Below are 112490 nucleotides of genomic sequence, written 5' to 3'. Positions count from 1 at the left end.
TGCCAGTTTGTTTTCCTTTGATTCCTGAAATTGTTGACGGCGTCCACACTTTCTTCAATTATACTTTCAATGTATCGGTGATCTGAAATGGAGTGTTCCTCAAGAACTCTCCAAAAAGTAATTTTATTTACCAGTGATGTATCTAACATTTATTGTCGGTTTCTTTTGATAAACGTTGACATGCTACATCTGTTGCACAACAGATTGTCTAATAAGTTATTAAAGAGACACTCACCTGTCCCATGTGTTATGTGCGTTTGATTCACATCCAAGTATCATCATGCACTTGGATGTCTCGCTGTTTCGTACCAACTCTTTTACAAGTTGTAATAGTACATGCCCCTCATCGGATGGCATACAGCTAGACACCAGGCCGTACCAACATGCTCTGCCTCCCAGTATATTGCTGCTGTGTGGTGGTCGCTATAATGTTGTAACACAAACACGTTAAGGTTTTTCTTTGCCAATATACAAGCCCTAACCTTACCTTCGCAACTAGACATTTATAACTTGTAGTTCGTTGTAGTACGCACCCCATTTAGTCATGACTCCTGATTGGAGACAAAATCAGGCTGTTCTATTGCCACGCAGTTAATTAGGGGTCCCTTTCAGTATAAAGTTTTGAGACTCTGCAGACAGATCCTGAAAAACACTGGTCTTGTTCTATACTTTTAACACCACTCGATAGGATCTTCCTCGATCCTGATGCTAGGTGGTCTGCAGGCATCCGACTTGTAGGTGGTGATTCTCACCTTCGAGAATCAGAAACTTATCTCCCCGCCACTTTTTACCAGCGGTACAATATATTCCTTTGTAAGCAGTAATAGAATCTGCATTGTTTCTATTTTGGTCTCCACGCCAGTTTCTGTAGCGAATTTCCACCCCTCAGTACGCACATTTGGAGTATAGACTCTAATGAGCTGGATTATCTGGTCCGGCTGCGATGGTGTAACTAGGATCCGGACCGGTGGATTTGGCCAAGGCGAGATATCCTTTTTTCTTTAATGCTACCAGTTTATTTCCGGGATATAGGGGAGGTATGGCTGTTTGTATAGCGCGACCGATTTCCGTCGTTGGATAGCGGAGCTTGATATCTTAGTAGCACCTCAACGTTTGCACCCATTTCCATTGGGCTCTAGAGATTTTGCTCCAGGATCTTCCCAATCCAGCACACCAAAGATAAAGCGGTTCCACATCAGCTAACGATTTTGATTGCGTTACTCCCTTCGCCTTCAGGTTCTTGGCTAAAGGCCTTGGCTGCCACTACTGGCGGTTCCATCTAAAAATTAGGTAAGATTGTTTTCACGCAATCAATGCATTCTTGGAGCTCTTTTGTGAGATTCTCATTAGTTGCCGGTTGCAGGTGCACTCTTCTCAACAGGTAGGCCATTCTCTGGCAGACGGATTACAAACAGCGACTATACTTTGGCCTCCTGGTCTGGTTTCGGCTGCCGCTGGTATTATTGCCATTCGGGAGCTAGGGTAAGTTTAAGCCCCTTTGCTAGTATTATTCCTTGCGCCTAGCCCAAATTTGGTCTTTCCGAGCTGGTTGCAAACTCTTCCCTCTTTTCGGAAATAGTTCAATCCTGCTTTTTCATGAGAATCCAGACTACTTCAATTCTACCCACGAGTGTAGGGGAATATAAATCCGCTGGCGCATAGCCCCCGCTACGCCGGGCAGGCCTACGCAGGTATCCATAAGCTCCGTTCGAGACTATGCTATTTAAAGGCCCCCAGCCAGGTTGATTCTCGGCACGGGTCGCATGAAACCTTGATCCAGTCAGCCAGATAAGAAGTCACATCTTAGCTATATACCTCCCAACTGCAACAGAGGCTAAATGTTCCCTCGAATATGGAATATGACAGATTGCAACCCCATTTTAATCATGACAACTCAGTTGAGAGAAATTGAAAAGTTATCCCTAGAGAATTCCACAAAATTTTTTCTGTTGGGTGGCAGTATTGTCAATTTGACGAATAGCGATATGTACGTTTTATTATTCGTCGAAGTGCGTTTTGAATTGAGAATTCGAGTTAAGATTTTTTTTGTCGAGAACGGTTAAAAAATTAATGCTGTATCAAGGGTAAGTAAGCTAATGTCAATAAAGTATTTTATACTGGTCAATATATGGTTCAATTTTATTTGATGTTTCTTCTTATATTGATGTCCGTTAAATTGCTTCAAATCTATAGATTTGGACTAAAACTCATTGTATTACGTATAATATCGTGAAAAAGTCTAAGTCACCTGCAGGTATATTAATTCAGGTCCCTGGGCAGAAAATTGTTCATGGTCTCCACCGTTACATGTGGTAAAACTAACGGTGATAATTTTTTTCGGGGATTCCCCAACGACACAAGTTTTATTTTAGTTTTAACGTCTTCAGCGAACACTGAATACCTACCTACTCGAGCACAATCTAATATTGTATTGTTTAAATAAATTAGAAAACTAAAATTATGGATACTCGTAAAAAGAAGAAAACCAATTGTGCATTTAAACACAAACAGCTCCAAGAAAAAAAATAGTAAACAAAAGTTGCCTAAAATTGATTTGCCTTCTGAAAGTACATATAGCCAAAACATTCTATTGATAGTGACTCAAATAATGTGGCAACTGCACTGCTGGTTGAGAAGCCTACTGAAGTTTCGACAATTATTGCAGTTGGAGATACCTCTGCTGTGGATCATGTGAACGTGGATGATGTTTGCATGACACACGAGGAGGGCGGAGGGTTTGGAGGAACAACAGATCTCCACATTTTTCGAAAATGTGAACGATAAATCTTCTTATGACTTGGGAGGCTTCACGAACAAAATATTAAGTCTACATCTACTAGAATAACAGTTTTTTGCATTCATAATGGGATATGCAGTAATAACTAGATCGGGAAATGGACAAGCAATTGATATAGAAGTAAAAGTACTTCTAGGCTTTTATGTAGCCATCAAACATGGCGAAGTAAATTTAGACAACCAAGTGACAACATTATTTATCGACGAAAATATTGATTTAACAAAATGTGTGGAGCAAAGCTATGATGGAACCAGTGAGATGAGTGGTGTGTATAATGGTGAACAAAAAAATATTAAGGATATCCAGCCTAACGCAGAGTACGTACATTCTGCCACTCATAATTTAAATTTGGTAATAAATGATACCGTTAGCAGTTGTGTGGAAATACATATTTTTTCGCAACGTTGCAAGTTGTATAACTTTTTCAAAAACAGTATCAAACTTTGGGTTCTACTGTCCAAATTGGCGAATCGGCCACCACTAAAAAAAAAACTAAATCCGACCAGATTGTCTAGTAGGATTGATTCGATGTCTCCAATATGACTTCGTTATTTGGATATTATCAACGAATTATCAGAAATAGTTCCAAAGAGTCCTAATAAAGATGAGCATAGTGAAGCAGAGAGTATTAAAACAAAAATGCTAAGTTTCGAGTTCGTGTTGCTTTGCGACAGTGGATTGAACAGTTTGGGAGAGGCGAGTAAAATTTTAACAGAGACCAAAGCAAAGTTACAATTTTATAGAAATGATTTCGAAATATTCAAGGTCAAAGCCAGTGAAACTTTTTTCAATAAAAATGGTAAAGAAAAGTTAAAAAACATTTTGATGAATTAGCTGCTGATTACCGATTTCAAAACCGAAATAATATTTAAAATTGAGATAATGTACTAGACAAAGTAATATCTCAATTAGATACATGCTTTATTAGTATGAGTGCAGTCTGTCCTACATATATTCGATTTTCTAACACCAACATTTTTATTACATCTTGATGAAGTAACTTTATTACAAAAGTGTGACTGTGAGTCTGATTCTTTACAATTCCTGTCACTTCTTCAGCAGCTGAAAGGTCATTTAGCAAATTAAAGACCAGAAATGATTCTTTTACATATGGCTCAAGCAGCTCAAGACTTCTGTTTAAAGGCAAGCTAATGTGAGAAGACGAACCTTCCTCTCTAGGGTTATGTGCTGGCTTTGGAACCCAACACGTAGAAAACGCCCCAATTAAAACGAAACGAAACCCCCTTTTGGTGACGACTCTGGTAAACGCATTAAGAATAACGTTTTAAGGCTATGCACCGGGAATCTCCGGTACCTTAATTGGTAAGGTGCCGCTATTCAGCTGGTTGATGCCCTCGTAAAAATAAAGGCTGACATCACCGCCGTCCAAGAAGTGCGATGGACGGGACATGAACTGAGACGAGTAGGTCCTTGTGGCATTTACTACAGTGGCCATATAAAGGAGTGCAAATTCCGTATGGGATTCGTGGTGGGAGAGAGGCTCCGTCCCCGAGTTCTCGCATTCACCCCGGAGGATGAACGTTTAGCCACATTCCGCCTCAAAGCGAAGTTCTTCTACACAACGCTAATTTGCGCCTACACCCCGACGGAAGAGAATGACGAAGTGATCAAAGATGCCTTCAATGAGCCCTTGAAGCACACCTATAAGAGCTGCTCCCGCTACTATGTCAAATCGTCTTAGCGACTTTAACGACAGGGTCGGCAAAGAAGGTATCTTTGGCAAAACGGTAGGTAAATTCAGCCTCCTTGAGGAAACATCCCCAAATGGGTTGAGGCTTATCGACTTCGCCGCGGCCCGAAATATGGTTATCTGTAGTACTAGATTCAAGCAAAGGAAAGTTCACCTAGCTGCCTGGCTATCTCTGGATCGAAAAGCTACCAACCAGATGGATCAAGTTCTGATAGAAGGAAGACACGTCTCCCGGTTTGTAGACGCATGTCAAAATGTAAAAGAACAACTGGAACTAGCAGAAGGTTCAAGACCGAAGCATACTTTTGTAACTAGAACCCCCCGAGGTGGAACACTTTTCCAGCCTTCTGAATGGCAGTGAAAGCAGCTATCCCAATCGATGATGATGGAGACGACTTTCCAATGCCCGACTACGAATTCGAATAGCAATTACCCGTCTGAAGAACAACAAAGCGGCGAGAGCCGATTGATTGCCGGCCGAGCAATTCAAACGCGGCGGCGAAGAATTGTTAAGGAGCATGTATCAGCTTTTTTATAGAATATGGTCGGACGAAAGCATACCCAAGCATTGGAATTTAAGTGCGCTCTGTCCGATCCATAAAAAGGGAGACCCCACAATCTGCGATAACTCCCGTGCGATAACTACCGTGCGGTAAGCCTTCTCAACATCGCATAGAAGGTTCTATCGAGTGTATTGTGTGAAAGATTAAAGCCCACTTTCAACAAACAAATTAGACCTTATAAGTGTGGCTTTAAGCCTGGAAAATCAAAAATTTACCAGATATTCACCATTCCCCAAATCTTGGAAAAGACCCGTAAAGAGAGAATCGATACGCACTACCTCTTCGTCGATTTCAAAGCCGCTTTGGACAGCACGAAAAGAAGCTGCCTTTATGCCGCTTCTGTACTGCTCGCGTACAAGATGATATTGATATCATTGGCCTTCACAATCGCGCCGTTAGTTCTGATTTCTCCAGAATGGATAAGGAAGCGAAGCAAATGGGTATGGTAGTGAATGAGAGCAAGATGAAATATCTCCTGTCATAAAACAAACAGTCGTCGCACTCGCGTCCAGGCTCCCACGTCACTGTTGACAATCGCAACTTCGAAGTCGTAGATAATTTCGTCTATCTTGGAACCAGTATTAACGGCAACAACAGTGTCAGCCTCGAAATCCAACGCAGAATGACTCTTACCAACAGGTGCTACTTCGGATTAAGTAGGAGAAGTAAAATCCTCTCTCGACGAACCAAAACAAAACTCTATAAGTCACTCATTATTCCCGTCCTGTTATAGAGGCATGGACGATGACAACATCTGATGAGTCCACGCTATGAGCTTTCGAGAGAAAGATTCTGCGGAAGATTCATGGCTCTTTGCGAATTGGCAACGGCGAATACCGCATTCGATGGAACGATGAGCTTTATGTGATATACGACGACATTGACATAGTTCAGGGAATTGAAAGACAGCGACTTCACTGGCTAGATCATGTCGAATGAACGAAAACAATACTGCTCTGAAAGTATTCGACGCAGTACACGCGGGGGGAGAAAGAGCTCCACTCCGTTCGAAAGACCAAGTGGAGAAGACTTGGCTTCGCTTGGAATCTCCAATTGCGGAGCGCTGTTGCTAACTCGGCTAGCGTTGTCTCCAACAGGTAAGAAGAAGAAGTTATATGGGAGGTATGTAAAGTTTTCGCTCAATTTTATTTATTTTAGGCACAAGGATTTGTGTAATTTTTATTGAGATAACTCAAATATTTGCAGATATATGCAGCATAAAGTCACCCCGAATCTTTATATTAGGTTTTTGGCGGCTCAGGGAAGTATTGTATTATCCTATTCAAACCATTTTTAAACGCAGATATATTTTTTCCAGGAAAAGATTATCTCCGAATTTTAATTGTATATCCCATACATTGATCGATATTTTTTTTTAAACTGAGTTATATGAGAAGCAGGCGTGGTTATTATTTGATTTCGTCTATTTTCGTACGGTGACATAGTTATAAGAGAAAAATGTCACGTACTAAATTTTGTCGAATTTGGTAGGTCGGGTCCCGTGATATGGGAATTCACTTATTCATTTATGAAGCCCCTCATACCATCTCGGAGGTAACATTTAATGCCTCTGGCGAATTTACTTATTGATTTATTGCGCTTTTAGTACCGTTATATAAGGAGTGAGCGAGGTTATCTTCCGGATTTTTTCCTTTTTCACACTGAATATAGGATTTCTTATAATATTTGTGCTGGGGGAATTTCGTTGTTGTAGCTTTATTGGTTTAGAACATATGTGCATTAAACTTATTAGCGGACGAGGCCACGCCCCCTTTTACAAAAGTTTTTTCCCACAAGTGCCCCTTGCTACTGTGATCCAATGTGCCAAAGTACATTTTAATACTCTTGCAACCAGTTGCTACGTATAACCTAAAACTAAGCGGCATAGATTAGGGTTATACAAGTTTTATATATATAAATGATCAGGATGACGAGTGAAGTTGAAATCTCGATGACTGTCTGTCTGTCCGTCCGTCCGTCCATCCGAGCAAGCTGTAACTTGAGTAAAAAAGCTTCCTTAGTACAAAAGTAATTTCGAGTTCGTAGATGGGCGTAATCAGACCACTGCCACACGCACAAATCGCCATTAACCGAAAACATATAAAGTGCCACAACTAAGCACCCAATTTAGATATAAAGCTTGGTACAGGTAATCGCAGTTGCAAGGGAAAACTGTGCGAAATTTTTTTTGAAAAAGTGGCCGTGACCCTACCCTTTAACAAGATTAATATACATATTTGCTAAGCCTTTAAACTTCTTCTTCTTCTTAATTGGCGTAGAAACCGCTTAAGCGATTATAGCCGAGTTAACAACAGCGCGCCAGTCGTTTCTTCTTTTCGCTACGTGGCGCCAATTGGATATTCCAAGCGAAGCCAGGTCCTTCTCCACTTGGTCCTTCCAACGGAGTGGAGGTCTTCCTCTTCCTCTGTTTCCCCCGGCGGGTACAGCGTCGAATACTTTCAGAGCTGGAGTGTTTTCGTCCATTCGGACAACATGACCTAGCCAGCGTAGCCGCTGTCTTTTAATTCGCTGAACTATGTCAATGTCGTCGTATATCTCGTACAGCTCATCGTTCCATCGAATGCGATATTCGCCGTGGCTAACGCGCAAAGGACCATAAATCTTTCGCAGAACTTTTCTCTCGAAAACTCGCAACGTCGACTCATCTGTTGTTGACATCGTCCAAGACTCTGCACCATACAGCAGGACGGGGATTATGAGTGACTTATAGAGTTTGGTATTTGTTTGTCGAGAGAGGACTTTACTTCTCAATTGCCTACTCAGTCCGAAGTAGCACCTGTTGGCAAGAGTTATCCTGCGTTGGATTTCTAGGCTGACATTATTGGTGGTGTTTACGCTGGTTCCAAGATAGACGAAATTATCTATGACTTCAAAGTTATGACTGTCAACAGTGACATGAGAGCCAAGTCGCGAATGCGACGACTGTTTGTTTGATGACCGGAGATATTTCGTCATGCCCTCGTTCACTGCCAGACCCATTTTCTGTGCTTCCTTGTCCAGCCTGGAGAAAGCAGAACTAACGGCGCGGGTGTTGAGGCCGATGATATCAATAACATCGGCATACGCCAACAGCTGTACACTCTTATAGAAGATGGTACCTTCTTTATTTAGTTCTGCGGCTCGAACTATTTTCTCCAAAAGCAGGTTGAAAAAGTCGCACGATAGGGAATCGCCTTGTCTGAAACCTCGCTTGGTATCGAACGGCTCGGAGAGGTCCTTCCCGATCCTGACGGAGCTTTTCGTGTTGCTCAACGTCAGTTTACACAGCCGTAGTAGTTTTGCGGGGATACCAAATTCAGACATCGCGGCATAAAGGCAGCTTTTTTTCATGCTGTCGAAAGCTGCTTTGAAATCGACGAAGAAGTGGTGTGTGTCGATTCTCCATTCACGTGTCTTTTCCAAAATTGGCGCATGGTGAATATCTGGTCGGTTGTTGATTTGCCACACTAATAAGTTCCAATCAGTTTGCTGAAGGTGGGCTTTAATCCTTCCCACAATACGCTCGATCGAATCTTGCAGAAAATCGCAGATTGTGGAGTCTCCCTTTTTGTGGATTGGGCAGAGCACACCTAAATTCCAATCGTTGGGCATGCTTTCGTCCTACCATATTTTACAAAGAAGCTGATACATGCTCCTTATCAGTTCTTCGCCGCCCTGTTTGAATAGCTCGGCCGGCAATCCATCGGCCCACGCCGCTTTGTTGTTTTTCAGACGGGTAATTGCTATTGGAACTTATTCATGGTCGAGCAAAGGAACGTCTGCTCCATCGTCATCGATTGGGGAATCGCGTTCGCCTTCTCATGGCGTTATGCATTCACTGCCATTCAGCAGGCTAGAGAAGTGTTCCCTCCATAATTTAAGTATGCACTGGGCATCGGTCGCTAGATCACCTTGGGGGTTCTACAAGAGTATGCTCCGGTCTTGAAACCTTCTGTTAGCCGCCGCATCTTTTCGTAGAATTTTCGAGCATTACCCCTGTCAGTCAGGTTGTCAGCTGTTGCATTTTCCGAAAACCAATGGTTTCGGTTGCAGCTGTACGTAAGGCGTTTGAAATGCCGTCCCACAGTTCCCTTATACCGAGTTGTTGACGAGTGCTCTAAGAGAGCAGGAGTGCAGGTCGAGTAGAAAATCGTTCGGCTGTATGTTTTTACCGACCGTAGGGCTAAAAATATCTTCTTTGGCCCACCCTGGCGTTAAAGTCACCGAGCACGATTTTGATATCGTGGCAGGGGCAGGTCTCATAGGTGCGCTCCAAGCGCTCATAGAAGGCATCTTTAGTCACATCGTCCTTCTCTTCCGTCAGGGCGTGGGCCCAAATCAGCAATATGTTGAAGCACCTCGCTTTGATGCGGATTGTGGCTAAACGTTCATCCACCGGAGTGAATGACAGTACTCGGCGACGGAGTCTCTCTCCCACCACGAATCCCACACCAAATTTGCGCTCCTTTATATGGCCACTGTAGTAAATACCACAAGAACCTACTCGCCTCAGTCTTTGTCCAGTCCATCGCATTTCTTGGACGGCGGTGATGTCAGCCTTTATTTTTGCGAGGACATCAACCAGCTGGGCAGCGGCACCTTCCCAATTAAGGGTCCGGACATTCCAGGTGCATGCCCTCAAATCGTAGTCCTTATTCCGTTTGCCATGGTCGTCATCAAAAGGGGGTTCTCTCATCCGAGGCTTGTTGCTTCCTTTCATTGGGGGTGTTTTTTTTACGTGGCGGGTCCCAAACCCAGCGCACAACCCTGCGGAGGGGATGTTTCGCCTTCTCACTTTAGCTTGCATTCAAACGGATGTTCTTAGGCTACCCAGAGGATACTTGGTCAAAGACCGGAAGTCGTGAGCTGCTTGAGCCATATGTAAAAGAATCGTTTCTGGCCACTCCCAAGTGAGTGGCGATCAGAGAACTTTCCTCACTTGCGTGAACTTCTACACATGACTCCATCCTCCAATGCCATTTAAACTACAACAACCAAATTTGTGAATATAAACTCTTTATACATAGGAATTTCTACCGACAGTGTGAAAATGGATGAAATCGGAGAATAACCCCACTCACTCCCCATGTAACGGTACTGTTACAAACTACTAAAAGCACGATAAATCAATTACTAAATACGATAGAGACATTAAGTTTTACCACCGAGATGGTATAAGAGCTGGTGTGAAAATTGGACGATGAGCGTGTTTAAGCCCTGTTTTTGGTTAAATCCCATATATCGGGACCCGACCTAACAATTTCGATAAAATTAAGTATGTGGCATTCTTCTTACATTTTTATGTCACATTGTGAAAATGGACGAAATCGAAAAACAACAACGGCTACTTCCCATACAGCACAATTTTAAATTCCACTTGGCTCGTTTAGTTTCCAATACACAAACCAAGAAGCAATTAATACATATAACGGGATAAAACATTGAACGAATAATGTCTTTAGTGTGTGCACTCCTTTTGGCCAAAAACTGCCCTTAGGTACCGAATATTTTGACCCCGGAACCAATAGTTGACTTTCGATATATATAACTGAAATTAAGAGATAATTCTTCTCTTATTGAATGTCTGTATGTCAAAAATGGGAAGAATCGGACTAATACTTCCCTTAGCCCCCATATACTTAATATAAAGATTTTCGAACTTCCGGGTGATTTTGTGGCGCATATATCGGCCAATATGTGAATTAACCCAATGAAAATAAGAGAGCGTGTTTTATTCATAACAGTGTATCTTTGTCTCAAAAATAGATAATTTTGAGCGAAAACTTTGCCTAGCCCCTAAATATCTAATATCAGGTTTTTCGAACATCTGACTGTACTCTATATGATTGGTTTTACATCTTACAGTATTTCCTGGCTTTGCTAGTCTTGCTAGTTGCAAGAGTATAAAATATTCGGTTGCACCTGAACTTAGCCCTTCTTACTTGTTATGTCTTAATTTAGTGCTTAGTTATGACACTTTATAAAGTTTCGGTTAATCGCAGTTTGTGGGCGCGGAGTGGCCCGATTACGCCCATCTAAGAACTCCTACTTTGGTTTCTACTAAGAAACCCGCATATCTAGTTTTATGAAGATATCTCAATTTTTACAAAAGTTAAAGCTTCCACGAACAGATGTCAGATACTCACGCGGATTTCAACTCGTCTCGTTATCCTAATCATTTATATTGTAAATGGAACTCCACATCTATCCAGATTAGTTTTAGGTGACACAAAAAACTTCTAGGCTAACAATACGGTAGAATCGCGAAAAAGTTAACCAAAATGTCCCAAGAGCGTTTTCTTCTTCTTCTAAATTGACGTAGACACCGCCTACGCGATTATAGCCGAGTTAACAACAGCGCGCCAGTCGTTTCCCAAGAGCGTTTTACTATTCCGAAATATTCACTTTTCCAAAGGGTTTTCGAATTAAAAAAAAAAAAACTCGTAAATAAACATAATTTTGGTGATATAATACGTTAAATTTATTTGTAGAACTAACATTTACTCGTAACAAAACAGACACTTCGAAATCTGCGTCATTTTCCGTATTTTGATCGTCGTTTCAATTTTCGATGTCTTCTTTGCTGTCGTCAACACCTCCCACTTTGGACAATAACGATTGTATGTAAAGTCATCCGAATTCATCCAAGACTTTTGCGATTCAGTATATTCCAATGGGGTTTCAAGCCGTTGAAGCAACGGGGCATGCGGATTTACCAATTATAAAAGATTTCAACTTATGCGAACCATCTGCGCTGGCACACAACATAAATGTGATTCTATCCTTAGCTTATTTTCGGCCAGGTGCCGTTTTTTCGTAAATTTAATCTGATTAGCTTTGTTGACATTTTTTAACACACTAACTATAAACAACTCGCAAGTTCAAACGCCCATGACAAACAATGTACTACATATATGTATGTATATACCTCGCGACACCGACAATAATTTTTTAGATAGAAATTCGGGGAATGTATAGCAATTGTTTTTCTTGCCATACAAACGGTTGGGTTTGAAAAAAATACATATGTACATATATAAGTTCAAAAAAGTTAACCAAAAGTAAACTTTTTAGTGCGGTATGTGGACGCTCAAAACAGAACAACTTAGCTGAAGGTTTAACATTCTGGCGAGTTTACTTTTGCGCGATTCCACTGTACTATTATATTCAAAAGCAAGTATTGCGAGAGTACAAAAATACTTTTTGTATGGAAAGTATTTTAGGCTGATTAATATGGTAATTTAAAGATACAAGATGGAATTGAGTGAATATGTTCAAAACATGGTTAAATATAACATACGAGAACTCCTTTGGAAAAATATTTACTGGATGTCAGAGGTCAAAAACTGTTTTTTCGAGATTCTTTGCGAAACAACAAGTAAGGACGCGTTAAGTTAGGACGTAACCAAACATTTTATACTCTCGCAAAGATCAAAGCCGGGCATGGTATGTCATTAAATTATATTCCAGGTCGTAGACTCGTTTAGCCTCATTACTATATGCGACATAAAGTCTGCTAAAATAACGAAAATCATTATATGTATGTGTTAAATGATATCTGGGGCAATTCGTTGACCAATTTTACTTCTTTTCTGCGTTAAACTACAATAGTATATCTATATTATATTGGGTATATGGGAATAGTGGTAGTATTGCACCGATTTAATTAATTTTTGGTTTTACGACATATTATTATTATCAAAAAGCTCTATAAGATACATTAAAAAACCTCTCAGATTGGTCAGTATAAAGTCAACCTAAAATATGAAGTCTTTATATTGGGCATATAGGGCTATGGGTACTACTGAACCGATTTTATTTACTCTTTGGATTACGATAAATTATTAGCAGAAACACATATTTTATGAACTTTAAACCTTTGCCGAAAGTTCACTAGCCTTTATATCAGTTATATTGGAGGTAGAGAAAGTATTGACCCGATCTTATCTATTTTTGACATCAGGGTACATTATCATCGGGAAAATCCTTTCCAAATTCCAATAATATATATAAACATACATATAAATATATCCGTACCGTTATTCTGATTACATCTCAGAAATGGTAGTTCTTAGGAAAAAATATGTTGACACATGTTAATTTATTTACTTCCCTATTTTAACCCCCTTCAGAAACAACAGATGAAGAAGGAACACCACGTTTATAGCTTTTACTGAAATCCCCACAGCTGTTGATGAAATTAAAATTTGGAACTTTGTCAAACAGTAAGAAATCAGTTATTGCATTTTTCTTTCTTTATTCTTGTAAATAACACAAAAACTTATAGACATTTTAAGTATTTACAATTTACTTTATTTTTTTACCTTTATTCAATTATAGAAGGTTGTGCCGATATAGAGCGTGCTTCCTCTTACTAAAGAAATTATTGTATCCACAATGTCAAAACTAGTTTTTGTTTTTGGGTTTCTCTTGAATTTTCTGTTTACATTTTGATAACTTTGTATAATTTACAATCTATTCGTATTCAGTTATCACTCAAGAAACGCATTTTCATTGAGAGAAATTTTTTAATCATAAAAACAAAACAATACAAAGGAAAACTGCTGATTTTGACACTATGGATTCAATTATAATACTTTTTACAAATTCTTATTTTGGGCTATCGACACAATCTTATATGTATATGTATGTAATTAAATCATGTTCTTTACTTTTACTTTTCTTTGTGAGTAGTTTTTGAAAATGTTACTACCCCCATTTTGTGCAGGCATATGGTTTTATGTATGAATGACATTCTGTTTGTAACTAGTTACGTATGTATGTAGACATTTACAAAGGTAAGTATGCAAGTATGCTTCCTGTAGATTGACAGTAAAATAAATTTGTATCATATTATATCGTCTGACGTACAATTTTTTGTGTTTTGTGTATATTCATAGGTAAAATATAAATGTAAGTTAACATGTTTTAAGTGGTCCTTAAAATATGTGTAACAAAGTTTTATTTTTCACTCAGAATATTTGCTCCATAAACATAAGTCAACAATATTAAAGCGAGTTTCCGAACATTCAGCAATATCATACTATTTTATTTTTCATCATTATTAAACATATTATACATATATTACTGCTATTTTAATTATTATAATATTATTTTCATTTAATAAAATTTTCCTTTGTTTCTAATCTTTAAACTTCGTTACAATTTTCTTGAGATTTCGTTTGAATGGAAGGAACTATGGACGACTCTAAAAGCTTTGACCGCAAGCCACAAACTACTCTATTTGTCATTAGTAGCTAATAAGCGAACTCAACTTGACGCTAGTCTTTACTTTCTAAACTAATTAAATTAACTACTATTTAGTTAACTGCTGTCTAAAATAAAAACGTTGTAAATGATACTAAAATATATTTCAACAATTTTATCTTGGATTTCTTTTTTTTTTGCGATTCGTAGAATATGTACATACTTATGTACATGTAACAGAAAAAAAACTACAACCCTGTATCCAACGAAGCTACAAATTTGATATTTATTACAGAGCGAAACATTTGACAGATATGTAATATTGGTAAGGATAATAAAACACGAATATGTGGGATAGCAACACCCACGCTCAGGTGCAATTTCATATCTCACCAACTTCTTTAGTACAATATGTCAATTGACGAAATTCGGTCCTAACCGTGTCTACTAAGGAATTACATATTAGGAAACTCCATCATAAATAAAGACAAAACGTAGTACATTGTACTCTGGATGTTGTACTAATAAATAGTTAAATGCCCCTTCGGCTTTCCGTCATATACGTAATTTGTGGATTGAAATCTTTGAACGAAATCAATTCATACTTTTCAATTTAAATTTTTCATGAACGCCCAATCGTCGAAATATTTTTTTCTAAGTTGGTATGACTGCCAGTGACACTTGTGCCTAATGTCACATTAAAATAATCACAATTGTTTAGTATAAGCTTGTCTTTCTGAAGTACATAAAGTGGGGATTTTTACGGTCAGTGAAATTATTCAACAAGAAGTTCCGTTAAATTTTGTGTACGGAATCAAATTTCTGGTGCCGAAACGTTCAGAATGTCAGAAAAGGCATTTGGAGATAATTGTTTGTCGCGAGCAAGTGTTTTTCATTGGTAAAAATTATTCAAAGAGGGTCGTCCAGGACGGCCAACAATATCAACTGATGATGAACACGTCAATGAAATAAAGGAATTGATTCTTGAGGATCGACAATTAATTTCTGGCTTCGTTGGAATATTCGAAAGATTCGTGAAAACCATTTTGAAGGATCATTTAGGCCTTAGAAAGGACGATTGGATCCAATATTATTCAATTTTTTCGAAAAACATTGTCGCGTTAACGTCTGTAAAACAATGCTTTCCGACTAGCGGGATAAAACAGACGATCAATCCGGCCGAATATCGTGGCAAAGGTGAGTCGAAGTGGAAAAAACCAAGTCAACGCGGTTCAAAAATCAAGGTTATGTTGACAGTTTTCTATATACATATATACTTCCCACATAACACAATTTAAAATTCCATTTGATTCGTTTACTTTCTAGTATACAAATCAAGAAGCAATTAATATAACGAGATAAACTTTTCACGAAAAGTACCTGCGTGAGAGTTATAATTAATATTCAGAGAAAGTCTTTTTTCTGATAATAATAGGTGTGGGTGCCAAAAATGGCTTCAAGCCGGTCAATACTATATATATATATATATATACGTATACGCAAATGTTGAAAGTAATTTTTTCGAGCGTTGAAATTTTGAAAATTCGTAACTCCAAAATTTTTCATATTGAGTCGGACTAAAACTTGTCGAATAATTTGAGTCAAAGAACACAAAAAACAATGTTTTACATGAAAAAAGAAATTGTAATGTTAATTTGTGGTGGGATGACCCATATAGTATATCTGCCTAAATTATAATTATAAATGTTATTGATAATAAATTAAACATGTATGGATATACACATATCTAAAACACAATCACTTTGACAAAAATGTCAATATCAGTTTTTATTTAAATTTGATTTAATAAATGCCATACTCACTACCACTACTATGTGTGTATGTATGTAAATGCATATTGTAGATGTGTATATTCATAGGTATCGTATACATAGGTAGCTTAAATATCTGTGTGAGTTATTCTGTAGAACTTAGTCCTTTTAGGGTATATTCTAAGTAAAATATTAATTTTTAAGCAAAAGAACATGGAAAAAAATATTTAGCTCTCTCATAAAGTTTCCATATAAAATATAACTCTTCTAACGTCACCTCTTAGAATTTCTAGTGGAAAAATATCCATATACAATGTGAAAATATGGATACAGAGATATCGCTGTGAAGTATCATTAAACTAATTTTATTGACTAATAGCCCTGACAGACGACAGCGCTAATATGCATTAGCGGGCTTAATTTACATTTACTTGCGCATTTGACCCATGTTAATGCAAGTTTGTAATGCACAAACATTTCGTGCATTTAGCTGAATTTACCAAATTTGAGTAGGCAACACTGTTCAAAAATTGCCGATTTTTGCTATTTTTTGACAAATGTCGCTTGAAGTCTGCAGCCTCCCTTGCGTTTGCAGCATCAGAGGTAAGCAGTTTTGTTTTGCTAATTAAATTATGTGCAAGTATATTAACAAAAACAAATTTTAATACATTTAGATGGCAGAAAATAAACAACGCACAGTCCAATCCATTTTTCCATTATTCTTAACTTTTGCGCCCATTTTTTTCCGCATTACAATCAATTATTGCATTTAATTACACTCTATTATCTTTTAACATAGTTAATAATAATCGAATTTTTTCGTAAAATTTATATTGATTTTCCAAAAATACCAAAATTTCTATTAATAATTTATATTATTCATTTTTATTTCATTTTTTTTTTTAATAAATGAACAAATTTCACTATCAGCTGTCTAAATGCACAAGTCTGCCGTCTGTCACCATAAAATTGCAATGCGCATTAGCGTTGCTTAAGTCGCATTAATTTTGCTCGTATGTCAGGGCTATAAGAAGAGGATGCGTGAATTATGAAAACACCATTTTTTGAACATCATAAATTGAATAAAACAAATTCTTTGAAATCGCGAAGTTATCCTATGAATTTGAAGTTTATATGTGTACGAGAATGAGTTTTTTAGTTATCACATTCAAACTAATTTTGCTTTTTTCGATATCAACTACCTATGTACCCATATGCATAAATGGTAGTTACATGATTTTTTTAAATATATAGTGCATACGTATGGGTATTATACACTACATTTTACGAAAGTTTAGCATCTTGCGCATATTTTGGAAATATGTATTTCTTTTGTATAGTGTGTGTATAGTGATTTGCCATTTTTGCAGATTTTAATATACTTTTATATAAATGTAATATGCATGTATTTTTATGAATTTGTTTGTATTCGTATTCTTAGATATTTACAGTTGTATGTAAGTACATGACAAAATGTTCCGTGTGCATCTTATATTTACTTGTATGTATGTATGTATGTAGGATTGAGATCGTATCCCTGTGTTCTTATTCAGTAGTTTCCCGAACTTTGAAATTGCTGCATCGCCGCCGCCAGTGCGCTCGATGAGGGTGTCATTACTTGTGGTGAAGTCACAGCAGTGGACAAACTTGTCGCTGCTGTTACTGTTGTTGTGGTGGGTTGTGCTTTTGGTGTTGGTTTTATATCTTCGATTTGTATTAGCTGTTCAATAGGTATGAGAGATAGTTCGCCGCCTGGTTGCGGTATGGGAGGCAATTTAGCCAGCGCCTGTGGCAAAAAATGATTTCGTTTACATATGTATGTATGTACGTACGAAGTATACTAAAAAATCATATTTCTTACTACAAATATATTACCTTAGCATGTTCAATGGCTATAGTTGCCGCCTTCTCGGCTTCACGTTGTCGCCGCTCTTTCAATTTCAGCGAAAATATACCAACAGATCGTGCGCTTTTTACAAGCTTTTGCTTTAAGCGTGATTTTTTTGCTGCAATCTCCGCTGCTATATGAGATATTAAATAATTTTGAATAAATTAGTATTAGTAAAAATATTTATTGTTCCATTTAATATAAACACATAAAACATAAAAAATGCCACTTAAAAGAAAAAGTAATTGTTTTTACAGAATATATAATAATATCTGATAAATACATAGGTAAAATTGGCATAAAGACTTAGTCCAATCGTACCAAGCATTATATATTTTCTGAAATTTTCGAATGGTGGCGAGTTTTCTTATGAAGGTAATAAAATAATGGTGAAGATAACGAAATATAAAAGTTGAAGGCGGAGTATACTGAGATAAACTTTCATAAGGTGAAGTAACCATGGCAAAGACTCGAGAAACAGTGAGAAACATAATGCTCTCCAGCAATCAAGACATATGTATATGTATCTTTCTTATGCAACACTCGAATGAGATTATAATTCTAATTTGTAAATGTCCTCTACTTTTAGGAAAAATAAAGAATTCATAAATTAAATTAAATAGTTTTCATATTTACATGTACTTTGAATAATCGAGTTCTAGTGAAGTTATTTATTTTTGCATTTGATTCTAGAATAGCCATTCCCTCAACAATCTGTCCAAGGGCTGTCAACTTGTAGGCATTAAAGAATAAGAAGTACACTACCTATCTGAATAAAAAAAAATGTAACACCTGAGGCTGCGCTTGGTGGGTACTCCCAGAAGTGGTCATTAGAGCTTCAGATAAGATTTTAATGATATCGAAGTTGCTTAGGATATGCTTGGCATTTCACTCGTGACTACTAGTCGAATGATGTACATTTGTCAAATTGATTTTGAGCGCATGCACATAAGTAAAAAGTCTGCTGTTTTTTTGTCCATTGCGCATAATTCTGTGTGAACCTCTTTGGAAACTGATGCTATCAATTTGTAGCATTTTCCCTACGTACTTACCTTTAGCTTCCTCGTCTGTGCTGCCGCTTTGTGTTGTGCTGCCTGTGCTCCCTTTCCCTGCGACTATTTCTGCTGTTGTTGGATTTTTGACATTGTCAGTAAGTTTTTTAAGTTGCATCGATGACGTCGACGTAGTTGAGATGCCACCAACACTAGGCCGGCCACCGTCTACTGTTCGCCCAAAAATGTTAACGGCTGTCCCGATGCCGCCAGCACTGCCAGAACTGCCACCACCAGCCGATGAAGATGATGAGGAGGCAGCTACTTGCTGTTGGGTTGGCGATTTTATGGCTACATTACTCCAGGATGGTGCTGGCTTTAAGATATCCGTTGTGTCTGTATTACTTTGTAACTCCTTTTGTGTGAATTTAATAAAAACAAACCCAAATTTTTTTATGTGCAACCAAGATATTTGAAAATTTTGAAAAGTTCATTTGTGTCAAGCATTTCGCATTTGTTTTTGTTTTACACAAAATTTTAAAGGTGTCCCAGGATATTTGAGTGCATTCAAATAGGTCATAATTGATAAGAAAATATATACGTTGATTAGTTTTGTGAATATTCAGAGTTCGGTTTGTGTGTTGTTAGCTAAATACATACATATGTACATAAATATTTGCAAACGAAATTTAAATTTACGCAAAATCTAACAATTAGTTTTCGAAAGTAAAATTAAATTTGTTTTTATAAAAAGCCTATTTGGTCTTATGCCTTTTGATTGAACGCATTTAAATAAAAATAGTATAAATAATAACATTGCGAAAACATTTTCATACACAATTGTAACGATAGAATGGTTTTGTCGATTTAATAGTAAAAGTTTCCCAAAGCTATTTGCATTACCCTTATACATATAAGCTTTTAAATATAAATTAGATTTTGTCAATTTAAGCACGTTACAAACATTCAACAAAAATACAAAATTGATATATTTAGCAAAACTTTGTTCGAAAATGTTTTAAAGCAAAAAAAAAGAATAAAGTAAAAACAGCTTAATTTGGAAGAATTTTTGCAAGTGCACTCGTAATTTTAATGATAGGTGATGTCTCAACTCCTTTCTATAAGTTTTTCGTTATCATAGCTTATGTTAAATATAATAATATTAAAGCAACGGGATGTTATACATAGTAACTAATCTTTAACTGCTTAACTTTATCATAATTACCATTTATAAAGCAATTATCTATCGGTAATAAACCATGTACTTTCTAACCAAATTTTTTTATCAAAATCAGGACTTATTGTTTTGAATTTTTAAATCATTGAAAAGTATATCATACAAAGCTATTAACAATTTATAAGCAATAAAAACTGTACTATCCTAACTTAATTCCATCTAGTTCCATAAATAGCAAGTGTATATATGTACAGTACAGTAGCTGGCAAAAGAAATTTGTTCAGTAACGACTGTCCTTCACCGTCACAGATATGAAAAGGTTTACCATAAATCAGTGTTATTTTATTAAATTTTGGAAAAAATTAGTAGTTTTAAGCGAAATCCTGGCACGGGGAGAAAGTACAACAACCAGGAGGTCATACTTCTGAATAATTTAAAGTACTTAAGCATGTCAAACCGATTTACAACCTAAACAGGCGTCTTAAGAGATTAAAATTATTGGATCTGGACAAAAAAAAACGATAAATTTTCATCTAATAAGTCCTGAATGGCGCATGAGAAAGTCTGAGATCATGTGTTTTTTCTTATTGAATATGTTTCCCAAAAATATTATTTTGGATTAAATATAGTTTTTGTACATTAATAACTATTGATTAGTCCAATGTGCTTTTGTTTTGCAAATGCAATACATGGTTTATGTGGAATTATTATTCATTTTATATTATTACGATTTGTCGTTAGGGTTTAATGATTAGAATGAGTTTTAAAAACTTTAAAACACTTAATTAAACATAATATACACAGAAAATCGATAAACTATAAATTTAAACATATGTTTTCTATCCTTCTAGTATTTGTGCACACGTTCTATTTATATTTGTAATGTAAATAATATTGTGTGGAATCAAAGTAAATGAAGAATATTATAAATCAAATTCCTTAAATGAGAAACTCCTAGTTGTTGCTTTTTTGATAACAGTTTTTAATGCGATTTTTGGACATACTACATACTTAGAACTGGCAACATTCCATTCTAGGTCTTCTGATAAGTATTTATATATAGTATATATATGTAAATGATTACAATACAAAGAACTGCATATGTTCGTATAATAAATTTAAATGCGCTCACTACAAATACATTCAACATTTCATAACAATATTTCATTATTAACATCGACATTGAACACACAAAGAATGTATATACCACTAGTTAAAACTTCTTTCCCCTCTTCATACTAAACAGAAAACATATACGAGCATTCATATATATATTCCACAATTTTTTTTGCAATACACCATTGTACCTTGGCAATACAATCAATACTCCTATGCAAGTTTATATTATCGCTGACTTTCAAGCGGGACATCCACTCGGGTGCGTGTGCCTTAAGCATAAGCTTATCCTTTGTTAAGAAGTTAATTTATATTTCGCACATGAATTTAATAGTTGAGATAGTGGAGAAAGAAAAATAATGGATGTTCAAAAATGTTTGGTATTTCCTTTATAAAAAACAATAATAAATTAAGCGGAAGCCGAAAAGCGAATGTACTACTGTGGGCAAAATATAGTAAGACTTTTAAATTTCGATTTCGCGCGAAAACCCATTCGTCGAAATATTTTTTTTCTGGGTTGGTATAACTGTTAGTAACATCAAATTAATAATTACTTTTTACTGTACGCTTGTCTTTCTAAAGTACATAAAGTGCATTCGGCGATTTTTACGATGGGTGGAATTATTCAACAAGAAGTTCCATTAAATTTTGTGTGCGGAATCAAATATCTGGTGCCGAAACGTTCAGAATGTTGGAAAAGGTCTTCGGTGATAATTGTTTGTCGCGAGCGAGTGTTTTTGATTGGTACAATTTATTCAAAGAGGATCGGGAACGCGAACCACGTCGAGAACGACCATCAACATCAACTGATGATCAACACAGTCAGAGATCTTATTGGCATCATTTAAGTATAGGAAGGCTCAGTGAAAACCTGTTTGAAAGATCATTTGAGCCTAACAAAAGTGAAGTTTTTTCGAAAACCAGCGTCGCGTTAATTTCTGTGAATCAATGCTTTCCGACTAGCAATATCGTGACAAAGGTGAACCGAAGTCGATAAAACCAAGTCAAAGGAGGTCAAAAATCAATGTTACTGTTTTCATCGATTATCGCGGTGTGATGCACTCCGAATTTCTTCCGACCAGTCAAAATGTCAATACGGAATACTATTTGAGTGTTATGCGAGGTTTACACCAAGCTATTCGTTAAAAGATGCCTTAATTATGGGCCGACAACTCTTGGGTTTTGCATACTGCATTGATTTTTCGAGAGCTTTTCCCCAAATTTTTAAACAATATCGTTCCGCAACCACCATATTCGGCTATTTTAGATCCATGTGACTTCTGGTTATTCCGCAAACTAAAACGACTGCGCCGGGGAAACCATTTTGAGACAATTGAAGACATTAAACGTGAATCGCTACGCACATTGAAGAAAAATTTACTTTAATAACTCTTTTGAGGTTTGGAAAAAATGTTGACGCAAGTGTATTGGGGCAAGTATAAGGGGATTACTTTGAAGGGGATGATATAGATTTTGAAGAATAAATTAAGAATTTTAAAATTATGACTAAACTGTTACTATTTTTTGCTCATCGTAGTACATAAATATTAAAAAAAAAAAGTTATATTTGATAGCCTAAAGTAGTTTAAAGTGCTCATAATTCATAATATGATCTGACTTTTTGTATATCGTCACCTGAAATGCAAAATAACGTAACAACATTTTCGGAAATTTACAGTAACATGAACGGAACACGAAATAAAATGGAACATGAGTGAAAAATTTTAATATTGCTTAAAACTGGTTAATATATGAGTGCAAAACGTGAAAATGTTGAACATATGTAATATTCTGTATGTAATATGAAGTAGTGAATCGTAATCAATAAGACACTCAATTTCGAATTTTTTGATGATACGTTATTTTGCATTTCAGGTGACGATATGTACTTAATATAAAAATATACATGTGTACATAAGCAGGTACGGTTAAAATTATTAAAGTCTCCGAATAGGTGACATGTGCTTTAGAAAATGGTTTGATTTATCTTTGATCATTTAGAATCATCGGTAAAAAGAGAAGAATTTATTCTAAAATCTTCCTCGAATAATCTTCTTATACATATGTATATAAAAATGAATCGCAAAATGTGTTACTAAGCGCATAACTCAACAACGCCTAGACCAATTTTGCAAATTCTTTTTTTAAAATGTTCGTTGAGGTTCAAGGATGGTTTTTACGGCAAGAAAAATTCGAATAATTGCCGGAAAACCCCTAAAAAAACCTTTTCTTTTTCCCATACAAACGAATGAATGTTTGTTTGTTAATAACGCTAAGGAACGGCTGCGCCAATCTCGATGAAATTTTCAGAGGTTGTTCGCTGTGGATCAGGGAAGGTTTAAAAAAAAAAAATACCTTATACTTTTCATGAGGAATTTGTTAATTCCAAAAATTGACTTTTTTCCATACAAATTTTTTTTCAAATTTTGTTTGTTTTATTTTTCAATGTTTTGATTTGTAAATTATTTGAATCGTTTAATTTCGGTCGCTTGCTTTTTTATTCCGGCTATTCAAAAGAAAAATTATTGAAAATTATTCAATGAACACTTTACGTGTGTTTCACACAAAGTGATCAATTGCGAAGAGGTCGCCCTAATATCGGTCGGCGTTCTTTTTGCCATCAACGTGTGGCAGCCCAAGGCGAGACAAGGCAAGAAGTACTCCCAGGATGTGATGATATACGTGCGGAATTATGGATCGCGGTCAATCAGCAAGCGATCGTCACGATGTCACAGCACGACTTTTCAAACAACAGTTACGATGTTTGGATGGACTTTATCTTGGAGCAACGTATATGTGGTGCTGTTAGATGCTAGATGTATTCTGTTGAGTGGCAAAAGAGAGGTTTATCGCACGTACACATTCTTCTTTGGATGGTGGATGGTGGTTACACCAGATCAAATTGATGAACTCATTTCTGCGGAAATTCCTGATGCAGAGAAAAATCCAGTATTATGCGAAGTGATGAAAACCAATATGGTTCATGGACCTTGCGGACACCAAAATCCCACTTCGGTTTGTATGTATGTCTGACAATGAATGCACGAAACACTATCCACGTGCTTTTCTTTCGGAAACACAAACACAAATATCCACTCTATCGGCGTCGCTCACTAGACGACAATGGCATTCAATTTAGAAGAGTAAATATCGAAATTGACAACTCACGGATCGTACTATATTCACCATTAGACAATAATTCACAGTCAAAACTCATATCAATGTTGAATATTGCAGTTTGGTGTAATCAATAAAAACGTTTGTAATTACGTCACCAAAGGAAGCAACATGACGGTTATTGGCCTTGAACGAAATGAGATCAGGAAGTATCAAATAGGTCGATCGTAAGCTGCAATAAAGCGCTTTGTAGGATATTTACTTTTTTAATTCATGAACGTTTTCCGACTGTTGTGCGTCTCGCAATTCATTTGGAGAACGGTTAAAGAGTGTGTTTCTACAGCCAGTGAAACACCGCCAGCAACAAAATTAACATTTACGAGTTTTTGCTCAACTGTCGTCAGTGATCCGTTTGCGAGAACATTGCTCTATTCGGAAATGCCTTTATATTAGACATGGAATGCACCATCAAAGAAATGGTTACTCAGAAAGCAACGTCAATCAGAAGATAGACATCCAGGTGAGTTCTCAACTAATGCAGTAGGATGAATTTACACAATTCTACCTTCGGTTGCTATTGATTAATGTACGCGGTTCGACTTCATTTGAGTCATTGCGTAGTTTGAATGGTAGGGTGTGTGCAACTTTTTGAGAAAGCAATTACAATTGCTGCAACATGATAATAACTGGAATCAAACCATTGACTTTGCGATTGCTATTTCGAATGCAAATGAAGTTCGCACACTTTTCGTGATAATCATTTAGACATATCAGCCTTCAAATCCGCGTCTATTATGGGATACGAACAAAAATGACATTGCCGAAGACATTTTACATCATATTCGCTAAGAATTGGAAGGGGGAAAATTTTGATTTATACTTCCAGTGGTTTGATATCCATTCCACCTGCCGTTTGTCAATTCACTTCAACGAAAGATAAACTCATCACGAATGCTTATGCCAACATTGGCTAAATTATCGTAACTATGATTGCTTGGGAGTACGCTCAATTTAGCACTTAAACTGGAAGATTCAAAGTCAAATGCCGGGAGGTTTGCGCTCATACAAAACGATTGATCCTCTTGACAATGAAGACGAAGTCGTCAATTATCCTGTGGAATTTCTAAAATGTTTAGAGAGGCTTGGTATACCGCAACATTTTTCGCGTCTCAATGTTAGATCTGTCATTATTATGTTTCGCAATCTGCATGCGCCGAAACTGTGTAATGGAACCCGACTGATTGTAACGCAGCTATCGAAAACAAGGGGCCGAATGCTTGATTCTAAGAATTCCTTTGAGTTCCAACGATTTGCCATTTCAGTTCACAAGGATAGGCGCTAAAAGAGTGTGGCATAAATCTGGAAATGCCATGTTTTTCACACGACCAGTTATACACGGCGTGTTCACAAGTTGGAAAACTATCTTCTCGGTACATTAACGCACCGGAACTGAAAGCAAAAAATGTTGTTTATAAAGCTACCCAACATTGACAAAAAAATGTAGGAAAATCGCAAATAAATGATTTTTAACATAATTTTTGGGATGTAGGGCAGGTCGCCTCCAAGCTGGTGCATCCTGGGTAACGGTAAATGACCTGCGGCCTTTTAGACTGGTTTTTGAGAAACTTTTGTATGGGATTTGGTAGAACCCTGGGCTGGTGGTGGCGGCATTCTGACACCTGAGTATGATGAGGTGACACTCATCAGAAATGGCTGACGGGCTAATGTCGCAACCGCCCCCGTCCCGTTAAAACCCTGGCAGGCCTCAGAGTACGTTCCCCCCGTCGTCGTTAAGTTGGCGTGGTAGGTGTATGTTGAGATGATTCCTTCTTTGCGCTGGTCGGCTCTGAACGTATTGCTTCATAAGGGCATACGTTAACCCTCGCCTTGGCCTCGTCACTGAGATAACCTTGGGACCATAAAGGGCGACTACCTTTCCGGGGGACGGATAGCGGCTCTGAGTGGGAACAGTAACAACAACAACGACGGAAGGACGACGAAGGAAAGTGAAGGGCTGTCGAAATCGACACTTAGATCCAACCCAGGCGGGGCTGCTGCTCCCATGGCGACGAAACCGTCGCCGAACAATTGCAGCAACAAGACGAAGACTCCAGTAGGTGTCTCTTTAGGTAGCGGACTGGGGGTAGCCGGCGTAAACCCGCCGGCAAGAGAAGCAGCGAAGGGTGGATCCTTCATACTGGCGGAATCGCCAGCAATAGCAGAGGAACCTCTGCTAGAGTTATGAAAGGATCCATGGGGGGTAGAAGCAAGGCAGCTTTAGCGAGAAAGCTGAAGTAAGACCGCCGATTGGCGGCCAAGATCGTGACAAGCATGTTGTTCAGGTTTCTGAGTACACTCGAGTGGGCCAAGAAAGTGCTGAGCGAGGACGACAGGGTAGGACCGGAAGCTAAGAAGACAGAACCGGCGGTCAAGCGGCAGAGGTCGCACGTGGGACAAACCTCCCTTGGTAAGAAATCGCTTAAGGCGCTGGGGCTACAATACTCGGGGTGCTCGATCGCAGTAGGGTGGACGGTGCCATCTCTTATGATGAATGGAAGAAGGTAGCGGCGGCTATCTCGTCGGTCTTCCTGAGGGTGGTCAAGGAAAGCCCTAGGCCACCCCCAAAATGTGTGAGTGCCGGTTGGAGCGCACAAGCTCACAAGCTGTGCTGGCGAGAGATCGGCCATCTTGTATAAGAAGGCAGTCTCTCAGGTGGGGGAAGTTTGGAAGGGAGCCAGACTGGAGGCCGTTGCCAAAGAGGATCTTCCTCTTCGTCCTAGGGCTCGCGTGTGGCTGTCGGCCGAACCTTTCTCTGCGAGTGAGATTGAGGAAATCCACAAATATTGCAATCCCTCACTTCCAACGCAGGACTGGAAAGTGTTAAGGCTAGAGAAAACCGATCAACCATTTTGGCAAACGCTGATAATGCTAAACACGGAATCCATCGGTCCTCTCAGTAAAACAAAGGGAGCCATTTGCTATGGTTTCGAGATGGTAGTGCTGAAAGTACTCCCATCGGATGCCAGAGCTGATGGCACCAAATTGCGGCGGCGGTGGATGTGACAAAGGGTGATGACGGTGAAACGACCGTGGAAATCGACCCGACAGAGGGCGCCGATGGTCAAATGACCGTGGAAATCGACCCGAATCTCTCGGATGTGGTGAGTACTCGTCGATCGGCGACTCCGTATTCAGCCTCGAACAACTGTTTGAGGAGGTACGGGTCGAACACGACTTGGGCGCTGAATTAGCGCTCCTGGAGGAAAGTCTGAAGGATGAAATTCCTCCAGATTAACCTCCAACATGCGAAGGCGGCCTCTGCCAATCTATTGCTCCGTCTGGAACAAGACGGAGCTGATGTCGTCCTGATCGAGGAACCGTGGCTGACTGGTAACGGGATCTCTGGATTGAGGACAAAGAACTATAGGCTCCTGACGGCCAATGATACAGGTAGGAACAGAGCCTGTATGCTGGTAAGGAATGAACTAACGGTATTTCTTTTACCTTATTTCAGCAACGCTGACGTAGTGACAGCGAAACTGGAGTGTGACACCGGAGATTTCTGGCTTATCTCCGCGTACATGCCACACGATGATGTGGTGGAGCCATCTTCCTTACTACTGAGGAGCACCTTAGCCGAAGTGCTTAAGGCTGGCACTGGCGTCATCATCGGTTCCGACGCTAACTCGCGACACCAAATCTGGGGTAGCTCGGATACTAATAATAGAGGTGAGTCGCTTTTTGATTTCATTATTAGCGAAAATCTTCGCATTTGTAACAGAGGAAACTCTCCTACCTTCGTCACCGCAGGTAGGGAGGATGTTCTCGACCTCACCCTAACCTCATAAGGGACTGCCCCGCTGATCTCGGACTGGAGGGTCCTCGACGATCATTCCTTTTCAGATCATAGGTACATCGAGTTTAGTTTAGTCGGAAAGGTCCGCCTAGGAAATCTTTCAGAAACCCTAGGAACACGGATTGGAGGAGTGGGCTGAAGTCTTGGCTCGAGGAAGCCATTGAAGCCAAGGACTTCGCTGTTGGGACCTTCCTTGATATTGAGGGAGCTTTCAACAATGTCCTGCCTGGGGCAGTGGTAACTGCTCTTGACAGTCTTGAGGTGGAATCGAACCTCAAGCACCTCATTCTCAGTCTTCTGTGCGACAGAGTGATCGAAACAGAATGGGACAGCGCGCGTGCGAGGCGAAGTGTGAGTAGGGGAACACCACAAGGTGGGGCTATCTCACCTCTTCTATGGATCCTAGTCGTTGACGAATTACTCAAAAAACCAGAAGATCGCGGCTGTCGGGTGATTGCCTATGCAGACGATGTAGCACTTATGGTCAAAAGAAAGTTCTTTAGCACCATGTACAAGTTGACGCAGGGATATCTCAGCGTTGTAACAAAGTGGGCGGTCGGTAGTGGACTCGCCATTAATCCAAACAAAACAGAAATGGTTTTATTCAGCCGAAAATATAAAATCCCGGTGGCACCGCTGCCGCAGATGGGAGGTATTCGCCTGCAACCGGCGGATACAGTAAAATATTTAGGGCTCTAAGGCATCTATTGCCTTATACTGCTGTAGAGGAGCTATTGGCAAAAGATGAGGCCTCTCACCGAAAGTGGTCCTCTGGCTCTATGACACCATAGTCAAGCCCATCTTGTTCTATGGTGTCTTCATGTGGTGGAGGGTTTTAGCGAAGACCACACTGGCCAAGAAACTCGAAAGCGTTCAACGGGCTGCGCTAATTAGCATATGTGGTACATTAATATCCACCCCAACAATGGCACTTAATGCAATTTTGAACATAACGCCGGTGGACATTGCCGGTAGGTGTATAGCCGCGAAGGCGCCTATTAGACTCAGAGAATCTGGATTTCTAAAGGAACGCGTATCTGAACATTCGGATATCCTCACAAACTTTGACTACATACCGAATCATCTGGATCATGGAGTCGCCATACCGAACTCTGGTGGCTCCTTCTCTGCCCATATACCGACGAGGGAGGTATGGGTGGGAAGAAGCCGTTGGAGAAGAGGGGCAGTAAGCTTCTTCACGGATGGGTCAAAGCTTGGGGGGAAGGTTGGTGGAGGGGTGTACTGTCGGGAACTCTCTATCAACTCCTGTTTCAGACTTCCCGATTACTGTAGTGTATTCCAGGCTGAGGTCGCAGCCATCAAGTTAGCAGCAGATTTGCTGCTACGGAGTGCATCCACCTTAAGAGAAGTGATCATTCACTCAGACAGTAGAGCGGCAATACTAGCGTTGAACTCATTCAAAGTGCGTTCAGGGTTGGTCGAAGAATGTCTAACGTCGCTATATCTAGCAGCTAGAGTTTTTAGGAATAGACTGGTTTGGGTGCCGGTCCACAGCGGAATCGCAGGTAATTGCAAAACAGATGAGTTAGCAAGGAAAGGCACCCTAGAATCATTATCGGTAGAATGGGAGCGGATTGGTGCTCCTGTATCTTCTTGTATCCTACTACTAGATAGCTGGGCCACGCGGATGCTAATCCAACGCTGGACCAGCATCGGTACTTGTGCGGTTGCAAAAGCCTTCTGGCCCAGGATAGATCGCAGGAGATCTAATGATCTCTTAGCCCTCAGTAAGGCTAACCTCTCATTATTAGTGGGACTCTTAACAGGCCACTGTCCTATTGGCTTACATGCGGTAGGAATGGGTATCTTACAAGATGCTGACTGCAGAAGCTGTTTGGAAGAGGATGAGGTAGAAACAAGCCAGCACTTCTTACTTGACTGTCCCGTGTTTGGGAGGTCAAGACTTAGACACTTGGAGGCGCATACCTTTGGACATCCCACCGAACTGGCGGGTGTTGAAGTTAAGCGCCTGTGTAACTATGCATTGGCTATAAAGCGCTTCGCCAATCTGTAAGTCCGAACACGGGAGTTCTCATTTTCAATGGCATCACAAAGGACTACATTATTAGTCTACGTGTGATCTTTGATCAGCCATCCAACCTAACCTTATCATCCGATTTCGTCCATTTTTGAGAAATTGTTTGTTGAAGATTTAATGGTTTAGGAAATACGCGAAGCCCACTTTTGCAAAATGTTTATCCCACAGGTTTCCCTTGCTAATGCGATTCCATGTACCAAATTTCAGTTCTTTATCTTAGTGCTTAGTTAAGGCACTTTATGAACATGCTACATGCTATACAGTTTGCACAGACAGACGGACGGATTTCAACTCGTCTCGTCGTTCTGATCATTTATATATACTTATAGTACATCTTATATATAAAAATGAATCGCAAAATATGTTGCTAAGCGCATAACTCAACAACGCCTGGAAAAATTTGGCCAATTGTTTTTTTAAATGTTCGTTGAGGTTCAAAAATGGTTTTTACGGCGAGAAAAATTTGAATATTTGCCTAACCTCTAAAAACAGCCATTTTCTTTTTCCCATACAAACGAATGAATGTTTGTTTGTTAGTAGCGGCTGAACTAATTTTGATGAAATCGCTGTGGATCGAGGAAGGTTTAGAAATAAAAAGACCGTATGCTTTTTGTGAGGAAAAGTTGGAAAGTTGGGCAATTCCAAAAAGTAACTTTTTTCATACAAAATTTGTTCTTTTCAATTTTTTGGTTTTGTTTTTCAATTATTTGAATCGTTCAAATTAGTCGTTTGCGTTCTTTATTCCGAAGAGCCGTGCCACGAAGAGGTCGTGCTAATATCGGTCGGCGTTCTTTTTGCCATTGTCTTGATAATGAAGACAACGCCGTCAATTATCCAGTGAAATTTCTAAATTCTTTGGAGAGGCTTGGTATGCCACCGCATCATTTGCGCCTCAAAGTTTGATCTGTCGTTATTATGTTTCGCAATCTTCATGCGCCGAAACTGTGTACTGGAACCCGACTGATTGTGACTCATACAAGGGGGCAGAATGCTTGATTTTACAAATTCCTTTGAGTTCTAATGATTTTCCATTTCAGTTCAAAAGTATTCCGTTTCCAGTAAAAATTGCATTTGAGATGACAATCAACAGGAATGCTATGTTTTTCAAACGGCCAGATGTAAGTGGCGTGCTCACGAGTTGGAAAGCCATCTTTTCTGTACACCGGAACAGAAACCAAAAAATGTTGTTTATCAAGCTGCGTTACATTGAAAAAAATGAAATGTTAAATTCAACCTTCTTTTCATTTCAAAACACATAATTTCACGCAGGACAACGGCTGCGGGGTCAGCTAGTAACCCAATATATCTATCTCGACTAAGATTAAAGTTTTGTCTTGTGCAATAATCCATTCCAAATTTCGTGATGATAATTTGTAAAAAAGTTTTTCATTCATGAATTTGACCTTAATCAGTCGGTCTGTACTGCAGCTAAATTTATAAATGTCCGATGTGAACAATTTGTTTGCAGCGCTGCCTTGGATAATAATCTAAGCTGCATTTCGTGAATATATCATAGAAAAGTTTTCTAATCAATAACTTATTTTTGAACGGTCAGCTCGTATGGAAGCTATATATTTAGTGGTTTCCGACAAATGAACAGGTTATTGGGGAGAAAAGGACGTGTGCAAAATGTTAGGTAGATGCCTTAAAACCGTAAGGACTAGTTCCAGTGTACTATACAGACGGACTCGTCTCATTTACATTTATATGTATATGCTTAATAGGGTATCCGACGTTTCCTTCTCGGTGTTATAAACTTTTTAGCTAACATAAACCCTGTTCAGAAAGGGTATTATTCAATACAAACACAAACTATGCCGCTCCCAAAGTTTTAAATTTTCTTGTGCCTATGTGTCATTGCCTTCTATTTTTTATTTAAGCTTTGGTGAACCATTGAATTACTATAACATCAATTTAACTTTTACGCTTACGACCTTTACGAAGGGTTTGTGGGCTAAGCTAATACTATTAACAATACATGAAGAAAATCAATAATTAAAAACTTATAGCTGTGTACTCTATTTCCGTAGGTGGGTTCATATATACATACATACATATGCAGGTTAAAAATATAATGGTGATATCTTACACTCATATTTATATGTGTGGCACTTTCTGCCGAGATTTTGCGCTGTTTATAAGGTGGTATCTCCGGTATTTTTGTGGGTTGATGCTGTAACATGGGTGGAGGTGTCGAAATAAGCGGATGTCTGGAGCGCTGCGGACTACTGCTCGCACTGCTACCAGTTTGATCAGCTGAGTCACTTGATTTTTTCCGGAAAGGCGGTATTTCTGGTATATGTATAGGCTGACGGATAGTATTTAATGCCAGAGTGCTTGCACTGCTTAAAGAAACTCTAAATAATTGGTAAAATCAAATACAGGAATACAGGAGCAGAAGCAAACGGAAGGCGGAAGTTTGGCGAGCAAAATTGGATGCAAAAACATGGTTATGAATTTAAAAACATTTAAAATAAAAAATGCAGAATAGAAAATTAAAGCAGAAAAAGTAAGAAAGAGAGAAAATTCACCATTAATGAAAGTTTTTAAAAATTAGGAATAAATAAGTATCTACATATATCCACCTATATATTAACATTAGAGCGGTTTAGTTTTTAGAATTACTTCTAAATCTATATTTTCCTTGCTACTCAGACTTTTATGTTCTGCCAAATATTGGCCCCAAAGCAATTTCCAATATTATTTATGCTAATATAACAAAAACATCTAAATTTTTGATAACCATTTTTTTCGAATTTCAGAATTTATGAACCGCTCTAATGTAAATTTGTCATGCTCCTTACATTAATGTTTAATTCACAAATTTACTGCATATGTGACTATAATCAAACGGAATTTAGTGCAATTTTCGGCTATGATTTGCTTTTATCATGCTAAAAATTTGTTGTGTGTTTTTAATCTGCCAATCTAGTTAGTGTAGTTATAAAGGTCAAATATAATATTATAAAATATAAATATTCATTCACACTAATATTAAATTTAAAGCTTATTGTTTTAAAATATATGCATCATCTGATTTGTGTTATATAATATCTTTTTAATGTTCCAGAAAAAAGATTTAGTGAAATTGACTTCAAACCGAGGGTGATTAAACTTGTGTTAGTGAAAAGTTTGGCGAAATTAAATTACTTTACTAACTTTTAAAAAGCCGGCCGATAGCTTCAAAGTCTATACTGGTTTTAGTTAATTGAAAATAAGCTTAAGGCCGCACACGTAAATTAGTTATGAATCTATGAATACATACAACTTTTTATCCATATGTATATATAAGTATGTATGTATACAATTTCTATAAATCCCAACTGTATTTGAAAGCAAGTATGATTTAATTGCACATTCAGTTTCTTATTACTATGATAAATTAAAAATTAAACTAAAAATAATGTTCAACAATAGCACAAGTTAATATCAAATGCACACCATTTAACATATCTACATTCGAAGATCTATGTGTAGATAAATGTATCACGGCTATGAATTTTTATGTGTTGACACTCAGATATTCATTCGCTTGCATTCTCTCATTACATACAGGACACAAAAAAATAAATTACCCTGAAAAAGCGTGCAATCTTTGATTAGCTTGAATTGAGCTTAAATTACGAATTGAATATCCATGAAATGGGGGTATTTCCGTTTTTTTCATTTTCAGCTTACAACTTTTACATGCGCTATATGAGGTCAACAATAACATGGTAATAAATATAACAATTTAAAAGATATATTACAAATATATTAATATACATAAATAATTTATTTATTATAATATTTAATAGTTAAGATTTGCAATTGAATTTACAAGTATAAACTGTTTATATATGTATACAAGAAAAAATTGTTTATATGTAATAAAGTATAATGTGATACATGTATGTCTCCTAAATAGTATAAAACTCGATTGAAACAATATCATTTTTATTTTATGCAATTTGAAGAAATCAAAAATATATCATTAGTTTCTAGAATGTTTAAAGATAGTAGCAGCATTGGTTGTATATTTTCGTTGAAGCTTCTTGGAAAGTGTAAAGTCGGGTGCAGTCGAACTTTTTACCATAATCTCTCACAAAGTCTTGGAAACATTGGCGAATGATCGCAAAATATTACAAATGAACCGTTATTCGGAGAAATTGTAAATTGATTGCAATCAACGGAGAGATGGAAATAATTACTAATATGCTTAGGGAAACATAGTGATTTCATATATTTTTAACAAAAACCCACATTGTAAAGATACCTTAGATAATAGTTCACTTTATGTCATTGAAATTTTTTAAATATCAATTGGTATATTTAGCAATGTAATTGATATCCTTAAAGGAATGTTTCGGCTAGATCAAGGATTGCTTCAATTTCATTAATTTCTGTCCCAACAATACATTGTAGGCGAGGAAGCATGACTATAACAACAAAATGTTACATATACTCAGCGTTTGAAAAGTTACCCTACTCCCGTAGCATTTCATTTTGCTATTGCTACTACTCTCACTTTGACGAGAGCCGTAGCAGAGCCATAGCATAACAATGTAAAAGTATGTGCTCTGCTCTGCTGGGAGTTTTATTAGGTGTAGCAATTGTCAAAAATGAAGTGCTATGCTCTGTGTAGTCATAGCGGTGCAAAAGCAGAGCTAATTAAAAATTTCAAACAAGGTTATCGGCTGACTTTAGCCATAGCCATTGAGGATTTTCATATTCGATATACGAATGTACCACTTTCTAAGAATTTTGTAACCACGGTAGTGTCCGACCGAGTAGAGACCGTTCTTACTTTTTAAACACACCAAAAAATCACGTATGCCCAGATATGTTGCAGTTTAATACGTCAATAATAGAAGTTTAAGTGTATTTGAATAGTTATTTTAGTGGGCGTGGCACACATAATTCGAAATTTCCGTCATTTTAATAAACACACCTCTATACATGTCTTATTTTGTTTTGAGTGTTACTCACAAACATTATGTGAAAAGTAATAAAAGTTGAAAAGCGTTTGGGTGAAAATAACTTTAACAATTTTACTTTGTAGTAGAAGGTTATTAAAATTGTATTATTGAAAACTTATTTAAAAAGTGTCAAAATGTAAACTTTAAAGCAGAAGCTTTAAATAATTAAGAAATTTTTTTGATAAATAGACTAACCTGCCGTGTCCGTGCCCAGTCTCCTGAATTAAGCTCGTCACAGATGAACCACTGTTTGGTGGTGTTGATTCATGTAAAGGTCTTATCAATATAGTACTAGTCTGCAATATTAAAAGTAGTAGAAAATATGCGATTGCGATATACAGCTTTTGTACTTGTGAAGGGGGTGAGTCTGGCGAAGAATCACGATTCTCAAATATATTCACATCTGCTTCAATATTGCGTTGTAGGCCGAAATTGACTATTTCATCCATTTGCGGATAGTTTGAGCTTTGCCGCAATTGCTCTTGGTATAAAATATCCTCAGCGACTTGACTCTCCATTGATTGATCATTAGTGGTTGTGCCTTCTAAAATTAAGGCATCCTGGTCTGGCTGTGTGGAAGTAGTCGATGGAGGTGTCGGTGGTGTGGGTCGTGGTGAAGTTCCCTTACATTGCATCTCTCTGCGACAATGTTCGGCACGTGCGATTTCCGCTGCCAACCACGACGGCAATTCAGGTAGCAACCATGTGAGCGCAGAACGCAATCCTAACATAATGTGCTAAAATAATGACAGTTAGTAAAGTAATAATTAAAATAAATAATGTACTACAAGGAATAAAAAAGCTGGGTTTCGTAATACCTCTAAGGTAACAATCAAAATTATTGTTTGAGCAGTTGTTAGTCCAGGCCATAAACGTGAAACTTGTCCGGATAAGCCAATCAACGCACAGTTGACAATGACTGCAGCCAACGACAAAATACTAAACGCATTTTGCCAGGTACCAATATTAGCCACACGCTGACCGAATGGCCTTTGGTGAACGTGGGCCAATTTGAAGGCATCCGAACGTATCTCCATCAAGTTATTGACGAGCGCACATATACCGGCCAATGGAAAAGCAGCAGAGAAAAGTACTACATAACCCATCTGCACCAGCATCTCTAAATGATCGGAAAATGTCCCATCGTACTGTAATTGTCAATATTGTATCATACTGATTTTTTTAAATACCTAGGTTACCATTTATTTACCTTGTAAAGGGTACTTTCGATCTCTGCTTGTCCGATATTCCGTTTACATGCTGAAGCTGTAGTCCTTACCAATGGGTTATTGGAGTCATGTTTCGTAGGTGTTTGTTGTGGTGTTTCCACTTTCATTTTTCCAGTGGTAGTGGATGCTGTCGATGTGGTCGTTGAAACACCTGAATCCATTATGGTTCGGTTGATATCCTGTGTTGGGCTAAGCGCACCCCACATATTAAAGCTTAATTTAGCTAGTTTCCATTGTTCAATGAAGTAAGGTATTGCTGACTCTCGAAGGTTGCCAATTATTTGTCGTGAAATTAACAATCCGGCCAATTGCTAGACAGAATAAGAGAGTAAATAATAAGTTAAAATATTGCTTTTTTTATATGTGCCTTATATCTTAGATTATAACGAAAGAACGAAAGCAATTACTCATCAAACTTAATTACTACTTTAGGAGCCTCCAAAAAGCACAAAGAAGTCTTGGGTACGAATGTCGGGGTTTGACAACCCTAATATTGCAATTTTGCTACTCACAACTTTATCATAAAATTTGAAATTTTTGATGTTGTACTTACAGTAGAGGCCCGCTAATCCGGACATGGCCTAATCCGGATTCCACTGTAATCCGGACAGGGTTAAAAAACTCAAAATTTCTATTATGTCCCTTGTAATCCGGATCGACATTCTCTATCCGTATTCTCTAATCCGGATCACATGTTTATTATTCACTACATTCTTTTATGCTTTATTGGTTTAAGTTTTTTTTGTTTTTTTGGAACATGTGTATTATTTGTTATAATAAACAAACAGAAATTTATAAATATTTTTTCATAATATACATAGTTCTGATATGTCTTTGGTAATCCGGATTTCCTTATCTTCCGGATAGGGGCCGGTTTTAATTGATCCGGATTAGCGGGCCTCTACTGTACTCAGAACGTTTGGACATACGAGCGCTATTTGTGTTGTTTACAGAAAATTGAAATATTCATCTCAGCCAAAAAATTAAATTAAATTAAGAACATTTTCGCGCAATTATTTTTTACAACTTTCGACGATGATTAACTCAGCAACAGTGAATCGATGAACTTAATTCAATTTTTGGCGATGAAGCTCCATCAAAAAGACGAATTTCGTCGTCCAAAATCAGCTGTTGTTCCGGAAACTATTTATGCCTTGTGCGAACTAACATTGCAAGATCGTCATATGACCTATCGTGAGATAGAGGCAACTATAGGCATTAGTGGAATCAACATACATTTAATATTGCATGGCCATTTAACTGTAAAAAAATTGTTTCACGTTGGATACCACACAATTTGTCGATCGCTCAAAAAAAGGCTCATGTCGTCGAGAAAACTATAAAAAAAAATGCGATAGCGGTGCTTCGAAACACATCATATGAAAGATGATGAATCGTAGATTTCCGCATATGAGCCCGAAAGTAAAGAACAGTCGACTGTATGGGTGTTTCAAGATGAGCCGAATGCGATAAAGGTTTTTGCACATGATGCACTTCAAAGCAAATGGTTGGCTGTTGTTTTTTACTTGGCATGTCGCAATCATATCACTAGAACAAGGCAGAACAATAAATTATGAGTGGAACACAACCATAAGTTTACCAGTTGTCTTTCAAGAAATCAGAAAAACCTTCCGCCGAAGACGAACCACTCTTAACCATGACACTACGATATCTGACAAATGGACTGAAACAACTGCTTTTTGAAGCACTCAAAATTTCGATTTGATGAGTCATCCACCGTGTAGTCCTGACTTGGCACCGAATAACTTCTATATATTCCTTTACATAAAAAGAAACTAAGAGGTAAGGTAAATGCATGCGTGGTGCATGTTTGGGTGATACCTCAATTAGAGTGGCAAAAGTGCTTCGAAAATTGGTTCAAACGCATACAAAAGTGTATAGGTTTTAGTAGAAAAAGTTTTGAAAACAATAAAGAAATTTTCGATTATTAAAAAAAAACAAAATATTTAGTTCTCTAAATCCCAAATATAAAAAGCAACCCTCTTATGAGACATAAATATCTCAATTTCAATGATAACTTGAGGCTTTTAATTCAATTCGTTCTATTTAGATACGAATTCGAAACAAAAGCTTAGTAATCAAGATAGGAAATCAACAAATGATTCTTAAAAAGTTTATCCGAAAGGAAAGAAGAGAAGTCTGTGCATAATTTTTTCTCACATTTTTCTTAACGGGTTACTTGGGTTTCCTCGGGTAAAAAACAGTATTTTTCAACAATCTTTTTTCATATAAAAAATTATATATTTTATTATAATTTTTTGTTGTTACAAAAATACACTATTAACAAAGAAATTCTGAAATTAATAAAAAAATATTCATTCAGTGAAAATTTCGCGACATTTTTTTTTTTGCAAAAAGTTGCCTACCGAAACTATTACTCGGATCAACTTGAAAATTTAGGACAATATTTTAGAGGTGTTGCAGAATTTAACAAGACAATAAAAAAATCGATTTTTGAAACCCGTAAACCTCTAACTCCTTAAGTTTAAGTTTGCGAAATTCTTTATTTCTATTTGCTTGTTTAATGGAAGTATATTTCATAAAGATTACTCTTACTTACCTCCTTCAGCTTATCCTCATCTCGAAGATAGAAAGCAATATAGAATAAGGACAAAAATGAGTTGACGAACTGAAAAAGAGCCACTTTTGCAATAAGATGGTTTTCGTATTTCGATTGAAGACGATAGTTTTCTAAAACAATAAAAATTATATTGAATACGATACAGAAAAGGACTTGAACAAACCGTGATCATTAAGCCAGACAGCCAATTTATAATAAGCCTCATCCATTAATGTTATTGCCCCAGCTAATAAGACCTTTGGTATTACACTGAAACAGCATAGAATGCTTTCTTCCGGCAATTTAGAGTCCCACCAATCCTATAAAAATATATGTCATGAACAAATATATAATTTATAAATATTCTTATATTGAAGAAGAAGTAGAAACATTTATACTCTTCTTATTTGCAGAATTAATTTAGATATCAGCGATAGATTGCCAAATTTTTGTCTATACTTTGTGAAATTAAACGAACATATGTATACATATAACATTATCTATTTAATTGTCTCCCATAATAATTAATAATTGACGCGACGTTAGTTTTGATCCCATATGTAAAATTTACTTCTTAATTTTATTAAAAAACATAGAATTTATTATGTGCGAATTAACACAGATGTAGGTCTTTTAATCAAAAATTAAAATTTTAAGTTTTTATTGCCATTAATATCCAATTTATCTTAAGGGGGGTCTAATGGAAAATACTTGTGATCACTTTATAGCAGTGGTCGGCATTTCATAGCAAAATTTTGCAAACTAACTTCACACGTACGCTTACGCTCAATCGTTCAGTTGTTGTCGAGCCAGCAACGAATTAACATCACGCAAAACTATAGCGCAAAACCAAATATGCCCTGCGAGAAATATTTTATGATTCTAAAAGCTTTGGTGCCATGCAATGCCTTTAATGTTCCAAGTCTTTTAAAGATAATAGGGAATATATCCTTAAAAGACGTTTTGTTAATTTTCATTATACTCTTAATTAATTATAAAATGTGCTTAATTTTAATTCCAATTTCTCACTGGGCCACTTTTTTTTGTGCTCACCAACACAGTGACAGATCCTCTCATGCCGACCACTGCTTTATAGAATGACAGGGTAGTAACAGACTCTTAATTTTTATACTCTCGCTACATGTTGCAGGATATAATAGATCACCTTACGGTTGTTTGTTACACGTAAAACTAAACGAGATAGATATACAGTTAGGTACAATCAAAATTATTAAGATGATGAGACGAATTGCATTCCTGATGTTGAAAGCAATGTGTCCGTTTGTCTGACCTTGCAAGCGATTACTTGAGTAAAATTTTAACTTGTTACACATGTTCCTTGGCACTGTGATTAGATTGGTATTGCGGGTTTCGCCCATCGGATAATCGCCGTAGCATCGTATTCAAATCGTAAAAAAATGTGTGTGAAATCTCATATCTTGGCAACAAATGAATTTGGTCAATAAGATTATCTTCCATCTCATAATCACGCCTAATGTGTTATACATACCCATAACATAATAGTAAATTCGACGAATGGTTCACAGTTGGTTCATTTGATGCTTCCGTTTTCGAATAAATATACTACTATGAGCAAAAATTTAAAATTCTTAATTTATTTTTCAAAATCTATGTCGACCTCCCCAAAGTAATTCCCCTTGGCTCCAGTACACTCGTGCCAACTTTTTTCCATTCCTCAAAACAGTTGTTTTGAGCATGATATTGGTGAAAAACTCACAATGAATCAACACAGTATGCGACGGTGCATTATCGTGGTCCAAAAACAAAGATTTGACGGACGTTATTTCTGGTTTCTTATTCTTATTAGCTATTCGCGTCGCAAACGACGCATAACACTCAAATAGACGCTCCTTGTGACAGTTTGCCCAGTCGGAAGGAATTCGTAGTGCACCTTAATAGTCGAAGAAAACTGTCAACATAACCTTGATTTTTGACTATCTTTGACGTGATTTATTCGGTTTCATTCGGTTTCGGGAAAAAAATATTTCGACGAATGGGTTTTCGCGCGAAATTTAAATTTAAAATTCTTATTATTTTTTGTCCTCGGTAGTCCTTGTAAGTACATATGAAAATGTACGTATACGCATATACATAAATGTACTATAAATACCAAAATATAAAATACACAAATAAGGAGTTAAAAACTTATAATAACCTTGTGCAAATTATACATGCATTGAGCAATTCCACTATCAGGTATGTTATTATGATCCAGCCAATCCTGTAAAAAATAAATGTATTGCATGAAATGAGTTGAGTGAGTGAGTGAATTTTACTTAAACCGAAATAAGAAATGTAAGCAAAACCTAACCTCATTGTAGATTTGTAGAAAACTATAAAAATCTAAAAAAATTACAAAGCAAAGCAAGCTAAATGTGTTTGAGAATTGGTTTACCTAAATCAAGGAGTAATTTGTAAATTGCTTTTGTAAGCTTTAGCTTATAATAACTGAATAGAGTCCAAAGTAAATTAAGTATGAAATGGTCTTATAACGACTTTTCAAATAAATGAAACAACAGAACTAATAAAAATGTCGTGCTTTAAAGTGTAAAAAATCTGCTGAGCTTATTATTTAAAACGTTGTAGTAGTAAATTAAAATAGAGCTGTAAAGCTGATTTTGTGTCGCCATGGCTAGTATCTTCATATGTGACGACCAATGCAGGGGCAAAATCGCGCTCTTACATTTGGCACTAGCTGTCAAGGAATTGCTAATGTTCAAAAAATTTGATTACGACGATTGCGATTAAACGATGTTACAGTTTTGCTTATACGTCACTAATATGTAATGAAACTAATCAAAATCTTTCTCACACGCTGATTAATATTTTATGGCATTGCTCTAAATTATCTATTGCTGACATCTATTCTCCTCATTTCGATTATTTTGCTTGAATATCTACATAGGTAACTCACCTGGAATCGTAGCATCAGAAACATTACAACAAAAACAAGCGCGAGGCACATTCCGATCACTGGAAAACTGACTAGATATCGAAAAACGCGACGCTTCCACGCTGGTGCTTCTCTTGGTTCAAGTCGACCAGTTACATTATTTTCTACTAAAATACCCTGAAATGAGAAAAAATCGTATGTACGTATATATGCACTGGTCTTTCACAAGTATAAACTCTATGAATTTAATCGGAAAATCCCTATGCCAGGAGTAAACCAACATTCCCAAATTTTTTATCACATAAACTTAGCTTTATTACTATATTCTACTTCCCGTCAGCGAAAATTATACAAAAATCATTCCCAAATGATACGAACATAACCGAAGGGGCCGATAGCATCCATTTTAGACAGGTATACTTGAGAGCTTATTTTCAAGGAGTTTATAAACATATATGTATATACAATAAATTAAGCCGAACGTTTCAAAGTCCTGAATATCAGTTATGTGGGGACCAAGGCAAGTTTTCGTTTCGTTCTATCCATTTTAGGCACAAAAAATGCAGTTATTAAAAAATACGCTCTCTCAATTTCAATAAAATAACTCCCACTTTGGCAAAGTGATATGCAATAAATTGGAAGTTCAAATAGGTATAAGGGGACCAAAGGAAGTATTGTATTGATTGTAGAGCTGTGTTATTAAAGAAACATTTCATCGAATTTCAATAACATATTTTACAGATTGAACGATATTTAGTGTTGTTATCGTAATGATTATGATAATTCAAGGGGTGGAGGCGTAACAGTTTTAATTAAGAAAAAAATTCGACACCATTTCGTTCCTCCATCTAACACTACGCTTATTTAAAACATCGGTATTCAAATTACAAATTCATCTAACGAGTACTCTAATATTTTTTTGTTGCTTTCTTGGGGGTCATGCAGGTAGAACCAACAACAAGAGGCAACAGTTCTCCGCTGACATTACTCGAAGAAATGGTTTCATACAATTTTCATATTGTTTTCGTTGTGATTACAACCATGTTCCTTCTAGCAAAGGACAACAAAGTTCAACGCTCGGCATTTTTCTATAACCTGTGCTCAATTCTGATCATTTACTTGTATCGGTTATATTCAACGCAAATTTTTTAAGGTATACTACAAAAATGCAAACTAGACAAAATACTCAATATATTTCTCTAAAAATTTACTAAGTGTCGAACTGAATTCTACCTCGTATCAAGTCGACTTATTGATCTCAAACTTAAATCGAGTTATACAAACAGCAAGAGATTTAAGCATTCCAAAAAAATGTTTAAGGGCTTTACACAAACTACTACCAATAGAAAATCGACAGTTAATGAAACTAAGAACTGGTATTGTTACAGATTAATCGCTGATCGAATTCTGTTGAGCCTACTCAATATAAGTATGTATAAAAGCTAATGTTAAAACTCTGCGGTGAATACTGTAATAATCTACTTTCCACGTTTGGAACATAACAAAAGTATTATAGAAGGAGGGTTCATACATTCCAACGTTGAAAGATTTTCATTAGGAATCACATTGCATCCAAATAAATTTACACAATTCATATTTAAGAAATAACTTCGCAAAAAAGGATTTTTTTTGTCATAATAAAGTAGATGAGACATTTATGTCTAAACTCTTATTTAATTATTCGTCGACTTTTGTACACTTAAATTTGTCAATAACTAAATAAGACATTTATTAAGTGACAGTTAAGAAGTTCAGTACACTGTAATTATTATTGGAAGTTCAAAAAGCGGTTGTTTTAATATACTATAAAATCACACAAAAAGATTTAAATAGTCAGTCAATATATTTAGTCAAGGTTAATATAAAATGATTTTTAATCGTAATATTTAAGTACTGGGTGTTTTTATTTAAATACTCAAAAAATGAGAATTTTGTCTGATCTGGCCAAACTACAAAACGTTATAAAAAAATCGATAATTTTAGCGCGCTGTCACACTGCAATAACTTCTTTAACTAAATATAACTGCTTTGTGCGTTAACAAAATAACGGTTTTAAGTACGGGTGAATCACTCATAGCGCACTCAGAGAGTTCTCTGCGGGAAATGGGCTGCCTATCAGTGACCTATAGTATGAGGTTGCAAGATACCAAATATGATTGCATTGAATTAACGGTTTCGTCGAATTATATTGACGGCATTTCAAACTCCTTACGTACAGCTGCATCCGAAACCCTTGGTTTTCGGAAAGTGCAAAAGAACAACTGGTACGACGAGGAGTGCCGTGCCGCAGCGGAACAACTGGTACGACGAGGAGCATACTCTTGCCGTCACTGATGCCGCAGCGGAGAGAAACAGGCTGCCTACCTCGCAACGTTACGATCGACCACAACACGTGCGGGATGGGATAGATACCGAGAATTGAAGAGGGAAGCGAGACGCATTTGCATACAGAAAAAGAAAGAGGCCGAAATGCGTGAGTATGAAGAGCTTGATAAGCTGGCCGACAGGGGTAATTCTCGAAAATTCTACGAAAAAATGCGGCGGCTTACAGAAAATTGGTTTCAAGACCGGAGCATACATCTTGTAGAACCCCCAAAGGTGATCTAGTGACCGATGCCCAGAGCATACTTAAATTATGGAGGGAACACTTCTCCAGCCTGCTGAATGGCAGAGAATACACAACAAATCAAAACATCGACAAATCAAAATACCGACAAATCAAACACCGACAAATCAAGAAAAGGTGGCCTTCAGCCTCCGGCCACGAACACGCTCAGGACCTTAGTCAGAAGAATTCTCTTTCTGTGCTTCGATAGAAATAAGGGCAGACAAGATAAAATATTTTTCACATGTCGGTATTTTGATTTTTCGGTGTTCTGATTTGTCGGTATTTTGACTGTCGGGATTCTAAATTTCGAGATTTTGATTGTCGGCATTACGTTATACACAGAATCCAAAAAATATAATATTCTTCACATGCCGGCATTTTGATTTGTCGGTATTTTGATGTGTCGGCATTTTGAATTTCTGTATTTTAAGTGTATCCCGTATCCCATATTTTATTTACAATTTTCTTAAGGGATCGTCTCAGTGGGACGCTCCGAAAAATCAGTGACTTATGATATCATTTAAAGCTTTGGGGTGTAACATGTCCTGGAAAATATATATGCTGGACTCTCATCTGGATTTCTTTACGGCAAATTTGGGTGCTATGAGTGACGAACAAGGTGAGAGGTTCCATGAAGACATTTCCTTAATAGAGAAGCGTTATCAAGGGAAATGGAGTCCAGGAATGCTAGCAGACTATTGTTGGAGACTTAAAAGGGACCTACCGGAAGCCAAATATTCAAGAAAATTATAAGCATCTATTAGATATTAGGAAATAATTCTGTAAGTGTGGCTGAATTTTGTACTTTTTACGAAAATATATGTTTTAATGTCACAAGAAAACAAAACGTTTCGGTAAAAGTTTTACCAATTTTAAAACAAAATTGAATGTTGGCTCTTTGTTCGAAGCTCATTTTCGCACCGATAACGCAAACATACTGACACTTTAAACGCAATAATTTCACTGCCAATATATGAAATATCATGAAATTCTCACTGGTCAATCGATAAAGATAGCAGATTCTAACGCATCAGTCGACATATAGATGGATCCACCAGAGTACGCTAGATTCAGAAAGGCCTGTTTACTTTGGAACGCACCTTGTAAACTAGTTAAATAAATTTTTGAAATAACACGTAAAAAAAGGCCCTGTACGATGTCCACGATTGCAGCCGCAATTTGAACGGTTTGAACAAACAGTATCGAATTTTATTATTACTTTTTTTGACAGTTTTTCGTAGAAAAAAATACGAAGATTTCAAAATAAAAACTTCCATATCGCAAAAGTGAATAACGTTAAAACAAATTGGAACTAGATATCTTCAAAACTGTTCCTTCTGAGAAAAACGTACACGCGTTCCCCACTCTGTTCCCCACTGAGTATGTAACTGCAAATACAAAAAGAAATATGTGCTAACTTACTACAGAACACTACAAAGGAATAGAGAAAGAATTAGGAAATTAAAAGAAGGCTTTACAAATTTTCAAAAAAATCAAAATAATTTACTAACAGACACAAAACTTCACAATGTATAGCTTGAATGCCTCAGACAGTAAGTAGAAAATAAACTAGAACTTATAAAGGTACAAGTCGAAGTTCAAGAAGTAAGGAAGGGCTAAGTTCGGGTGTCACCGAACATTTTATACTCTCGCATGATAATGTGATAATCGAGATCCGCTATCATCATTGGTTCCTAATGTACATATATATTACACAGAGAAGGCGTCAGATGGAATTCAAAATAGCGTTATATTGGAAGAAGGCGTGGTTGTGAACCGATTTCACCCATATTTCGTACATGTCATCAGGGTGTTAAGAAAATAATATATACCGAATTTCATTGAAATCGGTGGAATAGTTCCTGAGATATGGTTTTTGGTCCATAAGTGGGCGACGCCACGCCCATTTTCAATTTAAAAAAAAGCCTGGGTGCAGCTTCCTTCTGCCATTTCTTCCGTAAAATTTAGTGTTTCTGACGTTTTTTGTTAGTCGGTTAACGCACTTTTAGTGATTTTCAACATAACCTTTGTATGAGAGGAGGGCGTAGTTATTATCCGATTTCTTTGATTTTTGAACTGTATATGGAAATGCCTGAAGGAAACAACTCTGTAGAGTTTGGTTGACATAGCTATAATAGTTTCTGAGATATGTACAAAAAACTTAGTAGGGGGCGGGGCCACGCCCACTTTTCCAAAAAAATTACGTCCAAATATGCCCCCCTAATGTGATCCTTTGTGCCAAATTTCACTTTAATATCTTTATTTATGGCTTGGTTATGACACTTTATAGGTTTTCGGTTTTCGCCATTTTGTGGGCGTGGCAGTGGGCCGATTTTGCCCATATTCGAACTTAACCTTCTTATGGAGCCAATAAATACGTGTACCATGATTCATGTTTCATCATGATATCTCAATTTTTACTCAAGTTACAGCTTGCACGGACGGACGGACGGACAGACAGACATCCGGATTTCAACTCTACTCGTCACCCTGATCACTTTGGTATATATAACCCTATATCAGACTCTTTTAGTTTTAGGACTTACAAACAACCGTTATGTGAACAAAACTATAATACTCTCCTTAGCAACTTTGTTGCGAGAGTATAAAAACTAAAAATATTGGCTGCAAAAAAAAGCTTATGCATTAACTAGTAATGTTGTTTTATATAGTACACCTTTTCGTTGTGTTTTTTTCTTTTTCTGTAATTAAAATAATTATATTTACTTTGTTTTAACGCATTTTATTTAAATTGTATTGAAATCAAAATGTTAATAAAACTTGTGGATAAGATTAAGTATATTTATTTTAAAGAAAGAACAATTTATTGAACGAAACTATTGATTTTAAAAGTACAACGAAAACGATTTATATTTAAATTAATAAAGCAGCTTCAAAAATTTCTGCCTGGGAAGGTTCATTTGTAATAAAATTTGTGTCTTCGCATTGATAATCTATACCATACATGGGCATTTTGACTCACATGAGCAGTTACTCTCAGGACACGTATTCTTACGCTCTTATTTCAGTCGCTATTGAGAGCGAAAAAACCAGTTTTGCACTGTGGGATGATGAATTGATTTTCCTGCCAGTTGCGCTGCAGACAGCAACGAGGTAACATAGGTAGTCGGTATGTTGATGTTTTTTTATGCCCTAGTATATTTTTGCCCCATTTGAAATGTATAACATAAATAAAATGTTATAATTTCAGATACCTTTGGTGGGGTAAATTAAAACCCATCAGTACTGTTCATGAGGGAGCAGGCTTTTGGAAAACTTGAATAATCTTCGTCTTTGATCTCAGAAAGCAATAAAAATAAAATAGTTTGAAAATGAGTGACTTTTTTGAATAAATCGTTTTCAACTTGGAAACCCCAATCCTTATACTTCTGCAGAAGGGTATTTTTTTTCAAAAAACATATTATCTCTCTCAATACCCTCATATTTCTCAAGGTATTTATGGAAGGTATTATAGTGTCTCCTAAAATTATATCCCCGCGCATAAATATGTAGTATCATAAAACAATCAAGCGGCGCGCGATGTTGCTTCGCTGTTGTTTGTTAATCAACTGACTGCAAATGTTCTTTGTCCCATGGTAGCCACTTTACGCTCGCGGTTACCAATACATCCATACATTTCATTTGCCCATCTCTGATCTACACCGATTTTTTAGAACACCATTTGTTCTCTCCACAACATTACGCGCGCGTGCAGGTGTTAGTTTTACAATTGTATCTACTGCAAATCGTTTTCTAGTCAAGGCAATGGGGGTCGGCTTTAGTATACCGTCCCAGGATTTCGGGAATAAAATGGGTATGGTCGGATAGAGGAGACCCTCCAGATCACGAATATATATGATTATAGCCGCAGGAAGCTTATAGTTTTCGAGATATTCGCATTTAAATTTGAAAATTTGCAATATTTTAATTACATATTTTCTATATATAAAATTAATTTCGCACTTATATTTTTCAATTTTATATACACTAACACATCACTAATTCATTTGTACACATTTATTTTATATAATATGAATATAATTTAAATATGGTTGAATTATGATTATTTAAGAATAGCAAATGAATTACAAACTGACAAATAATCAGTGTTACCACACTAAAATATTTTACAAACTAAAACAAAAAAAAATATAAAGAAATATTATATCCTAAATACAGAAAACATAATCGTTGATAAACAATAAAAAATATATAAAAAACGTAAGCGGCCTGAAAAAAATTTGATACACCCCGGTGTTGGACCGCCCAGGGTTATTTTTTTTATAGGTTGTTGGGGTATAAACTGTTCACTTTATTACAAATGATGTCGATAAGGTAACACTGATTATTTGTCAGTTTGTAATTCATTTGCTATTCTTAAATAATCATAATTCAACAATAATTTAAATGTATATTAAAAGCTATTTTTGCACTATATTATATAAAATAAATGTGTACAAATGAATTAGTAAAGTGTTAGTGGATATAAAAGTGAAAAATATAAGTGCGAAATTAATTTTATATATAGAAAATATGTAATTAAAATATTGCAAATTTTCAACTTTAAACGCGAATATTTCGAAAACTATAAGCTTCCCGCGGCTATAACTACTTATATATATCCTTGATCAGAATAATCTCCTCTATCCGACCATATCCTTTTTATCCTTGAAATCCTGGGACGGTATACTAAATTCTTCCCGGCAATGGTAAGCCATCTTGTAATAGTTCCAATAATAAATTAATAAATAAATAAACTTACATTGTGTTGGGTAATTCAAGAGGACTGGTCTTATCTCTTAAATTCCGTTGGTAAATCAGGCAGGACTTGTTTCCCTCCTCCCAAATACGTTGTCGCAAATATACAATATTAATTTTTATGTATACTATTAAGTTTTATTAACAAAGTTTAAAGTCAAAATTTAAATTTTTTAGATTTTGGATGCCGCAAAATCAAAACAAAAAGATGTGTGACAGATTGCCGAAGTTCACAATAGTTTAATCGAAATTCGAATTCAATATTGCCACTGTAATCTGGCCAAGTTACTTTAGAAAGTTCGTAATTAATCATCTTAAAATTAGCTTTCGCAAAGTTGAACCGAGAACAAAGGTGTTGTGTATTATTTTGAAATAAGTTGACACGAGCTTGACAAGCTGGCCCAAAAAATGCGGCGAACCCAAGGAGGTGATCTAGTAACCGATGCCCAGAGCATACTAAAATTATAGAGGGAACTCTTCTCCAGCTTGCTGAATGGCAGTGAAAACATAACTCCAGGAGAAGGCGAACCCGATTCCCCAATCGATGACGATGGAACAGACGTTCCATTGCCCGACCATGAAGAAGTTCGAATAGCGATTGCCCGTCTGAAGAACAACAAAGCGGCGGGGACCGATGGATTTCCAGCCGAGCTATTCAAACACGTCAGCGAAGAACTGATAAGGAGCATACATCAGCTTCTTTGTAAAATATACAAAAAGAGGGACCCTACAATCTAGGCCAATTACCGTCAAATAAGCCTCCTCAATATCGCGTATAAGGTTCTATCGAGCGTATTGTGGGAAAGATTAAAGCCCACCGTCAACAAACTGAGTGGCCCTTATCAGTGTGGCTTTAGAGCAGGAAAATTAACAACCGACCAGATATTCACCATGCGCCAAATCTTGGAAAAGACCTGTGAAAAGAGAATCGACACGCACCACCTCTTCGTCGATTTCAAAGCTGCCTTTGACGGCACGAAAATGAGCTGCCTGTATGCCTTTGATTTCTGAATTTGGTATACCCGCAAACCTAATATGGCTGTGTAAATTGACGTTGAGCAACACCGAAATCTCCATCAGGATCGGGAATGACCTCTCCGAGCCGTTCGATACCGAGGTTTCAGACAAAGTGACTTTCTTTCGTATGACTTCTTTAACCTTCTTCTGGAAAAAATAATTCGAGCAGCAGAACTAAATCGAGAAGATACAATCTTCTATAAAAGTGTACAGCTCCTGGCATATTCAGTTCTGCTTTCTTCAGAATGGATAAGGCAGCGAAGCAAATGGGTTTGCTGGTGAACGAGGGCAAGAAGAAATATCTCCTGTCATCAAACAAACAGTCGTCGCACTCGCGAATAGGCAGTCATAACTTCGAAGTTGTAGATAATATCGTCTATTTAGGAACCAGCATCAATACCAACAACAACGTCAGCCTCGAAATCCAACGCAGGATAACTCTTGCAATTGAGAAGTCAAGTCCTCTGTCGACGAACAAAAACCAAACTCTATAAGTCGCTCATAATTCCCGTCCTGCTGTATGGTGCAGAGGCTTGGGCGATGTCAACAACAGATGAGTCGACGTTGCGAGTTTTCGAGTGAAAAGTTCTGCGAAAGATTTATGGCCCTTTGCGCGTTGGCCACGGCGAATATCGTATTCGATGGAACGATGAGCTGTGTGAGATATACGACGCCATTGACATAGTTCAGCGAATTAAAAGACAGCGGCTACGAAGCTAAAAGCTAAAAGAAGAAACGACTGGCGTGCTGTTGTTAACTCGGCTATAACGCCAGTAAAGAAGAAGAAGTTGGATACGATTTCGATATTAATTTCCAAAGGAAGATGATAAAAGTTCTCTAGCAGAACCAAATTATTACATCGGACAACAGAGAATATTGAAGTGTTATCAATGTAAATCAGATCTAAAATCTTGCCAAACTTGTTCGTATCTAAATTAATTTGGTTAAGACCCAACAAGTATAAGAACTCATTTAAACATAAGCGAGTACTAACAGGAATGATGGACTCATCAATAGATTTCCATGATACAAATGGTAAATTGAAATCTCCCAAAACAAGTAAAGTAAAGTAAAATAAATATTACCACCATTAACGCAAATTCGAATGCACTTAAATTCAATGAAGTCTGCTTGAGGTACATACATCGACTTCTTCAGATGCATTCTGCTCAGGCGATTATATCCAAATATTTCAAATTCGCTATTGAATATATCATTATCAAGTTTCTGGGAAAGCGATAATTTTAAAATTACAATTAATGCTATGTAAATACAATTCAGTTAGTTTTGTATTAAGACCTCTAACATTTTGATAATAAATACTCAGCGAATTATTATTAATCAGTTTTTTGTATCAACGAGTAATCACGGGTTCCTTGGCAAAAAAAGAGAAGATGGATTAGTAGATGAGCGTAAACGTACCATTGCCACACCCAATAAACGTCTTTAAGCGAAAACATACTAAATTAAGATATGCAACAATAATTTCGAACATGGGATCTGTGATTAGTTAGTGGCACCTGTGGACTAACATTTAAAAAAAAAGTTGATGTAGCCCAGTCCTTAAAAGGATTAATGTAAAACAACAAGTTTTGTCAGAGCAAATTTCATGAGTACGCCAGCCTACACTGTAATGGATGAAATCGGATGATAACCCCGCCCACTCCCATAACGATAGCTCGATAAATCAATAACTATACTCTCGAGATGGTATGGAGGCGTACAAATTTTAACAATGATCGGCATCGCCCAATTTTAGGTAAAATCACATATCTCGGGACCAACTCTACCGATTTCAACTAAATTCGGTATTTGACATTCTATTTTACAGTACGAAAATGAGTGAGTACCGAATACCACATACCTACCTAAATTTATATCGAAAATATCGAAAATATTGGTCAATGTATGAGATTTATGAAAATGAGAGAGACTGCTTTACTCATAGCAGTGCCTATAATTGATAGGTTAGGTTAGGTTATACTGGCTGGCTATCTTATCATTCAGGGCCTTAGCAATGCCAGATGGAGGTTCAGTTTAGTTTGAAGTGAAGTATTCGTCATACAAGGCGTCAACGCTCTTAGCGAGCTTTAAGGCCGTCTTGATATCTACGTTTGGTCCTTCGTCTAGTCTCTTTAACTCCGAAGCTTCTTGATACTTAAGACGAGTTTTAAATTGTGCTTCTAATATCAACTTCTCTGCACTTTCTGCATGCATCGTTATTACTTACGCCCATCCGGCTCGCGCATAATGCCAGTAGCTTCTGATCTGTCAAGAGACCAACCGGCCTTTTCGAGACCGTATGAGTAAGAAGAAGAAAGCGAGTTTTTCTGAGTGGCTCTTGCACATGATCTAGGCACCTAAATTGGATAAAAATTGGCGAGCGAAAACTTGACCTACCGCTCATATAATTAATAAGTATCAGGATTTTTGAAAATACAGCTGACTTTATTCCGTATAGATTGGTGATTGCATGTGCAGTGCCTTAATAAATATTTTATGCCGAATATGTCAGTCAATGAGTATTATTTATACATAAATAGCTTCAAAATATGTTCTCATACTCGAGAACAAAAACCGAAACCGAATCAAAATTAAATCAATACCCATAAATTGATTTCCGCCATTCCACCTACATATGTATATTTAAACCGTTCGGGTTGGTCACAATGTGTGATATTTTAATGAAACTAAATAAATGGACAAGTTTTCTTAAAAAATTCGTGGCTTAGAGCTGAACAAGGATGGGATTTTTCTATACCTTGGTCTAAACCTCATATCCCTAATGTAATGAATTCCATCCTCTGCTTGACGTTTTACACACCTGCTAAGTGTATGACCTTTAATATACAATAAAATCTTTTTTTACACGGCAGGTACGTTCCTAAAAAAAACCGTGTAAACCAAAATCGTGTAAAAAAAATACACGATTCATATGTAAATTTGGGGATCTGTTCCAAAACCTTAAAAATCGTGTATATTAAAAAAAATTCAAATATTTTCTTAAATAACCGATATTAAACTCCAGTAAGTAATAATAAAACAAAAAAATCCATACTTATTACTAGAAAATAAATTTAGTTTACAGTTTAAATTCAATCCATAAGTACAAAAATATTATGGACTGGCTTAAAAATAACACCGTCGTCAGAAGATATGTCTAACAAACTGTTTTTTCCATTGCAGAATTATCTTGACTATTAATCGGCCTCTATAGATTTTTTTGTCATAAAGTCTGTTAAAAGAAGTGGTTTTTTGTTTCTCCAGTTGTTTAGATATTTCTTGATACCGATTAACACAAGATTTAAGTTTTCGTTTCAATTGTAATACACGCTTGCAGCGAATTTCAAGCTCTCTCGAATTAAATTAGCCGTTAAAACCTGACTTTCACCTTCGTCGTCGTCGATATCGGCATCTTTATTCTCATTGATAGCCATAATTTCAAAAAAGTCTCTGGCATTAATTCATCGATGTTAGCCGTTTGGATGTAGTCAAACCCAGCGACACCTATATTATTTGAAAGACTTATAATCTCATAACAAATTTCTGATATTTGCCCTACTGAAGTTCCACTTAGCACGAAAGCTGGTAAAATCTTTTTCCAACAAGCATTTAAGGTTGATTGCCGCAACTGTTGGATAGCAAAGGAAACATGTGTTATGCAATCCAAAATACTAAACTTTTTCCATTCTTTCATAACATTCAAATTGTTTTCTTTCACTGAATCTAAAATATATCTTAACGTTTCCCTGATGCAAAAAAACCGTGATCAAGTGACACTGTAATACATAGTCACCACCGCTTTGTATCAGTGAAGTGGTACGAGTATTAGGTGGCAAAAACAGCAACTGAATATTCGAATGTATCAGCACTGGGTAGCTACGTCCATTATCAACAAGCAAAAGTATTTTGAATTCTAAACTTTTTGTGTCATATATTTCTGGACTTCAGGAACAAATATAGTAAATATAGTAACCATAATCCATGCCATTTAATTCGCCATAATATGAACTGGAAGTTGTGTAATGTCCTTACCTTTTAAAGCTCTTGGCATAAGGAATTTGTTGATTAATAATGACTTCAACATTTTATCGCCAGATGCGTTACTGCAAAGCAAGAGGGTTGCCCGATGTTTGGCGGCTTTTAAGCAGTCTTTTGATATTTTGCTATGATTGTTATTTTAGGCATTTTATTTGATCTGGCATTAAACATTTGATCTGGAGTATATCTGCCCTCTTGAATTATTTTTGCTAGTTCATCCGGATAGTTTTTTGCAGCATTTTCATCTGCTGATGACAATTCTCCTTAAATTTTTACATAGTGAAAAACGTGTCTTTTCTGAGATATCTTAAGGGCTTTCGCTTTAATAATTTTTTCCTGTAAATATTCAATCCATGACACCATATGTTTTTCAGTCTTCTCCAAAGTTGAATTTCGACTATAAGAAGTTATTTTTGAACTAAGTGTTGACCCAGAAATTACTGATTGTCAAATGGAACACTCATTTTTATTTAAACCAAAAGCTCTGCCAACAGATGTTGAACCTTCGCAACTTCTTAGACAGTCCAAAATTTTTTTTTCGTCTCTAATGAAATTGTTTGTCTCTGCAGAATATTATATTAATAAGGGCTCTGTAAAAACGAAATAAAATAAAATTGCTTAGTGCAATTTCCTAAGATAACAATCAAACACATATTTTTTTGGAAAAGTTATTAACAATTCCGATTATGTAATTTGAAGATTTTACAAATTTTTAAAAAATTACTAACTTAAACTTTAACTTGAAGAACTTTATTGAAATTATATACTGCGTCATCAGAAAAATTGATAAGTTAAATAAAAAGGGTATTTCTCTTAAAGTAAACAAGCCGTGAAGTAGGGTTGCCATTTGAACGATATCCAAAACTGCAGAAAATCATGTAAAAAATAAAAAAAAAAACTTTTTAGCAATTTGTGTTAAATCAAAAATAACGTGTAAAAAACAAATCTTCTTGTCGTGAAAAAAAAAATCGTGTAAAAAAGATTTTACTGTATACCATATATGATACCAAAATTTATTGAAATTTTTTCACGCTTTCATGGAATAATGGATAGTATTTTTTTGCAAAATTTTTTAATGTAAAGTTTGGCCAGCATATGAAGGAGCTTTGATTCTTGCTAGTTGCAAGAGTATAAAATGTTCGGTTTCATCCGAACTTAGGGCTGCCCTTCAAATAACTCTGTTCCTCTCGGGTAATGAAAGATGATGTTGAACTTTCACTGTGGACACTATGAGACTTTCAGGATGCTTTATAACACAGTATAGAACTATATACCTTATAGAGTGGTCTAGGCGGTTCAAGTAGTTCAGGGGGTGTCGATAAGGTCCCCCAACGAAAGGCGAGTTCAACAGAATACCGCTTCCACGCCTCTAAATATAATGAAGCCCACGCTACGTTAAAGAGTGAAAATAGAACGTGTCCCATATCTTGCGCTGTTTGTCCTTTTCCCCAGAGAGCTGCATACAATATCATGCCAAAGACAGCTGGCACGCCTAAAGCGCAGGTGTAATGGCCCAGCCACGCAAAGTAAAGTGCTACTTTCACACCAAAATATTCAGCTATATCATCTGCAAATAAATAAATAAGCTAGTAGTTTGGTATAAGCGAATATAATATAAAAAATTACCAAGTGGTTGAGGGGCGAAAATCTGTTTTACCCAACTGTTTTGTAGCAGCGCCAGAGAGCGGGTTTCATGTAACGGAAAAACCTGCACAATTAGACCAGTTTCTTGCCAGGCTGCAACAATGCTTTGCCCTTCGGCTACGGCTGCGCGGCCCTGTAGGGCTTCGATATCCGCCTGGCTGGCACGGAGGCCTTGCAGTACCTGCAGCACCAGCCATTGCCGTTCTTGTGAGGTGAAAAGTGCACTGCTTCCATCTTCGGTCCGCAGTTGCTGAAAACAATGACTTTCACGTGTTGTGAATTCACGTAAGGCACCACCTAGGTCTGGACGTAAGCGTTTCGGTAATCGTGCTTCTTCGGCGGCTTTAAATAGTCTGAAATTAAAGAAAATAACATTTTAAAGCTCCAAATATAACCAAAACTCATACAAAAATAAATTGCCACAAGACCTAAGGCTGCAAAATGGTTTAAGTTCAAACAACTTGACAAAAAGTTTAAATAGCAACTTACACATTCGTTGGTGCACTAATGTAGAAAGCATTCCGACGTGTACTCTCGTGAGCCTTCACTTGTACAACCAATCCAAGCCCCGATGGTGGTTGAGAACGCAATCGTGAGAGAAGCCAACGAAGAGCCTCGTCAGGCGCATCTTCTGGAAACTCGATGACAACATCACATTGTGTCGGTATTTTATTCAACCAAAGGCGACGCGGCGTCATTAAATGCCCAGCATATGGAACTTTTCGACGTAATTGACGGGACGCTAAAGGAGGGACATAGAGGGTGACAAATTATTTTCCTTCAAACCTTTTAAATATGCAATAACTGATTTTTTTATGGAGTAAATGTATTTTATAAAACTCATTTAAATTAATTGTAATTATTAGTTTTTTAATTCTAGTTTTCTGCTCGGTTTCCCACAATAATATAGCAAAATGTGGCAACATTATACCATATAATATTTTAAGTCATTTGAAAGTTGGAAATCTTTAAATAGAAAAACTCTGGCCTAATGAAAAGATCACACCAAAATCAAAAAAAAATCTATCTTGCCCCAGAGTACCAATCTAATTAGAGTACTGTCATTTCATCCAATCGTTCTCATGTTTCTGGTCTCAAAGTGACGCTGCATCCGTTATTTGTGTTTACCATGGAAAAAGTAAATTCCTTACTTCGATATAAATTTTTTTTGATAGAACTAGCATAAATGATGCCATTGTCAGGGAGGCCACAAAAGGCAATATGCGATAAAACTCGTGAAACTATATTCAGTGAGCGCGAAATGAGATTAAATAGTTAGTTAACATCATTAGCGTCTCAAGGGAAATGATAAAACTTAGTACGCAATTACTGCGGAGTTCTTTGAATATCAATAATAAAGCAAACGATTCGTAATAATTCTGCGTCGATTTATAACAGGGGATGAAACATGACACACATGAGCTCAAAAACAAAAGTGGGCAGGTAAAATTTTACCAATTATTTTCTTATAGTCGATGACTCCTACATATTTCCGAGTTTTTGAAAGTCTAAATTGATTTGCCATTGTTTAGCAATCTTCTATTGGCGCGTATAAATTTTATAACTGCCGGATCATTAATTGGTGAATTATAGTATATCATTTTGAGTGAAGCAACTTTTGTTATTGTGAAAATAATATTTTATGCTTTTGTTAGGTTTGTTAGAGCTTTGAATAATTTTATATTTTACATATTAGTGGCATCACTACTCCTCTCTACTGTCGTCGGCAAAATGAAAGAAAAATGAAAGATATTTTTAATTTATCGAGAGCGACAACTGAGAGCCTTCTGTCGTGTAGTCGTGCAGCTGTCTAAATAACTGTGTCCATAAGAACGTGTGTATTTTAATATTTGACGGATGTCGCTTGAAGTCTGTCGCCTCCTTTGTGTTTACAGGATCATTCACGAATACACCTACATTTTTTATGTATGTATATAGCTTTATATCTTGCCATAAACCAAAAGTGTTGCATGCTTTTAAGTTTTATGTTAAAAATATACATTTTTATGAAATAGAGGCGTTTTCAAATATTATATACGTATGTTAAAAAGGTTTCACATAAAAATATATTATTTGTAAAATTTCATTTTTATTTAGGCATTTGTGAATTCTGAAATATCCAAGAATTGATTTTTATAATTCATTTATTAATTCCATATTTTGTTGCATTCCTTTTTTCAGTATATCTTATATTTTACTTTAATTAAAACTTTTAAATATATTTATAGAAATAGAAATTTTATTATCTACTGTACAAAAGAATTTTCCACTTGTGATAGATGATTTGTGCGGAAATTTAAATAAAAAATAAATTCGTAAAAAAATAATTTCTGTTCTAATAAAATTTTCGAAAACCAATCACAAAAAATTAAATAAACAGTCCATTGGTTGTAGTGTTTGTAGTATCAGATGTCAGATTCTGACCTGGTATCCTGGCAGTTACCAACAAAATGCAAAAGGATAACGCAAAAGGATATATCCTTTTTTCGAAAAATTCCACTTTTGAAGTGGCTAGTAGCTCAAATCGCTACGTATTGCTAACTGAAAGTTTTCCACCAAGCAATGTTAATTATATGGAAACGTCCACTGATGTCCCTGTCCGTACAGAACCAAAACTGGCACCAATTTTTGTGGATAACGTCATAAGAGGCGCACTTGGAAAGATCACGTACAAATAAAAAGAACTTAGCTAAGATTGGCTCCTAAAGAAAACAATCGAAGAATTTAGCAGACTCCACTCCTCCGATTGGAGCATCATGAAAATACATATGTATGTATATTTGCTGGACAATAGTTTACAGCGTAGAAAATTGAAAAGATACCACTCGCAAGAACTCCTTGTCGATTTAATTATTGTATAAAATTAAATTTAATTTAATTTTTTGTATGTAGCTGTATATATTGTGTTTTCATAAAATTTAGTTATTATTTTTTTATAATTAAAAAGATTCTAAATATATTTAAATTTACAAAAAAACTTATTAGGGATATTCTCTTGCTCTTGCAAAACCCTTGCACGGTGCACGAATTGCAGATTTTTCCACCTAATGCAACGGCACAACAACAAACACACGCTGAAAAATATTTGCAAGGGCTGTAAAATATGCATGTCAGACCGAAACCCATGTTTATTTTCGTGCAATGACACGCAAAACTATAATTGCAACCCTGTTTTAGCTGTTTACATAAAGACATATTACGTCGTTAAATTGTTGAGGAAGGTAAGTTTTAAATAGATGTTATAATTTTTAATTTAAATTCTAAAGAATTTTTACAGTTTTCCATAAGAATGAATATTGAAGTTGCGCCCCCAGCGAAGAGGAAAAGGCAGCAGCCAAACAAGAAGTGGAAGGAGAATGAGGTGCACTCCATTATAGAGTTTTTAATGGATGAGGCGGAATTTGAAGTAAGTCTATACGTTTTTTTTTAATTTTTAATCAAATTCGGTTTTCTATTATTTCAGGTTCCAACTGCGCAATTGTTTTATAAACGATTTTTACAAACATCGCAGTTGGATGTTTCATGGGATCTGGAGCGGTGGAAGGTCCGACATTTGAAGGAGCAATACCGTAAAGCCAATAATGTGTGCAGGACTACAAGATGAAGCTGACGGCAGATCCATCGAAGGTTAGTATTATATAGATATTTTAAATTTATTGTAAATAAAACATTTTTTTACTAATTTCAGCAAAAATTGTTAAAATGTGTCCATATAACGACCAGCTGAGGGAATTATATAAAGCGGTTGCCGGCCATGCAGCCGTTACTAGTTGAAAGTAACCTTCCTTCGCCTCAGTTATGCCCAGTTAGTCCTGCGCAAGAATTCGAAGTAGAATTCTTGGAAGAGGAATGTGTACCTGCTGCGCCATCAAATGGCGCACCTTCGATCGCACCAATTTCCACACCGGTATCAACACATCAACGGTCAATTCGGCCTCCGAAATCATCCGTTGGAAAATTGGCGGCTATCCAAGCTGAAAAAATTACTATAGAAGCGAAGAAGGAATTTGACAAGTATGAATTCGAAGAAGAAAAGTAAATTCAGGAAAGAAAATTAGATATAAAGTCTAAAAAATTAGATATAGAATTAAAAAAAATATAAACTGATGAAAAGTGCAAGGTGTTAGAATTAGAAATGAAAGAAAGAGTGGCTATGTACGAAATTGAAAAAAAAAATTATAAAATAAAAGCAATTAAATATACTAAATTACATTTGTATTTATTTGTAATTATTTATGGAGTTAGATTATTTCGTAAGTATGAACTTAAATAAATAGTTATATTAAAAATAGAGTTGGTATACCTAATACCACTATGTGTAACATACATACATACAACTATATTGCTAATTAACGTTTTATTGATCACCAAACATTATTGTGTACAAAGATTTGCGCTTGGCTTCTGCCTCAGTTATTCGTCGGCCATTTTCATGTGAAGAAAATTCGCTATCGACAACTATACTGTCTACGTATTCAATATCGTTAGAAGTAGCTCGTAAGATGTTATGCAATATACAGCAAACAATAAACCAGTTGGAACATAGAATATGACTTTTTTCGTCCTGAATACGTATTCTTAATTCTTTGAGGCTGCCAAAGCGTTCTTTTAGAATCCCAAAGCAAGGTTTAATCCTCACGCGATATGTGCAATGACGCAAGTTGAAAGCTTTACGCTTTATGTAGTCCATTTGTTGTGAATTTGATCGTAATGGCGTGATAAGAGTGGTCAGCAATGGATAAGCAGAATCTCCTGCTAGCCATTGAGAATAAGAAAAAAGTGAACCTTCCTGAGTGGAGAGAGCACTAGTATGAAACATGCGAGCATCATGTACACTACCACTACTACATGCCGAATCCTTAACTGTTAATCGCATACAACTTGTGCCTTTATGGAATAGATTTGGATTTTTGAAAAATAAGCCGAATGGTTAACAACAATGGTTTTTAGACGAAAATACTCTCTTTGTGATCTTGTAAAGCGTTTCACCATCTCCTACACCAAACAGTGTAGCTACTTTCCGAATAGCCGCACTTTCACCCGGTGAACCCAAATAATATAAGGTTATAGCTAGCTGTAGATCTACTGAAAATTCCCTAATGGATAGAGCGTTGTTAAACTGTGAACTGTCTTTGATTAAGGACAATAAATTGATTTCTTAAGACTCGGAGCATTTGTTGGTAACGTCCTTCGTCTAAATAGTCAAGAACATTAGATCTCCATTCCAAACACTTAGGCACAATTTGATAATTTTCGCGATGATTCGATAACATAACTATAAGATTTTATCCAATTCATCCATAGTTTTCTAATAGCTATCGTCGTCTAAAAAGTTCAAGTTTGTTTAAAATAGTCATTCGCAATAGTCATTCACAAAATTTTTGCATTATAGTCATTCACAATAAATTTTCCGAATCAGCTGTTCTTATATCATTAGATTCTTCAATGGGTGCTCTCGTGCTCTTGCATATTGCGTTATAGGATTTTTGCATTTTGTGTCATCTTGCAATCTTGCAAGAGCAAGAGAATCCCCCTATTATAGATTTATAGTCATAACTGCCAAGTTGCAGCTATGATAGCTTTTCAGTCATTACGGATAATTTTCAATTTTGACAGATTTATGATCAGCAAAGACTCGGAAGAAGGCATGAGAGTGAGCAGTATAGATATGTAGTTAGTGAATCAAGTCTGAACATTTGCTTTTGCACAAAGCCCTTGTGGACACACAGACTAAGTGTATGACATCTGGCGTTTTGAGTTTCTCTATTCTTTCTATCTTTTTCTATTCATTCTGAAAAATTACAGTGCGAATTCAATTCGTGGAATTTAATTTTAAGAAGCGTTACTTTTTCTGTAGACGCGGACGAGCAGGGATAATGGGATGTCCAACTTATTCCAGTGTGAGAGCGCCTCAAAATAAGCGTTTTTTATAACATTTTTCATTATGGCCAGATTGAACAAAATAAGAATTTTTGGGCATTTAAATTAAAACACCCAACATTTATTACGATTGCAAATTATTATATATTGGACTTTCAATATATGGCGAAACTACTTAAATCCTTTTTTTATGATTTTATGGTATATTAAAACAACTAACTTTGATCATTCAATACTTAATAAGGTGAATAAAACCTGTTAGTTCTCAATGTTTTTCATCATTTGTAATTGAAATATAATTCTACTATGCAAAACGTTTCATGAAATATATGTATTTAAATTTCGCATTTTCTTTGATTTTCATTGTTTTACATTTTTTTAGCGATCTTGAACGGAGGCAAAAAATTCCTCCGTTCACATATATTTTTGGTATAATTTCAATCTGGCCCTTCCAGTCATTCCAATTGCAAAACGTCAAAACCTACCCAATCCAGTCAACTGTCAAAGTTCGTTAGGTGAGCGGTTCTCACATTTCCAGTGACAGGAGAGTTGGGAATCTCTTTATCTCTGATTCCTGGTTTCTTTGATCGAATCGAAGACAACTTTACTTTCTTTATCAAATATTGCTTTAGTCCAGTGGTCGGCATGAGAGGATCTGTCACTGTGTTGGTAAGCACGAAAAAAAAGTAGCCCAGTGAGAAATTGGAATTAAAATGAAGCAAATTTTATAATTAATTAAGAGTATAATGAAAATTAACAAAATGTCTTTTAAGGATATATTCCCTATTATCTTTAAAAGACTTGGAACATAAAAGGCATTGCATGGCATCAAAGGCATTTAGAATCATAAAATATTTCTCGCAGGGCATATTTGGTTTTGCGCTATAGTCTTGCGTGATATTAATTCGTTGCTGGCTCGACCACGACTGAACGATAGAGCGTAAGCGTACGTGTGAAGTTTGCAAAATTTTGCTATGAAATGCCGACTGCTTAAGTCTATAAATTGGTGTTGCCCACGTATCCATTTTAAGGTGGTTCTTGGATCGATAACGCTGACGAACTTGCAAATTTTTCGGGAAAGCAAACGAAAATCCGTATTAAAAATTTGCCACCTCATTACATACTTATCTAAGTATAAGTAAGTATGTATATACATACATAAACACAAAGGGCGGATTAAAAAATAGTTCTTGGGGGGTGACGAAATAAACATTTACTTGAAACATGAAGATTATTATAATAAATATAGTAGTCTTTATACAGTTTAATAGCATGGTGGAAAATGTTCAAATCGTTATTCTAATATCAAATCTTACTAAATTGAAAAATTATTAATAATTGCATACTTTATTGGAATATATAATACTGTAGTCAGTATATGTATTGAATAGAAAAATTTCACAAAACAAAACGATGTGGGCCAAATTTTGAGAATCTTTCGAGAACTTCTTCTGCAGCAACGCCAGGGCGATCAATCTAAGTATGTATCTTTAAGCATGTTTGTCGTCAGCCACGTTTTCATGCGGCGAAGTGTTGAAAAAAGAGCGTTCAGAGCTCGCATTCGTCACAGGAAGTTTGCAGAATATGCGAAGAAAACTACGAATTATGGGGTATAGATCTACATCGCTGTTCTTCAACGTTTCCAATACAGTAGTCGGTAACTAGTTGTCTTTTGACGTTTGCTTCTGCCGCCAATGGCACTGTCATTGAGCGTCAAACGTCGCACGACGTTGTCATTATCAAAAACGCTTTCGACCCTATCTATCAAGTAGTCAATAAGTCGTTCCATTTCTTTGATTTTCAAAGCACATACTTCTTCTGGAAGCAGCAAACTCATTTGATATCCATCCAATACTTCTCTAGAAAATCCTGTCTTCAAATCTTCGCCGATTGTATACTACAGATATTCTTCGAAAGTTCTCATGCAGAAATTTTCGAGTTTTGTTTGTTGACCGCAGCTTCTGGTTATTCCTGAATAATGGATCGAAAATGTTCCTCAGCTTGCAACGTATCACATTTAATGTCTTTGTCAGATCGAGCGATTTTGAATGAGTTAGAGATAGAATATCACATAGGCCAAAAATACCAATTGTAAATTGAAATTTGCACACGGCTGTGGTGAATATCGTTGCTTTTCCTGCTGTAAATTTCTCCCATTTTCCCCCCTCTTCATCTGCCACTGTATACACAAATGTGTATTTTATCATAGATAGTATTTTATCAGACATTTTTCACTTCTATAAACTTGTACAGCTATTTATGTGTGTATTTACATTGTATGTGTGGAACTGCCGACAGAAATGCGCCTTAAAACATTTCGTGACTATCGTATTTCGTGACGTTGAAAGAAAATTCAAATTAAGGGTAGACAGTTGTACAAACGAATGCGATTTTAAACTTTCTGCTAATTTATTATACTCTCTCAACATCCCTGCCAGACACGGCTAACCACTTTTCTTAAATATTTCAATACAACTACAAATTTTTTCTCTATGCACTAACGCACATCCCTGCCGGCCACGAGCGGTTAAAAAACTAGTGAAAGAGTAGGTACAAAAGTACCGCACATTTTCGGGTTATTTTTTTGTTTACCTAAATGCGATGAAAAAAAGTTTTTTTCATTTCTTGATTAATTTGAATGAGTGCGAATGAAAAAACATAATTGTCAATAGTGCCAAAAGAAAATCCCAAAAAGGGTAATAAAAAATGATTGAAAGACGCATGTCATTCGTGCTCGTACAACAAGAAGGTAAGTGAATGAATTTTATGTGATTTTTTTAAAATAATTTGCAAATAATTACTTCATATGTTTTTATATGTAGCATTGGAAATCAGAATGAATTGGAAATAAAAGCAATATCATCAGAAGCAGCAAATATAAATTGTTAAGTAAGTATGTGAAAGTGTGTGTTGTTTGAAATTGGACTGCGCAGTCCAATATAATACGCAAAAATAAATACATACATACATATGTACATAAGTATGTATTTTATGCTTTTAAGGCGGCCTGCACAATCCAATATAATATGTGAAAACAAATGTTTGTTTTATTTTTTAAATTATGAGATAATATTAATATTTCTTTCAGAGTCAATTCTATTTGTATGTAATATATTTTGTTTTGATTTTTGATTATGATTTTTAGATATTATACTTAAAGTTTATATAATTGTATTTAATTATTCTTTATTTTCAGATGTTAATAATTTTTTATTGAATATAATTGTTATTCTGTAAAATTTGTAATTAATAAAAAAAAATAAAAAAATTTAAATTTAAAATATTTGTTTACAATTCTACAAAAAATTTAAAATTAGGAATCAAAAAATGTAACCCTGCATCAGCTAACGATTAGGGTAATTAGAGCAGTTCAGCTATATTCTTTCATAAATAATTTGTATGACACTGCTGAATGAGCGCAACAGATGTGTATGATCACATGTATACGTACGTGTGAGGGGAAAAGTGGTTAGAATGTTCACGCGGCCTATGTCGAGCTCACCCCTTTTTTCTACTACTACTACTTTTCAGGATTTCAATACCTACTGTTTATAGGTTTTTGATCAAGGACATTTTGACAAAAGGGGTTAAAATAGAATTTCGTGGAGCTAATGTTGCTAAAACAAGAAGAAGGCTTTATGAATATTATCCGGACCTTGTGTAAATTAAAGCAATCGGTAGTACGAATCTGAGAAGATGGTTATTCCAGCCACTATAAGACTTTTTTCAGCAAAAAGAACTAAAAGGCACGATTGGAATTTGTCAAAATGTATCATTAAATGCCGCCAACTTTTTGAAAAAAGTAATTTTGGAAAGATAAGAGCAAATTTGAATTCAAAACATTGGCGAAAGAGTAATGAGAGGCTCCAAAGTAAGTGCACCCAAAGCACCATAAAGTTCGGAGATAAGAATATTTTAATTTCGGATTGTTTTAGGCATAGTGGTCTATCAACTCTGGTAGGAATCGAAGGAAATATGACGGGAGAGTCTTAAGTACAGATTCTGAGTACAAATTTACAGCCCGCAGGGCAAAAAATGGTTTTACAAGGTAGCTTTGGATAATTAAACCAAATATATATGTCGGGTTGCGTAATAATACTTCCATCAAAACCCGCTAGAGCTCTTATAATGGGGTGCTCAAAGCCCTGAATTGAATTCTATTGAGCATTTAATGCAATATGCTTAATATATGTATATCAATAGATAGGATGATGGAGTCATGTGTAGAAGTTCACGCAAGTGAGGAAAGTTCCCTGATCGCCATTCACTTGGGAGTGGCCAGAAACGATTCTTTTACATATGACTCAAGCAGCTCACGACTTTCGGTCTTTGACCAAGTATCCTCTGGGTAGCCTAAGAACAGGCGTTTGAAGGCGAGCTAAAGTGAGAAGGCGAAACATCCCCTGCATAGTGTTGGGCGCTGGGTTTGGGACCCGCCACGTAAAATAACACCCCAATGAAAAATAGCAACCAGCCGCGGATGAGAGACCCCCCTTTTGATGACGACCATGGCAAACGAAATAAGGACTACGAATTGAGGGCATGCACCTGGAATGTCCGGACCCTTAATTGGGAAGGTACCGCTGCCCAGCTGGTTGATGTCCTCACGAAAATAAAGGTTGACATCACCGCCGTCAAAGAAATGCGATGGACGGAACAAGGACAGAGACGATTACGTCCTTGTGGCATTTACTACAGTGGCCATATAAAGGAGAGCAAGTTTGATGTGGGATTCGTGGTGGGAGAGAGACTCCGAGTACTATCCTTCACTCCGGTGAATGAACGTCTAGCCACAATCCGCATCAAAGCGAGGTTCTTCAACATATCGCTGATTTGCGCCTACGCCCCGACGGAAGAGAAGGACGATGTGACCAAAGATGCCTTCTATGAGCGCTTGGAGCGCGCCTATGAGAGCTGCCCCCGTCACGATGTCAAAATCGTGCTTGGCGACTTTAACGCCAAGGTGGGCAAAGAAGTTATCTTTGGCACTACGGTCGGTAAATCAAGCCTCCACGACGAAACATCCCCGAATGGGTTGAGGCTGATCGACTTCGCCGGGGCCCGAAGTATGGTTATCTGTGGTACTAGATTCCAGCACAAGAAGATACATCAAGCTACCTGGCTGTTTCCGGATCTAAAAGCCACCAACCAGTTGTGATAGACGGAAAACACATCTCCAGTGTTCTTGAAAAGGGAAGCGAGACGCATTTGCAGACAGAAAAAGAAAGAGGCCGAAATGCGTGAGTACGAAGAGTTTGATAAGCTGACCGACAGTGATAATGCTCGAAAATTCCACGAAAAAATGCGGCGGCTTACAGAAGGTTTCAAGATCGGAGCATACTCTTGTAGAGCCCCCAAAGGTCATCTAGTCATCGATGCCCAGAGCATACTTAAATTATGGAGAGAACACTTCTCCATCCTGCTGAATGGCAGTGAATGTACAACGCCAGGAGAAAGCGAACCCGATTACCCAATCGATGGCAAAGGAGCAGACGTTCCATTGCCCGACCATGAAGAAGTTCGAATAGCGATTACCCGTCTGAAGAACAACAAAGCGGCGGAAGCCGATGGATTTCCAGCCGAGCTATTCAAACACGAAGTCGAAGAACTGATAGGGAGCATGCATCAGCTTCTTTGTAAAATATGGTCGGACGAAAACATGCCCAACGATTGGAATTTAGGTGTGCTCTGCCCAATCCACAAAAAGGGAGACTCCACAATCTGCGATTTTCTGCAAGATTCGATCGAGCGTATTGTGGGAAGGATTAAAGCCCACCTTCAACAAACTGATTGGAACTTATTAGTGTGGCAAATCAACAACCGACCAGATATTCACCATGCGCCAATTTTGGAAAAGTCACGTGAATGGAGAATCGACACACACCACTTCTTCGTCGATTTCAAAGCAGCTTTCGACAGCATGAAAAAAAGCTGCCTTTATGCCGCGATGTCTGAATTTGGCATCCCCGCAAAACTACTACGGCTGTGTAAACTGACGTTGAGCAACACGAAAAGCTCCGTCAGGATCGGGAAGACCTCTCCGAGCCGCTCGATACCAAACGAGGTTTCAGACAAGGCGACTCCCTATCGTGCGACTTCTTCAATCTGCTGCTGGAGAAAATAATTCGAGCTGCAGAACTTAATCGGCCTCAATAACCGCCATGTTAGTTCTGCTTTCTCCAGACTGTACAAGGAAGCAAAGCAAATGGGTCTGGCAGTGGACGAGGGCAAGACGAAATATCTCCTGTCATCAAACAAACAGTCGTCGCACACGCGACTTGGCTCTCACGTCACTGTTGATAGTCATAACTTTGAAGTCGTAGATAATTTCGTCTATCTTGGAACCAGTATCAACACCACCAACAATATCAGCCTAGAAATTCAACGCCGAATAACTCTTGCCAACAGGTGCTACTTCCTCCTTCCGTCATTATTCCCGTCCTGCTATATGGTGAAGAAGCATTGACGATAAGTTGACGTAACGAGTTTTCGAGAGAAAAGTTCTGCGAAAGATTTATGGTCCTTTGTGCGTTGGCTACGTCGAATATTCGGCATTCGATGGAACGATGAGCTGTATGAGTTATACGACGACACTGACATCGTGCAGCAAATTAAAAGACAGCGGCTGCGCTGGCTAGGTCATCTTGTTCGAATGGACGAAAACACTCCAGCTCTGAAAGTATTCGATGCAGTACCCGACGGGGGAAGCAGAGGAAGAGGAAGACCTCCTCGTTGGAAGGACCAGGTAGAGAAGGACCTGGCTTCGCTTGGAATATCCAATTGGCGCAATGTTGCGAAACGCTAAATATATAACGACGTTACCTATATATAAAATGCTAACATTTCGATCCTCGGGTTGATATTTTACACCATATTTCCCTGGCTTTGGTTCTTCTAAGTTGCAAGAGTATAAAATGTTCTGTTGCACCCGAACTTAGCCGTTCCTTACTTGTTTTTTTGTGTGTATTTCAATTAAACAATCATTAGTAGACGAAATTGTAAATCGACTATAAACCCCTTTGGTATCTTATTAACTTTTACTACAAGACATGGACTCACATGTAGCACCATTTAACAATATTATTATAATAATTTACTCAAGTTGTCGTTTGCACGGATAGAAAGCCAGTCATGCGAAAATCATATCGTCATGCTGAACATTTTGTTACCTACATAGGGTTTATTTCCATTAGTTTTAGGTGTTACGAAGCCGTTAGGTCAACAAAACCATAATGCTCCGAGCTACATGTTGCGTGAGTAAATACAAGTAACGTGACTAACGAATCTGTCACCATTTTCATAATAATAATAGAAAATAACAATTTAAGAAACTAATGTTCTCTTTTATGTATATATTCGAAATTGTAGAAGATATACAATTCCTCCCGAAATGAATACAGTAAAACATCATTTTTCGTCGTAGATACGTTCCAGATACAACGCTAAGTGAATTGCTATTTTCTATTGGGAATCATATATGTAAATATCAAAGAAAGATTTCGTACATTTCATTCAGCTTTTAAATGTTAAAGAAAATAAAAATATTTAAATAATAAAACAAAAGTAAAACTTTATTTATTCAAAAACATAAACTAGAAACTGAATCAAAAATTAAAATAACACATAATTTCAAAATTACTCAGACTCTGCAGGCGAGGCCAAGATCTTTCCTTTTTCAAAAAATATGTCCAAAGTTTGCTGAACAGCTTGTGTTTTTATATTGAAGTAAATTTTCTTGAAACAATTAAAACTAGGATCATTTCTTTAAAAAATTTTCATTGCTTCGTCAATTAGAGTCATTGCTTTAGATATTTTCCGTGAAGATAAGTTTGTACGCTCACTTATAGTTATCGTTCGACATTGGTCATAAGAAACAAGCAATTCATTTATTCTCTTGCTAATTTAGCAATTTGATGACAAATAATATCCGCTTCATCGTCGTCATATTCTAAATAGGAATTGTACCTGTTTTTCTTATGTGCACATTCTGACCATATTTTGCGCCAAAATTCTGGAATAATTCTCCATCAGTTTCACTTAAAAGTATTTTATATGATGGGCTGAGATAATACGTTTTAAAATTCGAAATTACATCCTGCTTCTTCGACTGCATTAATGATGTGATGTGCATTTTCAGATAAGTCATCAATGTAAACCGGGTGACCAATAGGATTACTTAACTTCTCTTCATTGCAAAAAAGGTTTAGTGGTGCAGGTAGAAACCCAGTTTTTAAATAACAACGTCGTCATCCATGATTTCTTTTTGGCTTGCCAGTGTATAGAAAGTCAATCCTTTGAGCAGCCCTTCGGCTTAGACTTAAAATCGCCATTTGCATTGCCAGCTAGAAATAATGTTAGTCTGTCTTTACTAGCTTTAAATTCGGGTGCTGATTTCAGTCCTTGATATAAAAGTTTTCTTTGGGAGACGTTTCCAAAATAAAGCTGTCTCTTCAAAATTGAAAATTTGTTATGAATTATCGCGTTTAACTAGCGTGTCACTAGCATTAAAATACCACTTACTCTTTGCTATATATAGATTGGTTTTTGATGTAATCAAATAAAGTTTTTGTTTCAGCCTGGATTACCATATTATTTATGGTATTTTTTGTGCAATTTGATTTACAATTCAAATTTTAATTATAAAACCGCTCCTTGTAAGAGTCATCGTCTTGGAGTCTTCCGATGTAACTTGTTTTTTCTCTACTGACCGACATGCCGCCCTTTCGTAGTGACAATGTAGTTTTTGTTGTTTTCTCTGGATCAAAATTGAGCATTGTTGCCATTGGCCAATTTGTATAAAACCATTTACACACATCTAGCTTTTAAGTTATAGTTTTTCTACGTATTTATACATAATTCTATTCGACTACAGTTACGAATTAGTTTAAGAATATTGCATGTACATTAAATTTTAATTTTAATTTAAATATCCACGATACGGACGGTAGTGAGTTTCATTTTCATTGAAACAGCAACAACTTAAATGAGATCAACAACTACAATTACGTTGTCTCTACGGAAGTGTGGCAGGTCGGTCACTAACTGAAGTATTAGGAGCCTGTTTTATTTTATTTCGGTTTCGAACTTCTGACAGAGTAACAGGCACGGAGAGCTTTTTCTATATCTACAGCCTTTTCTCCACTATCAAAGCGCCGTAAAATCTCCAATTTTATTTCCAAACCTACCTACAGTTTTTTTTGCTTATACCAACACTCATTTTTCAACTCATAATTATTATGCTCTAAAAGTTTAACGATAAAAAAAAGGATTATAGCCTTTTATTATATAAAAAATATTTAATTTATAATCAGCCTTCCCCTGCAACTATGCTTTTCACAATGTTTAAAAATCTTTGGACTTCAATCGAGAATCAAACAACAATTGAATGAAAATTTTGTTGTAGGATTCCTCGAAATCCAAATGAAATTAAAATTTACAAAACAAGAAATTATCTTGTAAAAAATTTAAAAACGATTATCTGAATAAAAAAAGGCAATTCGTAATTTGAAAAAAATAAATAAATAAAAAGAAACAATGTAGTAATTCTAAAAACAACGACTCACAGAAAAAATATGTAAGTCTTAGTTCAGTAAAGACGCAAGTTCGAAAAAACGAAAAGCGTGGTCCTAGTGCAATTGTTTCTATATTATTTTTCGTTACCTGAGTAACTGAATATATAAAACCGTAATAAAAATAATATAAAACCTTGCTGTGAGCGTTAAAGTGCAAGTGACCCAAATTCACGGTTAACACGCAAACTAATTGATTGGACTCATGCTAAATTGAAAATGTGTACAACACTAATTGTGTTTTCTCTTCATTTTTAAAAGAGGTAACATAAAATATGTTAAGGATGTGTTTAATTCATTTTAACTGTAATTTTATGCAGCGCTCCTCAAACCATAATCTAATGCTTTCTCTAAGCAATACCTCGGTCGCACGGAAAATCCCCTTCCAAAACCACTGAATAGTTGCTATATTTATACCCTGAACAGGGTATATTAAGTTTGCCACGGCTGAGCTCAGGCTACTACCGGGGTCACAGCTGGCGGATAGTGGACGGCCTACGCTAAGTAGGTCAGCTGCGAATAGTAATACGCAGCCCCCGACCAAGAGCTGCAGGAGAGGAGGGCTTGGCTCAAAACGCCTCACGCGCCCAATGAACCTCCCGCGAAGAGGCGAGAAGATGCCGCCTTCAAATAAGCGTCCACAACCCCCACCGGGGCTGCACCGAGGGAAGAACCTACCCACGAGAGGGAGGCAACAAAGCGACGAGGGACACAGCGATCAGCACCAAAGGTGCACAGAAGACGAAGAAAACCCCTGGGCAAGAGCCCATCAGAATCGAGACCAGTAAGATTCTGATTACGGAATACTGGAAAACCGAAACGGATAAGACCGACAAAGGGCTGGGGAGGGCAGTATTCTGTCACCTCAGTAGATAAGAGTGACATCTTATCGAAATGGCTGGCAGGCTAATACTGCTCTCACCTCCGTCTCGTTAAAACCATGGCAGGTCTTCAAGTACGTTCAATGCACGTCGCCATAATTTCTATGGCCGTACAGGTTCAGTTGAGACGAACTCCTGATTCGTGCCCGAACCTGGCTCTGAACACAAGCTCCCATAAGGACTTGTGTCAACCCTTGCGTGGCCTCCCTGCTTGCATAGATAACCACGGGGTTCATAAAGGGCAACTGCTACAACGTGCGGAGATAGCGGCTTGAAGCGGAGACCCAACAGAAAAAATGAATACACCGCAACTACAACAAAAAACCCAACAGAGGGAACAGCAAAACAAAGACGTACAAGAAGAGGAATACGGAACGGTGTTCCGCAGAAGCAGCAGGATACTCAGATCCCCCATACTCACCGACACCCCAAAGCAGACGGACAAAACTGGCGAAAAGGCAGACTCAAGGGAGACTCCGGCCCCACAAGCAGCACCGGCAAAGCAGGGAGAAGGGAAGAGTACCCCAGCTGCCACAAAAGACGGAAATCAGAGCTCGCCGAAACAAGAATACATCACCCAAATGAGACGAGCAGAAGAAGAATCCCTGGAAAAGTGCAAGGGGATAGTGCAAAAAATGAAGTTGGCGATGGCGAAGCAAAAGAACGTCAGCATGGACGTAAAGAACGGAGCGGCACAGCTAGACGAGCTCTTCGACGTCATTAAGAGCTACCGCAGAAATTGGCTCACTGCAGAAACCGAGAAAAGGCGGGTACACCTAAGCAGACGCATCGCGACCCCCGAGTCAGCAACCTCGAAGCGGCGTGCGACAAGCCCCGTGGAGCCGCGAGAAACAGTGCGACCACGACACGAAAACGACAGCCAGTGGCAAAAAGTTTTGCCTAAAAAAGCCAGGAAAACTCACGTCAACGAAGGAACGAGGGAAGAAGCGCCTAAAAACGCAAACAAGAGGCAACCAGCCAACAACATGGCCGCAAACCAGAAAGGAAATAACAGGCCGAAACGACAAACAGAGGCCGTTATAATAAAACCAGCAGAAGGAAACAGCTACGCCGAAGTCCTCAAGAATATCCGTAGCAAGGTAGATCTTAAAGAGGCAGAAGTCAAAATCAAAGGGATCCGCAAAACAAGAGCCGGAGCCCTATTACTAGAGCTAGAGAAGGGACAGTCCACAAAGACCAGCTTCTGTGAGGCACTTAAATCCACTCTCAAAGAGACTGCAACTGTAGCCGACCTGAAAACTAAGGTTACTATAGAAATTAGAGACCTCGACTCGCTGACAACAAAAGAAGAAGTAGCAGGGGCTGTCAAAGAAGCGCTACAGGACCCCACTGAAGGCTTGGCGATCAACATAACAGCTCCTAACACAAGAGAGCAGGTAAGGGCATACCTAACGCTGGACCAGGATAGAGCTGATGCACTAATGCGACAGGCACGCATCAAAATCGGCTGGGTTAGCTGCAGGCTGCGGCTGAAAGAAACCCCCAAGAGGTGTTTCCGCTGCTTTGGTCCAGGACACTTAACCTGGGACTGCAAAGGGCCCGATAGAAGGGGACAAGGTGTTTGCATAAAATGCGGCCAACCAGGTCATAAATTGAAAGATTGCGAGAAGCTTCCTTCATGTTGCCTTTGCAAAGAGGCCAAACATGAAAAAATCGATCACATCCCGGGCTCCGCAAAATGCACGGTATATAGGAATTACCGAGGCAAATGAATATCCTACAGGCCAACATGCATAGATGCAAGACTGCCGACGCACTACTCTCGCAAATGGTGACGGAGAACAACTACGAGATGATCATCATAAGCGAGCAATACAAACAGAAAGAGAGAGGTATCTGGCTAGAAGATAGCAGCTCAACCGCCGCTATATGGCTACCACCAGGGAGTAATATCAGGACTGTAAACAATGGGAACGGCAACGGCTTCGTCTGGGCCAAAAGCGACCTTTTTACAGTAATCAGCTGCTACTTGACGCCAAGCGATAGTATACAGGAATTTCAAGGAAAGCTCGACAACATAGAGGATACAGCCAGGTCTATAGAAGGTCAATTGATTATCGCCGGAGACCTAAATTCCAGAGCCGTAGAGTGGGGTCTACCAAGCACGGACTCGAGAGGAAAGCGCATTGTAGAAATGGCTGCGCGGCTAGGGCTAGTAGTGCACAATACGGGAAATGCAACTACGTTTAGAAGACCGGGATGCGAGGAAACCACACCAGACATTACCCTATCAACAGAACGCATGGCAGGCTCAATAAAGAACTGGAAGGTCCTGGAGGATTACACTGGCAGCGATCATCACTACATCTCATTTATGATCGACACGGGAACAAGCACTAACCAGCAGAGGAAAACAACTGGAACACGAAAGTGGAACATTGCGAAGCTAGATACTTCGAAATTAATCTCCGCAATAGACGACCAAAACCCATCTAGCAACCCCCCCATAATCGCAGGAAAAACTGTCGAGCACACAATGCTTAATATAAAAAGAGCCTGTCAAAAAGCAATGCCCAAGGCCTCCCACAGCAAACATAAAGCAGCAGTTTACTGGTGGACTGAAAATATAGCCCAACTCAGACGGACATGCCTCCGCCTTCGTAGATCCTACACGAGATCCAGGCGTAGAGGAGCCGCAACTCAAGAAGCCGATCAATACAAATTAGCAAAGAAGGAGCTAAAGCATGCCATCGACGACAGCAAAAAGAAAAAATGGGAGGAACTACGCGAGGATATAAATAGAAACCCCTGGGGACTCGGGTATAAAATAGTGATGAAGAAACTCGGCGCTCGAGCAAAGCCACCTGATCTAACCGCTGCCAAAATGGATAACATTGTGAACGCACTATTCCCCACACACGAAACAAGGGCTAGGGACCCAGAACACATCCTAAGACCGACGCAAATCCCCCCGTTTACCCTTGAGGAGCTGCAACTAGCCACTGCAAAGCTCAAGGCCAACAAATCCCCCGGACCGGACGGGATCCCATCAGAAATTCTCAAAATAATCGCTGCAGAGCGCCCAGGAGTACTACTGAACATGTACAACGCCTGCCTTGAAGCCGGAATATTCCCTGAACCCTGGAAAAAGCAACGGCTGGTTCTAATCAGTAAGAGAAAAGGAGACCCCAATTCGCCATCAGCATACCGCCCTCTATGTATGCTTGACACAGCGGGAAAGCTATACGAAACCCTGCTTAAACCCAGACTTGAAGCGGCTATCAACGAAGCTGGAGGACTGTCCCCTAGACAATATGGCTTTAGACCCGGCAGATCGACCATAGGAGCAATAAAATGCGTCATCGAAAGCGTAGAAGTCGCACAACGTAGATGGCATAAATACAAAAGAATAGTGTTGCTGGCGACTCTAGATGTCCGAAACGCCTTCAACAGCGCTAGATGGGTAGATATGATCGACGCTCTCGAGAAAAGCTTTAAGGTACCCGACTACCTCAGGGCCGTGGTGCGGAGCTACCTTAGCAACAGGAAGTTGCTATACGAAACTAAAGAGGGAACACGACAGATAGCGGTCACGTCAGGAGCAGCACAAGGATCCATCCTCGGACCAGACTTATGGAACATTAGCTATGACGCTATATTAAAACTAGAAATGCCAGATGAATCGTATTTAATAGGCTACGCCGACGACATTGCAGCAGTAATCACAGCAAGGGACACAGAAGAAGCGCGAAGAAAGCTGAACCAGGTCATGATACGGACCCAAGCATGGCTCGACTCACACAGCCTCCAGCTCGCTACGGAAAAAACAGAGCTACTGCTGCTAACAAACAAGCACATACCTCTCGAAGTAACCATGCATACGACTACGGATATTCTTAGGACAAAAAAAGCAGTTAATTACCTAGGCGTAAGACTGGACCCCAGACTAACCTTCTGGGTACAAATCCAGCACGCCGCAGGAAAGGCAGCGAAGATCACCTCTCAACTGAGCCGACTAATGGCCAACATAGGAGGCCCCAGTCAAGAAAAGAGAAAGCTCCTAATGTCGACAACAATCAGCGTTTTATTATACGGAGCTGAGATATGGGCAGATGTACTTAAAAAGAAAAACCGGCGTAAGGTAGCGGCCAGAGTGCACCGCACAGCAGCCCTCAGAGTTGCATCAGCCTACCGAACAGTGTCCGGCGAGGCAATATTAGTTATAAGCGGAAATGCCCCAATTGACCTTCTAGCACACGAAAGGAAAAAGCTGTGGGAGCTAAAGCAGTCATCCGATAACAACAAAAGCGCAATAGAACAAATAAAGAAAGAAACATTAATAACATGGCAACAAAGATGGGACACCGAAAGTCGCGGCAGATGGACGGCCAGGCTTATAAAAGATCTAGACTCATGGACAGGCCGAAAATTCGGAGAGGTAGATTTTTACACAACCCAGCTGTTATCCGGTCACGGGTACTTCAAAAAGTACCTCCACAGAATGGGAAAAGTCGAAGAGCCGTCATGCCTATATAACGACGCGACAGAAGACGACGCTGAACATACATTCTTCGAATGTGCGCGCTGGCAAGGAGAACGCACCGCTGTAGAGGACCTGGTTGGCCCAATAAACGCGGACAATTTAGTCAGCGTTATGTTGGAAAGTGAAGAAAACTGGGGCATCATCAAGAAATTCGCTGCACTCTTGCTACGCAGCAAAAAGCGGGACCTGGACGCAGGTGCGCAGATGTAAATCTCTCAATGAGAAAAATGGAACGCCACCCTGAAGTAATGCAAACGCGGTCCCAGGGTGGGCGACGGTTCCTTAGAGGGGGGGTTTTTAGTGACCTGCAAGTGGCACATACCGCTGCTGTGACGATAGCACCGACGATGCGGAAGGCATTTTCCACCCCCTCGCCCGCAAAAAAAAAAAAAAAAAAAAAAAAAAAAAAAAACTAGTCCCTCAGTTTTTAAGATATCGTTTTGAAATTTTGCAAACACATTTTCTCTTCAAGAAGCTGCTCATTTGTCGGAACTGTCGATATCGGACTACTATAATATATAGCTGCCATACAAACCGAACGATCCGAATCAAGTTATTGTATGGAAAACTTCACTTTTGACTATGTATCTTCACAAAACTTGGCACAGGTTATTTTCTGAGATAATAATGTAATATACGAAGAAATTGTTCAGATCGGCTTACTATAGCATATAGTTGCTATACAAACTGAACGATCGAAATCTAGTGCTGGTATGGAAAACTTTTGCATTAGACGTGGTATCGTCACGAAATTAAAACATAAAGCATAAGCTGCCATACAAACTGAGTGATCGGAATCAAATGCTTGCATGGGAAACTTCCTCATTTGACGATATATCTTCACGAAATTTGGTATGAGTTATTGTTCATAGAAATAGTGTAATATCGGAGAAATTGTTCAGATCGGCTCACTATAGCATATAGCTGCCATATAAGCAGAACGATCGGAATCAAGTGCTTGTATGGAAAACTTTCACATTTGACGTGGTATTTTCACGAAATTTGACTTGGATTACTGCGTAAGGTAATAATATAATCTCCGAAAAAATTGATTAGATCGGATTATTATAGCATATATCTTCCATATAAACTGAACACATAGTTACTAAAAAAAATTCACCTGTGAAGGGTATATTAGCTTCGGTGCAGCTGAAATTAAGGTTTTTTTCTTTTTTTTATATCTTTATTTATTGAAGCTGCTTGTTCAAACTGTGAACTTCAAAGCTTAACAATTAAGTCTTAACGGCTTAGTGTCTTTCCGGGGACAATTGGGCTGAAATGCCTATCTAGGTGGTTTCTTCACCACTTCGAGCCCAATTAGAACTCATGTGTTTTTGGACTTTGCAAAAGAAGTTTTGTTTCTTGATTGAATTTGGGCCCACTTTCTTTATATAATTTCAGTCATAGTTTATGTACAGCATCCTTCGATTGCAGCTGAGTACAAGGAGATCGATTTGCTAGCCATTCACGTCCAGGTCGTTTTTTTAAGCACTAGCTTCTCTATTTCATGATTTAAGGGATGTTAGACCCAAGAGTTCTTCTTATAACATCTGAACATGTGTCAGCAATTATAAGCGATGTGTCAATATTATTTATTACACCAAAAGCAATTAAATATTGTATTTTGTTTCGATCACATAGCCAGTATGTCGGCTCATCAGGAGTTATATCAAGGTTATTTTGCCTTTTCATAATAGTGTAATACAGTTGCCTTCTTGGTTAATTAGACTGAGCCCCAATACATTAGGATTGTAATGACCATTTCTAGAAATCTATGCTCTAGAGTACCAAAAAGTCGTTAAATTGGTTATCTGTAAATTTGAAACAAGGTGGGCAGTGTATAGCGGACAGGTTTAAGTCCCTACCTACATTTTTTTAGTTATATTATCCCTGGTCGAGACCAATGGTGCTTGGCTAGGCCAAGTGGTGTTTACATACATTTGAATGGAAATACGTGTTGTATTTACGCTCATATGTATATGTACAATATAGGTATATTTTTGAAATTTCTTACCTCTCGATTTGGTTGAAATCAAATTGAGTGCCTTGTTCACGCTTGGCGTGGCAATAGCGTTCACAAAAAATGTAACATTTTGAGAAAAATTACATTTAGGCGAAAATGGGTTTTCACCATGTCCCCCCTTTTGTTTCACTATAGTTGGGGGGGTATGGGGCCGGGGGGGATCAAAACCATTTTGCGATTTAGTTCAGCCCTGGGGCTTTGAGGAAGGCCCTCAACCTCCCCTCTATCCCTACCAGGGGCGTGGCAATAGCGTTCACAAAATTACATTCTTAACCTTTAAAACGCTCTAGCGGCTAAAGTATTTGACCTAGATAAACATACAAACCAATTTGAACATGTAACGAGCATGAAAACAGATAAGTCAACCGTGCGAAGTGATAGAAACATACCAAAGTTCATATATTTTCATACAAAATATATCTAGCCAAGCACCATTGGTGCACTAAGGTGTAATATTATAATATCCTTTTTTCGTCCTTTTCGATACGATATCCTTGAATTTTTTTTCTGAATTCTATAGACAATAAAATTCTAGGAAGCTACCTGGAAGCGCAAGTCGTTTGCTACACTCTAAATATACTCGTATTTAAATAACATTTGAAAACAAAATATGCCTGGCCAGACCCGAGGGTCTCGATGAGGGTTATTGTACCTTGTAACTGGATGTAGCATGATATTCTAAAGCATGGTGATTTAATCGATTTCAAACCAACACTGCTGTTCCACTTTGTGTTTCCGATAATAACATTACATCTATATATGTATACATAAATAGGAAATTCATTTAAACACAATAATGAATGGAAACTTCAATGATTTTCAATACTATTCATGTAATTGAAATTAATTTATTTTCTCATTCTCATTACTGCCGATAAGCTTATTTAATATCAAAAAAATTGCCCTCTGATGTCAAAGGAAATATAAATAAGAAACAAATAAATGAGTGTTAACTTACCATTTTCGATCGTTTCCTTGGCACAAGATATAATTTTGCCCTTGCGTCTACGCAGATTCGATTCGAAGTTAGTGTCATCGGTAAAATCATCACCCGCATCCAAGCCTGCATCCTCAGCTGTCGATTCGTGCACATCTTCCGACGATTGGCGTTCGGAGGACATGTCGCCGCCGCCACTTTGTAAAAGGTTTTCAAAACTCTTGTTCATAGCCGCGAATATAAGTGCACAACAAACAAATAATTGAAAATAAACACTATCAATTGGATAATGTAGTTAGCTTTGGTTTAGATTTACGTTGCTTCACTTGTATGTTTCAGTACACATATTTATGTAGAATATTTTTTGGCGTACGAAATAATATGTATGTACATGTTTGTCAATAGCTGAAGTCTAATTATTAAACAAACTTCACATCAATCACACTACGAACAATGATCTACATAAATAACATTAAGTTTATTTTGATTGTTACTATCGAGGGATATACATATGTAGGAATACAATCACATAGTTGCATACAAAGGAGTGCATACAAAAAATGGAAATCGCTCAATTGTTAACTATCAAAATGTTTTTTTTTTGTAAATCCTTTTTCAAAACTTTTCTACACTTCCACGTCACCTTAAACAAAGTTTTACACTAACTTAACTGCACTGAAATAATTTTTATTTCATTTTGGTGTGGCAACTACGTTATTTGAATTCAAAAAAAGATTCGTATATTTTCAAAATAATATACGGGGAGAGAAAATAAAAAAATATTATTATGAAGAAAGGGTCGATAAATACATGTGGTAGAACTTTTGAGGACTACATGTGAAAATTAATAGAGACACCTATATTAAAATATTTCGAAACCCTCTTCCGCTTTGAAATGAAAAAAGGAATAAGGAAATATTATAGTTTGGTGATTCAAAATGGGTAGAAGACTGCATATGCGTTATGGTATAACATTCATCTTCGAGAACAAATAAAACACCTTCACAAAAAGAGATTTTCGTAACGGAAAATAGGCGAAACATTGAAAAGCCCTAAGAGAAGTAGAAAACGCAATAAAATATAAATTGCAAAAGGAAACACGCGGACAAAAACCTAAAATTTTACCTCCTACTGAAGAGAAATTTGTGAAAGAACTTTTGGAACTTCAAAAGAAATAAAACTCGAATTTTCTTTAAACGTTGATACTTTCACCATTCGCAAAACAGCTTCACAAAATACTTAAAAACCAAAAATCCTTATCAGGCAAAACAAAATGTTTCTAAAAGGCTGCTCTTTGTTCAAAACCATACCAATTGGTCAGTGGAGAAATGGCCAATGAGAAATGTAAAATGTTTTATCCAGACTGTGATGCACAGCATGTCCGAAGACCAATGAACACCGCTTTCAAACACAATACACAATTAAAACCATGCTTGGAGGAGGATTGATTATAGGACCGATATATGGATTGAGGATACAATGACAACAGCTACTAATTTCAATATTTAAAGTGAAGTGAAATGGTTCTCAGATAACAACATTACCACTTTAAGCTGGCCTGCTCAACCGCCAAATCTAAACTGAGAATTTGTAGCAAGAGTTGGAAGTAGCTTCGAGGAGGAAACTTAGCAATAAATATGCCCCCTGGTTATTTGGAAAGGAAGTATGGGAAGCTATTACGGAGCCACACGCCAAAAATTGGATGATACATAATAAAGACTTAACAAACAAACACTAAAGAAATAAAATACTTCAACTAGCAAATAATGTAAAAAAAAAATATGATTTAGCTTTTGTTTTTAAATAGAACTTTAATTTTAGCAAATTCCCTATTTTTTTAGAGCCTAAAATGAGAGGAGCGATTGAAATATTTTTTTATTTATGGACATAATTTGGCCCAGTTTTGTTATTATTTGATACGGCTACGAAGATGGAGGACTGGCAGATCAACTGTAGGAGCTATAAAACGAAATGAAAGCGTAGAAGCCGCGAGGTGTAAATGGCATAAATACAAAAGAAAAGGGTTGCTGGCGACTTTAGATGTCCGAAATGTGGTGGATATGATCGACGCTCTCGAAAAGAGCTTTGAAATCCCCGACTACCTCCGAGCTGTGTGGAGCTACCTTAGCAACAGAAAACTGCTGTACCAAACTAGAGAGGGATCATGACAGATAGCGGTCACCTCAGGAGCAGTACAAGGATCCATTCCAGGCCCAGACTTGTAAAACATCAACTACGACGATATAGTAAAACTCGAAATGCTAGACGAATCGTATTTATTTGCAGTAGTAATTCCAGCAAGAGACACAGAAGAAATCTTAATCAGGTCGTGATACGGAGCAAGCATGACTCGATTCACACAACCTCCAGCGCGCTACGAAATAAACAGAGCTACTACTGCTAACAAATAAGCACATAACCCTAAATATGCAAACCATTATGGATATTCTTTGGACACAAAAACTAACACAAACTAACCTTCTGGGTACAAATTCAGCACGCCGCAGAAAAGACAAGCGAAGATCACCTCCCAACTGAGCAAACTAATGGCCAACATAGGAGGCCTGAGTCAAGAAAAGAGAAAGCTCCTAATGTCCTATTATACAAAGCTTGTCAACAAAGATGGGAGAATGAGACTCGCGACAGATGGACAAGCCGCAAATTCGGAGAAGTCGAGTTTTACACAAACCTGCTCTTATCCAGTCACGGATACTTCAAAAAGTACCTCCCACTTCTGACTTAAATTCGTAGAAATGACGCGTAGGCTTTGTCAACTCTTATTTGTCTAAGACAACAAATCAACGGAGGTACATTTTATTTGGAACGATGTAACAAAAATTAATCGCTTAGGTCCTGATGGTCGAAGGTATATTCGCAGTCCAATAATTCAATAATTTGATCCTCACTATGTTCCACGCGTAGTTGAGTATGGTGTTGGTTCACTTCATAAGATTAATGGAATCTTAAACAAGGAGAAATGCGCCAACATCCTAAAAAATGTCATGTTGCCATGGGCTAAGGAAAATTTGCCTGTTATAAGGAAGATAACAATTCAAGGCATACGTCTATGTAAGTTGACACAAACGTTTTTTAATGAAAATTCTACCAATGTTTTGGAGTGGGAATCGTCCAGCAAAGACTTAAACCCTATAGAACATCTCTGTATGATGTTAAAAAAGCCATGTGCACCAATAATATTCCAAATATGGATGTTCTTTGTGATGAAATTAGAACGGCATGCAAGCTACACCATTGGTGCGCTGTCAGAGTCTTGTAACGTAAATTTGGAATCCATGTGAAGCAATATTAAAGCAAACGAGATAACCAACAAAATAATAACTCAAAGTAAACAAATTTTTTGTAATATCATTATCTTTTTTTGATAAAATATTTTCGTTTATAATTAGTTGTCGTACTCAAATCGTTGATTACACATGTTTTTGTTAAAATCTTCAAAACAAAAAACGAATTTTAAACAAAATTTTTACTATTAGAGTTTAAGTTTAACATAGGTTTCAATAAAATAAGTGAAAATTCAATAAATATATGTGATTTATTGGAAAGTAACATCATTTACTTCAAAATAGGTGTCGTTTCTAATTAGTTGTCAACAGCTGTATGTACATAAAATGAAATGAAAATATTGTTTTTTTTTTTTAATTTGCCTGAAATATCGCAACGTGTCCATATTTTTTCACATGACTGTTTGTTAAAAACTTTTAAAATTTGTCCTTATTTTTTTCCTCACAAAATAATCGTTATATTTTGGTATTTGGTTTTCGCTTAAAAAGTAAGAGTTATTTGATAACAGTTATTCATTGCTCACAGAATAATAGTTAGCCCGTTAGTTTTACTTATCTCTTACGCAATAGGAATGGAAAAATAAGCTTTTTGTTTTGCCTATTTAACCAATAATACTCTCATGCTAAGTCGTATTTTTTCATCAACAGACTATAGTTTCGTGATGAGCATTACTTTCAGATGGCAAAGTAAGAATTAAGTTGTAAGGAAAAAATTTGTGGTCTTAGTTAGAGTTATAAGATGATTTTAATTTATCGCTCACTAGATATAACTTAATGAATTTTTTTGCTGTAAAAGAGAATTTGTAAATATGTATTCCAATTTTCTCCTGATTGATATAAATATGTAGGTTTAAATTAAATATTGAGTTTTAAAAAACATAAAAAATAAAATAAATTTTATACAATTCAATCCTTACAATTAATAAATGCGAGCAGCATTTGATCTATGTAGAGTCAGTCGTAGCCCACTAAAGTACTGTAAAAATGATTTTGCTTTTTCATAAATGATACGGTTCGTGATTAAAATACATAAAAACTTTTCCTTATTATCAGAAGCAAACATTCATCCAAGTCTTTCAAAAAAATGTACATTCTATTACATATAAATACTAGAATATACAGAGCCGGCTAGTTAAGGAGTTTGAGTAAATCTTATGAAAATGTAAAGGGTAAATTGTGAAACATTGTATGTGCATAGGAAAATAAAGTGATAAATACCGAATATAGCTCTCAACATACTGTCGAATCGAAAAACAATTAGGTTATATATAATTTATTAAAACATTATAAATGCACCTCTCTCCTCATAGGATATAGAACTCAAAACCATCGCCTTATTAGATGCAGTCCGAAATAGATATGTAGATATTCAAACCGTTCATATGTACATATGTACATATATGACTAGATCTCTATACACATATGTACCTCTATGAACTTGCTTATATACATACATACATTCTACTTGTACAATTTTACTCAAAGAAAACGAGTCATATAATTGACATTTAGCACATTCCCTTGTCATAAAATAATTATACTTATACATACATATGTATGTATCTATATGTGTACATAAATCGTAAAATATAAATAAATTTCCAAGAATATTTTCTTTTTATTTTATTGATATTAAATTCTAAAAAAAATTTAAGAAGAAAATTTCTCTCCCATCACTCCTCCTTAGCTCTCGAAAAAACTTGAGCTTATTTCATAACACTTCCACTGCAAACATCGGCATTAACTGCACAGTTAAAATTATTTGAAACGTGATGATTACGTATTTAGAAACCGTATACTGAATGGCAGCCAATTCTTGCGATTACTTTTACATCTTTCTTTACTGCTATTAAAATTGAAGTATTAATTTAGCACTTTATAACAATTTACATATTTTTTGTTATGATATAATGTTCCCGGCAGCAAGTCACCACCATCTAACAAAGAAAACCGTCAAAGACTAGTTGGAAGTTACCAACTAAAAATGACAATCGTAGTCGGGTGGTGAAAATTTTAGTTGAATTTGTCAAAGGAATATTGATTTTCTTATTTCACGCAAACGTCAGAAAATCATACAAATACACCCTCAAGTAGAAGGGTGGGTGGCTCTTAAATCCTTATTGGTGAATGTAAACAATCCCATGTTATTCGTATTTGCCGGTCATTTAAGTATCTTTTCATCTGTGTGGTGAATTTTGTTGATGTTTTTATTTTTTTACAATGCTTTTATGTTGCAATGTGTAGCCATGAGTTATGATAATATCAAGCAATCTAGATTCATCACTTTAAATATGATACGTTAAGAATGTCAAACTAATAACATACTTAGCTGGGCTAGCAGAAACATTTGGAGTTTTTGGGAGTAAACGTATATAATAAATAGTAATATAATAAATAAATTTCCAAATTGCAATTTTCAGAAATTTTTCCCTTATACCATGTATTAAAACTTATCTATTGCCCATTTAAGATCCCCTACCGTCTTTAAGAATAGGACAAAGAGAGAGATATCTTGGTGATCTGTGCCATATGGATTGTATAATTGTTCTGCTAGTAAGTAAAGTCATAGTCATAAATAATACTCGCAAATTCGAACAAACATTATTTATTTCATGCACATTACTAAAGTTTTTAGTATTTTAGGAACACTTTGCAAGTACACACATATGTAACTATACTATGTATAACTATGTATAAAATCGAATGAAATTACAACTATCATTGACCTGCGTTAGCATAGCAAATCCAACATTTAGCCAAATCTTCTGTCTTTAATATATTAGTTAACAATTCGTCCGTGGCAATTTAATATTACGGTTTGTAACTCCACTCAATTGAATTTAACCATCACGTTATTTTGCTATTGCGGACTACATTTAATTCCAGTTAAAGTTTCATTGATGTTGCCAACCTAACATAATGAAGATTTGATAGAAAAATTAAAACAACATTCCATTCGGTTATTACTCGCGAAATGGTGAACAAATATTGAAGTGGACATTAGTTTTGAATCATATTACAAGTACAAATATTTTGGGGTCAAAACTGATTTACTGCGCATACGAAAAAGCCGTCTTGATCACTCAAATAATTGGAACTTTCTAACACCAAGTAAGTCAGAACTTATTGATGTTTAATGTTTGTTACAGAGTCATGAGTTATTTTCTTATAAATAAGGAAGTATTGTGAGTTTTTTTTTAATGAAATTAAGAAATATTTCCACAAACATGTGCTAAGACCGGCGTCCCTCCTTTATTGAAATTATGCGCAACTTTTCGTGGAAATAATTTTAACTTTTGGTCGGCGCAGCTTATTACAACATATCATAATAGTTTTGTCACCTAAAGGAATCGAAATAAGAGACGAAGTCTCTCTCCCACCACGAATCCTACACCGAATTTGCACTCCTTTATATGGCCTCTGTAGTAAATGACATAAGGACCTACTCGCCTCAGTCCTTGTCCCGTCCATCACATTTCTTGGACGGCGGTGATGTCAGCCTTTATTTTTACGAGGGCATCAACCAGCTCGTGAGAGCGACACCTTCTCAATTAAGGTACCGGACATTCCAGGTACATACCCTTAAAGCGTTTCCTTCAAACGGATGTTCTTTGGCTACCCAGAGGATACTTGGTCAAAGACCGGAAGTTGTGAGCTGCTTGAGTCATATGTGAAAAAATCGTTTCTGGCCACTCCCAAGCGAATGGTATTCAGAGAACTTTCCCCACTTGCGTGAACACAGTCGCACAGAGAGATTTAGCGTGGATCAGTTTCAAATCACTCCGATGAAGTGATTTTGAACTGTCATTTTTGTATGGCGAAAGCTTGATAAATTTATAAGATTAGTGGTATAAACCACTCAACAGCCGAAATCGTGTGATTAAGTGTCGGTTTGAACATTTTATTAGGTTCCAATCGTCTGGCATGCTTTCATCTGATCATATCTCGCAAAGAAGCAGATGCATGACCCTTGAGAGTTCTTCGCTGCCGTATTTTACCAGCTGAGCTATTTGTATGTATGTATGTGGCAGCTCATTATACTATGTTGATATTTTTGGGATATTGTTAAGCGTTTCAACATCCACTACTCCAAACAGTGTAGTTACTTTCCGAATCGCCGCATTTTCACGCGATGAACCCAAACGATATAAGGTTATAGCTAGTTTTAGATCTACTGAAAATTGCCTGATGGATTAAGCGTTGTTAAACTGTGCACTATCTGTGTCAAGCACAATAGCAACGTAAATTTATCTCTTGAGACTCGGACTAAGCATAACCGGTCAAAACATTTTATCTCCATCCTCTTAAACATTTAGACACATTTTGATAATTTCCGCGATGGTTCGATAAGGTTAACAGTAAGATTTTCATTCAATTCATCCATAGTTTTCCAAAAGCTAAAGTCGTTTAAAAACTTCAATTGTTTTATTTTTTAAAAACTAAAAAAGTAAATAAACAATTACCATAATAGAAGAAGTAGTATGTTAGTAGCAGCTTTTTCAATCATAAAATTAACAAGGTTTTGTTTCTCAGAAGTGTGTGCAATTTTTTAAATTAATTTGTTAATCTTTTGCAATTTGTTTCGTTTGTTTATTTACTCATATACAAAACTTATTATAATAATCATTTACAATAAATTGACCAAATCAACTGTTCATATGCACAGTAAAATTTTTTTTTTTACTTAAAATTTAAAAAAAAAAACACGATTCATATGTAAATTTGGGGATCTGTTTCAAAACCTTAAAAAATCGTGCAAAATGAAAAAAATTCAAATATTTTCTTAAAAAACCGTGCAAAAAAAGTGATATTAAACTCCATTAAATATTAATAAAACAATCCATATTTATTACAAGAAAATACAGTTCAAATTCAATCCATAAGTACAAAAGTATTATGGACTGGCTTAAAAATAACACTATCGTCAGAAGATATATCTAACAAACTGTTGGGTTTTATTCTAATGCAGATTTATTTTCATTATTAATCGGCCCCTATAGGTTTTCTTGTTATAAAGTCTGATAAAAGAAGACTTTTTTTGGTTTCTCCATTTGTTTAGATAATTTTTGATACCGATTAACACAAGATTTAAGTTTACGTTGGAATATACACGCTTGTAGCCAATTTCAAGCCCTCATGAATTAAATTAGCCGTTAAAACCTGACTTTCACCTTCGTCCTCGTCAATATCGACATCTTTATTCTCATTGATAGCCATAACTTCAATTAATTCGTCATCATCAAAAGGAAATCGACACCTTTATTATTTGAAAGGCTTATAATCTCAGAATAAATTTCTGATCTTTGAACCACTGAAGTTCCACTTTGAACAAAAGCTGGTAAAATCTTTTTCCAACAAGCATTCAAGGTTGATTGCCGCAACTGTTGGATAACAAAGGAAACATGTGTAATGCAATCCAAAATATTAAACTTTTTCCATTCTTCCATAACATTCAAATTATTTTCTTCCACTGGACCTAAAATATATCTTAACGTTTGCCTGATGCAGTACATTTTAAATGCTGCTATAATACCCTGATCGAGTGGCTGAATCAGAGAAGTGGTATTAGGCGGCAAAAAACCGCAATTAAATATTCGAATGTACCAGCACTGGGTGCATTATCAACAAGCAAAAGTATTTTGAATTCTAAATTTTTGTGTCATACTACTGTGATCACATTGGAAGGTGAAATTTTAATTTATACTTCGCGTGTTTTTTTGAATCGGTAATTTTTTTTCTGCAAAGTGGTAGTACTGATAGTGACATCTATGCTAAATTTCGTCGTTTGTGAGGCTCTAAAAGTGAATTCTTCGATTTTTACTATGTCTTAATTTATTGAACAAATAAGTGCGATAATGCACCATCTCATACTGCATTGGTTATTCGTTATCATATCGCCACATTTTCAACTAATATCGTGCCGCAACCACCGCATTCACCTGATTTGCCTTCGTGTAACTTCTGGCTATTCAGTAAATTCACATAACCGCTCCGAGGACACCGTTTTGACTCAAATTGAGAGTATAAAAGCTGAATCGAAAAAGGCTCTGATGGCCATCAAGACGGAGGATTTTTCCAAGTGTTATGATGACTGGAAAATTCGTTGGCATAAGTGATTTGCACCGGGAGGGGATTACTTTGAAGGTGATGAAATGGAAGAAAATTCACATTTCAATTTGATCACAGTAGTATACTATATTTCTGGACAAGGACAAAACCAGTTATTAAACCAGTTTTTAAATATATTAACCGTAATCCATGCCTTTTTATTCGCCATAACATGAACCGGAAGTTGATTAAAGTCCTTACCTTTTAAAGCTCTTTGCATAAAGGATTTGTTGATTAATAGCGGGATACTGTAACCAGTCTCTAGTCTCTATTTGAGACATTTTGAGGTAAAGTATCAATTTGTGACCAGTTACTATTCACTAAACAGTCTCTAGCGTTAGTCTCAAAATATTGCCTCAAATTTGAGACCTGATAGTTAGCAGGCCTCAAAACTAAAAAGAGCTCTTGTCAGCCATTTTGAATATACTGAATAGAGATCATCATAGATATTAATCGATTGTCGTATTTTTATATTTTGTAAGCAACTCAAACACGAAAAGGTTAAAAATAAATCAATTTTACATAAATTTAGTAAATATTATGAAACAAAATCAACATATATTTTTATTTTTATTGATAATTATGTTTTTTGACTATGTTATAGAAAATTTAATATTTGTTATCGACATATTTATTTTCATTCAAGTGTAAAAACATCTCTGAATAATGGAATGTAATAGATTTTGTGACTGTCACTTACAGAATAGCAAAAACGTCTCAAGTCTCAAAAATTGTCTCTAACTTAAAATCTCAAATTTAGAGACTTGAGACTGTATCACAGTACAGAATCGCACGGCAAAAATGGCTTCAACAATTTATCGCCAAATGCGTTACTGCAAAGTAAGAGGGTCACCCGATCTTTGGCGGCTTTTAAGCTGTCTTTTGATATTTTGCTATGATTGTTATTTTAGGCATTTTATTTGATTTGGCATTAAACATTTGATCTGGAGTATATCTGCCCTCTTGAATTATTTTTGCTAGTTCATCCGGATAGTTTTTTGCAGCATTTTCATCTGCTGATGACAATTCTCCTTAAATTTTTACATAGTGAAAAACGTGTCTTTTCTGAGATATCTTAAGGGCTTTCGCTTTAATAATTTTTTCCTGTAAATATTCAATCCATGACACCATATGTTTTTCAGTCTTCTCCAAAGTTGAATTTCGACTATAAGAAGTTATTTTTGAACTAAGTGTTGACTCAGAAATTACTGATTGTCAAATGGAACTCTCATTTTTATTTAAACCAAAAGCTCTGCCAACAGATGTTGAACCTTCGCAAATTCTTTGACAGTCCAAAATTTTTTTTTCGTCTCTAATGAAATTGTTTGTCTCTGCAGAATATTATATTAATAAGGGCTCTGTAAAAACGAAATAAAATAAAATTGCTTAGTGCAATTTCCTAAGATAACAATCAAACACATATTTTTTTGGAAAAGTTATTAACAATTCCGATTATGTAATTTGAAGATTTTACAAATTTTTAAAAAATTACTAACTTAAACTTTAACTTGAAGAACTTTATTGAAATTATATACTGCGTCATCAGAAAAATTGATAAGTTAAATAAAAAGGGTATTTCTCTTAAAGTAAACAAGCCGTGAAGTAGGGTTGCCATTTGAACGATATCCAAAACTGCAGAAAATCATGTAAAAAATAAAAAAAAACTTTTTAGCAATTTGTGTTAAATCAAAAATAACGGGTAAAAAACAAATCTTCTTGTCGTGAAAAAAAAATCGTGTAAAAAAGATTTTACTGTATACCATATATGATACCAAAATTTATTGAAATTTTTTCACGCTTTCATGGAATAATGGATAGTATTTTGAAAAAAATTCAAATATTTTCTTAAATAACCGATATTAAACTCCAGTAAGTAATAATAAAACAAAAAAATCCATACTTATTACTAGAAAATAAATTTAGTTTACAGTTTAAATTCAATCCATAAGTACAAAAATATTATGGACTGGCTTAAAAATAACACTGTCGTCAGAAGATATGTCTAACAAACTGTTTTTTCCATTGCAGAATTATCTTGACTATTAATCGGCCTCTATAGATTTTTTTGTCATAAAGTCTGTTAAAAGAAGTGGTTTTTTGTTTCTCCAGTTGTTTAGATATTTCTTGATACCGACCAACACAAGATTTAAGTTTTCGTTTCAATTGTAATACACGCTTGCAGCGAATTTCAAGCTCTCTCGAATTAAATTAGCCGTTAAAACCTGACTTTCACCTTCGTCGTCGTCGATATCGGCATCTTTATTCTCATTGATAGCCATAATTTCAATTAAGTCGTCATCATCAATAGAACCTTCTGGCATTAATTCATCGATGTTAGCCGTTTGGATGTAGTCAAACCCAGCGACACCTATATTATTTGAAAGACTTATAATCTCATAACAAATTTCTGATATTTGCCCTACTGAAGTTCCACTTAGCACGAAAGCTGGTAAAATCTTTTTCCAACAAGCATTTAAGGTTGATTGCCGCAACTGTTGGATAGCAAAGGAAACATGTGTAATGCAATCCAAAATACTAAACTTTTTCCATTCTTTCATAACATTCAAATTGTTTTCTTTCACTGAATCTAAAATATATCTTAACGTTTCCCTGATGCAAAAAAACCGTGATCAAGTGACACTGTAATACATAGTCACCACCGCTTTGTATCAGTGAAGTGGTACGAGTATTAGGTGGCAAAAACAGCAACTGAATATTCGAATGTATCAGCACTGGGTAGCTACGTCCATTATCAACAAGCAAAAGTATTTTGAATTCTAAACCTTTTTGTGTCATATATTTCTGGACTTCAGGAACAAATATAGTAAATATAGTAACCATAATCCATGCCATTTAATTCGCCATAATATGAACTGGAAGTTGTGTAATGTCCTTACCTTTTAAAGCTCTTGGCATAAGGAATTTGTTGATTAATAATGACTTCAACATTTTATCGCCAGATGCGTTACTGCAAAGCAAGAGGGTTGCCCGATCTTTGGCGGCTTTTAAGCTGTCTTTTGATATTTTGCTATGATTGTTATTTTAGGCATTTTATTTGATTTGGCATTAAACATTTGATCTGGAGTATATCTGCCCTCTTGAATTATTTTTGCTAGTTCATCCGGATAGTTTTTTGCAGCATTTTCATCTGCTGATGACAATTCTCCTTGAATTTTTACATTGTGAAAAGCGTGTATTTCCAGAAAACCTGTCCACCCTCCATGACTTGCATTGAAAGTAATTTTATTAGCACCATGATGGGATACCGATGTTTCTAACTCCTAAAGTCGTTTGTATATTCTAAGTGCTTTCTCTTTAAAAATTTTCCCATCTATAGGAATTTTTTTTCTGTAAATCTTCAATCCATAACACCATGTGTTTTTCAGTCTTCTCCAAAGTAGAATTTGTACTAGTTGTTTTTGAATTAAGTGCTGATCCAGAAATTACTGATTCTCGAATGGAACTCTCATTTTTATTTAAACCAAAAGCTCTGCCAAAAGATGTTGAACCTTCGCCACTTCTTAGATAGTGCACAATTTTTATTTTCGTCTCTAATGAAATTGCTTGTCTCTTCAGGACATAGTACTAATAAGGTCACTGTAAAAACGAAATAAAGTAGAATTGCTTATTGCAATATCCTAAGATAACAATCTAACACAATTTTTTTTGGAAAAGTTATTAACAATTCCGATTATGTAATTTGAATATTTTACTAAATTTAATTTTTTAAGAACTTTATTGAATTTATATATTGCGTCATCAGAAAAATTGATATGTTAAATAAAAAGGGTATTTCCCTTAAGGGGTTATATACCTTCTTTGTCGAAGAAAAAAAGGAAAGTTTGGATTTTTTTTAGGTACATATGTAGCAATTATTTCATTACACGAATGTTTTTATTTTCTGATAGTACACTTTATTAACAATGTTTGTGCGAAATTTCGTGGAAAAATATCAAATAGTTTTTAAGGGGTGGCTGTTTCCCTTAGAGGCCTTTTTTTGGCAGAGCCTGCGGTGACAATTCCCAAGGTCGAACAAGTCAACTGAAAAAATAAAAGTAAACAAATTTCATTAGTTTAGTGTAATTCCTTGTGCTTGAATGATCGTTTTTATGATTTTTTTTTTGTGCACACGGGAACGTTTTATGCAAAAAATTAACTTTTTGGTCAATAGAAATTTCCCTAAAAACTTCATTTCGGCGAAAAAAAAGTTTTTGCGTAAAAAGTCGATGGTTCAAGCACAGAAAAATTTCATTGCGAACATTTTAAAAAAAATTGAAGAAAATCAGTTCAGTAGTTTTCCGCCAATCCATGTCATCGCAAAGTCATTTTTCAAAAAACACCATTTCGAGATATTTGCACGTGACACTGGCCGCTCGGGTTTGGGGCCGCGACGAGGCGCGCGGTTAGAAGTGCTGTAACTTTTTTTCGACTGCTCGAATCTGTATGAAAGTTTGAGAAAATGTTCTTAAGGAGTTGTTCTTTAAGATAAAGCAATCAAAAAATTTAGATTTTTTGAAATTAAAAAAGGTATATAACCCCTTAAAGTAAACAAGCTGTGAAGTAGAGTTGCCATTTCGATGATTTCCAACACAGCAGAAAATCATGTAAAAAATTAAGAAAACAACTTTTTTGGAAATCAAAAATAATGTGTAAAAAAATCTTCTTGACGAACCGTGTTATTTCAAAATCGTGTAAAAAAGACCCTGTAAAAAAAGATTTTACTGTATATCACTAGATTCTGCAATGGATGCTCTCGAGCTTTTGCATATTTCGGTGTAGCATTTTTGTATATTGTATCATTGTACAAGAGAAAAAGATTCCCTTTAATATGTATTTAATTACTTTATTGCAGTTTTAATTTTTATTTATACTAAAAAATTTCAATATCAGAGAATAATAGGTAAAAACACTTCAACCGAAAAACTCGGTGAATTCATATTCCTAACGAGTAAGGAAGGAAATATAACTCATACACTGACCGACATATTCAGTATAAAGTTTATTAGAAAAACGAAAATCATTATTTGTAGTATGAGAGTTGGGGTAGTACCGACCAAATTTAGTCTACTAACTAGGTACCTCACATAAAATCGGTAAAATAAAGTCAGCCGAATGTACGAAAATTTTGATATTAGTTATATGGGGGCTAGGCCAAGTTGCCATGTCTTCTTCTTCTTCTTAATTGGCGTAGACACCGCTTACACGATTATAGCCGAGTTAACAACAGCGCGCCAGTCGTTTCTTCTTTTCGCCACGTGGCGCCAATTGGATATTCCAAGCGAAGCCAGGTCCTTCTCCACTTGGTCCTTCCAACGAAGTGGAGGTCTTCCTCTTCCTCTGCTTCCCCCGGCGGGTACTGCGTCGAATACTTTCAGAGCTGGAGTGTTTTCATCCATCCGGACAACATGACCTAGCCAGCGTAGCCGCTGTATTTTAATTCGCTGAACTATGTCAATGTCGTCATATATCTCGTACAGCTCATCGTTCCATCGAATGCGATATTCGCCGTGGCCAATGCGCAAAGGACCATAAATCTTTCGCAGAATTTTTTCTCTCGAAAACTCGTAACGTCGACTCATCGGTTGCTGTCATCGCCCAAGCCTCTGCACCATATAGCAGGACGGGAATTATGAGCGACTTATAGAGTTACGCTTTTGTTCGTCGAGAGAGGACTTTACTTTTCAATTGCCTACTCAGTCCGAAGTAGCACCTGTTGACAAGAGCAATCCTGCGTTGGATTTTTAGGCTGACATTATTGGTGGTGTTAATGCTGGTTCCTAAATAGACGAAATTATCTACAACTTCAAAGTTATGACTGTCAACAGTGACGCGAGAGCCAAGTCGCGAGTGCGACGACTGTTTGTTTGATGACAGGAGATATTTCGTTTTGCCCTCGTTCCCTGCCAGACCCATTTTCTGTGCTTCCTTGTCCAGCCTGGAGAAAGCAGAACTGAAGGCGCGGGTGTTGAGGCCGATGATATCAATATCGTCGGCATACGCCAGCAGCTGTACACTCTTATAGAAGATGGTACCTTCTCTGTTTAGTTCTGCAGCTCGAACTATTTTCTCCAGAAGCAGGTTGAAGAAGTCGCACGATAGGGAATCGCCTTGTCTGAAACCTCGTTTGGTATCGAACGGCTCGGAGAGGTCCTTCCCGATCCTGACGGAGCTTTTCGTGTTGCTCAACGTCAGTTTACACAGCCGTATTAGTTTTGCGGTGATACCAAATTCAGACATCGCGGCATAAAGGCAGCTCCTTTTCGTGTTGTCGAAAGCAGCTTTGAAATCGACGAAGAGGTGGTGTGTGTCGATTCTCCTTGCACGGGTCTTTTCCAAGATTTGGCGCATGGTGAATATCTGGTCGGTTGTTGATTTTCCAGGTCTGAAGCCACACTGATAAGGTCCAATCAGTTTGTGGACGGTGGGCTTTAATCTTTCACACAATACGCTCGATAGAACCTTATATGCGATGTTGAGGAGGCTAATCCCACGGTAGTTGGCGCAGATTGTGGGGTCTCCTTTTTTATGGATTGGGCATAGCACACTTAAGTTCCAATCGTTGGGCATGCTTTCGTCCGACCATATTTTACAGAGACATTGAGGCGGGAAATTGCTATTCGAACTTCTTCATGGTCGGGTAATGGAACGTTTGCTCCATCGTCATCGATTGGGGAATCGAGTTCTCCTTCTCCTGGTGTTGTGCGTTCACTGCCGTTCAGCAGGCTGGAGAAATGTTCCCTCCATAATTTAAGTATGCTCTGGGCATCGGTCACTAGATCACCTTTGGGGGTTCTACAAGAGTATGCTCCGGTCTTGAAACCTTCTGTAAGCCGCCGCATTTTTTCGTAGAATTTTCGACCATTACCCCTGTCGGCCAGCTTATCAAGCTCTTCGTACTCACGCATTTCGGCCTCTTTCTTCTTCTGTCTGCAAATGCGTCTCGCTTCCCTCTTCAACTCTCGGTATCTATCCCATCCCGCACGTGTAGTGGTCGATCGTAACGTTGCGAGGTAGGCAGCCTGTTTTCTCTCCGCTGCGACACGGCACTCCTCGTCGTACCAGTTGTTCTTTTGCTCTTTCCGAAAACCAATGGTTTCGGTTGCAGTTGTACGTAAGGAATTTGAAATGCCGTCCCACAGTTCCCTTATACCGAGTTGTTGACTAGTGCTCTCAGAGAGCAGGAGTGCAAGCCGAGTAGAAAATCGTTCGGCTGTCTGTTGTGATTGCAGCTTCTCGACGTCGAACCTTCCTTGTGTTTGTTGACGTGCGTTTTTTGCTGCACAGAGGCGAGTGCGAATCTTAGATGCAGCAAGATAGTGGTCCGAGTCAATGTTAGGACCTCGGAGCGCACGCACATCTAAAACACTGGAGACGTGTCTTCCATCTATCACAACATGAACGATCTGGTTGGTAGTTTTTCGATCCAGAGACAGCCAGGTAGCTTGATGAATCTTCTTATGCTGGAATCTAGTACTACAGATAACCATATTTCGGGCCCCGGCGAAGTCAATCAGCCTCAACCCATTTGGGAATGTTTCGTCGTGGAGGCTGAATTTACCGACCGTAGTGCCAAATTTACCTTCTTTGCCCACCCTGGCGTTAAAGTCGCCAAGCACGAGGCGTGGGCGCAAATCAGCGATATGTTGAAGAACCTCGCTTTGATGCGGATTGTGGCTAGACGTTCATTCACCGGAGTGAATGATAGTACTCGGCGACGGAGTCTCTCTCCCACCACGAATCCAACACCAAACTTGCGCTCCTTTATATGGCCACTGTAGTAAATGTCACAAGGACCTACTCGTCTCTGTCCTTGTCCCGTCCATCGCATTTCTTGGACGGCGGAGATGTCAGCCTTTATTTTTGCGAGGACATCAACCAGCTGGGCAGCGGCACCTTCCCAATTAAGGGTACGGACATTCCAGGTGCATGCCCTCAAATCGTAGTCCTTATTCCGTTTGCCATGGTCGTCATCAAAAGGGGGGTCTCTCATCCGAGGCTGTTTAAACTTTTTCATTGGTATTGTTTTTTACGTGGCGGGTCCCAAGCCCAGCGCACAACCCTATGTAAGGCAAAAGTTGCCATGTAATTTTATCTAATTTAGGCACAAAGATACACTGTTAAGCTTAGTATCCAGCTCTGAAGGCATGTAAAAACTTCATATAAAAAACGCTTAAGAAATGGTCAAGAAAATTTTCTTTTGCTAATGTATTTTTTTTTCTTGAGCAATTACTTAAGATCTGGATACCTACCATTGTGAGTAAAACATGCTCTGTAATAAGTATTATCCAATATATGCAACCTATTTTTGATACACAGAGTTACTATTGTCAGGAAAGGTTTCTGTCAGATTTTCAATTATTTATATCACATATGTACATATTGCCCAATATTTTCGGTCAAACGTCAATGTTAAACAGTTTTCATTGGATTTGGGCAATTTTTGATCATAAGGTAGAATACTTTAAAGGCATTATTAGGACAATGTTTGTTCCCTTTATATTAATGGCTTCCCGATTTATGAAAACTGAAAGAAACAAATAGAAATTAAAACAAGAAAAAACGTTAACTTCAGATGCACCGAGGCTAATATACCCTTCACAGGAGCATTTCTTTTAGTAACTACATATGTGTTCAGTTTGTATGGAAGCTATATGCTATAGTAATCCAATCTGAACAATTTTTTCGTAGATTTTATTATTATCTTAAGCAGTACATGTCAAATTTCGTGAGGATACCACGTCAAATGCGAAAGTTTTCCGTACAAGCCCTTGATTCCGATCGTTTAGTTTGTATGGCAGCTATATGCTATAGTGAGCCGATCTCTAATTGTTCAGATTTCTTCCGATATTACATTATTTCTATGAACAATAACTCATGCCAAATTTCGTGAGGATATATCGTCAAAGGAGGAAGTTTCCCATGCAAGCATTTTATTCCGATCGTTCAGTTTGTATAGCAGCTATATGCTATAGTTAACCGATCTGAACAATTTCTAACTTTTGTGAATATACATCGTCAAAAGTGAAGTTTTCCATACAATAACTTGATTCGGATCGTTCAGTTTGTATGGCAGCTATATGTTATAGTAGTCCGATATCGACAATTCCGACAAATGAGCAGCTTCTTGAAGAGAAAATGAGTTTGCAAAATTTCAAAACGATATCTTAAAAAACTGAGGGACTAGTTCGTATACATATATACAGACGGACATGGCTAAATCGACTCAGCTCAACGTACTGATCATTTATATATATACTTTATAGGGTCTCCGACTCTTCATTCTGGGTGTTACAAACTTCGTGACAAACTTAATACTCGTATACCCTGTTCAGGGTATAGTTATGCTGTATGGGAAGTGGGTGATTTCGCTCATTTTCGCACTGTGGTATAGGAATAAGAGAAAGTGGACAGTGCCACGCCAATAGTCCAATTTTCACACCGGCTCCCATAAATTTATTATTGCGCTTTTAGTAGTTCTTATAGTACCGTTATATGGGGAGTGAGCCGGGTTATCCTCCGGTTTCATCCATTTGCACACTGTGGGTAGGGGTTCCTATGATATTTGCGCTAGGGAGTTTAGTAGATATGTATGTGCATACATTAAACTTATTAAAGGGCGGGGCACCACCCACTTTTTCAAAAGTTTTTGTCCACAGGTGCTTATTGTTACTGCGATCCCCTATGCAAAATTATAGTTTTATATCTTAATTTAGTGATTAGTTATGGCAGTTTATAGGTTTTCGGTTAATGACGTTCTGTGGCTGTGACAGTGGTCCGATTAAGGAACGCGCATACCAAATTTCATCAAGATATCTCAATTTTTACTCAAGTTACAATTTGCTCAGACGAACGAATAAATAGGCGCTTACCCGGATTTCAACTCGTCTCTTCAAGTTAAATCTTTGGAGAGTTGAACAAATCCACAAATTTGTATTGTGAGTTATACAAGTATGTTTCTGGTCTGGTCGTTGTACTGTTGAAAGGCCTGATAGTTAGCAGATCACAAAACTAAAAAGAACGCTTGTTTGCCATTTTGCATATACTGAATAGAGATCTTCATAGATATTAATCGATTCTCGCTTTTGTATATTTTCTAAACAACGAAAAAGTTAAAAATAAATCAATTTCACATAAATTTCGTAAATATTCTGAAACAAAGTCAACATATACTACTTTCATTTTTCCTGGGAATATGCTTTTTGTCTACTTAGAAAATTTAATATTTGTTATCGACATTTTTATATTCATTCTAGTGCAAATACATACATCTCCTAATAATGAAATGTAAGAGCTAATTAGACCTGTTCGTTTTCAAATGAGATATTTTTGTGACTGTCACATAATGTATTGCAAAAGACAAGTCAAAAAAATTGTCTGTAATTTAAAAACTCAATTTTAGAGACTTGTATTGCAGTACAGAATCGCTCTGTTAAATTGTCGTTTAGTAACAGGTGAATCTTTTGAGAATTTTGTTTTCAATAACCTTTTTTGACAAATCACGCGAGAGTCGCGTCAAGCTGTCATATTATTTTTGTTCAGTATGGTTTGGCATTTCGTTATGAAAAGACTTTCGCCTGAAAAACGTTCACGAAAACTTACTTTCTGTAAAAAATATGCTTCGTGCGCTTCGCTCAACTTATGGTCAACATAATTCGCCTACGAGCATACTATTCGTAACACCATCACCCATCTTGAGACCCAGCTTTCATTGTTGAATAATATTCGACCGAATAGACCACGTCCAGAACGCAGCGAAGAAGTACACAAAGACCGGGGAGAATCGATTCGGCACCGTTCGTAGCATCTCGTATTGTTTTATGGAACGACTTGGGGCATTTTACGTCGAGATCTTAAATAAAAACCGTACAAATTACAGCTTATAGGGCTTATTAGAAATGTAAAAACTTTATATAAAAAAATAAAATAAATGGTTAAGAAAATTTCCTGCGGTAAATTTTCTTGTGCCAGTATTCAGCTCTAAAGAAATCTAGTACTAAATTTTAATACATTTTTTCAATCAAGGAAATCAACAAATGTTGAAGGAAATTCAAAGTAATCGTTACATTCATCCTAAATTAGTTAAAATCATTATCATCAATCATCTTCTAATGTGCATCATTCACAATGCGTAACCTGCTGTCAAAATCATTTGACTACAGCTCAAGAAATATGGAATTTTTTCTTGAGCATTTACTTGAGAGGTGGAAACGGACCTTAAGCAGCTAATTTTATTGTATTGGGTATGTAATTAGGAAAAAATTAACAAATATGGGGAAATGAGTAAGATCATAAAATCGTAAATTTTTATACTAGATTAAAAAAATTTTGTTGTTGGATTGCATACTAAATTAAGTTTACGCAAATACAACTCTGAACGCTATGTTTTCGGATCGTTATAACTTATAACTTTATGAGACTAAGTGAAACCCCTAAATACAATTGAAAATCATTATAATATGGTTGTGTGGTATAGAAAAATGTGTAAAACCATATTATTTTAATGAAAATAATATTATAAATAATTTCATAAAAATATCTCACATTTTGACTACCATATGCGGTATAAAGTCAGCTAGAAAGTCGGAAATCACTAAAATACCCTTGTGAAGGGAAGATCTGGACCTCTGACCCGCCACTTAAAAAACGCCCCCAATGAAAAATAATCAACAGCCTCTGTTGAGAGACCCTTCTTTAAGTGAATGAATTACGATTTGAGGGTATGCATCTGGAATATCCGGTCCTTACCCGGTGGATGAACGGCTAGCCACAATCCGCATCAAAGTGAAGTTCTTCAACATATCGCTGATTGGTGACCAACCGCCACCAACCAGATTGATCATGTTGTGATAGTGGGAAGACACGCTTCCAGTGTTTTAGACCTGCGTACGCTCCGAGATCTTAACACCGACTGGGACCACTGTCTTGTTGCAGCCAAGATACCCACCCGTCTTTGTGCAGCAAAAAACTCATGTCAACAAACACAAGGAAGGTTCGAAGGTTCGTCGAGAAGCTGTAATCACAACAGACAGCCGTACTTTACGTACAGCTGCAACCGCAACCATTCGTTTTCGGAAAATGCAAAAGAACAGATACTGAATGTTGAAGAGGGAAGCGAGACGCATTTGCAGACAAAAACAGAGAGAGGCCGAAATGCGTGAGTACGAAGAGCTGGCCGACAGGGGTCATGCTACAATATGCGGTGAAGAAGCCTATATTTATCTATATTTCAACTAGTGGTGTCCAGCCGTTTATAATCAAGAAGTTAAGGGCTAGATTTTTACGTTTAACTCATAACGTATAACGTACAGGTGTAAATGGAAAGGTACGATTGGTAACATTGCGAACTGTTTGGCCTGGCATTATTCGAGTGAAGTCTATTATAGCGTGAGAAACGTCCAACACTTTTGCGGACACCCGTAGCAACCTAGTCGGACTATTTCTACCACCTGATGGAGATCGCTATTTCCACAGTTTTTGAAATAGATTTACATGCTGGCCCGAAACGTTGGATACAACAGATATAACAGCACCAACTGTAACCAAACCCCATCTAAATTACACAAGTGCTCAAAGAGCGTAAGTGATCGTATACGTATTCACACGCATTGTCATTAACACGCACAAATTAAGAGCATAAAACAAGCACTTCGATGGCACAAAACCACGTTAAATCCAATTCCATAGGACCACTGATTCAATGTGTCACACTGCAAACGCACTAACACAATGTAATTTTGTGAGAGTCGTTTCGGTTGTGTTTGTGCCAATCCCTGATCATATCTAATTTTGGATTTCAATTCGAAAACACCTTATTTAAACAATTACTACAGCTATTAGATACTTGTCATTCCCGTACTATGCCTTACCATCCCAAGTACTAGTGTTGGGGACTATCGAATAAAAACAATCAAGTTATTCGATAGTTCAGCAATTTTCATTCATTCGATAGTTTTCAAGAAATCACTCATTACTATTTTTTTCGTTCATTCGAATTTTTTCGTTCATACCAATTTTTCGTTCAAAACGAATATTTTGTTCGATACTAATTTTTCGTTCATTACTATTTTTTCATTCATTAGTATTTTTTCGCTATTGAATAGTTTTTCGAATGAATGATTTTATGCAAGTAGATATCTAGCAAAGATTTTTTGTACGAATTCATTTATTCCATTTCAAGTAAATGGTATTATATTCAGCAAATGTACGAATAATGCTTAAATTGTGTGTATTTCAAAATTATGTTGAATGATTTATGTTGAATTATGTGTGATAATGGAAATTAAATTGAATGCATGTATGAGTGGTAGAAGTTAATAGATGCTTAAAATAGATTTAAGTGAAAAGTATTAATAATAATAAATATAGACTTATAAAGCGATAATGTAGGAGGCATCGCCAAATTAATAAGATGACTAAAGTAGATTCATATGGTCATCGGTATTTGGCAAGATTAAATGACAGTTTCTAGTCGGTTTGATAAAATCCAATGGCTTTGAAGTAAGCAGGTTGGCAACTTGGTTATGGATTGCGATTCGAAATTGTAGCTATGTATGTATACATTCACTTAACCGTTTTAACTGTTGGTATTATTTGCAGCATCAATAGTAAAACATTTGAATTGGGTCGCAACTTATATAAATATTGGTATTAGATTTTTAATTGCAGTGTTTTCTGTGGTAATATAAAATGTATTTATGTTTTTTGTAAAGAAAATGCTGAAAATGTTTTTATACACAATTAGATAATACAAAAATGCGCCCTGGATTAAAGAGATCAGCCGTGTGGGAGCTTTTTACTAATAATGGTAATAACGTCAACTGCAATATTTGTAAAAAAAATTTTAAGTTTGCTGGTAACACATCAAATATGAATGATCACCTACGACGAAGGCATCCATCATCACATAGTGTGGAGGACACTTCTTCGGCGATAGTCGAACGAGCACCTGCTGTAAGTGGCTTAGATATGCCAAGCTGTTCTTCAACGCAAAGAGATGTGAACTTAACAGTGGAAACTATTGAAAGTGAGATAAGTAGTGCTTCTTTGGTACCTCCTGTGAACGTAGAAACTACAAGTTCTTCAACAATACCCAGTAGAAATGTTTCAGGTGGTGGACCATTAAAAAGAAGGGCAATGCAAACAAAATTATTTGTTACAAGCACGCGATCTGAGCTTTCGGAAACTGAAAAGAGAAGTATAGATGAGTCTCTTATTAAAATGGTTACAAGAGATATGCAACCACTCTCTATTGTTGAAAATGAAGGATTTCGAGAATATACAAAAAAGCTTCAGCCTTTGTATTCAATCCCAAACGGAAAACTTTCCAATACAATGTTGCCTTCAAACTATAACGAGACACGGAAAAAGCTTCATGCCATTTTGCAAAATATTTCACACCTTTCTATAACAACAGATATGTGGACTACTGACAGCCAGTAGTCTTTTTTGTCTGTAACTAGTCATTTCATTTGGGAAAGCAAAATGAACTCAGCAGTCCTGGCAACTAAAGAAGTGTTCGGCTCACATACTGCTCAAAATATAGCCACAGAATTAAAAAGCATTTTTGACGAGTGGTCAATTTTTAACAAAATAGTGACGATAGTGAGTGATAACGGTGCAAATATTAAAAAAGCGATAAGGGATATACTGCAAAAACACCACCACACATGTGTCGCTCACACCCTAAATTTCCCAGCAAATGAAAACAACCTAGGGAGAATGCTTGAAAAGTAGTTTGTTGGAAGTAATTTCGAGACGACTTGGCCAACTAGAGTCTAACAAGATGTGTGCCAAATCGACCTTCTTAGACCCACAGTTTAAAAAGATTGCCTTTGGAAATGAAAGTAACTCTAGTAATGCTCAAAAATGGTTGGAGAAGAGGTATCAGCATTCATACAGCGGAACTAAACTACACTAAAGGACTGCTACACCCCCAGTAATGGAATTACCCGCGGATAAAAGTAAATTATCTCTTTGGACTCTACTTGACCAAAAAGTAGCGGAAGCAAGAACTATTTGTCACAACGCCCCTAGTGTTAATGTACATATTTCTTTGGAACAATATCTTAGACAAGATTTCGTTGAGAGACATCAAAACCCTTTAAAAAAAAGGCAACTTTTCCAGAACTCTACGAGCTTTCCAAAAAATATTTATGTATACCTGCTACTTCAGTTCCTTCCGAAAGGGGTTTTCTAAAGCTGGGCAAATAATAAATGATAGAAGAAATAGACTTAAAGGTGAAAAGCTAGATCAAATAATATTTTTAAATAGCAATTTTAATATATAATTAATATTTTTTTGCGGTCTTCTGATATTTATATTTATATTTATTTTATATGATATTGAATATCTTTTCTGTGCTTTACCATTTTTATGTTTTATTAAAATATTGAATTATATTAAACCTTTGTATTGGTTTAATTAAAAATGAATAAAATTCCAGTACTTTTTTGTTGTTTGAAGAGCACGCCTTTGCTTAGTTATTGAATTTGATTAAATAAATGAATGAATGAATGAACGAAAAAATTCATTCGATAGTCAAAATCATTCAGTCATTAACAATCGATAGTTGAAATCACTCGATAGTTCCCAACACTACCAAGTACCAAGACAGCATCGCACTTCAAAAGCTGCACGTCTATGACATAACATTTTACTGGACTTAGATGCAGCACCAGCAGATCCAGGCTATGGTGAGAGTAATCTGTGAATTTTCCATAGATAGCCAACCGAAAAACAGCGAAGTGGAGGCATGCTTGGCTTGAAAACCCGAAAGTATTCGTTCACTCTGGGTTAAAAACTCTCTGCTTCTTCTTTTTCTTTATTGGCGTAAGCGGTGTACGCAATTATAGCCAAGTTAGCAACAGCGCGCCAGTCATTTCTCTATATTCCAAGCGAAGCCAGGTCCTTCTCCACTTGGTCCTTCCAACGGAGTGGAGGTCTTCCTCTTCCTCTGCCATAAATTTTTCGCAGAGTCTTTTTCTCGAAAACTCTCAACGTAGACTGATCAGTTGTTGTCATCGTCTAAGCCTCTGCACCACATAGCAGAACGGGAATAATGAGTTACTTATAGTTTGGTTTTTGTTCGTCGAGAGAAGACTTTACTTCTCAATTGCCAACTCAGTCCAAAGTACTTAGCGCCTGTTGGCTAGAGTTATCCTGCGTTGGATTTCCAGGCTGTCATTTTTGGTGGTGTTTATACTGGTTCCTAAATATACGAAATTATCTACAACTTCACAGTTATGACTGTCAACAGTGGCGTTCCCCCTGCGGGTACGGGGGGACCCCTCCGGGTTCGAGGGGAAACCGAATATACCCGCGGTAAGGCATGCCTGTCGTAAGAGGCGACTAAGATCCTGGCCACCAGTCCAGGGCTGTATGGAAGCTCAACTGGTCGTAGCTTCGGCTACCAAAGACTTTAACCTGGTACCACGGGGAGCAGTAGCCCCTGGAGTTCGCTCCAGTCTGCTCATTGGGTTTGGCCCTTTGTGAAGATTCGTGGTGGCTGTGGTTAAAACCCAAATCGCGGGAAGAACTGACTTTGTCAGTCGAATGTGGAGTAGCATTGCAACCGGGTACCGGACCCAAAGTACGGCAGAGGTTTTAGATGGGCCTCGAGCCCTACCAAGGTGGTTAGTGTGTCCATGTCACACTGCCGATTGGTACTGAAAATCGTTACCCAGTTTTCAGGGCGCTGATCGACGCATTGTATTGACCCGTTGTGCTTTTGAGCCCCGTGGAGTTAAGCTGTCGCCAGCAGGATCCCACGTTAAACACTATCAGACGTTGTCAACAGTGACGTGAGAGCCAAGTCGCGAGTGCGACGACTGTTTGTTTGATGACAGGAAATATTTCGTCTTGCCCTCGTTCACTGCCAGACCCATTTGCTTTGCTTTCTTGTCCAGTCTGGAGAAAGCAGAACTAACGGCGCGGATTTTGAGGCCGATGATATCAAGATCATCGGCATACGCCAGCAGCTGTATACTCTTATAAAAGATTGTACCTGTTCGATTAAGTTTTTCCAGCAGCAGATTAAAGAAGTCGTACGATAGGGATCCCCTTGTCTGAAATCTCGAGGTATGAAGGCAACTTCTTTTTGTGCTGTCGAAAGCAGCTTTGAAATCAAGGAAGAGGTGGTGTGTGTCGATTCTTCTTACACGGGTCTTTTCCAAGATTTGGCGCATGGTGAATATCTGATCGGTTGTTGATTTGCCAGGTCTAAAGCCACACTGATAAGGTCCAATCAGTTTGTTGACGGTGGGCTTTAATCTTTCACACAATACTCTTGATAGAACCTTATACGCGATGTTGAGGAGGCTTATCCCATGGTAGTTGGCGCAGATTGTGGGGTCTCCCTTTTTATGGAATGGACATAGCACACTTAAATTCCAATCGTTGGGCATGCTTTCGCCCCACCATATTTTACAAAGAAGCTGATGCATGCTCATTATCATTTCTTCGCCGCATGTTTTTCTTAACTTTTCAAATCGCTTAAAACACTCTGCTTAGCGAAGAAAAAAATTAGTATTTTTAATGCTAAATAGATTAAAAGAAAATATAAAGATGAATGGATACCGAAATATGCGAAGGCACGAGAGCATCCATTGCAGCATCTAGTGATATATGAGCGACTATTATAATAAGTTTTGTGAAAACAACAACAAAACAAATTACAAAAGATTAACAAATAAATTTTTAAAATGCCAATCACTTCTGAGAAACAAAAACTTGTTAATTTAATGATTGAAGAAGCCACTTCTAATATACTACTACTTCTGGATAGTAGTTGTTTACTTACTTTTTGAAGCTTAAAAAAATTTAACATTTGAACTCTTTAGTCGACGATAGCTATTGGAAAACTTTGGATGAGTATCAAGAGACAAATTTACGTTGCTATTGTGTTTCATTAAAGATACATAAAAGATTACAGTTTAGCAACGCTCAATTCATCAGGCAATTTTCAATAGATCTACAACTAACTATCGGGTGATTTTTTTGAGGTTAGGATTTTCATGCATTAGTATTTGACAGATCACGTGGGATTTCAGACATGGTGTCAAAGAGAAAGATGCTCAGTATGCTTTGACATTTCATCATGAATAGACTTACTAACGAGCAACGCTTGCAAATCATTGAATTTTATTACCAAAATCAGTGTTCGGTTCGAAATGTGTTTCGCGCTTTACGTCCGATTTATGGTCTACATAATCGACCAAGTGAGCAAACAATTAATGCGATTGTGACCAAGTTTCGCACTCAGTTTACTTTATTGGACATTAAACCAACCACACGAATGCGTACAGTGCGTACAGAAGAGAATATTGCGTCTGTTTCTGAGAGTGTGGCTGAAGACCGTATTTTTTCAAAGATGCTGTTGGACGCAACGTTACGGTGAATGGCGATCGCTATCGTTCGATGCTAACAAACTTTTTGTTGCCAAAAATGGAAGAACTGAACTTGGTTGACATGTGGTTTCAACAAGATGGCGCTACATGCCACACAGCTCGCGATTCTATGGCCATTTTGAGGGAAAACTTCGGAGAACAATTCATCTCAAGAAATGGACCCGTAAGTTGGCCACCAAGATCATGCGATTTAACGCCTTTAGACTATTTTTTGTGGGGCTACGTCAAGTCTAAAGTCTACAGAAATAAGCCAGCAACTATTCCAGCTTTGGAAGACAACATTTCCGAAGAAATTCGGGCTATTCCGGCCGAAATGCTCGAAAAAGTTGCCCAAAATTGGACTTTCCGAATGGACCACCTAAGACGCAGCCGCGGTCAACATTTAAATGAAATTATCTTCAAAAAGTAAATGTCATGAACCAATCTAACGTTTCAAATAAAGAACCGATGAGATTTTGCAAATTTTATGCGTTTTTTTTTTTAAAAAAGTTATCAAGCTCTTAAAAAATCACCCGATATAACCTTATATCGTTAACTAAATAGTTTGGAGTATGAGATGGTGAAACGCTTTACAAGATCTAAATATGTATGTATGTATATACCTTGGCCTGATACGAATGAAAGGAAAGATATCGTTAAAACAAACATACAATAGAGGTATTCAGATCAGCTTTGTTAATTCATTAGTCGTTACTGGGTAGTTTTTTACACGCAATTTGTTTTTGTAAAATTAACAGATTACCGTTTTACCGAGTAACGAAGTAATTTTTTCGTTACTTGGTATCATCAATTCTACTGTTTGTTTTGCGCTACTGCCTATAAGTTCATTTGATTTATTTCGAAAAAATAAATTTGCTGCTCACTACAAAATAGTTTTTGACAAATTCTTTAAAACTAAGTAATAAAATTCAATTAGATCTTTTGGAATCAAATCCAGCACACCACCGAGATAGAGCAAATTATGTTCACAGTTTAGTGTTTTAACGAAGTACCAACTAACGAATTACCAGATTAACAAATTCGGTCTGAATATCTCTAATGAGATGCCGCATTGTATATAAATATGCATTATATTAGTGATAATGAATAGAAACTTGTATAAGCACCAGTTGTTAATCATTCAGCTTATTTTCCAAAATGCCTAATCTATTCCATAAAGGCACACGTTGTATGTGATTAACAGTTAAGGATGCGGCATGTACAAGTAGTAGCGATGCACTTTGGTATATTTCGTAATAGTGCTCTCTGCACTCAAGAGATTCTGCTTATACAACACTGACCACTCTTATTTAAATTATCACACCATTTCGATCCCATTCACAACAAATGCATTATTCGAAGCATAAAGCTTTCACCTTACGTCATAGCAGATTTCGCGTGAGGATTGAACATTGCTTTGGAATTGTACAAGAACGCTTTGACAATCTCTAAGAATTAAGAACGAATGGACAAAGAAAGTCATATTCTACATTCCAAATAGTTCACTGTTTGTGGTATATTCCATAACATCTTACGAGCTACTTCTGACCATCTGGAATATGTAGAAAGTATGGTTGTTGATATCGACGAAGAACCTGATGAACTTTCCACATGAAAATCAGTGAATAAATAATCAATTAGCAATATATGACATACATTTTTTAATTGACTTCAACCTTCATACATTTCATACTTAGCCACTCTTTCTCCCATTTTTATTTGTAACAATTTATATTTTTCTTCTATAACTAATTTTTTTTAATTCAATTTCTATTGTCCGGCGAGTGCACCAGAATTTGAAATTGAATTTTTAGAAGAGGATATTACAACCGCTGCACTATCAAATGCCATCCATTAAATAGTCTTCCAACTTTTATTTGCCTGCTGCCTTTTCTTTTTTTTGCTGGTGCGCACCTTCTCCATTAAATTCCATTAAAATCTCTAACAAGTCTTTATAATTTATATAGAAATTACAAAATGTTTAAAACTTACCTTCCTTAACAATTTAACGGTGAAATTTGTCTTTATGTAGTACAACGTGTATTCGTTGTGCGTTAGAATCTGCTATCTTTATCGATTGTCCAATGAGAGTTTCATCACATTTTATTGTTTGGAAGTGAAGTTATTGCGTTTTAAGTGTCAGTATGTTTGTGTTATCGGTGCGAAAATGAGCTTCGAACTAAGAGCCGACATTAAATTTTGTTTTAAAATTGGTAAAACTTTTACCGAAACGTTTCAATAGATGAAACAAGTTTATGGCGATGATTGCCTATCCCGTAGCAGAGTGCACGAGTGGTTTCAACGTTTTCAAAGTGGTCGTGAGGACATTAATGACGATGAACATGTGGGCCAATCAAAATCCGTGATCACCGGAAGTCCATCGAAACTGCGTGAATTCATCAAAAATAAGCCGAAATCATCATTGAAATTCATGGAAATGGAATTGAACATCTCCAAAACATCGATTTATCGCAATTTGACCGAACGTTTGGGCTTACGAAAGGTGTGTGCACGGTTTGTTCCACACAAATTGACTAACGACCAAAAATTGCTCTCATCGATCGACGCTTGTGACGGATTATTTGACCAAAAATCACATTTTAACCATTAACCACTCCCCGTATTCATTTGATATGACATTGTGCGATTTCTTCCTTTTCGGAAAATTGCATTTGCCTATGAAAGGAAAGCGTTATGCAGACGTAGAGGTCATTCAAAAGGCTTGCACCGGCATACTGGCGGCCATACCGGCCAACGAGCTAAAACACTCGTTCTACATGCTTTTGCACCATGCAAAAAGCTGTTTTGAAGCAGAAGGAGACTATTTTGAATAAAATAAATTGATTTTGCCGAAAAACTATTTGTTCTGTTTTTTTTAAGTCCTGTTTACTTTGGAACGCACCTTGTATGATAGCTGACATAAGGTTTCAATTATTTTTTTTTTTTGCGTGTCAGTGCTCGAAAACTAACGTGGGTTTTAGTCATACATATTTTATAGCCACTGCTAATATTTTTCTGCGTGTGTTGTTGTCATTGCAGAAATGGGGGAAACTCTGAACTCAGTGAAAATCGTGCATCGTGGAAGGGAGGGGCGCTTCTAAAACTTTTGGTGTGTTGCACAATATCCCTTTGGAAATGCAGTAAATATTGGCAAGACTGCGCGTTAGCACTGCTGATTTTATGCTGATTGATGCCTTTGCATGAAACTGTTAAGAACTCCGCATTTGAAAATTTGTATTTCAAACATAAAAATATGCAAAATATTTCCTGTTAATACTCTCACAGGCGAGCTAGATAGTAAAAATTATCGATTTCAATTAGAAAGGTACAAAAAAAGAATGAATCGTGTAAAAAAACGAATTAATTAATTAATTAATAATACGCAATCTCTCTACTATATGCTATAAAATTATAAACAAAATCCACAAATAAAAAATATAATAATATAAGATATGAAAATAAGTAATATTAAAACTATATTTAACATAACTCAACGCAACGTGGCGTCGTCCATCGTTTCGTCCCAGTGGCCATCGTCTTCAAGCAACCCCATCGTCTCACATGCTTCTCGGAAAGTGAGCTTTTCCTGCACATCTGCGATTTGAGAATTTGAAAACTGGTGGGGCTTCGGACTCCAGTCAGAAGAAACCGTACACAATAACATTCAAAGTGTGTTATGTGTACGCCATCTCAGGCTTTCACATCAGGCCAACCGTCGACAGGTGCGTTCTGCACGCGACGTTTCCATTCTTTTCGTGATGAATTCTACGTGCATAATCTTGCCACTTTTACAAAGAATAACAAACTCGTCTTCCTGGCACAGCCGGAAAAATGCGGTGAGAGTGGTAATGGGCGGTGTTGCAACTCGGTCTTGCAAGATTGCCTCTGTAAAATACACGTGCTCGCGTTTAGGAAAAATATAGCTACAACTAATAATTTTGGATAATACTATAATAAAATGTTCAAAAAAGGGTGGAAAACTCTTTGTTTTATTCTGGCAACACGGTAATTTTCGAAAGTGTGGCGTCACTTAAAGTCGTAAAACTGATTATTTGAAACCGATTTCGGGGAAACCCCTGAACTTTAGAATTGAATATGTACGGATATTGCATGTTAAGTTATCTACACTGATATTTTGAAACTTTCTAAGCAGTGGCGTAGCTACAACTTTGGGCGCCCGGGGCCAAGGATGTTCTGCCGCCCCACTTTATCTACCTACAAGTTTCAGGAGGTGGTTCAAGCAAACGTGAATTTTTACAAAATACCTTCGATATTAAGTATATAAAATTTAGGAACTAGAAGCCACGCATATTCTGAAGATCCAAAATTCTCACAATACAGTTTTTGAGGAAATTGATAGTAAAATTACAAGACATCTTATTAAAAGCCATAGAAAAAACCCATTTTCGCCCTATATCTTGTACACTTTTGACACAATTTGCAGGAATTTTTGCCCGAATTGGAGTTTTTAAATACCATTTTGCCGCCCCCCAAGACGTTGCGCCCGGGGCGACAGCAACCAAGAAAATCAGTCTCAAAAATCAAATCGATATGATTTGGTAAGATCAATAATGCACGACTAATGGCGATTTGTGGACGTGCCAGTGGTCCGATTACGAAATCGAATTTTTTTTTGTACTAAGAACCCGGCATACCAAGTTTCATTAAGATATCTCAATTTTTATACAAGTTACAGCTTGCACGGACCGACAGACAGATTTCAACTTTTCTCGTCATCCTAACCACATATATACATATATATTATCCTATATCTACCTCGATTAGTTTAAAGTGATACATACACCCGTTAGGTGTATTTTTGATGAAATCACATATCTCGGGACCCGACCGACCGGTTTCGACTAATCTTAATACTGGCGAAAGTGGGTGAAATTAG

General features: G+C 36.9%; 1 protein-coding gene and 1 long non-coding RNA gene across 12 annotated transcripts; both read right to left on the bottom strand.

Moving 5' to 3' along the window:
* Nucleotides 1-13304: 13304 nt before the first annotated feature.
* LOC126753422 (uncharacterized) lies at nt 13305-85062 on the bottom strand. 11 transcript variants are annotated; one of them, XM_050464841.1, is made up of 19 exons: nt 84992-85062; nt 79821-80257; nt 56495-56747; nt 55988-56358; nt 55636-55928; nt 41959-42114; nt 41200-41265; nt 39208-39343; nt 39024-39154; nt 36424-36753; nt 36032-36361; nt 35564-35950; nt 35409-35509; nt 33831-33947; nt 32345-32612; nt 21415-21513; nt 18991-19345; nt 17926-18071; nt 13305-17836 (listed from the first exon to the last, which is right to left on the bottom strand). In XM_050464841.1, the coding sequence occupies exons 2-19, from the start codon at nt 80026-80028 to the stop codon at nt 17600-17602; spliced, it is 3984 nt and encodes a 1327-aa protein (XP_050320798.1). In that variant the 5' UTR covers nt 80029-80257; nt 84992-85062; the 3' UTR covers nt 13305-17599. The 11 variants fall into 11 exon arrangements, with proteins under 11 accessions (XP_050320798.1, XP_050320794.1, XP_050320800.1 ...); XM_050464837.1 differs by having other exon boundaries at nt 84882-85054; XM_050464843.1 differs by having other exon boundaries at nt 17926-18068; nt 84882-85054.
* LOC126753498 (uncharacterized) lies at nt 69430-70885 on the bottom strand. Its single transcript, XR_007666156.1, has 2 exons — nt 70406-70885; nt 69430-70333 (listed from the first exon to the last, which is right to left on the bottom strand). It is a non-coding gene; the product is annotated as an uncharacterized LOC126753498 (long non-coding RNA).
* Nucleotides 85063-112490: the final 27428 nt, after the last annotated feature.

The sequence above is a fragment of the Bactrocera neohumeralis genome, chromosome 3 (genome assembly GCF_024586455.1).
Source record: "Bactrocera neohumeralis isolate Rockhampton chromosome 3, APGP_CSIRO_Bneo_wtdbg2-racon-allhic-juicebox.fasta_v2, whole genome shotgun sequence".
Classification (NCBI taxonomy): domain Eukaryota; kingdom Metazoa; phylum Arthropoda; class Insecta; order Diptera; family Tephritidae; genus Bactrocera; species Bactrocera neohumeralis.
Note: the sequence above shows the minus strand (reverse complement) of the source record. Positions and strands in the feature narration are given on the sequence as shown.

Excerpts from the sequence above, each read along its gene's own strand:
- LOC126753422 (XM_050464841.1), bottom strand. The coding sequence starts at position 80,028 with ATGAACAAGAGTTTTGAAAACCTTTTACAAAGTGGCGGCGGCGACATG. Across the intron at positions 56,359-56,494 it reads ATTAGTGCACCAACGAATGT|ACTATTTAAAGCCGCCGAAG; the intron begins GTAAGTTGCTAT and ends CTTTAATTTCAG. Across the intron at positions 36,362-36,423 it reads TCGAAAGTACCCTTTACAAG|TACGATGGGACATTTTCCGA; the intron begins GTAAATAAATGG and ends TGACAATTACAG.